The sequence below is a fragment of the Pleurodeles waltl genome, chromosome 8, assembly GCF_031143425.1.
Source record: "Pleurodeles waltl isolate 20211129_DDA chromosome 8, aPleWal1.hap1.20221129, whole genome shotgun sequence".
NCBI classification, from domain to species: Eukaryota; Metazoa; Chordata; class Amphibia; order Caudata; family Salamandridae; genus Pleurodeles; species Pleurodeles waltl.
In genome coordinates, this window is record NC_090447.1 from 63,109,753 (window position 1) to 63,253,931 (window position 144,179).

The 144,179-nt window shown below is 45.2% G+C and overlaps 1 protein-coding gene across 1 annotated transcript; it reads left to right on the top strand.

The window, feature by feature from the left end:
- The first annotated feature begins 45,382 nt into the window (after nt 1–45,382).
- Nucleotides 45,383–119,095, top strand: LOC138249450 (olfactory receptor 51A4-like). Its single transcript, XM_069203409.1, has 5 exons — nt 45,383–45,527; nt 64,946–65,299; nt 116,543–116,605; nt 117,746–117,749; nt 118,150–119,095. Exons 1-5 carry the CDS (start codon nt 45,383–45,385, stop codon nt 119,093–119,095), a joined length of 1,512 nt encoding a protein of 503 aa, XP_069059510.1.
- Nucleotides 119,096–144,179: the final 25,084 nt, after the last annotated feature.

Here is a 144,179-nt window from a genome sequence, read left to right on the forward strand (position 1 = left end):
TTGGCAGCCATTTTGAGACTCTGCTTCAGCCGCGCTCTCCCCTACAACACCAGGGACCACCATCTCCCGAGGGCTGGAATAAAATAATAAAGGGGGTGAGTCTTAGAAACCCAGCCCCGGGGGTCATCACCTCTGTGGAGCTACATTAAGTGTTGGAGGGGGGGCCGCGTACCCACTCATGGAGCCAAAGATGGCCCTGGAGACTGCTAGCCCCTAGGGCCAGCTCCTTCTACATCCTGGGTGCCCACCCTCAGGAGGATGCTGTTTGCTTTTGCTTGGTGGGGGTTCACAGGCTTTGCAATAAACTCACAGAGTACTGACATTTGGAGTGCGGGCATTATTTCTTTGTTTGTGATGGCAGCACAGAGTTTTTTAAATGAATATATATATAATCATCCTTTATTTCAATTTATTTGAATCATAAAAAAGTACAGTAACAAAATGAAATAAAACCATCATAAAATAAAAATGTGATAACATACATACTCCTCAATTTGTCTTTAGACAGATAAAATATTCCTTAGCACTTAATGGCATTATCAAAAGGTGCCATGTTAATATTAATGCCCTCACCAAAGCCATAGAATTAAAACCTGCACATCAAAATATATATAATGCAATAAAAACATAAGATAAAACACATGTACTCCAAAATTCATTTTGGACCATTCATTTTAGGGTATTTCCGTGGTACTTAATATCTTTGTCCTAAAGTGCCATAAACCTGTTAAAAACTTTGCTAAAGCACACGCAACAGGGCCATATCCCATATATATATATATATATATATTATATAAATGACCTATAAATGACCTACTAGTGGATGCTAGAAGGTAGTTATAGGTAGAACCTAGTTCCCATAGGAAAAGCAGTTTTTGTGTGAACCAATAACTTTGGCGCCATTTGAGTAATCTTAACAAATTTTTCAAAACTACTTTGCCACTCAGTTCAGCTGTTGTTTTAAAGTGGGCACAAAAACAGATGAAAAGATTGGTTTGCCAGGCAGGAAGCAGCATTTTTAGCTGTTTCCTGTGTGTAGGAGAAAGGTCGGCTCCCGCTGGAGTGGTGAACTAGCAGGACCCGTAGGGTCCACCTGTGCTTCCTAGGAGACTCAGAGATCATTCTTCTTACTTTTAACCACTACCAACATGGAAAGTGACCTAAAAGCCCACCCATTTTGACCTACACATGTAAGTTAGTGGTATGCAACTTTTTCCTGTCTTTTTCAAGGATGATGAACAGCTTACTAGAAAGCCCCAGACGATTTTGGAGCTGTATTCTTCATGTAGAGGAATATGACCACATCTACACCAAACAAAGAAGCATTTACTGCATATAATTACGAGAAAGTACCCTTTTTTGGCAGAGATTCGACTCTTTGTAGTCTTGTTGTCTTCTCTACACAAGCATTCCTGATATTACATATTTCTGTATGAAGATGCTTGAGGAACAATCACATTGCAAAAAGTACAGACACACATGGTCACTGGACACATTACCTTGTGGTCCTTTACACATCTGTAGTGTGGAATATGCACTATACATTTGCCAACAAGGTACCACTTACTAATTAGGCATTAGAATCTGATTCAGTTGGGTAGAAATTTTGTGCAAAACGGTGGTCTATTCTTCGACAAATAAGGGGCTCAGAATTAAACCTTAATCCTCCCTACCGTGCCAAGGTGGGATTGGCACCAGGGCCTGGCTGCAGACAAGACCCTGTGCCCAACCTCTATTGCGCATGGCCAAAGACTATTTGTGACATGGGGATTGGATGCCTGCAGGAGGTTGCGGTCAACCTCTGGCTGCGCTCGGCCGAAGGTCATGCATGACACAAGGATTGGATTCCTATGGTGGGTTGCCCACAGTCCAGACCCTACAGCAAACCACCTTTGGCCATGCGCGGTACGGGGCTAGATGCATCTGGCCAAGCCCTGCAGCCAGCCCTCTACTCCGTTTAAAAAAACATAGCTATTCACTGAAAAAACACAAAGATTACAGGGACATTTTAGTTAGGAATTAGCAATTAAAGACCCTTAAAAATTCACTACAGAAAAAAAGGTTAGAGGGACATTAGTTAGGTTTTGAATTTACACGCACAAAACCATAGAAATTCAGCTGCTATAGTTATTTCTAGTAACTATAACTCATGCCCTTAGTTAATGATAACTCACACCAGGAAGGCTCCATTGTGAGCTTGTCATGGCTCACCAGTGTCCTTACCAACAGCCTTAGCTTTATTTCCCCTGGCTGTCCTCCTGTTACCTGTTGAGATTATTGTTTTGGCTGCTTGTAGGTAACTGCCTTGTATAGTTTTAACCAGTCTGTCCTTCAAAGTAAAAGTAATATTACCTACGGTCCAACCTGTGTTATCCTTTAAGTAGATTGTGTAGTGGCCCGATGCTGCAGTCTCTCCATCATGGAAAAATAAGGCATTAGTAGTGTGAGTGAGTCCTGACATTAAAATCTGTCAAGCAGAAATGTTTGAAATAGAAGTATACATTTTTTGTTATTGACAGTACATCTTTCAATCTTAAAAATGGCATGGTTTGTTAAGCCCTGGGTCTCCCCCGCTGCCCCCAAATAAAATAAAATGTGCAGGTATCTAAGGAGCACCCCATATTGCCCTGCAAGGGCTATTTATAATGTGTTTTCTTCCTGGGTGGTGTTCCTTCAAGGGTCAGGGGCACCACCAAGCATTTTCTTTCAGTGTTGTAGGAGGCTGCAAGGAGTATAGTAGCTCCAAGCAACATAAAAAAACAGTAAGTCTCCTGGGTCATTAAATTCATAACCTGAAAAGAGCATACCATATTTCTTTAAAACACCCTTAGCTGGAGCTCTTCAGCTGGAGTGCAAACCCTGATTGTGATTGTTATTATGATGGCATTTTGTGGGCTTAAAAGTGTTAAAAGAAAGACTCAGAGACATGTTAGTTTTATTAAGAAAAATATGCCTCTTGATTATTCCTATAGCATTTTTCATCCAATAAAATGCAAAAAAAACTACTTTAAATAAAGGACTCACATATTTTTTTATTATACATTAAAAACATTTTTATATGAAACATTGTAATTAAACAATACATTGTGTGGATTACCGAGATATACAGAAAGAATTGTGATTCTTGGAGAAAGATGATAGATCTGCTTTGTATTTATCGATATGCTCACCTCTTGAGAAAGCCAATAGATGCAATGTTTTGTATTTTGGTATGGTGAATTTGTGACAGTAAGTCTGCCTGATTGTGGCCAGGCCTGAGAGATCAACCACATGCTGTGCATGCCTGAAGGTTGTGAGTGACATGGGGTTAGCAGCTTGCAAGGGGTTGGCCATATGGGCCTGGAATGAGGCCAGGAACCTGGGTCAACCCAACACCATACATGCCTTAAGGTTGTGCATGGCATGAGGTTACTTGTCTGAAAGGAGTTGGGTACAGGACCTAGCCATTGCCCATGACACCCACACAACGTACAGTCAAAGACCATGCACCGCATGCTTCCACAGGAAGCTGGATGCAGGTCCTCCAGCCCTGGAGACAATTTCACTATGCACATGCCTGAAGGTGTGGGGTTGGCTGCCAGCAGGTAGGTGGAAGCAGGGCCTGTCAACTAGCCAGGACCTCCAGCTAACCTCACCCAGCGCAAAGCCAAAGGAGGTGGATGGCATGGGAGTTGGCTTTCTGTATGGTAATTAAATTCACTGATATATATAGGTTTACGTGACATAGTTTGGTACAAATTTCAGTTACAGTGTGATGTTTCAAACTCAACCATGCACAGAAATTCACCAGTCATAGTTACTTCTAGTAACTATAGCTCATTCCCTAATGTAACTATAACTTGTGCCCTCGCCACAGGGCCTGGGGCAGGGTATCCCTACCATGCCTTTTATATTTTTGGTCAAAATTAAACTCAGCACTGTGAACTAAGTCCCTGAGCCCTATAATAGCTGCCTGCAACATTTTTCCTCCTGCTACAAGCAGCCATTCAGAGTGCTCGTCTGGCTCCCTGTGGCAAGAAAAGGACTAAGGGCTTAAAGGTCCTTGGGCCAATCAGAATGTTCTATTTTGATTAAAGTGGGTTTGAGGGACTATTGGTAGAGTCCCTCAAACCCAACCAGCCAGATGCACAAATATGGTTGTACCTTAATATTTCAAAAACTACTCAAGGAATTTACATCAAATCACAGATAATATGCTTTCTGAACCAAGATCTAGCTTCCTTCCAAATTTGGTGTAATTCCGATCCATTCCATTTGGTGCTCCATCATGTGGGAGCTGTCAAAATGCTCCCACTTACTGGAAGTGGAGTTTTCATCTGTTTCCCTGCCAGCAAACATACCTGCAGGAAAAGAGATGGAAGTATTACTCCTGCACGCAGAGACCTGCATTTCCATCAGCTCCCTATGTGTGGGTGCAATGCTGGTTGCCGCAGGAGGCGGGGAGCTGGCTGGTACAGTGGGGGCATTGAGGCTCCGCCCGTGGACCCAGAAGAGGTAAAAAAGCAACTAGAGGGCACACAACAAAGGGTGAAGAAGCAAGGGAAAAATGGTGAGAACGAGGGAGAAGAAAGGAGAGGGCACAAAGAATACGGGAAACAAAGCAGGGAAAAAACAGTAACAACAAGGACAAAAATAGGTGAAACGACAAGGAAAATGCGTTGAGAATGAGGGAAAATCGAGGAGGGGGCACATGAAATACAAGGGAAAAGCGAGGAGAAAGCACTTAAAACTAGGGGAAAGCCAGGAGAGGGCACACAAAATACAGGGGAAAAGGCGCAGAGAAAGCAGTGAAACATGAGAAAAGTGAGAAAAAGCAAGGTGAAATCAGTGAGAACAAGGGGAAAGCAAGGAGAGGACACACAAAATACACAGGAAAAAGCAAGGAACAAGCAGTGACAAGAAGGGAAAGAAAGGAGAGAACACTCAAAAAATGGGTAAAAAAACAAGGAAAAAGCAGTGAAAACAAGGAAAAAGCAAGTAGCGGGCACACAAAATATGGGTGAAAAAGCAATGTGAAAGCAGTGGAAATGAGTGAAAAGAAATGAGACGACACACAACAAAACGGCAAAAAGGCAAGGCTAAATTAAAGGGAATCAGGGAAAAGCAAGGCGAGGGCACACAAAATACAGGAAGAAGCAAGGTAAACGCAGTGAAAACGAGGGAAAGAAAGAAGAGGGCACTTAAAAAGGAGGTAAAAAGACAAGGAAAATGCAGTGACAATGAAGGGAAAAACAAGGAAAGGGCACACAAAATATAGGGGAAAAGGCAAGAGGAAAGCAGTGAAAAGCAGGAAAAGCAAGGAAAAAGCACACAAAAATCAGGTGAAAATGCAAGGAGAAAGCAGTGACAATGAGGGAAAGCAAGGAATGAGCACTACAAAACAAGTAGAAAAACAAAGAAAAGCAGGGAAAATGAGGGAAGAGCAAATAGCGTTCAGAGAAAAAATGGCTGAAAAAGCAAGGTGAAAGCTGTGCAAATGAGGTAAAAATAAGGAAAAACCACACAAAAATGGGTGATAAAGCAAGGTGAAAACAGTAAAAACAAGGGAAAAGAAAGAAGAGGGCACACAACTAAATGGGGAAAAAAACAATGTTAACGCAGTGAGAATGAGGAAAAGCAAGGAGAAATCACTCAGCAAAGGGGGAAATAGCAAGGAGAAATTAGAGAGAAGCAGGGAAAAGTGATAAGAGGACACACAAAATATGGGGAAAAGCAAGGAAAAAACAGTGACATAAAGGGAAAAGCAAGGAGAGGACATGCAAAATATGAGGGAAAGCAGTGAGAATACAGAAATGCGGGAAATGCAAGGAGAGGGCACAAAAAAACAGGTGGAAAAATAAGATAAAAGCAGTGAGATGAGGGAAAAGCAGAGAAAGGGCACACAAAATATGAGGGAAAAGCAAAGCAAAAGCAGTGAAAACATGTGAAAAGCAAGGAGACGGAACACACAATATGGGGAAAAAGCAAGGAGAAAGCAGAGAAATGTAGGAAAAGAAAGGACAGGACACAAGGAATAGGTGAAAAAGCAAGGTGAAAGCATTAAGAACGAGGGGCTTAGTAGCAACATTAAAATACAAACATAAAAATATTACTACCAAAAATGAATAAGAAAATACACTAAACTAACCTTTAAATTTAAAACAAAAATGCAACCAAAACAATTGGATCTAATTCACTCCCACTACAATCATCATCCAATACATACAAAATTTGTTGCACATAGAACATCTCACCACAGATAAATGTACATACTGAAAATTCCATAATACAGATACAATGTGAACGCCATACTAGTGGAGGCGGTACTAAGACTGTAGAGTGTTTGGGGATAAAATATACCCCTCGTCATGACCTGCAAGGTCAGTTGAGAACTTTGTCAGTATCTACTCATAGTGGTATACAGGAGGAGGTGCAAAGTGCGTGTGCCAAGGGGCAAAAGGACTTCTGTGGGTATATATAGAAAGTAAGGCCCATATTTATACCTTTTGATGCAAAACTGCGCAAACGCAGTTTTGATTCAACAAGTATAGCACCGGCTTGTGTCATTCCAGAGCGCCAGCCAGGCACCAAATTTATGGAATGCCGCAAGCCGACGCAAAGGGTGGGCTAGCGTAAAATAAATTACATTTGCTGGGTGGGGGTGGCAGTAGTGGAGAAAGGGGTTTTGCACCCAAAAAGTACTTTAGGCTGGTTAGAGGCAAAAAATGCCTCTAACCAGCCTACCGCCATTTTCTGATGCAAAAAAAATCCATACCACATCACTCATGTTTCAGAAAAGACAGGAGTCATGCCGACCACCCCAATGGTCAGCACTAGTGACCAGTGTCCCATGGGCATGGCATTTTGCACCCTGTGCCATGTAGGGGGCCCCAATTTGGCCCCCGATGGCATTTAAATAAAATAAAAAAAGAATACTTATCTATACTTACCCTACTTACCTGGGGTGGGGTCCTCCATCCTCTGGTGTCCCTCAGGTGTGGGTGTTCCTGGGGCTTGAAGAGGGCACCTGTGGACCCATTCCATGGTGTTCAACCATGGAAATGGATCCACAGGTCCCCTAACACCTGGTCTGACCCAGGCGTTAAAAAATGGTGCAAAGCAAGATTTGCACCATTATTTAGCCCCTCCTCCCACCTGTGCATCATTGTAGCACGGGGATAAATTTGGGGCTATGGGGTTAGCACCATTTCCTAGATGGGAACGCCTACCTTGCATCTCACTGACGCAAGGTAGGTTCACGCATCTTAAATATTGTGCAAACTCCAATATTTTGACATTAGATGGGGTCTATCTGCAAAATATAAATGTGGAGTTAGTTTTGCGCCAAATTTGCGTAAAACAAAGACACAAATTTGGAGCGAAGGGAGTATAACTATGCCCCTAAGTCACCACAAAGGGCGGCTAGGTCCATTATGATTTTATCGAAGCATTTGATCTGATGCACCAGCTTTGATGTAAAAGTTTAGCAGTCGCACAAGCATGCAATTCAGTAGTATGTGCTTGCAGCAATCCGAGCCCCCTGTCACATTGTCCCAGTTGCCTACAAACTGGAATTATCCATTCTTTCCTCTGTCACTTATAACCCGTGCAAAAGAAGAAAAAGTGTGTAAGGGATTCAAGAGCTTTGAGGCAAACTGGGCATGCTAAGCTTTGATCAGTAGCGTCCTTTCATTTTTTTGGTGAAACTTTGGCTAAAGGGGCTGTTATATAGTCAAGCAAATCCTCAAACCCTCTACAGATTTTAATGTCCATAAAATCTGATGTTATAGAACCTAAACTAGGTCTTCTGACTTCCAAAGCCCCAGTATGCTCCCAATAGGCTTCCTTCAGTTGTGCTCTGGTTAAGGTAACTGATTGAAGCTCTTTGCCCCAATGCTTATCAAGACACAAAGTTGTAAGAGAGGCCTTTATGCTCGTTACTCACTTGGTTTTCCTATCCTTGTCCAAATCTACAATTTCCCTGAAAGCACATAAGTAATTTTCCAGGGCTGGGGTTTTCCTCACTGTCCACCCATACAAAATGGGATGTAACATGATCATATTCATGATTGGATCCACGCTCATGTCCCACATTAAAGACAGAAAAGGGGTACTCTGGGGTAGCTTCACTAGGGATCTTAACAATTTATTTTCAGCAGTTGCCAATGGTGTGATCCCAGCTAGGGGTGGGCGATGAATTCCGCCCTGCTGGCGGAGTTCGCTGAGTTTTGCCAATTCCCAAAAAATCTGTGGAGTGTCGTGGAGCTGAGTTTTTCCTCTTGCTCTCACTCACCAGCTGTAGGTTGGCAAGTGTGAGTGAGAAAAAACAAATAATATACCACCTACTGGTGAGATTTCTCAAAATGGAGCGGTCACAGCAGGTCACTACCATGTGAGTTGTTAAACGTGCTGCTTGCGTTGAGGAATCTACAATTCGAGTAGAATATCTACTCAAGAGGCAAAAAGAAACATTCCCCTCTTGCTCTGCGCATTGTGCCACTTGTGCTGATTTCACAGCACAGGACAAACTCTAGGCATTAAAAATCAGCATGAGCAGCATGATTTACCGCACTCCGCCACTCGTGGAACTCCACAAAGCGCAGCAGAGTTTTTTCTGCTCGTCTCAGAGTTCCTCGTAGCAGATCTCTGTGAACTTCACCTAGGCCTAATCCCAACATGACCCCCACTGCTCAGCTCCATATAAAACGCTTGCTACTGCCTTTATCTGATACATATTAAGGGCCAAGATATCTGTCTTGTGTATGAGGAGTTAAACAGGTTGGACACACCAAATGCATGTTGAGTCTGGTTTGGGCCACTCTTTCTCAATTGGGGAGTCCAGGACATGTTAGAGGTCAATCTAATGCCCAAATAATCAAATTTATCCAACCTCTCCAGACAGTGACCATTGATTTTAATAGATCATTTGTATTTTTTGGGTGGGTTAATACACATGAGCTTCATTTTCTCCAGGTTTATTTCCAGATCCCGCTCCAAACAAAAAGCAGCGAAGTTATCCATCAGGGTCTGAAGATGAAACTTAGGCCCTCATTACAACTCTGGCAGTCGGTGATAAAGCGGTGGTAATACTGCCAACAGGCCGGCGGTAAAAGAAAAGGAACTATGACCACAGCTGAAACCGCTCAGACTGACAGCCACTTTAACACACCGACCGCCATTGCGTTTTCAACAAGCACCGTTTACCTTTTCCTGCATTATGGACATCAATGCTGGCAAAGACGACCACGGTGAGCACTGCTGCCTAGCACACAAGGGAGGGGGGAGGAAAAAGAGAGTGACACATACACGCAACACGCAACACACCCACCCCCCAACACCATACACACAATCAGATGCAGTAACATTACATTTACTTCCTGTACACCTCAGGAATAATGCAAGGACAAAAACATTTGAAGAAAGTGAGTGAAATACGACAAATTAACATGAATAAGTGCATCAAAATACAAACGTATATACATATTTACAAATGGAGGGACACTGCCCAGTCCTCAATGCCCGTGGAACACAGGGCCACATCACAGAGGTCAAAGCCCCACCTCACTCCTGCAACAACAAGAAGAGAACACTGCAGTGGCACCAGGTTGAAAATACACAGGCACTTTAGGGGGACGGGGAATGGGGGGCTCCTCAGCCAGAAGATGGTACAACGCCACTGGTCCTGGAAGGGACTGCATGCCCTGTGCAATGTCCTGGGGAGTGCAAGGCCACAGTCTCTCAAGTGGGTGGTTTGCCCACTGCTTAGTTCTGGGAAGCGCAAGACCACAGTCTCTGAAGTGGGTGGTTTGCCCACTGCTTGGTCCTGGGGAGTGCAAGGCCACAGTCTCTCTAGTAGGTGGTTTGCCCACTGCTTGGTCCTGGGAGTGCAAGGCCACAGTCTCCCAAGTGGGTGGTTTGCCCACTGCTTGGTCCTGGGGAGTGCAAGGCCACAGTCTCTCAACTGGGTGGTTTGCCCACTGCTTGGTCCTGGGGAGTGCAAGGCTACAGTCTCTCTAGTTGGTGGTTTGCCCACTGCTTGGTCCTGGGGAGTGCAAGGCCACAGTCTCTCAAGTGGGCGGTTGAGGAGTGCAAGGCCACAGTCTCTCTAGTGGGTGGCTTCTTCCACTGTTTCTGGAGGGGGCATTGTGCCCAGTGTGCTTCATTCTGGGAAGGATGGGGTGAGTGGATGGCTTCTTCCACTAGTTCTGGAGGGGGCATTGTGCCCTGTGATGCAGATCTTGGGGAGTGCAAGGTCACAGTCTCTCATCTGGGTGTCACACCTCCAGGATTTGCATGGTCCAGGATGCACTACAGCCGTGGAGGCAGGACTACACACTGCCCACCTGGGCTGGCGAATGCTCAGTGGTGGGGCTGGTGTCGGGGCTGGCAGTGGTGGGGTGAGGCTCCAGCCCTTCTCCTGCAGCCTCTGGTGGCTGCCCACTGTGGCTGCTGCTGCTGGCAGTGGTGCTGGTGGCAGTGCTGGCAGTGGTGGGGGTAGGCTCCAGCACTTCCCCAGCAGCCTCGGACAGCTTCCACTAGGGGCTGCTGCTGCTGGTAGTGGTGCTGGTGGCGGTGCTGGTGGCAGTGCTGGTGGTGGTGCTGGCAGTGGTGGGGGGAGGCTCCACCCCTTCTCCTGCAGCCTCAGACAACTGCCCACTGGGGTTGCTACTGCTGGCAGTGGTGCTGGTGACAGTGTTGGTAGTGGTGCTGGCAGTGGTGGGGGGAGGCTCCAGCCCTTCCCCTGCAGCCTCAGATGGCTGAACCACCATAGTTGGTGGTGGGGGCTCCGAATGAGTCCCAGCACCAGGCCTGCTGTCCTTCCTGCCTGCAGGTGTAGGCCCCTTGTCCTTTCCTTTCGCAGCTGGTGGTGCCTCCTTGCCCTTCCCTTTTGCAGCTGGTGGTGCCTCCTTGCCCTTCTCTTTTGCAGCTAGTGGTGCCTCCTTGCCCTTCCCTTTCACAGCTGGTAGTGCCTCCTTGCCCTTCCCTTTGGCAGCTGGTGGTGCCTCATTGCCCTTTCTTGATGCATTTGGTGCTGGCACACGTTCAGTGCTGCTGGTTGGTTCCCAGGATCCTCTCCCACCTGCAGTAGCTGTTGACACCATGGCCATGGAATGGGTGGCTGAGGTGCTCGCCTGGGTTCTGACCACCCTGTCCTGACGTGATGGACAGGGGGGAGGGGTAGGGAAGAGGTCAACGGTGGAGAGGAAAAGATTCTTAGGGACATTGGGGTGGGAAGAGGGAGAAGGTTTGGGAATGGGGAAGAGGGAGTGCTTGTAGGAGGTGTCTGTCTGCTGTTTTTGGGTGCAGGTGCATTGGCTGGATGCTGTTGTGAGGTGGATGGCTGTTGGTTGTCTGAGTCCTTGCGTTTGTGTACTTTTGGAGGAGGGGGCACAGACACAGTGAGAGAGGACACAGGGGACGTGTGCATGGAGGTAGGGGTGGTAACTGCCAGTGAAGGATATGTAGTGATAGGCGTGCTGGTGATGGTGGTAGTGGATGAGGATGTAGTGCATGCAGGTGTGAGAGGAGATGCTACTGGAGGGGAGGTAGACGAGGAGGAGGAGGGGGACACAGTGGAGGCAGTGGATGTTGGTATGTCTGCATCTGGATGGTGTTTGTGTGAGTCCCCGTGGGATGATGTGTGGTGCTTGTGTTTGCCTGAACCACTCCTGTGTGTTGTCCTGTGTGCATGCTGGTCTGCCTGAGCGCTAAGGATAGGTTGGGGTGGAGGGGAATGGGATTGGGTAGAGGAAGTTGGAGGGGGGAGGGTGGAAACAGGGACAACGGCAGCCATCAGAGAGGAAGCCAGAGCCAGTATTGATCTCTGTTGGACTGCCATGCCAGAGTGAATGCCCTCCAGGAATGCATTTGTTTGTTGCAAATGAGCTGTCAGCCCCTGGATGGCATTCACAATGGTTGACAGCCCAACAGAGATGGATTCCAGGAGGTCAATAGCCTCCTCACTAAGGGCAGCAGGGCTAACTGGGTCAGGGCCTGAGGTGCCTGGGGCGAAGGAGATGCCCACCCGCCTGGGTGAGCAGGCACAGGAAACACGCTGAGGGGCTGCTGAGAGGGCGGTGCGGTATGGGGGTGGCAGCTGTATCTGTAGTTGAGGTGGGCACAGAGGTGTTCGCCACTACCAGAGAGCTTCCATCCGAGGAGGTATCGCTGTCTGAACTGTCCACTCCTGTCTCTGCCGTGGTGCTCCCCTAACCGTCTGTCCCACTGGTGCCCTCATCGTCAGTAGATTCAGCCTCCTGGGCCATGTGGGATGCATCTCCCTCTGTCGCTGGTGCCTCAGCTCCTCCACCAGTTGATATTAATGCACAGAATGACAGGGTGACCAAACAAAGAGGGGGGGGAGAGACAAAGGATACACTTGGTCAATGGCTGCTCCAACACCACTGTTGGTGTCCACGACACACACACACACACACACACACACACACACACACACACACAGGGAACAGCCCTACACATTAGGCAATGCACTACCAGTCACACTGCTAGTCACCAGGCCATGGACAGCAATACCTAATGGCAATAACAGCATACCTGAGACCCACAGACCCCTGCCCAAAAGGGGATGCCTACTAGCTTGGTTGGAGGTGGTTCACATCATTCCCTGCCCAACATGGGACCTACCCTGCAATGTCCAGCCTGGCCTAGGGGCACACAAAGGCCCACATCCCCCACCCGGAAACCACTCCCCCACGCGCAAGTAGTATATTGGGAAACTGTACTCACCCCCTTGTGGCTACCGTGACGCCCTCAAGTGCCCATCCAGCTCCGGATAGGCCACCGCCAGTATGTGGGCCATCAGGGGGGGTCAGAGTTCGACAGGCACCCCTTCCTTGTTGGGAGGCCATCCCCAGCTGGACCTCCACTGTCTTCCTTGCCCAGCATCTCAGGTCCTCCCACTGTTTGCGACAGTGGGTGCTCCGCCTGCCATAGACCACTAGGGTCCGCACATCCTTAGCATGCCATATACCCTTTTTCTGATGGGCGCTGACCTGCAGAAGTACACACATAGCAAAAGGTATCAGTCAGACCGTCCGGCCTGTTACACTCATGTCCTACCATAGACCTCCCATGTTCTTACGCACAGACATTACCCACCATACATGCAGCATGCTGCCCATGGCCCTTCCACCAACCCCCCTACACGAGGACCTCACACACAGCACTCCATGCATTCATGCCCCATGCATTGTTGTCACAGTGTACTCACCTGTTGGTCTGGAGGCCCATACAGCATTCGGTACTAGGGTAGGACTCCATCCACCAGTCTCTTCAACTCTGCAGCGGTGAAGGGAGGGGCCCTTGCCCCAGTGACATGAGCCATGGTCGGTTCCAGACACAGGTCACAGCAATACTTGCAGTGTAGGTCCTCTCCTGTTGAAGGTCCGGTAGCAGGTGGGTGAACAGATAGAAAATGGCGATCACGTCTGCAGCAGTGCGTACCGTCACCGCTGGCGTACATCATCATTGGCCACTGTAACCCAAACTGCCCAATGGGATCCAATGAGGATTTGCGCTGCAGTTTCCGACCGCCTCCCGCAACGGCGCACAACATCAGCGGAATTACCTCATTTCCACATGTCCCTCCATACAGGACAGGTGGATACCATTTCAGGGGGGCGGCGGTCCATGGCACCTAACTGCGTCACAGTACACATATATACCATTTGGGCCTATACAACAATATTGTGTTACCGTCACAACATGCAATACAGTGTAGTGTTTGGAAATATGGAATACTGACCAGCTACTCACTGTTTGCCCCCTAGTTTGCAACTGCTGCGGAAGAATAGGAGATGGAGACATCCCCCGTGTACAGGCCCCTGGTGGACTTGGTAACAATGGAGGACAGGCACATTATCCTCACCTATAGACTGGACAGGACCACAATCACAGAGCTGTGTACCCAATTGGAACCTGGCCTGATATCTGCTATCCGTCAGCCCACCGGGATCCCCCATCTTGTGCAAGTCGTATCTGTGCTCCATTTCCTGGCAAGTGGCTCCTTCCAAGTGACAGTGGGCTTGGTAGCTGGAATGTCTCAGCCAATGTTCTCAATAGTGCTGACCAGAGTATTGTCTGCCCTGATTAAACACATGCGTAGCTACATTGTTTTCCCACAGGTCGAGAATTTGGCCAAAGTGAAAGCTGGTTTCTATGCTATGGGACATATCCCCAACATTATTTTGGCGATTGATGGTACACATATTGGATTTGTCCCCCCCCGGAAAAATGAACAGGTGTTCTGAAATCGAAAGAGCTTTCACTCCATGAATGTGCAGATAGTGTGCCTGGTGGACCAGTACATCTCCCATGTCAATGCAAAGTATCATGTGTGATGGCTCAGCTCCAGAGGCAATGGGTGTGGCTAATAGGTGAGCTCTGGTTCCCACCCAGGGGTTGTTGGTGTATGGGTATGGTGTGGGCCCTAAGGGTTAGTGTGTGTCTAACAGCTGTCTCTCGATATCTGTAGGTGACCCCGGTTACCCCAACCTTTCATGGCTACTGACCCCTGTGAGGAATCCCAATACAAGGGCAGAGGAGCGTTACAATGAGGCACATGGGCAAACACGAAGAATAATAGCAAGGACATTCGACATCCTGAAGGCCAGGGTTTGTTGGCTCCATCTAACAGGTGGATCCCTGTACTACTCACCCAAGAAGATGTGCCACCTCATCATGGCATGCTGTATGTTGCACAACCTTGCCTTACGTCACCAGGTGCCTTTTCTGCAGGAGTATGAGGCTGGAGATGGGCATGTGGCAGCACTGGACCCTGTGGACAGTGAAGATGAGGAGGCAGAGGATGAGGATGAGGACAACAGAAGTGCTATTATAATGCAGTACTTACAATGACACACAGGTAAGACACTGTAATTACACTTCACATTGACAGTTTTGTATTTGACATTGTCACTGGCAGGCTGATTTTCCAACTTCTATGGCCACTTACTGTACCCTTTGGCATCTCTATTTTCAGATAGTTGTGTCCCATTATCGCTCCTGGTGTGTTGACTGCAGCAAACTACAGGTCTTTCCTATGTATACAATACTGCACAGTTATATTGCAGTGTTTAAAGCTTATTAAACGAATACATGGTTAAATGATTTGACAGACTCCATACTTGTATTTATTCAAATGGTGTTTATTTAAGTGCTAATTATTACAGGGGGATGTGCAATGGGCTGGGGTGATGATGGAGGAAAGTCCAGTATAGAGTCTAGTCCACCTGTATCACAGGTGCATTGTCCAAGGGGGAATAGGAAGGGGAGCAATGGCAGTTCAAGGTGGACAGGGTGACAGAGTGGGACACAAGGGTGACATGCAGGAGAGTCTTATTTCCTGGGGGGGGTCCTGGCAATGTTCTCTGGCTTCCTGAATCGCAGGGACCATGTGCAGGGTGGTTCTCCTTCTGCAGGGGGTGACATGCTAGTGGACTGTTGTTCCAGTGGCGGGGCCTCCTGTCCAATAGCGGCAGCGGAGGTGGAAAGCTGTTCATCGGTTTGGCTAGTGTCAGTTGCCTGGTGGTGTGCCACTGCCTCATGGTGTTGGCCATGTCAGCCAGCACCCCTATAATGGTGACCAGGGTGGTGTTAATGTTCTTCAAGTCCTCCCTGATCCCCAAGTACTGTCCCTCCTGAAGCGACTGGGTCTCCTGCAACTTGTCCAGTATCTGGCCCATCATCTCCTGGGAATGGTGGTATGCTCCCAGGATGTTGGTGAGTGCCTCATGGAGAGTCGGTTCCCTGGGCCTGTCCTCCCCCTGTCGCACAGCAGTCCTCCCAGCTTCCCTGTTGTCCTGTGCCTCTGTCCCCTGAACGGTGTGCCCACTGCCACTGACCCCAGGACCCTGATCGTCCTGTGTTTGTGGGGTGGCCTGGGGTCCCTGTAGTGGTGGACACACTGCTGATTGAGGTGTCCTAGGAACAGACGTATGGGCCCGCTGGGTGGGTACTGTGGTGATGTTTCCTGAGGGGGGGAGGCTCTGTGGTGGTATGGGACTGTGCCTGGGTTACCGACTGTCCGGAGATCCCTGATGGGCCAAGTTGGTGAACCAGATCCAGGCATCCAGAGATGCTGTCATCACTGTGGGCCTCTTCTGGGGGGGACTGGATGTTGCTGGCACGTCCTCTCCGGTGCCATTGGGTGGGGGATCTGTGGGGATATAAATGCAGTGTTATTGTTTCTGTGGGTGTCATCTTGTGCATGGGTGTGTTGCCCTGTATGATTGTTATTGCCCTGGCATCTTTGCTTTGTGTTAGTAGTGATTTTGTGGGCTTGGTGATTCTCTCTAATGTGCATGCTTTAGTGATGGGTGTCCATGCAGGTCTGTGAGGGGTGTCCGTGCATTCGTGTTGCATGCAGGGCTTGGTATTGGGATGAGGGGGCTGTGATTGTTGGGTGTGTGTGAGGTGGTGGAGTGATGGGAGTAAGGGTAAGGGTGGGGGTTTGTGATGGCATGCAGGTAGGAGGTGTAATAGTAATAGGGATTTGACTTACCAGAGTCCAGTCCTCCTCCTACTCCTGCCAGGCCCTCAGGATGCATGATTGCCAAGACTTGCTCTTTCCATGTTGTTAGTTGTGGGATAGGAGGTCCACCACCAGTCCTCTGTACAGCTATTTGGTGTCGTGCTGCTGTGGAACTCACCTTCCCCCGTAGGTAGTTCTATCTCTTCCTGATGTCATCCTTTGTTCTGGGGTGATGTCCCATGGCATTGACCCTGTCCACGACTTTCCGTCATAGCTCCATCCTCCTAGCAATGAGCGTCTGCTGCACCTGTGATCCAAATAGCTGTGGCTTTACCTGGATGATTTCCTCCACCATGACCCTTAGCTCCTTGTCAGAGAACCTGGGGTGTCTTTGTGGTGCCATGGGTGTAGTGTGAGTGGTATGTGTCAGGGTGTGTGGGGTGATGTGTTGGGGTGTGCTGTGAGGTGCGTGGGTGGTGTATAGGTGATGGTGTTATGTGGCTCAGATTCAGTGGGTGCTCCTGGCTTGTCTCTCTCTCACTTGCCAAAATGTTTGGGTCGTAAAGGGTTGTGGGTAATGTGGGTGTGTGTTTTATAGTGTTATGGATGTGGTGTGTGTATGAGTGTCAGGTGTGTGTTGTTTGAATTGTCCTATTTGGTGGTGTTTTGTATGTGTGTGTGTTTCTTGAGCGCGTGGGTCTGTACCACCAATGGTTTACCTCGGTTGAATGACAGCTGTGGTGATTCCTATGTCATGATGTTGTGGGTGTATTTCTGTTGGTGTAACGTTATGGGTTTTGCTACCGCCAGTTTATCCCTGACCTTTGGTCTGGCGTACTTGTGAGGGTGTCTATATAATGGTGGATTTCTCAGTGTGGGTCTGCAATACCCATAATGGCATACCGCCGCGGTCACGGTATGTTGGCGGCCATAAACATGGCAGTCGGCAGCATTAACCGCCGGAGTTGTAATGAGGGCCACTGTCCTCTGGTAAATGTGAATTGTTTCATCACACCTGGACAACAGTGAACAGCTATTATCCACAATAGCATTCAACCTGTGGGTAGGCACCTGCTGTTTGTTTGGGTGGTGGTCATATTTTGGCTACATACCACATTTAGGGCCAGATGTAGGTAGGTTAAAAATTGCGAATGGGAAATAGTGACTCAATGCGAATCGCTATTTCCGACTCGCAAAATCAAATTCATTAAATAATTGTGATACCTATTTGCGAGTCACATAGGTGTCGCACCGCAATTTGCGACCTTCGCTTTAAGATGGGTGTCGCAAATTGCGACTGACTCGCAAATTGCCTGCAGGTGCTGCACAACAGTTTGAAAAACCACTTCCTGGCTCTTGGTGATGACATCAGAACCAGAAGTCATCAAATACACCTGGGAGGAGGGAGGACCACACCCTTTCCAAACTGCTGTGCCACACCCAGGAGAGAGGAGCTGCTGCTACAATGGAGGAGACAGGCAGTGCTGGCAGGAGAAGGAAGGTGAAATTCTCAGATAAAGAGCTGGAGGTGCTGACAGAAGAATGCTGCCTGCGCCATGACCAACTATTTGGGAAGGCAGCCATGAGTATCCCAGACACTCAAAAGAAAATGATATGGCAGCAGATCCAGGAAAGGATAAATGCCATAGGGGTGAGCCACCGCACCCTTGAGGAAATCAGGAAACGGTGGTATGACCTGCGCTCTAGGACAAAGGAAAGGGTTGCAGAGCGGCTGATAGAGATGAGGGGCACCGGAGGAGGCCCACCCACCGTCCCAACCACACAGCCATGGAAACAATGGTCGAGCAGACCCTGGAACCAGAGGCCGTCATTGGAATGGGAAAAGTGGACAGTTCAGCGCCAGGGACATCCAAAAGTGAGTACCATGAGATATGCTTTGACACCCACAAATGCAGTATACACACTCTACCAGTACACAGCAGCAGGCACCACCAGACTAGCTCCATTCCAGTCTAGCAACCTCTAGAATAGTGCATTATGGGAAATGTAGTACAGTAGTCAGAATATAGGCAAACATTTATTATGAAGCAAAAAACAGATGTGAGAGACAGACAGTGTATCCCCTATGCCCCACAGGTCTCCCACAAGACACCCCCAGCAGCGACACCAGGCAGGAAGGAGAGCATGGGCCAGAGACACTGCAGGAGGCTGCTGCTGAAATTGCTGGGCCCAGAAGGACACCACCAGGGCCCATTGAGTAACATGCACAGGAAATGGGGGCAGCTGACAACCCCAGGGCCCAGCCCCACAGTGAGTCAATCAGAGCCAGCAGCAGGACGAGTGCGCAGACGCCAGCGCAGAGTTCTGGCGGTGTCCCAGGAGGAGGTAGGGGAAGCAGGCTTTGCAGGATTGGAGGCATCCCTCATCCATGGTCAGCGCCTGCAAAATAGACAATTAAGGACAATATCAAGAACCCTCAACAGGATGCAGAGCAGCATGACCAATGGGCTGGCTAATGTGAACAGTCAGTTCTCAAGGATGAATGATCATTTGGGGGATCTCACACAGGCCATCGGCCAACTGGTGACTGAACTAGTGGCAGCCCGACAATATGCGAGGCGCAGGGAGCGCCACACAGTGGCACGATTTGACCGCATGGCTGCATCCATTGGGCGTCTTCCAACCAAGTGGCCTCTCTAGACGGACAGTAAGCCTACAAATGGAACTTGGGCGCTTTGCTGGCGATGTGGCACGTGGACTTGGCCGCATCAGCCACGCTGTGGACCTGATGGAAAGTAGGCAGGCTGCAAGGGGCACAGGGGAGACCCCTCAGGACAGTGAGGAGGGCTCTACAATCAGTAGGGTGTCTGCCAGTGAGTCCCGTGTGCTACGGAGTGGTAGTGCACGGCAGGGGTCTGGGGACCCACCAGGGATGAGCCATGCTGGCCACTCAAGGAGGAGGGTCAGAGCCACCTAAGACCGCCATTTTTTGTGAGCGGTCTAGTTGCTCAGCTCTTTGAGCCGGCTGGGTCTCCCCGCACGGCTGTATTTAATGACGGACGGGCGCTGGCCGCGCATCAATACTTAACTGCGTGTAGGCAATTTTAAAAAATTTGACTATTCAATGTTTTAATGTTTTCATGACAATTGCTTCTTGCTGCCTGTGTTAGCGTGTTCAATTTTTTGTTTTTTTCTGTGCTGGGATTAATAATTTTTCTTTGGAGCGCCTCAGCCCTTGTTCAGTGGCTACCGGCTGCTCCGCTTCCCCCCTCTTCCGGGCTGGGACACCTAAGACCGCCATTTTTTGTGAGCGGTCTAGTTGCTCAGTTCTTTGAGCCAGCTGGGTTTCGCCGCACGGCTGTATTTAATGACGGACGGGCGTCGGCCACGCATCAATACTTAACTGCGTGTAGGCAATTTTTTAAATTTGACTATTTAATGTTTTAATGTTTTTATGACAATTGCTTCTTGCTGCCTGTGTTAGCGTGTCCAATCTTTAGTTTTTTTTCTGTGCTGGGATTAATAATTTTTCTTTGGAGCGCCGGAGCCCGTGTTCAGAGGCTACCGGCTGCTCCGCTTCCCCCCTCTTCTAGGCTGGGACACTTAAGACCGCCATTTTTTGTGAGCGGTCTAGCTGCTCAGTTCTTTGAGCCGGCTGGGTCTCCCCGCATGGCTGTATTTAATGACGGACGGGCGCCGTCTGCGCCGCTGGCGCATCGAAGGCACGCCAATGGCAAGCCTGTCTGTGCCTGTCTGTGCCCGTCTGCACCCTGAAGTGCCCAGAGGTGCTGCCCTTCCCACTTCCAACAGGTTAGTCTACACTACAGCTACAGGCGCTCATAACTACTGAGCCATGTCCTTCCTCTTATAGTAATGCGGGCCCCTCGCTCCCCTCCCATGCTCAAACTGCTCATGCACTGCCCTGCAATCTACACTCCCTGATGCCCCCTTTTTTCATTCTGGCAAAATACTGCTGCTTAACTGCCGCTCCATACCAGCTCACTCTCTACACATCTATACTCTTTTAGAAGAACTCCTGCCCGATGCACTGTTTCTTACGGAAACTTGGTTGGGCGATGATTCCACAGTGGATATCCGTAACTCTTTGCCTTCTACATATTCTATGCTACATTTGGACAGACCTGTTATTAGAGGTGGGGGCATAGCCATTATTCATAAAACCACCATTAAGTGTGCCATTTCACCTTCTGATATGCCTGACTGTGAGAGCTTGCTGTTCTCACTATATCTGTCCTCTACCTCTACTTTTTCTAGAATTTTGCTCTATCGGCCTCTGGGATCTGTTACTTGCTTTTTGGATGCTCTTCCTGAGGTTGCAGCCAGCCATATTTGTAAATTCTCCAATTTAACTATCTTGGGAGATTTTAATATCCACCTTGATAAAGTAGATTGTCCTTCGACTAAACTATTATTAACCTCTCTTTCTGCACTTGAATTAACCCAACACGTAACTGGCCCCACGCACCTTAAAGGCCATACTTTGGACCTTATTTTTAGTAATGTTGCTGACCTCATTGCTGCACCCCCTTTGCCGCTAGTATGGACTGATCACTCCCTTCTATCTTTTACTTTCACTTAAGATGTTGTCCAGGATTTGCATCCTAGTCCCTTAACGTCTGGACGTATTTGGTCAAAATTGGTACCGGATGAGTGGCGTAATGCCCTCCAGGCCCTCCTTATGACCAACAATCCTCTCGCTCCAGAATCCGCAGACTCATTTGACAAATGGGTTTCATCTTTCCTAGATGCTATTCTGCCTGTCAAACTTAGAGCAAATAAATCTTCTCATAAACCTAAACCTTGGTTTTCCCCTTCCCTTCTTGAACTGAGGAAGAATTGCAAAAAGTTAGAAAGGTTATGGCGAAAAAATTACAGTCTCTCTGCTAGAGGTATCTACAGACAATCTATCAGATTATACCACCATAATATTAAAATCGCCCAGTCCATTTATTATGGTGCTAAAATAGAGAACTCCTCTTGTCCTCAGAAAGTAATTTTTCAAATTTTTAAAGAACTCACCACACCTCCCACGCCTGCCTCTACGATAGAGGCTTCTACCAATCACAGTAACCTACTGGCACTACATTTTCAGGATAAAGTCACCAGCATATCTTCTGGGTTCCCCTTTTCTTCTCAGGTGTCCCCAGACGGTCAGGTCCTGGATCCCCTCTCTGAAGGGATCTCACTAACCACTTTTACTCCTCTTACTGATGCGATAACTGCCAACTTCCTGTCTAAAATTAAATCTGGCTCTCCCTTGGACCCTGCCCCTCCATCTGTTCTCCTACAGGTATTGGATATTATTGTCCCTCCGCTTACCAAAATTTTGAATCATTCTCTATCCTCTGGTTCCCTCCCATAGTCTTTTAAACACGCTGTTATTAAGCCTCTTTTAAAAAAGTCTAAACTAAATCCTTCTTTATTAGAAAACTACAGACCCATTGCCCTCCTTCCCATTGCAGTTAAGATCCTGGAGAAGCATGTTAATTCTCAACTAAACTGCTATCTCGAGAGCCATGAGTTCTTACATCCCACCCAAATGGGCTTTAGAGCTCAACATAGCACCGAGTCGCCCTTCTCACAGTAACTGAGTCGGCTCGTCAGCTTTTGGATCAAAGGACTCATGTGGCTATTATTTTACTCGACTTGAGCACAGCCTTTGATACGGTGGCTCACAATCTTCTCTGCTGTAGACTCTCAGAAATAGGGATAAGAGGCTCTGCCCTGTCCTGGCTTTCCTCTTTTCTTAAAGGTAGATCCTTTCAAGTTCTGGACCGTACCTTTTTCTCTAAAATCCTCCCACTGACTTGTGGAGTTCCCCAGGGCTCTTCTCTGAGTCCAACTCTTTTTAATGTCTATTTATCCCCGTTGGCCAAAGTGATTGCTCCCCATAACCTCTCTTTGGTTACTTATGCTGACGACACTCAATTAGTGGTGTCCCTCTCCAGCCTTGGAGACTCATCTGCTGCTAATCTCTCTTGTTGCATGAAGGCCATTGGTGACTGGATGATTAAATCCAATCTTAAATTCAATGATGCGAAGTCGGAAGTCATGGTCTTAGGCAATGGCCCCCCTGCTCCTCCCCTTCCCTCATTCTCAGAAACATTTAACAATCTTCCCCCTCCTAAAGCACATGTAAAAAGTCTTGGCTTTTGGCTGGATCCTCGACTTACTATGGATTTTCAAGCTAACAAAGTCTCCTCCACTTGTTTTGGTTTCCTAAGAGCTCTCAGGAAGATCCTTAATCTTCTACCTTTTATGGCCAGAAGAATTCTTATTCAAACCTTAATTCTCTCCCGGCTTGACTACGGGAACTCTCTGTTTCTTAGCTCCCCGCTTTATGTGATAAAGAAGCTGCAGAGAGTGCAAAATGCAGCAGCCAGGCTTCTCATTCAGCTACCGAAATATTCCTCTGCGAAGCCGGCTATTTCGACTCTTCATTGGCTCCCTATTAAGGAGTGGATCCACTTCAAAGCACTCTGTATTGTTCATAGGGCCCAACATGGTAGGGGTCCGATCTTTTTCAGAAAACTGTTTTTTTTCTATACTCCATCTAGAAGTTTGAGATCATCTTCTCTCCAGAATGTTCATATCTCCTGGGCCTAGAGAACCTGGGGAAGTAATTCCTTCTCCAGCAAGGCTGCCCGCCTCTGGAATGTTCTCCCCTCTGAGCTCCGCCATGAACCTTCAGAGCGACTTTTCAGGAAAAAACTAAAAACCATTCTTTTCTGCAACAAATTTACTCCTTTCCTTCCCTCATGTAGTTATGTTGTTGTTAGTGCTGGGATGCCCTTGGGTAACTATGCGCTCTATAAATCTATAAAACTAAACTAAAACTAAACCATACAGCACGGTTCACGAGGCACATGAAGTATAATGTGTCTTCATCACATTTGGAAAATAACAGACTGTGACAGACAACACTTTTCTTTCCCCATATAGTTTAGAAATAAAAACTTTTTGTTTGTTTCACTACACAACTGGGCTATGCGTGTCTGACATTAGTGAGTGTGGTGATGGTTGCCACGTACTTGCCAAAGTATTGGGTTGCAATGTGGTTCCGTCTCTGTCTGCCTTGATTTGCAATGCTTCTATCCCCAGGCTGTCGGTGTGGTAGCTCTTGCTCCTCATCCTCCGAATCTGTGTCTTCAGGGGTGAGATGTAGCCCACGTCTGGTGGCAATGTTGTGTAGGATTACACAGGCGGCAACAATCTTGAATGCTGTTTCTGGGGCATACTGGAGTGCACCTCCACTTTTGTGGAGGCACCTGAATCTTGCCTTTAACATGCCAAATGTCCTCTCAATGACAGTTCTGGTCCGCCGATGGGCACTGTTATAACGCCTCTCATTCTCATTGCCAGGATTTAGGTACGGGGTGAGTATCCATGGTCTTAGAGCATATGCACTGTCACCTGTTTGACAAAAATAAGCAATGTTAGCAGGGCATGAATGGTTTCCACAGTGACCTGTATGTAAGGCTTCAGGGTGTAGTCAGCAATATCTAATAGATATCCGTCTCCAAACTCCCCATGTTCTAGGCATTGGTGTATCCCACTGTGCCTGAATATGTATGAGTCATGTGTACTCCCTGGAAATTTAGCTACAATGTCAGTAATGAAATTATGGGCGTCACATACCACCTGGATGTTTAGTGAGTGGGTACATTTCCTATTGCGGAACACATATTCCAGATTTGCAGGAGGGCAGATTTGTATATGTGTCCCGTCCACACACCCTATTACATGGGGGAAGTTGGCAATTCTGTAGAAGTCCAACTTGGTGCTGTTAATTTCTGCCTCATTTCTGGGTAGGTATATATATCTGGACATGTGTGTGAGTATGGCATCTAGGAATGATCTGAAGAATCGTGAGAGTGAACTCTGGGATACCCCACCTGCAACAGCAGTCACCCCCTGATAGCTACCCGAGGCCAAGAGGTGCAGTTAGCTTAGCACTTGCACATGTGTAGGGATGGCACTGCTGCGCATTGTCTGTCGTTCAAGCTGCGGATTAAGTAGTTAAATTAATTCTAAAATTGCCGCACTGCTCAGTCTATATTTCTTCCTCAGTTTGTTGGAATAGTGTCTGCCTGGTTCGGTATATCCTCTCCTGTCTCTGCCTCCTCCTCCTCTGCTGGGCGGCGTGGACTCTCCTCCTCCATGCTATCACATACAGTTCAGCCATTTTGAGTAACCCAGATGCCTTCTGGGTCTCCTTTTATACTTTGGTTCTGGTCACCACCTGCTCTGAATCAGTGGTAATTTGGATGTGCAAAATGTTTTTTTGCGACTAGTCGCAATTTGCGACTGGCTTTTGCATATGGTTGGCGACTCGCAAATTGCGACTTCCTATTTGCGGGTCGCAAAATAAGGTCGCAAATTTTGCGAGTCGGTAATGTCTCGCATTGCTATTTGCACTTCAGAAATTGGATTTTTGCATCCCATTTCAGATTTTGCGAGGTCGCAAATAGCGATTCGGGTCATTTGCAACTCGCAAATGTTTGCTACATCTGGCCGTTATTTCTTGAAGTGAGTTCCATAGCTATGCATCATTTTACATAACTGATTACATGGCTTTGCGTTCCCTTCTCTCTTTGCTTCACTGTGTAGGCTTGAAGATCTTTGCAGGAAGAACTTCAGATCTGCCTACCCAATGCAGATCAAATGCTTGGACATATGCAGTAAATCACAGGGTTCTACTATTTGTGTGTTTTCCAGTCTTGTGCATTTCTAACACAAAGTCCCTTCCCTGTGTATATCACAATACAACTATTTTTATTTGGCTCTAAGTGTATGGGATGATTGGGTTTGTGTGTTAGGCAAGACCATGGGTTTGTCACTTCAGCCAGAGATGCCACCAAATGTAAATAGGCACACCTGCTACTTCTAGCTTCGCTTTTTGTCTATTTGTTCCATTTGATTGTGACTATCATTGTTGAAATAATTTTCTAACAGGTTTTTAACAATGTAATAAAGGATTTTCCTAACTTACTGCAGTGACTCTTTCATTTACTTCATTCACCCCTTCTCACAAGAGCACACTGCAAGTTTCACAACTTATTTATTTGGACTTTTTAATTGACATGCCAGTGCTGGGGTTCTTATCTGCACTAAAAACTTAACTAAAAACTGTATAGGATAAGTAAATGTGGAAATGTAGATGAAAATACCTATAGATTGGCAGATGCAGCATTCCGATACATTTACTATTGTATTTTATCAACACTGTGCAAAAAACAAAGAAGTATTGTTAAGTTCAAGACTTCAGCCTGTTCAGGGCACCCTTAGATTTTGATGATGTAATGGGATTACAAACTATGTACATATTAATACTTTCTTCTAAATTTGTAAATGTGATAGAGTTTTCCAACCAGGGCACCTAAACCTAATACTACCCAGTAATAAATGTCTTTAAGTGTTGGAACCATAACATGTCCACATATTGGGGGTCATTCTGACCCCGGCAGGTGGCGGTCGCCGCCCGCCTGGCGGGAACCGCCATTTGGCCGCTCCGTGGTCAAAAGACCTCTGCAGCCATTCCAACCTTCCCGCTGGGCCGGCGGGCGCTAACATTGTTAGCGCCCGCCGGCCTAGCGGGAAGGGGGCCTGCAACACTGATGCCGGCTCCGAATGGAGCCGGCGGTGTTGCAGGTGTGCGACGGGTGCAGTTGCACTCGTCGCGCTTTTCACTGTCTGCTAGGCAGACAGTGAAAAGCAGGCTGGGGCCCTGTTAGGGGGCCCCTAGACACCCGTTACCGCCAGCCTCTTCCTGGCGGTGTAAACCGCCAGAAACAGGCTGGCGGTAAGGGGGTTGGAATCCCCATGGCGGTGCTGCTTGAAGCGCCACCAAGGCGGATTCGCCCAGCCGGGGGAAATCCGGCGGGAAACCGCTGGACCCGGTTTTCTGACCGTGGCTTTACCGCCGCGGTCAGAATGCGCAGGGAAGCACCGCCAGCCTGTTGGCGGTGCTTCCGTCATTCGCGGTCCTGGCAGTCTTTGACCGCCAGGGTCGGAATGACCCCCATTGTGTCGAACCTTTGCAGAAAAGTTCAGCACTATATAAGCACAAAAAATGTCATTTGTAATCTTTAAAAAACACAACAACTCTAAACTTTAGTTTACTTCTTACTGTTTGGATGTGTTACACAAATCAATCTGAAGGCACATTAAGGTGGCAAATGTAGGACGAACAATTTGGAGGTGGATGGCTACAGAGAACTCAAACTGAGTGCATTGTGAATAAATTCCATCAACATATGGGGCCTGATTTATATCTCGGTGGATGGAATACTCCGCCACAAACGTGACAGATATCCCGTCTGCCATATTGCAGTCCCTATATGATATCTGTCAAGTGTGTGATGGAGTGTTCCCCTCCACCAAGATCTAAATCAGGCCCTCAGTCTGGATGAAATGAGTTCTGGTGGCACCCATTTATGTAGAGCATCTTTGCACAGGTAAGTCAGCTCACTGTAGACCTGTGGGATGAAACAGTTGGCGGCTGCTGGAAAGCCTGGCTCATGTCAGGAAGAGCAGAGGTGGCTTTGCACCTATTGTTTCATTCCAACTTTAAAAAAAGCTGTTCTTCTACTGTCCAACTGTGCTACTTGCAGCTCTATAACAAAATTGTCCCGCAAAACGTGCAGTTTTATTTATGGGAAAATATCTATCTGAAGGGATTTCTTGTGCCAGTTGATTTCTCTGTTTTTTTATTTTTAAATATGTTTTTATTTTATGAATAAAACAACTCACAACTGTACCAACACGCAATCATAACATTACAAACTCAGAGGGAGTTAACCACAGTTTCATTATAGTAATATTCAGGACATACATCTTTAAACGCGTCAACAATACACTTGCAAGTATGTTCATCAACTCGAATGTGTCTTGTGGCATCATGTAGAATCCAATGTCAATGAAAATCCAGCCTCCCTCCCTGACCACCACCCCCCAGTGCATAATACTTTAGCCAGCTGCCCCACACCTGGTAGAAATTATCCTTTTGTAGGTGACTTTCTATTAAACCATGCACATGTCCATCCCTTGCCTCCATTGTGGTATGGATAGGGACTCCTGTGCCCCCTTAGCGTGGCCACATCCCTCATGGCCATTACCAGACCCAGGTCATTGAATATGAGCATGGCCCTTTGGGCATCAACATCACTGGGGATACCCTAGGGAACATATCGCAGATCAGGTGGGATGGTGACTTTAAGGATAGAACTGAGTTCCTGCATTAACATGGCCTAATAATTTTGAATAAGTGGACAACTCCACAATGTGTGCATGAAGGTCCCACTGTCGCCATTGTATCACACACACATTGTTTGGGGAAGCCACCCGTGCCATAACAAACAGCCTTTGCGGGTTGTAATAGGCCACATGCAAGATCTTGAACTGTACCAGCCTCAGTATGTCATGCCCAGGACTCCTCTGGTGAATGGAAGAGAGGGATTTCCCCTAATAAAGGACCTTGACCTTTGCTGGGAATAGGAGCATGTACTGCAACTGCAGCGCTCACAGCTTGATTCTAACCAAGTCAAAGGTGCAGCTTTGCTTCTGGACCTTGCACATGTAGTCTGGGAATATAAGGGTTTTTGAATTTTCATGTCAGACCTCCCTTCGCAGTCACACCTCCTGTAGGATCATGTCACAGTCTTGGAAATTAAATTTTTTTTGAAAGATGGGCCTCGGAGCGGCCCCACCAATGGTGGTCTTCCACTGAATGCTCTGTGTGCTCATTCTATGGTGAAGCGGGATGAGAACTTGTCTGGTGGAGGGTCGCCTTCAGCTAGTCACCCAGGATGGCCCCCATGTCTGTGCCCTCAATCCCCTATAGGAATAACACAAGGTCAGAGATCCTGGACTCTATCACCGTCACCCTTTCTGCCACATTTTATGAGTCCTGCTGTAGAAGTGACACCTCCAAGTGCACCTCTCTAAACCTCCTCTCCAGGGCCTCCCGAAAAGTCTGGATAACCAAAAAGCAAGGTTACGTTATCTGGCGTAGTCTGCATCTCTGTGTCAGTCTCAGATGTCTCGGCCTTAGGGTAGCGGCCCATTTTACTCTTTTGGGGTGGCTTAGGATCCTTTGTCCTGGGCCATCTCTCAGTGTGGGCCTTCCATGCAAAGAAGACAAGAGTGTACTAGGCTCAGTTCCAGTGGGAAAAGCAAGGGGCAGAAGTTACAGCAATCACTGTCCTCAAGGTTCCCTGGCAATGCGTAACTCTTCCACCACAGGTCCGCTAATTGTTCTTCCCCAGTGACATAGCACCACTACCTCGGTGATCCCAAGCCACCCTCAGCTTGGGCAGGCAGCACTGATGGGCCACCCACCGCCAGAGTGAGCAGCACCTCCTGTGTTGGTGTCCTCTCCTCATTAATGACAGTACCGCAGGACCTCGGTCTTACAGCTTGCCTCCATGAATTTGGTGGTGTTGTTGCTCACACATCTAATCTTCTGCCCTCGATAACCAGTGGTCTGTCACTCCAGGGCTGCTCTCCCCATTTATTGACAAGGTCCCTAGGAAGTCATGGTCAGCCTGTCCACACAAGCTGCAGCAATTTATCTGTTTCCCGGGAGACGTTGTGCCGCTTCAACAAAGGAGGGTGGAGACCGGGAATCTGAGCCACCTGGCTCGTGCAGAAGACACTCTCTGATCACCAGCCCCCTGCCTCTGTTTATCTTTTAGCCTGAGAAGGTTTCCACACCTTGTGGCCGCCATCTTCTTGAGGACCGCAGACTCCAAAGCAGGGTAGTGAGCCACCTCACAGCACCGGATCATGTGGGAGGGCCTGATTGGCCGCCACTGATGCTGTCTTGATACAGCCTTGTTATTTCCTTAGGTAGGAGCCGGGTCACCACTTGCCAGGTTACGCTTCTTTCCCTGATCGCAGGCCTTCAGGAGGGAAGCCATGCTCTGACTGGCACTACCCCACAGCAGGGCTTGATGCCACTGGGCCAGCAGTCATGTTGCTTCGTTTAGACGGTGGGAGGAAAGAGGGGAGTCAGACTGCCCAGGCCCCCCACACCAGCCCCCTGCCACCAGCCAATCTCAGCCGGGACTCTAGGTCGGGAGGAGCTCAGCTCTGCACAGCTGCCATCTTGGAAGTGGCCGAGACCATCTCAGAGGGAGGGCCACCACATACCTCTTAGTCCACCAGGGAGCCTGCTTCCCCTATCCTACTGGTGCCCAGACATGCCCAACTATGTCATCCTAAAGTGGTTGCCTCAATGATGCCTGAGATGGCAGGATTATGACAGTATTTCGATCAGGCCTTCTGAGCCCTCTGGAGTTACTGCTACCCGGCCATCTTACTGGCCATACCCCCAGTTACTTTCACTGTTGATCTCTTTGACAAATTATTATTTGCATTTTAAGCAGCCAACTCTTTGGAAGTTTGTGGCAAAATTTGATACAATCTGGGGCACATTGGGCCTTGCCAGCAACTGCTCCATCATTCCATCATCAGCTTGACAATTTGGTAGTTACAAAGCCTCCACAGTTCAAGTGTGCATTTTCAAACCACAGGTTCATATTTAGCCTTTTTTCTTAAATAGGGCTGCTTTTTTACTACAGGGCACCCAGGTGGAATGGCACTGCTGGTATCAAAAATGAATGCAAAAACAGCATCCCTCTTAGAGTTCGGAAGATAAAGCTTATACTCTTACTATCAAAATCCAGGTAGAAGAGTTCTGTTTTACACCTCAATGTCCTTTGAAGCTCATCGCCATTGTTGTGATGCAGATTGGCATGTAAAAATATGGAAACAATTCTGTACATTACAAGAGGATTTATTGTGAGTTCAAAGGATATATAAATGATGTCGCCAGGAGCAGATGTAGTTAAGTTAGATGCTCAACCCTGGTCTCTGTGGCTCAACTGCCCTCTAAGGAACCCTCATAAGCATGACATTGTGGGATAACCTGACAAGCAGGACAACACACAGTGTCCAGTCAGTCTGAATTAAAATTTATGGGCTGTGGCTAGCTGGTTGTAATGCTGCTACATCTTAAGGGGCAGATTTACTAAGACATGCAGTGTCCTTGCATGACACAACTCATCCCAAGGCAAGGCAAGCCCTTAACTGATGTTGGAAAATGGGTTATTGGTAAGGACAGGTAAGTACCTACACTTAGCAATAGGCCACTAACCTCCACTTAGGTCCAGATAGGTCTCAATAAATTAAACCCAGCTCAACCCTTGGTAGCTTGGCAACGAGCGACAAGGCTTAACTTAGGAGACATATGTGTAAAGCATTTAAAAATCATAAAACCGTGAATAAGTAAAACATAAAACACAATAAAAATCCGACACCAATTCATAACAACAGATTATATTTTTATCTTTCAAATGACACCAAAACGATTAAAATTGGATAAGAGGAAATGGAGATATTAATTTTTTAAGAATTAATGCTTCTTAGCGCTTAAAAACAAATAGGCCAATCTGGTCATCTGGTCGCATCTCGACCAGGGCAAAGTCAAAGTTTGAGGCTGACCACGATGGAGCCCTGTTCGGCTACAGCTCGCGGGAGGCCTTGGTCAAAAGTTTACCTTTAGGCTTAGTCGTTTTCTTGAAGATATTCTTCAGTGGTACCACGTCGCCATTTTAATCTGACCTCCTGGAACTCTTCCTCGGATACGCGTCGCGGTAGCCCTCAGTGGAGATTTTTACCTTCAGACTTAGGGCCAGATGTAGGTTAGTTTGGGATTGTGACTCTCAGATTGCGAGTCGAAGCGACTCGCAATCCCATATGCAGAATGGTGTCCCTGACACCATCTGCGAATCCCAAGGGGGTCGCAAAAACCCACCTCATTAATATTAATGAGGTGGGTCGCAATTTGTAACCCCCTTGCGATTCCCTGAACTCACAGGGATGGTGGTCTGCTGGAGACAGGCCTTAAAGGAAAACGAGTTGCAATACCCTCGAGAAAATGAAACCATTTGGTTTCATTTTTTCAGAGTAGGCAGTGGTCCATTGGAAAAAATATTTTTGGGGACATTCACAAAGGGGAAGGGGTGCCCATGAGTTAGCACCCACTTCACATGGGTGCTAGCTGCGAATTGCTTTGCGACCGCGTTCACGGTCACAAAGCAATTCTGCATCGCGGTGCGAATAGCAAATAGGAAGGGGAACACCCCTTCCTAGTTGCGAGTCGCATTCCCATTTTGCAAGTCGGTACCAACTTGCAAAATGGGAATGTGCATCACGATGCCTGTTTTGCATGACGCAAACTGCGAATTTCGCAGTTTGCACCATGCAAAACGGTTCCTACATTTGGTCCTTAGATCTTTTTTTTAGATGAAAATCCTTCAGCCGGGGCAAACCTCAATCTTGATCCGACGTCCCTGGAGCCCTCTTCGTATACACTGCCTGGGAGGTCCTGGTCAAGTTCCTACATTCGGACATAGTCACTTTTTTGGAGATTTTCTTCACCGGGACGAACCTGCAAGTCAGGTCGTGTTAGTCGCTTTATGGAGCTTTTTTTCCAAAAGTTCTCCAAGCTTCTGGATCTTCTTCCAGATGTTCCTTTGAGGTTCTTTTGAGGTCCATAGCTCACCCCAAGGTTTCAGAAGCTCTGAGATGTTCCTTGAGGGTGTGGACTACAACTCCCAGAATGCACCTGACACAAACTCCTTTTTGGCCACTGGACAGTGGTCAGCTGGTCAGTTTCTTCATGAGTTGGTTCAAGGGACTCTGGTTAACAATTTTTTTCACCTGTAGCAAACAGGGAGTCCCTCCTTGAACCAGTTGAAGCCAGGCAAAATCCTTCTTGTGGTGGAGCCGAAATGTGCAGCTGGTGCAGTCCCCCAGAGTGCAGTGTCCAGGTGCAGGTCAGGGGTCAAGCAGAGCTTGTTGGAATCTGGTAGGGATCTGAGGCGTGGTTGCAGGTCTGCCAGTTTTATCCTTGCTCCTGGGTGAAAAACAAGGGGGTCCTGGTTCTCCAGTCAGGTGCAGGGTTCTTCCCCCTGTGATGACCACTTCCTGGGAGGTGTGACAAAAATCTGTCCCAGGAAGCAACATTCCTCAAAAATCCATCATGGCTGAAAGTGATTTTTGGAGGTTACATCTGGCTTATCCCACCCACTGGTGTGGCTAAAAATCTTAAACACACCCTTCTCCTGCCCTCTCCTAATCTAATCAGGGGGGCACCTAATTGTCTGGATTTGCAGGATGTGAGGGAGGTGATAGGTTGCTCCAAATATCCTTCCCTGCCTACGAAGACCAGTTTGTCAGCCCTCCCTCCTTTCTGCCTCTCCATCTGTTGAGGGAAGAGCTCCTCCCCCAGGCACATCTCTTTGTGTTGAGCCTGGCCACTTCACACCTCATCAAGGCAGCCTGGTCAGGCTGCCAGAGGCTGGCCAATCAGAGCAAAGCAGCAAAAACACTGCAGGGCTGAAGTTGGCAACTTTTCAGGTAAAGTTTAAAACTCTTTACCCAAACAGGTTATATTAAATCCAATAACTGGAAGTTTTGGGATTTATTATAACAATTAATTTGATACTAAACGTAAGGTATCTTTTACTTAAGGGGACGTTTAAAATTAAAATAAAGTCTCCCCATTTTAGCCAATGGAGGCCATTCACTACAATGAGGGAAAAACGATTTTGGCTGTTTTAACTCACCAGGGCTTATAAAACTATTTTAAAAGGTCCCTGCTTATAGTTACATGGCACCTAGCCCTAGGGGCACATAGGGCACACCTCAGGGGTGACTTGTATGTAAAAATAAGATAGTTTAAGACTTTGAAACTACCTTTAATTCCAAAGTCGAATTTGCATGTAACTTTAATTTAAAAGTAGCCAGCAAGGCAAGCCTACCTATAAATAACACAGGGCACCTCAGCAGTGCACCTATGGGTCACCACCTATGCTTAGGTTCCTAAACCTACGTGCCCTACCATATACTAGGGACTTATAGGTAGGTTGACTTAGCTAATTATAACTAGCCTAATTTGCATACTCATTTTATACTGAGCACAGGCCCTGGGACAGGTTAGCAGTACCCAGGGCACCATCAAAGTCAGGAAAACACCAGCAAAAAGTGAAAAATTGGGGCAAAATGTCAGGGGGCCTCTGCAATCAGCTATGTTTTCCCACAACTGATATTTACTAAGCCAAGCAAAGCCAATTTGCATGGCTTTGCATGGTTTACTAAATGCAAAATAACATAATGCAGTGGATAGGACTGTCTTGTGTTAATTTTGTTGGGTAGGCATCCCATCGGTGGAGCATGGATGCCTCATGCATCCACCCATGTATTTTGATGCACACCCAGATTTACAAAGACTTATAGACTATGTAGGCGTAAGTTGGCTGCTGAATGGTGCGCCTACCTGACAGAGGCGTAACAAGGAGATTGTTTTTATTTCTCCTTTTTAACTCCTTTTTCTACATGAGCCTGTAAAGAAGGTGTCCTTTCCTGCACAAAACAATTCTGTAGTAATGCAGACACCCTTACACTATGGCGCAAGGTGCCTGTGTTGGCGCTAGACAGCACATAGTAAGCCAGTGCCAAGATAGAGCAGAAATGCTCCATATCTTTGTAAATATGGAGCATTTCTGCCCTCCTCCTTTAACTCAACACAGAGCAGCAAGTTACCTTGCCTTGTTTTGTGAAAGATTAGTAAATCTGCTCCTAAATTCCCAATGCAATGGTAGGCTTGTAACCTCAGTAAATATTGGAGGCAGTCTGCTTGCATCAAAGCTACTCCTCCCTCCAAGGGAGGCAAACAAAAGAGTTCAGTCACACAGTGCATTGGCCGGAAGTAGAAACACTGTTCTGATAAAAGGTGGCTCTTTTTCTTAATCTTTAAAGGTGATGAAGAGTTAGAGGCAGGTCTCTTCCTCTCTGTATCCCTTTATCCATATGTACCAATTTTCTCAATGAGCCAAAATCAGATCAAGCACTGGCTAAGGCACTTCTCTGGAGTCCAGCCCTGCTCATTCTAGGCTGTAACTTGACTTGCTCATGTTGAACATGTGGGGTTCTTCCATCAGAAGCTGCCACATTTTACACAGATGAGGGAATTGACCACAGGGGACTAGGCTGAGATGGGGATGCTCATCCGATTCGGGTAAACAGGGACAGCACGATTCCAACGAAAGAACTAGAATGGTGTAAATAAACTTTTCTCCAGTACATAGACATACATTAAAAATACTAGCTGGATATTTCAAGTGTTGTCTGTGTGTTCAATTTCGTTTGCAATACTGCTCCGTAACTAGTGCAAACTTATATTGCTTAATTTAGTTACTAAAATTACTCAAATATGCGTTTTTGTCTTTCTTACAATATTTATCAAACATGGATAAACAGTTTAAAGCGAGTGACTTGACTGTTTAGGAGTTTTTTCACAGTCTGTTTCGTCCATTTTTGCACAGGTGTTGGTTGCTTGCCCTCATTCACAAAGAATGTGGATGAAAAGTCAGAAAACTGGTCTCCAATATTTGTATATTCCTTACTTTGTATAGATACTGGCAAAGAATAGTGGCCAAACAAAAGAACAAATGTAACAGCTGTACATTTCTTCGAGTGCTTCATAAATAGCGGTTGGATACCTCAGGGAGCTGGTTCTGTGCCAGTGAAAATAGCGTTTGCACTCCACTAAAGCAGATTTAGGCTTACATCCTCCCATGCTTGAGAAACTGAGGGCCAGATTTACTAAAAAGTGACCGGCATGGTGCTGTGCCAAAATTTGCAGTGCTGCGCCACTTTAGAAACGAAGGGATGTGCTGTATTCACTAAAATATGGTGTACCCCGGTGTTTCCCTCTGCGCGGGTGCTAAATTTAGCTGACAGCGCCAACGCAGACACCCTTGCACCATAGTGAGTTGAGGGGATTGATTGTTTATGCGCAGGAAGGTGTGCCTTCCTGGACATAAACAATCTCCAATGGCGATTTGGCACTTCTATGTGTGCTGTAGCAAATCGTCATTTTTGAATTAGTGTTTATGTGTAGGAAGGGACACCTTCCTGCACATAAACATTCATTCATGGCCTTTTGCTCTTTCTATGCATGCTGCAGAATGCAGCACACATGCAAAAAGCAAAAACAAAGAGCAATAAAAGTATTCCTCCTCATTGTGCCATGCTAACGCCACACCTAGGGTGTCGTTAGTTTTTGGCACTGCCACAGATTTGAGGCTTCTTGTAAATCTGGGGCAGCTTTCAAAGCAATGGGTGTTGCGGTGGAACCCCCACAGCAACACCCATCGCATGTCCCTCTGAGGCAGAAAACTACATCGGAGGGGCCAATAAATGTGGCACACTGCACAGCGCCACCGGAGCATCACAAAAGGTGACGCTACCGTGGCGCTCGGGCCTTGCAAATCTGGCCCTAAGTGCCATATTTATCAAGGTTTTGCTTTGCCCTTCTGCCATGCAAGGGCAGCACAAAACTTAAATGAGATTTATCAAGGCACGCAAGACCACCGTGCATGGCCCTCAGTGTCTTGGTAAATCTAGAGTAACAAGGCAGTGCAAAGTGCTGCCTTGCATTACTCTGCCGCAGGAAGGCTTGCCATGTGTGTAGTGTAGGTTGCCCCATGCATCATCCATGGATTCTGACACATTCCCAAATTTGCCAACATTTTTAGACCTGGGAATGTGTCAGAATTGTGCGCCTCCCAGTGGGCACAAAGAAGAGAAATATCTTTATTTCTCCTAATTGGTTCCTCTTCCTAAATTTGCTGCCTTCTGCAGCACACTTAAAAAGAGGAAAATGCTGCTGAAGATTGTTTTTGTGCAGGTAGGTGCCCCTTCCTGAACAAAAACAATCCTAACTATAATGTAGGGTGCTTGCAGTGGCTCTAGGCAGCAGTGTGTGCACCAGCATAGGCAGAGAGCAGGAATGCATTGTAAAATGAAAAATACAATGCATTCCTGCTCTCTCCCTTTCACACAGAGCATCAAGGTGGCTTGCTGCATTGCTTTGTGTGAAATATTGATAAATATTGGCCTTAACTTAATGTCGTAAGTTTGATAATAGCAACTTCTCTTATTTACAGACCTTAGAAGTAGGTCCAAGCTTGCACATCCAAACATTTTTGCTTCCACATTGTATAGGATTTATTTTCTTCACATTCCCATTTTGGGAAGTGTTGGGCCTGGCCCTCTCTGCAGGGTCACCCCACATTTGTCCATTTCTTTGCAGAGCACATTTTGTTGGCTTTTAGGACTATGTGCACTTTACTCCTGCTAATCAATGGTAAAATGATTGAGCTCTCTCTTGAAAGCATGCAACATACAACTGATTGATGCATCATGTACATGGTATTGCATGTACCCAGGGTATGTAATGTAAGTGCTACTGGTGAGCCTCAGCACTCATTGTTTGAACTGCTAAAGTAGCCTTGTAAAACATGTCTCAGGCCTGCCTCTGCAGACTTATTGCAGTTTTAGACTGCCTTTTCAACCTGGCAACCCTAGTCTAAACCTTTCTTTGTACTACTTATATGTCACCTCTAAGGTCGGCCCTAGACACTCTAACAGGGTGCATGGTATGTGAAAGACATATACATTTACGTTGTATACGTCCTGAGAATAAAAATCTTCTAAAGTATTTTTTCAGTGTTGAAAGGCTTTCTCTCCCATAGACTAACACTGAGTTACCTTATTACATCAAATAAGTGATAACTTCAGTATGGGGCCAGACAGAGAAATGCTGTTCCCACTCAAATGAATTGTAATTTAAAATCCTCTTTAGTGGTAAAGTTGGATTTTAATTAACAGTTCTAAAAGTGCCACTTTTTGGAACTTGACATTTTTCTGACGTAACCAAATGTGCTTTTCTGGCAGTGTCCAGGGTCACATAACTAAGAACGGATTTCCGGTTGTGGGTTGTATATTCTTTACAGAAGTGGGGGAAAAGGAGGCCTAGTCCTGAGGGGAGTGGGTCTTCATTACAGGATGGCTGGGAAGAATCTGTACCGAGCCCTGATTATGGTTGTCTGACAGAATATTGGATTAAAAAATATTACATGGACAGAAAATCATGTCAAAAAAATTGAGGACCAAAATATTGAGAAGGTAAGTGAAAATAGGTAAGTAATGATTTAAAGTTCTTATCTCCATATCTACATACCCTTAAGATATATATCACCAAGGTACATGTTAGACCTGACAGCCTTAGGGTGGTCCCCCCCCAACTTTTTGCCTAACTCCTCCCCTTGTCTTACCTATTTTTGCTGGTATTAGCACTCTATGCTCTTTAGCAATGCTAACCAGTGCTAAAGTCCTTGTGCTTTCTCCCCTAAACATAGTAATATTAGTTTGCCCCTGCTAGCACGCCTTTTCCTTAGTAAGTAAGCTTACAAGGGGGCGCATATAGGTCGATGAATCTTTTGGATCACATAGGGTATCCTAGTTAAATGGTAACCAGTGGAACATCAAAGACACTATAACCAAACATGTAATATCATAAAGCCTAGACTAATAAGAAAATACCATCACACTCAAAAGGTTATTTTGTTTTATTCCCTATTAGTTATAATTCTAATCAAAAACCTTTATTTCGAGAATCCATGGTTAATTAAACTTTATTAGCATCATGAGCATGAATTCATCAAGATTTTATTAATAAGCAAAACAACATTATCCTAAGGCAGCAAAATTCTTAATCATTGAATAATTCAGCAATGCAGGTCAGTCAGTCTTAGTCACCATTAAGTCGCCCTTATCAGCCTACCCATCTCAAATTAGCATCAGCATGTGGGTCTTCATGCAAAAAACAATTTAGTCAAAAATCACTAATTTGGGAAAAATCTAACTAAGAGAGAAAAACATTCTAAGCAGCGCAGTTGGTACCTAGAAGAAAAGTACACTTTAGCCAGACAACATTTTATAGCTACCTATCCAAGATAGCTCAGCAACGAGTCAGTCTTCATCTCCTGGTCATCAGTCATCAGCAAGGCTCGGACCCACAGGGAGCAAGCCCAAAATTCAGCACTTCAGACAGCGTCTCCTAACGTCATCAACTTTTGCCTCTCCACTCTGATTTCCCTTCTCTTGTCATGATTTTTTATTCAGGACTCTCAGTCCGTCCCACAAATTGCTAATTGGTCAACCTTATCAGGGGTTATGGCTCTAACCTATAGTTTTTGTTTACCACTTATTTGTGTCGGTTCAAGCATCAAGTGCCATTAATATGATTGGTCCCACCGTCGATGAGAACATCATCCGGCTCTACAGGTAACAAAATTGCTGCCCACAGTCTCTTAGTCAGTGGTTCCATTGTTCAAGTCCTGGGAAAGTACATTTAGCCTACTCTACACATAATTGTATCAACTTGTTCTGATCATCTCCTGTCCATTGGTACATTGCAGAAAATTCTAGCAGAGCTCATTTGAACTCTGTACAGTTCAAGGTCCTTTTCTCCAGTTCCAGTCCTCGGCAGCTCATCGCATCTCCACGTTTTAGCAAGCAAGGCCCAGCGCTGACCAGGCCTCTAGTTCGGCTAAGTTAAGAATACGAAGGACCATAAAACATAGGTTATATAATCAGTTATGACATATTAATACATAATTCTTATAATTTGACATTATTTTAATACTGTTAACATACATGGTGGCCACTCCCCGTGGGTACATTTTACTCATTACACGTTATTTTCAATTATTAGTTTCAATTGTCATTATTTCTCATTAGTATGTGTATGCGAATCATTAGAATATTCTCATATTAGCATATCTGCTCCAACACCTCCAAATGGCGTATTTAATGTACTTATAAATCTCTAGTAAAGTAGCACTACATGTACCCAGGGCCTGTAACATAAATGCTACTAGTGGGTCTGTAGCACTGATTGTGCCACCCATTTAAGTAGCCCACTAACCGTGGCACAGTCCTGCTATTGGTTTTACACTGCAATGTCGACCTGGCAAAATAACCCTTTTGCCAGACCCAAACCTTCCCTTTTTATACACATAGGTCACCCCTAAGGTTAGCCCTGGACAACCCAGAGGGAAGGGTGCAATGTACTTAAAAGGCAGAACAAGTACTTTTAAGTTTTACATATCCTGGTAGTGAAAAGCTCCCAAAGTCATTTTTCACTACTGAAAAGCCTATCTCTCCCATAGGATAATATTGGGATTACCTTATTACATTTTATAAGTGCAATTACGAATTGGGAAGAGATAACCCCTTCAAATCTGGTATCTCTGGAACCACAATTTCAAATACAGAATTATGCTGATGCCAGAATTTAAATCGCATTTCTGAAAATGCCACTTTTAGAAAGTTAGAATCTTCTTGCTTTGCTCATTTGATGCCTGCAGCCTGTCTCTGGTCACATCTCTGGGGTAGTTGGCAGTTGGGCTTTCTGTATTCCTCTTAGGCAATCACATACAATTGGAGCTTAGGTGTGAATTAGTAGTCCATCCTGGGTGGGATGGATGGGAGAAGCTGGACCCAGCCTCAGTTACACCCGAACAGACTGGGTCCTGTCCCCACACAAAGAGCTGCATATCCTCCTGCAGAGTCTGGAGCCGGGGAAGAAAGGGAGAACTTCAAAGGCAAGTCTATGAAGTCTCCCCCACTCGGAGTCACCACTGGGTATAATAACTGGCCCTCAGTGTAGGAAAGTACCCTCTTTCTTGGCATGGTTACCCCCATTTTCTGCCTGATGTCAGTGTTCTTGAATGTGTTCACTGGGATTCTGCTAATCAGGACCCCAGTGATTATGCTCTTTCTCCTCTACATTTGGTTGTTACTTACTGTTAACACAGTATTTCACCCACAATTGGCATACTGGTGTCCCTTTATAAGTCCCTAGTATATGGTACCTAGGTACCCAGGGCATTGGGGTTCCAGGGGATCCCTATGAGCTGCAGCATATATTTTGCCACCCATAGGGAACCCATGCAAAGGCTTCTGCAGGACTGCCATTGCAGCCTGCTTGAAAAGGTGCAAGCACCCTTTCACTGCCACTTACACTGCACCAGGTCACGTATAAGTCACCCCTATAGCAAGCCCTCTAGCCCTGAGAGCAGGATGCAGAGTGCCTGTGTGTGAGGACACCCTTGCACTACCAGAGGTGCCCCCACAACCTCCAGGACCATTTCCCCAGACTTTGTGAGTGTGGGACGCCATCTTACATGTGTACTGGACGTAGGTCTCCTATGTTCAGCTACATAATGGTAACTCTGAACATAGGCATGTTTGCTATCAAACATGTTGGAATCATACCCAAAGGCTTTTGCAAGCATTGGTTGTATGATTCCATCCACTCTGGCTCACTCCTTAGAGTACCCCCAGTATTGCCATTTCAGCCTTCTGAGGGTTTCCAGGCAGCCCAAGCTGCTGCCACCTCCCAGACTGGTTTCTGTCCTCCTGTTGCTTGAGAAGCTCAAGTCCAGGAAGGCAGAACAAAGGATTTCCTTTGGGAGAGGGATGTTACGCCTTCTCCCTTAGGAAATGGATGTTACAGGCTTGGGAGGGACAGCCTCCCCAAGCCACTGGCAATGCTTTGAAGGGCCCATTTGGTGCCCTCCTTGCATAACCCAGTCTACACCGGTTCAGGGACCTTTGTCAGTGAAACTGGACAAAGGAAAGGGGAATGACCACTCCCCTGTCCATAACCACCCCAGGGGTGCTGCTCAGAGCTCCTCCAGAGGGTCCCTGGGTTTTGCCATATTGGATTACAAGTTGTCAGGGAACTCCGGGAGCATCTGAGTGGCCAGTGCCAGCAGGTGACATCAGAGCACTCCCCTAAAAGGTGCTTACCTGGTTAGGTGACCAATCCCCTTTCAGGGCTATTTAGGGTCTCTCCTTTGGGTGATTCTTCAGATTCGGATTGGAAGACTCCAGCATGAATCCTCTGCACTCTCCACTTTGACTACTCACTGAAGAAACTGCATTTGGACCTTCCATGAACTCTACAAGCTGCAACAAAGAAGCAAGATGCCTTCTGCAACACTGTATCTTCAGCTCCTGCCAGCAATTGCAACTGTTTCCCAGCCATGCATCCTCTGAAGACAGCCCGTCTTCAGCCTGCACCAGGAGAGCAAAGGAATAATCCCTGGGGTGAAGGAGTCACTCCCCTGCTTCAGCAAGCACCAATTGCAATTACGACTGGCTGTGTGGATCCCCTCTCTTGCTGAGCTGCATGGATTCTGCATCACAAGTGGTAGACAGAAGTGGTCCTGACGTCCTCACGTCCAACTGTCCAACTTTGGTGGAGGTAAGAGCCTGCCTCCCCAAGCAAGACAGTACCCCCTTGCACCACGTGTTTTACAGCTGCCAAGCCTTGTTGACATCCTTCCTCCGAATCCTTTGTGCATCTTGTAGCGCCGGCCCCCAGGACTCCATTCTGTGACACACAGCTTCCTGACTGGTTCTCCTGCGACATGGGAGCCTTTGTCGTAGTGCTGCATGGGCCTCTTCTGCAACTTTTTTGTCCCCATTCTGTGGGATCCCTGTGTACACTGCCTGGTCTTCTGTGGGCTCTCTGAGCTGCTGAGAGTCTCCTCTGACTCCTCCTCTTGGGTAGTGTCCACCTGGTCCTTCCTGGTCCCCGGAAGTGCACATTTTCCACTAACCGCAAGCTTTGCATGTACCAAGGCTTGTTGGTGGACTCCAGTGAAGCAAGCCAGACTTCAATCCTCCATCCGGTGTGGGACATCACTCGCATCCTCCAGGAACCCGACTCCATCTTCTGGGGTGCAGTACTGACTGTTCTTCTTCACCTGTGGTTCTCCTTTTGCACCTTCATCCAGGTTAGCAGGGGCTTCTGTTCTTCCTGAACTCTTCTGTTCTTCTTGGACTTGATCCCCTTCCTCCACAGGTCATCTGGACTAGGAATCCACTGTTGGTGTCTTGCAGTCTCTACTGGTTCTTGCATAACTCTTCTCGTTTCTGTGTGTGTCCTGGGAAAGTTACTGTGATTTACTCCTGCTTTCCTGGTCACTGGGGTGAGTTCTAGTACTTACCTTTGGGGTTTTCTTTTACTCCCAGCTCCCCTCTACACACTACATTTGCCTAGGTGGGAGACCGACTTTCGCATTCCACTTTCTTAGTATATGGTTTGTGCTCCTCTTAGGCCCATTTCTAACTATTGTGATTTTCACTTATTGCACTGTTTTCTAACTGTTTTTACACCTGTTTCTGCATACTAGTGTATACAATTTGTGAATTACTTACCTCCTAAGGGAGTATAGCCCCCTTTGGTATTTTTGGTATTTGTGTCACCAAAATAAAGTACCTTTATTTTTGTAACACTGAGTGTTTTCTTTCATGTGTGTGAGCACTCGGTGACAACAGTGGTATTGCATGAACTTTGCATGTCTCCTAGATAAGCCATGACTGCTCATCCACAGCTACCCCTAGAGAGCCTGGCTTCTAGACGTTGACTACACAGCACTAATAAGGGATAACTGGACCTGGTATAAGGTGTAAGTACCATAGGTACTCATCACACACCACGCCAGCCTCCTACACTCAGACACCACAACTTAAGTACACTTTTGGACCTATGGATACTCTGCCAGGAAGAAGGACTGCTGTGCTGCTGAAGGACTGCCTCTCTGCTGGACTGAACTCTCCTGGACTCCTGCTTTGCTGTGTTCAGCTGCTGCTTCTGCTGCCCTCTTGGCTGAGTAAGAAGGACTGTACCGGCTTCTCTCTTGAACTCAGAACCCAGAGTGACTCCAAGTGGCCTCCTGATCTGAAGCCTCACAAACGCCGACTTCCAACCACCCAACTCCAGCACATGGATTCTGCCATCTGTGAGTCTACCCTGCCATGTGGGCCAACGCCAGTCATGGTCCCTTGAAACTGTGCCTTAGGTGCATTAGCTTCTGTGGACTCTTCAGAACCAATACATCTTCTGCTGCACAGCGTAATCACCATAAATGTGTGAATTGGTCCCATCGCAAAGACTCCCATCGCTGCCGAATTCCTGCATCTTGTGACTGATGCATTGCCTTCGGAACCGGAGATGCAGAATGCTTTTCCCGATGCAAGCTCCTAACATCTCGTGTTGACAGGAGCCTCACTGATGAATCCAAAACTCTGCATCACAGTATCATTGCTCATCGGAATCAACGCATCGTCCCGTCTGAGGCTGCTTCCTCGACTCTCGCATTGCAAGTACCATTGACAGGATTCTTGACATTGATGCAACAAGACCTTGCCTTCCACATCTAGAGACTGATGCATTGACTGAGCTGTGCAACACATCTTCGACGTGGCCCCCCACAATGCTTCGCAACCTAGGATTTAAGTTAGTTTGGTTCAGTGGGCCTAACTGAGTCCCTGTATCTGGCACACACTCCATCATGGTCAGCCTGAACATTTGGCATTGAACCTGTCTGGTACGACCAGATATCCACAGTCTGTACTTTACACTTCTCAGTGCTATTTTACTGTGAAATTTTAAAATACAATATCTCCAGTTCTACTGATTGGATTTTTGTCGTTTTGGACTTGCTTTATATATTAAATTTAGCTCTATTGTCTTAACTTGGTGTGTAATCTTCTTGTGTGGTGTTTTCACTGTTTTACTATTTTTAGTGTTGCACAAATACTTTATACATTCCCTCTAAGTTAAGTCTGACTGCTCTGTGCCAAGCTACCAGAGGGTGAGCACAGATTAATTTAGGGTTTGCTAATGCCTTACCCTGCCTACGAGTGTGGTTACTACTTGACGAGGGGTCATAACCCCAGTCAACCAAAAACCCAATTTCTAACAATGGTGATCAGCAGTGAGGATATGACTAGTGTTTCTGCAGTACCATACAGTTATTTGGTCTACATTACTATTCTATACCTTAGAACAATTTGAATTTTGAATTCTCCCTGATTGTCATGGTTGATTTTTATTTTTCAAAATCATGTCTCTGTCTGCTGGATTTACAACTTTATATGCAAAAATTAAATTTTAGCTGGTGAACATGGAGGTCTACATTGTGGCCCAGCTCAAGCATTTCTGCAAGGAGTTTTGTCTGCCTACCAAGAGCACCCCGAGGAAGGTGGAATTGCAAAAGATGCTGAGGATCTGGGCAGAGTCCACTCTCCAAGGGGTGAAACCATAGAAGAGGATGATGAAATGGAGGGGTCTGAGGAGGACCTTTCTGAGGAGACACCTGCAGTGGAAGGCTATGATTTGACCCCTGAATTGGAGCTTCCTGTTAGTGCAGGGAACAGTGTGTCTTCCCACGGCCTCTCTACAGAGGAACTGGCAGAGAGGAGGTAGGAAAGAGAACTGAAACTGCAGATGCCTAAATAGAAAATGGAGGTTGACAAGAAGTAAAGTGCCTTTGAGGAAAGGAAACTCTTACTGGCTCATGAACTGAGGGGCATATTTACAAGAAGTGATGCATCGCTGCATTGTAGCAGTGATGCATTAAAATAACTTGCACACCAGTAAGACATTTCCTTATGCCATGGATGTGTTGTATTTATAACAAGGTGCACCATGGCATAAGGCCCACAGCTGCGTAAAAGAAAGTAGCACATTTGTGTGCACCATGTCATAAGGAAATCTGGTGCTTCTGCTGCACAAAACACACTTGTGTCACTTTTGAGTGCATAATGCGTCAGAATTCCTTCAGAAAGTGACACATTGCAAAAAACTGTTTTTTCACATTCACAGAAAGGGAAAATGGAGCAGGCGGCACCAGCCAGGTCAACAACCTCAGCACCAGCCATGATGTCCAACCAGAGTCCCAGGGTAAGAGGAAGATGAATTTCAGTGTGGAGGAGAATCAAATAATAGTAACAGAGGTGACAAAGCATGAACATCAACTCTTTGCCAGCTCAAATTTGCCATTTTGGAAGAAAGAGGCCATATGGAATCCATAGTGGATAAAATCAACAGTGTAGGGCAAGTCAAGCAGACTGTGACTGATTGTAAGAAGTGCTGGCACGATTGCAAAGTTGCAAGTGCACGAATAAGGAGAAACTTGGCAGCAACTTAAAGTCATGGTCACTGGAGGAGGCACACCAGAGGTCCAGGAGGAGATGACACCCTTGGAAGAGAAGGTGTTATCAGTCCTCCCAGACGAGTTGGTGGCAGGAGTGGAAGGGCATCACAGTGCAGCCTATGAGGACCAAGAAGACTCACAGGGTAAGTGGCAACAAGGGACAAGGGCACAAAATATGTCAGGTCATGCAACGCAGCATTCTACCTCTTGGCACTTTACTGTGCTGAGTAGGAAAGGGATGGAAAAGGCTGAATCACCAGTCACACAGCATAGAAATGTAGCTTAAGAAAAACACACACAAGTTGCACTGCCCAGTCCAGATCTGTCAGGTTTGTTCAGTCCATGTGTGATAGCATGCGCCAGTCCTGCTTCACCCTTGGGCCTTTGCAATTTTAGTACAATCTATAACATCAGTGTCCAGGACTACAAGCCCCACAATACCATGCTAAAGATCTTTACTGGAACATTATAACATGGCATGACACAGGAAACCGTAACACTCTGACTTGGATAATGCATGCCCTCTTGCACTATGAGGCTAGTGGGTTTCTTGTTGGGGCATGCAGCCACATCTTACACACACACACACACACACAGTCATTGCACACTGTTTACATTTACACTTCCTTTGGATTGTGGTAGGATGTCTGACAATCAGTATACTTGGGCAGCACACATACTCATAACATGTCCATACTGTGCCACGTTGCTAGTTTGGTTTGGTGTGAGTCTTCCAAAAGCACATTGTATGGCACAATTTGTTGACATGCACACATATTGTGCTACACATTATGTTGTCCTCTAATGTTTGTAACACCTAGCTACATATCTTTGTAATAGGGCAAAAACTATTAGATGAGATGTGAGTGTCTTGATGTTTACAGTGACTGTGAAATGAGATTGCGTACACAAAGGCACAAAGGTAGTGTTCATTCATTTATTTCCATTTTTTAACACTCTTTGAAAACATTAAGGGGGTCATTCGGACCTCAGCGGTAAAAGGCCCTTACCGCCGGTCAGAAGTCCGCCATTCTACCGCCGCGGCCGCGATAGACCGCCACGGTCATTCTGACCACCAACTGTGAAACCGCCAAAAATCCGACATCCAAGGAAGGCCGCCACATCAGCGGGCCGCGGAAAACTGGAGATGACCAAACCTCCACCGTCACGCCAACACAAACACGCCCATGCCATTCTGACCCACGAATCCACGCGGCGGTCTTTCAACCGCGGTATTCCATTGGCGGTACACACCGCCGCGGTCAAAATACACACACAGCTCCAAAACACTGCCACATTGGACATTTTGAAATACGCACACCTGAGACACATACAAACAACGCTCCCACACATCCAATCAACTATAAAACACACACCCACATCACCCACAAACCCCCACTAGTTGGAAATCGGAGCGAAGGCGAGAGCGAGAGAGATAGAGATAGCGAGCACAGCATTAGAAAACCCCAACACACACAGGAACACAACTTCATCACCCACACCACATCTACGCACACATCACCACATATCACCACGCACATCACCACAAACACCACCCCACACCTCATCCACACCACCCCATGGCACCCCAAAGACACCCAAGGTTTTCGGACCAAGAACTCCGGGTCATGGTGGAGGAAATCATGAGGGTTGAGCCCCAGCTCTTCGGCACACAGGTGCAGCACACCACCATAGCAAGGAAGGCTGAGCTATGGCAAAGGATCGTAGACAGGGTCAACGCTGTGGGACAGCATCCCAGAAATCGGGAAGATATCAGAAAGCGATGGAACGACCTACGGGGGAAGGTGCGCTCGATGATCTCCAGGCACAACATCGCTGTGCAGAAGACTGGCGGCGGACCCCCACCCACCCCACCCCAATTCACAGCATGGGAGCAAGAGGTGGTAAACATCCTGCATCCTGATGGCCTCGCTGGAGTACACGGAGGAATGGACTCTGGTAAGTCGAATCTCAACTACTTCACCCCCCCAACCACCATCATGCCACCCCCCCCACCCCCAATATCACCCCCAGCACATAACCTCCCTGCCAATGTCTCACCAGCACAACCCACCCTAAACAACACCAACCCCTGAATGCCAACACAAACCATAGACAGCCACCACCAAAGCATGACCATTGCACATACCCATACACCCCCCCCCAAACCCTCACAACACCTCCCACAAGGGAATGCCAGCACTGGGGGACAAGGGCACCCAAAATGCACGCCATGGCACACACAGAAACAATAACCATACTCCTTCACCCCTGCAGGGCCCGAACGCCAACACACCGCCACGGAGGGTCCAGAGATGTCCATCCCACCCCCAGAACAGGCCCCCAGCGAGGACAGCAGCTCTGTCGACCTAGAACCTGACGACCAGCCCGGACCATCGGGGACCTCTGGACAGTCGGTTCCCCACACACAGACACAGGCCACAGCAGACCCAAACCCCTCTGGGAACACCAGCACAGCTCCCACCCAGCGGGCCCATGCCTCTGTCCCGCGGACGCGTCAATCAGCGGTGTGTCCGCCACTACAGGGCACCCAGGCTGACCCAACACCCCAACAACAACAGGGACCTGGGGGCAGTGGTAGTGGGCACACCGTCCAGGGTACAGAGGCCCGGGGAAACAGGGCAACTGGGAGGGCTGCTGTGCGACAGGGGGGGAGGACAGGCCCAGGGAACCGACTCTCCAAGAGGCCCTCACCACCATCATGGGAGCATACCATCACTCCCAGGAGACGATGGCGACGGTACTGGCCAGGTTCACCGAGATCCAGGCACAGCAGGAGGAACGGTACATGGGGTTCAGCAATGAACTCTGGGACATCGCTACCGCAATGGGGACCATAGTCCAGGCCCTCAACCGGATAGAAACCACATTGCGGGACCATGTGGCACCGCAAAGGGCCCCTGTCACTAGCCAGGAACAGCCTACCACCTCCGCCGGCGCTAGTGGTCAGGAGGCCCCCACAGAACGACGGGCCACCAGAACCCCACCTCCTGCTGAAGAACAACCACCCCGCAAGAGGAACCTGAGATCTCAAAGGAAGACAGAGTAGGATGCCAAGACCCCCGCCAGTCTAATATCCCCCGGATGTCATTCCACTGTCCCACAGTGTCACCCTGTCCAACCTTGAACTGCCCCTGCTCCATCCTTCCACAGCCATATGAACAATGCACCTGTGCGACCGAGAACTGGACTCTGCCATGGACATAACTCACCCTTCACCGTTTTAATATCATGTACCAAAATATAGCACTAAAAATAAATCACTCATTGCACATAAATCATTCTGGAGTCAGCCTGTATTATTTACAAATGTATAACACATTACTTATCAATAATGTTCTGTTATTTATGTGTGGACAACATACCGATGTCAATAAGCATTAGTCCATGGGCTAACCAAGCAGAAGTCACGCAGTGGGTCATACAGCACTGAAAAGGGAAAGGAAAAGTAAACTTCAGTTTAAAAGAACTAGGGGGAAATACACAAAGTAAAGATGCAGGGGGCATTCAGTAAATGGTAAATGGCGTGGGTGATTCCTACCTGTGTGCTACTGAAAATACTGTTCATGTATAGTGGCTCGGTCAAGTCGGTATCGTAGTATGATGTGGCGTTCTTCCATTGTCGACAGGTCCACCAGCGGGCGGTACACGCGAGGATTCATCCTTCTCCTCGCAAGTCTCAGCGGACGGTGCCTAGGAAGGACAACATGGAGCACAGAGTCAAGCAAGTCACAGGTACGTTCACCACTGCATGCATAGCACACGATTATCTATGTATTGAAAGGCATGTATGTGTGGCAATGCAAGGCCTAGGCCTGTGTGACGCAGTACAAATAATGCCATGTGGGCCCTTGAAATGGCGGCTGCCTGACCTGTGAAGTGGGACAATGGGATGTGAGGTCAATGCGCTGGCATGGCACACCGTGGCGGTAGGCGGTCGAAGACCGCTATACGAAGCCGCATTGGCTAACATTGAAGCCTATGGGTTTCAGGAGCCAATAATGAGGTGCGCCGGCGGTCGTGGTACGCACCGCCGCGGTACGCACCGCCGCGGGCGTGACCGCCATTTTCTATCTGCTTAATCACTCGAGACCTGATCTTCCGCAGGAGAGGACCTATACTGCAAGTGCTGCTGTGACCTCGGTCTGGAAGTGACAATGGCTGCTGCGACTGGGGAAAGGTCCCCCGCCTTCAGTTCCGAAGAGTTGGAGAAGCTCGTGGACGGGGTCCTCCCCCACTATGCGTTACTCTACGGTCCTCCAGACCAACAGGTAAGTACACTGGGTGCACATTGAATGGGCTATGCCTGTGTGGAGTGGGGTGGATGCTAAGTTGGTGGGGTGGGGGGCGAATGAGGAGTGCAACGCACGACAGATGAGAGCATGTGCCATATGGCAAGGTTGGGGAGGGGGGGCCAATCGCATCTAACATGCAGGAATATGAGGATTTCTCCTTCCCACCCTGTACATGTCAAATAGGTCAGTGCACATCAGAAAGTGGACATATGGCGTGCCATCGCCAAGGAAGTCCGGGCCCTGGGGTTCCACGTCAGACGGGGCACCCACTGCCGCAAGAGGTGGGAGGACATCCGCCGCGGGACCAGGAAGACCGCCGAGTCACTGCTGGGGATGGCCTCCCAACCTAGGAGGGGTGCCAGTCGTACCCTGACCCCCCTGATGTCCCGGATCCTGGCGGTGGCCTACCCTGATTTGGATGGGCGCTTGAGGACATCACAGCAGACACAAGGGAGTGAGTATCAGCACATTCTGCTATCTCTCTGCGCAGTGGAGGCGTCTGGGTGGGGGAGGAGGGTTGGGGGTGACATTAGGCCAGGGCGCTTTCTGTTGGGTAGTCCGCTCCTTTAGGCATGGCCCTGTGCTCCCGGACCCCACCTCTCTACGGTGACAAGTACAGCTATCGATGGTCCAGCATCACACATGTGCGCCTTTGGCGTCTGTAGACCTGTAGTCCTAGTCCGAAGTACTGAGTAGTGTACCCCGAATGCGCGTCTTAGTGCATGAGGCTCCTGTGTCTGTCCTCTCCGCCAACGGTGTTGACATTGCATGCACTCAACCTGGTCTTCGTTTTTCTCCCCCCACCCTTCTTCGTCTTCTTGTGCATCTGTGCATTAGCATCATCAGGCGGAGGAGAATTGGCATCGAAGCACGAGGGAGCTGCAAGTCACAAGGCCCCGGTGGGACCAGGAACAGACACCGAGGGCACCAGTGATCCGGAGGGCGAGGGGAGCACCACAACGGGGACCGGTGGTGACACCAGCGACAGCGACACGTCCTCGGATGTGAGCTCCCGAGCGGTGGCGGCAACATCCGGGCCCCCCGCCTCTCCAGGTACAGCCGCCACCCAGCGCACCAGCCCCGCCCTCCCAGCAGCCCCTCAGCCTACGCTCCGTGCCCGCTCGCCCAGGAAGGCGGGCGTCTCCTTCGCCCCAGGCACCTCAGCCCCTGCCCCTGTTACCCCTGCTGCCCTCAGTGAGGAGGTCATTGATCTCCTCAGGACACTCATTGTTGGGCAGACTACCCTTTTGAATGCCATCCAGGGGGTAGAAAGGGAGATGCATCTGAGCAATGCCTACCTGGAGGGCATTCATTCGGGTCAGGCTGCCCATCAACGATCGTTCAATGCTCTGGCCTCAGCACTGACGGCAGCCATTGTCCCTGTTTCCAGCCTCCCTCTTCTGACTGCCTCCAGCCTGTCTCTGTCTCCTGTTCCTCAGCCTATCCCATCCACACCATCAGACCAGCCTGCACACACCTCAACACCCAAGGGAAGCTCATCCAGACACAGGCACCACAGAAGCCACAAGCATTCACGCAAGCAACACCCAGATGCAGACATTCCAACAGTCACTACCACCTCTGTGTCCCCCACCTCCTTATCTCCCTCCTCCCTCCCTGTCACGTCTACACTCACACCTGCATGCACACCACCATCAGCCAGTGCTTCCATCACCAGCACACCCTCCAGTCCAGTCCGCACACGTGCAGTCACCACCCCCACTACCATTTACACGTCCCCTGTGTCCTCTCCCACTGTGTCTGTCACCCCCTCTTCCAAGACACACAAACGCAGGCAGCCACCCACCCAACAGCCATCCACCTCACGACAGCCTCCAGCACATGCACCTGCACCCAAAGACAGCACACCTGACTCTCCTACAACCACATCCTCTTCCTCCACTTCCATCTCCACTTCTCCTACCTTTTACCTTGGTCCTAAGAAAGTTTTCCTTGCTTATCTTGACCTCTTTCCCTCCACTGACCCACCCCCTCCATCTGCAAAGAGTCCCAAGAACACCTCAGCCACCACCAGCCCAGCTTCGAGTGTCACTGTGGTGCATGGGTTCTGGAGCCCACCCTTTGCCAGCAGTGACACCTCAATCAGCAGCAAGGGGACAGCCAGCCCCCCACCAGGCAAGAAGACCAGGAAGGTAAAGGGCCGCCGTGAGAGGACTGACACGGCTGCCCCCAACGAGCCAAGTTCTCCCACATCACCAGCCACAACAGCTAGGGGAGGCAAGGGCCCGAGAGCCCCATCTAAGGAGCGAAAGGGCAGCAGGGTGGAAAAGTCAGCCAGCAGGAGCGCGGAGCAGGAGGGGCCAACAAGCCCCATCCCGGGTGTTAGGAAGGACACCAAAGGGCCCAGGACTCCGTCACCGAAGGGTCCAGCAACAGCACGGTCGGAGGGCGAGTGAGCAGGGAGTCCAGGCCAGGTCTGGCTCCCTTGACCTACTGGACGAGCACCGCTGAAGAGGGCCCCGCCATGCAGAAGAGCACCGCTGAAGAGGGCCCCGCCGTGCAGAAGAGCACCGCTGAACAGGGCCCTGCCGTGCAGAAGAGCACCGCTGAACAGGGCCCCGCCATCTCAAGCACCGCTCCGCTGGGCCCTTCCTGTCAAGCACCGCTCCGCTGGGCCCTTCCTGTCAAGCACCGCTCCGCTGGGCCCCGCCATCTCAAGCACCGCTCCGCTGGGCCCGCCATCTCAAGCACCGCTCCGCTGGGCCCTTCATCTCAAGCACCGCTCCGCTGGGCACCGCCGTCTCAAGCACTGCTCCGCTGGGCCCCTTCATCTCAAGCACCGCTCCGCTGGGCCCTTCCTGTCAAGCACCGCTCCGCTGGGCCCCGCCATCTCAAGCACCGCTCCGCTGGGCCCTTCATCTCAAGCACCGCTCCGCTGGGCCCTTCATATCAAGCACCGCTCCGCTGGGCACCGCCGTCTCAAGCACCGCTCCGCTGGGCCCCTTCATCTCAAGCACCGCTCCGCTGGGCCCTTCCTGTCAAGCACCGCTCCGCTGGGCCCCGCCATCTCAAGCACCGCTCCGCTGGGCCCCGCCATCTCATGCACCGCTCCGCTGGGCCCTTCATCTCAAGCACCGCTCCGCTGGGCCCTTCCTGTCAAGCACCGCTCCGCTGGGCCCTTCCTGTCAAGCACTGCTCCGCTGGGCCCCGCCATCTCAAGCACCGCTCCGCTGGGCCATTCATCTCAAGCACCGCTCCGCTGGGCCCTTCATCTCAAGCACCGCTCCGCTGGGCCCCGCCGTCTCAAGCACCGCTCCGCTGGGCCCCTCCATCTCAAGCACCGCTCCGCTGGGCCCTTCATCTCAAGCACCGCTCCGCTGGGCCCTTCCTGTCAAGCACCGCTCCGCTGGGCCCTTCCTGTCAAGCACCGCTCCGCTGGGCCCCGCCATCTCAAGCACCGCTCCGCTGGGCCCTTCCTGTCAAGCACTGCTCTGCTGGGCCCTTCATCTCAAGCACCGCTCCGCTGGGCCCCGCCGTCTCAAGCACCGCTCCGCTGGGCCCTTCCTGTCAAGCACCGCTCCGCTGGGCCCCGCCATCTCAAGCACCGCTCCGCTGGGCCCTTCATCTCAAGCACCGCTCCGCTGGGCCCTTCATCTCAAGCACCGCTCCGCTGGGCCCCGCTGTCTCAAGCACCGCTCCGCTGGGCCCTTCCTGTCATGCACTGTTAACGGTTCACTGTGCCCACCATGCCTCCTCCTTGACCAGTGGAGACTGTAATCCACCTGATGGACTGTGGCTTTGCACTTCCCAGGATGGAACAGTGGGCAAGCCACCCACTGTAGAGACTTGAGAGACTGTGGCTTTGCACTCCCCAGGATGGCCGAGTGGGCATCCCACCCACTGTAGAGACTTGAGATACTGTGGCTTAGCACTCCCCAGGATGGCCGAGTGGGCATCCCACCCACTGTAGAGACTTGAGAGACTGTGGCTTTGCACTCCCTAGGATGGCCGAGTGGGCATGGTGGCCCCTTCGTGGATCTGGCGTCGTGGAATCATGTGGCTGTGGTGCCCCCCCCTTCCCTTCCCCCTGAGGTGCCTGTAGTTTTTTCATCAGATGCCCCTGCAGTGTTCTCTCCAAAGGACTCAGGTCTCCTGTGTGGGCTTTGCCCTTGTGTTGCTACACTTTGGCCCACGGACACTTTGAATCTCGTTAGTTGTGCAGGACTTATTGCCTCGGTATTTCGTATGCACTGGATATTGATTTTGGATATTTGAGTTGTTATTGCTATTTGACCGTGACTTATCAGTGGTTTTTATTTCCCATAAATTTCGAGTCACTATTTAATTATGTCCTTGTTTTCTTTACGGGGGTTTGGGTGGTTTCACTGTGACTTGTTGCTCTGCTTTGGTGTGTACATGGTTTGGGGGGGTGGGTGTATCGCGTATGTGTGTGCACATGACCTTTCGTCCTCCCCCCTCCCCTGTGTCGTAGGTGCAGTACTCACCGTTGTCGTCTGCGCCGGCGTTCGTACTCGTGGTAGATGAGCAGGTAGACGAGAGCAGGTAGGATGTTTAATTCGGGTTCCATGCTGTCCTCCTTCCTCGTGGAGTGCGTAGAGGTGCGCGTTTTCCCGTTCGTAGTCTGTTTCCGCCGTGTTTTTATCGGCGGTGCTCCCGCCCCGGAAAAGGTGGCGGATTGGCCAGTCATGATAGTGTGGGCGGAACATTGTCTGCCGCCTGGCTGTTGGCGGTGACCGCCGCGCTGCTTGTCGGTCCCGCCGTGGCGGTCGGAGTGTTAAGTTGGCGGGCTGTGTTGGCGGTTCCCGCCAGGGTCAGAATTCCATTTTTTGGACCGCCGGCCTGTTGGCGGGTTGGCCGCCGCTTTATCACCGACCGCCAGGGTTAGAATCACCCCCTAAATACCGTAGTGTCTAACAAAATACGCCATTCATCTGTGAAAAAGTTCTGCACAATGTTATTTCCTAATCAGGTACCAGCAATTGTGTGTATACTTTAGCCTTGATACTTATGCTCATCCTCATTTTCATCTGTGCCTTTATGGTCCTCATGGCCCTCATTCCTTGGGACATTGGTCCACGCACATAGGTTTTGCAATATGCAGCATACAAGGATAATTTTACATACCATGGAGGGAAAGTATATGACTCTCCCCCGGACATGTGGAGGCAGTGAAAGTGACACTTCAGTACTTACAAAGTCCGCTCCACTATACCCCTGGTCCTGTCAAGTACGTAGTTTAAGTCCAGCTCAGCCTCCATCTAGGGATGTGCAAATGGGGTCATGATGCATACCTGCAGACCATATCCTTGGTCAGCTGAAAAAACTGGAAATGAAAAATCAGTCAATGATCATGATGATTGAGGAACCCAAATTCAAGTATGTCTGTTATGTGTATTGTATGACTCATACACATTTCTACCAGTATGGGACCTGCACTAAAATTGAACGACACACATGCCCTTTCTTTTTTAGTATGATAGACACTGATTACACATACCAATATACTGGCCTGTGTGATATATTCACTAATTGGAAGACTCTTTCTTGCCAATAGCATGAATGTGGTGATTGTTTCTTGTTAGAAATGTGGTCTCTAGTTGGCAGAGGTATACACCCTGGTTCATGTCGGGACCACAATCCTAGTTAGTGTAAGCCACAACACAATCCAAATTATCCTGTGCCCACAACCCGGTAGCTTGGCACTAAGCAGTCAGGCTTAACTTAGAAGGCTATGTATAAAGTATCTGTGCAATATCTCATGCAATAACCCCGTGAAAATACCACAAAAATAGACCACATAGATTTAGAAAAATAGAGAATATGTATCCGAATAAAATAAGATTGGAACAATGAAATACAATGTACACAAGCAAAGTTATGAAAACACAATAGCCCCAACTGGAACTATCACAGCGTAGTTGACTGAGTCATTTCCAATAGTCCAATGCCACAGGCGCTTGTCATGGAGTCGCACGGAAGCCCAGGTATAGTACCTTTGAAAACAAAGAAACAAAGATGTTGTGCGGAGTTGTGAAGGTGAGGTGTTGCTGGGGCTGGTGTGACATCAGTCCCTTATGGTGTCTGGGGAGATGAGGTGACAGTTCTGTAGTTCAAGGCAGGTGAAGTGAGGCATCGGTTCCGTTTGGTTGCAGGGGGAGCAGGTGTGGCATTGGTGGTGAGGCGTCTGTTCCATGTGACCCTGTGGGGTTGATGGATCCAGTTGGCCAAGACGTGATGTGTCACCCTCACAGTGTTGCGATAACACTGAAGGGCATCAGCGGTGTCGTGGCAACGTCGGACTTGCGTTGCAGCCCGTGGTCCTTGCATGCAGCAAGGTCCACATGGATGGAGCAGGCTGCGGCATCTGTGTTAGCATCACTGAAGTCATTACTGGCATTGCTGAAGTCAGAGAGCTAGCTAAAAGCTTGCAGATGAAGTCTTTGCTGGCCCTAAAACTTCAGAAAAGGAGGCAAGCTCGATCCAAGCCCTTGGAGAGCACTTCTGGGGGAAGGCAGAGTCCTTCCAGCACAGTCAGAGGCCAGAGGGCAGCAGGGCAGCAGTTCTTTTCAGCAAAGTAGTCCAGGTGAGTCCTTTGGGCAGCCAGGCAGTCCCTCTGACAGAGTTCAGGTGTAGATCCAGAAGTGTCTGATTTAGTGGGGTCAGAGACCCAGATTATATACACAAAAAAGCCTTTGAAGTGGGGGAAACTTCAGAGTGGTTTTAAAGTGCACAAGTTCCCCTTTCAGCCACGTCCTGTCTGCCAGGATCCATGTGGGAGGGTTATCAGTCCTTTGTGTGAGGGCAGGGAACTGGCCTTTGAAATGTAAGAGAGAACCCCTCCAGCCTTCCTTCCCATGGAGACCCATTCAGTATGCAGATGAATGCAGATCTGGCTGAGTGTCCTGTGTTTATGGGTGTCTGGGTGGAATGCACAAGGGGAGCTGTCAACCAGCACAGACCAGGCATGGACTGGAGATAGGCAGTAAGGCACAGGTGCCACAGGTGGCAGTAAGTACAGAGCAATGCCCACTTTCTATAAGTGGCATTTCTAAAATAGTAATATTAAATCCAACTTCACCAATAAGTAGGATTTTCAATTATCATTCTGGCCATACTAAACATGACAGGGCTACTCATTCCAGATCAGAATCTACTACTTAAAAGTATATGAGGGCAGTTCTAATGCTAAGGAGCAGGCGTTACAGTAGGGGAAAACAAATTTGTGAGTTTTTCACTACCAGGGCATGTAAAACTCACTACCATGCCATGTAAAACACACAAGTACACGTCCTTCCTTTTACTTACATAGCATCCTGCCCTATGGATTACCTACGGCCTACCTTAGGGGTGACTTATAAAAGGGGAGTTTAAAGCTTGGCAAGTAGTTTTAAATGCCAAGTAAAAGTGGCCGTGAAACTTCAAAACTGGTCTTGCAATGGCAGGCTGGAGACATGGTTAAGGGGATACTTATGTGGGTGGCACAATCAGTGCTGCAGGACCACTAATAGCATTGAATTTACAGGCCCTGGGCACATGTAGTGCACTTTACTAGGGACTTACAAGTAAATTAAATATACCCTTTGGGTACGAACAAATGTTACAGTGTTTTAGGGAGAGAACACATGCACTTTAGCACTAGTTAGCAGTGGTAAGGTGTCCAGAGTCCTAAAGCCAGCCATTGAGGAGACACTTCTTTCACACTTCTCTATTGGATTAGATTGGAGCTACTCTTGGCCTTTCCGGCCTACTACACATCTTAACTTAAAAACTTAAAATAGTTACCCAGTGCAGATGATGTTGTCCCATTCATTCACACAGATTTGGATGTGACAGTTGTAGTTAATGTTGTTCAGTATTTACTGCCATGGATGTATTAGCGAGTGCATGTCAATTGGGGACATCAGTGTCTATACATGGCAGTGCATTGTGCCTGCTATGTTGACAGGACACAAGGGCACAGAAATATAGGAATCTTGCACTGTACAGTATTGCACTAAAAAGGGGCATTGTAGGACAAATTTTAGGCCCTACCACACAGTCCTGGGTTTTCAATCTACACCGACGCAAAATAAGCTGTGTAGCACCAAGAGAGGCACAAATGCAACATAGTGAATGTGTGGCTGCATTTCCAGTGGGATGTATTTTGTACATGAGGGGCTTCCTTCCTGCACAGCATGTACCCTTGTAGGCCACAGAATGGACCACACATAGGTGGTGTTAGAAATGGGGTCTCTATTTGGCAGAAGTATACACCCTTGTCCAAATAGGGATCACAATTCTAGTCAGGGTAAGACACACACAATCCAAATTATCTGGTGCCCACCGTCTAGTAGCTTTGCACTGAACATGCAAGCTTAACTTAGAAGGCAATTTGTTAAGTATTTGTGCAATAACTCATGCAATAACACAGTAAGAACACCACAAAAAGACGCCACACAGGTTTAGCAAAATATAGGATACTTATCTGATTAAATTAAGGTTAAAACGATCAAGATTTGATAATCGCAAATTGAAATATCACTTATGTAATGATAAAAAGAGTCTTTAGTCCTTAATAGCAACAATTGTCTCTTTCAAGCACAAAGTACCTGGTTTGCCTCAAAATTACACGCACGAGGACCGCAGAAGAGGAGATGTGTGGAAAAAGGTAGGTGTGCGTCGGTTTTCCAGGCGCACACAGAAGATGTGTTGATTCTTTTCCACGCGGCAAGGGCTTTGTGTTGATTTTTGGCACGGAGGCTTCAATCCTCCTTGTGCTGCTGGGTCTTTTGATGGCCAGGTATGATGCGTGGAAATCCTGGGCGTGTGTGGTGAAGTCCAGTTGTTGCGTCGATCAGGTGGTGATGCAGTGGAATTTCCGTCGCACGGCTGGTGCTGTGTCGATTCCTCTCGCAGGAAGCCGTCTGTGTTGTTCTGGCTCAGCGATGCATCGATCTGGTGGGCTGTGCGTTGAAGTCCCGGTCGCAATATTGGTGCTGCGTCCATCTCCACTCGGGGAGCCAGGCTGCGTCGTTCCTGGTCAGCAATGCTGTGATTTTCTCACTGCTGGACAGACTGTTCATCAATTCGGGCAGGTTGTGCATCAATTTTGGCCACACAAGGAGTTTTTTTGCAAAGATGAAGTCTTTTTGGCCCTGAGACTTAAGGAAACAGGAGACAAGCTTAATCCAAGCCCTTGGAGAGCACTTCTCAGCAGAGCTAGAGGCCAGCAAGGCAGCAGGACAACAGCAAGGCAGCAGCCCTTTACATCAAAGCAGTCCAGGTACTTTGGGCAGCCAGGTAGCTTCTCTTGGCAGGTTGCAAATTCTGGTGCAGAGTTTCTTTCCCAAGAAGTGTCTAGTTTGGTAGGGTCAGGGACCCAGTTTATATATCCAAAAATGCCTTTGAAGTGGGGGAGACTTCAAAGAGTGGTTTTGAAGTGCACAAGGTCCCCTTTCAGTACAACCCTGTCTGCCAGGGACCCAGTAGGGGTTTTGGCAGTCATTTGTGTGAGTGCAGACCACTGTCCTTTGAAATGTAACCATTCTAGCCCAGGAAGACCCATTCAGTATGCAGATGTGTGCAGATGTGACTGAGCACCCTGTGTTTGTGGATCTCTGGGTGATATGCACAAGGGAGCTGTCAACCAGCCCAGGCATGGATTGGAGACAGGCTTTAATGCACAGAAGGATTTAAGTGCAGAGAAATGATCACTTTCTAAAAGTAGCATTTCTAAAATAGTAATGTAACATCCAACCTCACCAGTCAGCAGGTTTTGTATTACCATTCTGGTCATACTAAATATGACCTGTTTACCCCTTTCTAATCACAATCTACCACTCAAACAGTATATGAGGGTAGCCCTAGTGTTAGCCTATGAAAAGAGCAGGCCTCACAGCAGTGGAAAACGAATTTAGGAGTTTTCCACTACCAGGACATATAAAACACACAGTCCTGCCTTTTACCCACACAGCACCCTGCCCTCTGGGTTACCTAGGGCCTACCTTAGGGGTGACTTATATGTAGAAAAAGGGAAGTTTAAGGCTTGACAAGTACTTCTAAATGCCAAGTTGAAATGCCAGTGAAACTGCACACGCAGGCCTTGCAATGGCAGGCCTGAGACATGGTTCAGGGGCTACGTATGTGGGTGGCACAATCAGCGCTACAGACCCACAAGTAGCATTTACAGCCCTTGGGCACATGCAGTGCGCTTTACTAGGGACTTACAAGTAAATTGAATATGCCAATTGGGTACAAGCCAATGTCACCATGTTTTAAGGGAGAGAACATATGCACTTTAGCACTGGTTAGCAGTGGTAAAGTTCGGAGAGTCCTAAAACCAGCAAAAACAGTATCAAAAAGTGGAGGGAGGTGACCAAAAAGTTGGGGGTGACCAGCCTAAGGCTCTCAGGTCTAACAGGTGGCAAGAGTGTTTAGGATCACTGAGGTAAAATGTCAATGGTACACATGACCTGGGGAGGGCAATTGGTATGAGACATTTCACAGTTTAGCTGGTGTTGCATACATGACATGCCTCATGACCATAGGAGTTATATGTGGACCCACAGACAACGAACATGGAAACCCTTCCTTGCACACAGTTGCAGCACATCATTTTTGAAAGCATTGCATTGTATTGCAATCTTCCCACCATTGAAAGGCACACACAGTGGCTGAGGGGGTTTTAACATGTGTGACTTGCAGGGTTGCATTGTACATGCACCATGGTCTATGTTTCAAGTATGAGGCACACCCCACACAGAGATGAATAAACTATCATACATTATTTGCCTTTGTCATGTACGTCAGATGTACTTACCAACCAGTAAGCCATTCCCATATCTCCCATCAGGGACGCACTAGATGATGAAGTGCCTGAAGAAGTAGGCATCACGAGCACTCCCAGGGTACTTTGCTAGCATGTTGATTATCATCCCCAGATGATCCTCTATTCTATGTAGATTGAATAGGTGTGCTTCCTATTGCACTAAAGGTAGAATGTAGCAGAAGAAGGAACCCGTTGCACATGGGTACAATCTTTTTCATGCAAGAAATGAGAGAAGCCAGCAATGACATAGAAGCCTTGCTCGTTGTCCAGTTGTTTCTTCTGGGTCTTGGCGTCTTGGCGTACATGAGGTACTGGGGTGTCAAGGTGATGATGGCATCCAGGATCGAGGGTAGGAATGCAGAAAAGGATGGTTCTGATATTCCTGCCACTCTGGCTGTGGTGGTCTGGAATGACCCAGATGCCAGCATGTGGAGGACTGCCAACAGCTTGGCCTGCATAGGGATGTTGGTGCACCTCTGTGATGTTGTCTGCAGCCTTGCTGCAATCAGGTTCAGGAGCTGGATGATTGGCTCCCTCCTGAGCTTATAGTAGGTGATGATGTCCTCCTCCCTGAGGCTTATGATGGTAGTCTCCTAGTAGTGTACATGCTCTTTTCTTCTGCACTGCCTTCATGGTGGAGGTGGTGGTGGCCTTCTTGCTGCTCTGATGCTGCAGTAGAGGCTGCTCTATGGCATAGATGAGCTTGCCAAAGAGCTTTGGGTATGTTCTGTTTATATCCCAGTGCCAATGCGTCATTTCTCATGTTTGAGTTGCTGATGCACAGAAATGTTGACACATTTTCGGTTATGCATGCCGGTTGCCTACGATGTGTCACTTTCTCATAAACTCATACATGTCAATGCATCAGTTCTGCATTGTGGTTTTTGGAGGAACGGCTACCTTGCATATGTTTAATGTGTTGTGACACAGCCGGTTCAGGAGCAGGAAAAATCTGATGCAGGCCAGCAGAAAGTGACGCATTGGGCCTAATGCATCACTTTGTAAACATGTAACATGGAATGTGCCTACGATGCATCATAAAAAATTACACAGCAGTGGCACAAGCTCCTTGTACATATGATTCTGAGTCTGAAAGAGCTGGACATTGAAGCTAGGCAGGCATATTTCGGCAGTGATGGTGGCAGCATACCAAAAAGGTTTGATGGAGACAAAAGAGTTTGCAAACCTAAGGATCTGGTGCCCAGTCATGTGGTGGGAGATGACAAAGACAAAAGGTTTTCTGCCTACAAGGTAGCCCTGGGAATCCACAAGGTCCCAGAGGAGCACTGGGGGAGGCTTGTCTGTGGAAACACATGCCTACTGTGGGGTGAGGTACACTTCTATCACTAGAGGTTTGGGACCAAACCAAGTACATTCTCATAAAACCCATGTTACTTGCAAAAATTGTGCTGCCCCTGAAAAGTATTGCCAAAGGTTCAGGGGCAGCCAGGAGCTTGCCAACCAATCCTGGGTAGATTGTGTGGCTTTTGGAGCCTGGACCAATGGCCCAAACAGCTGCCAAGAACGACAGGCAAGGGACACTGGAAACCAGCCCCTGAAGTTCTCACAGTAAAGGTTGATGGGACCCCTGAGGAGGAGGACCCCAAACCAATCGGGGAGGACATAGCTGCCCTGGGTGACCTGCCTGAGTTTTCTGACTAGAAAGTTGAGGATGGGCCCTCCAGGGAAGAATTCTGTAAGTCACAGAAAGAGTGTCCAACTCTAGAGTGCTTGAGGTGGGAAGCTGCATCCAAGGCAGAAGGTGATGCCTCTGGTGATCACCTAATAAATAAATAAATTAAGTAATTTATAAAGTGCATGGTTACTCCAATGGAGTGTCCCAGCACTAAAAGTGGAGACAGCAGCCCCCCACCCTAGGCCAAGGATTAGCAGTTATGACTGCCTAACAAAACATGTCTTAAGTTTCATATGGAAAGCTGTTCAGAACTTTCCAGTCCTAGATCAGAGGGCAGGGAGTTCCAGAGTTTAGAGACACTGAAGCTAAAAGAGCTTCCCCCAGGCACACTCTTGAGGTTCTTGGAATAACTACTATTAAGAGAATGGCCTCATATATAATGAGCCTTAGGCTCCTTATTATGGGGCAGTCTATGTACTGGTGGTCCCACAGAGGTACTGGACTATCCTGCTGGGTATGGCTCATGATATTCCCCTGGCAGGACATTTAGTGAAAGACAAGATCTTTGCCAGGCTTGCCGCCCACTTTTATTGGTCCTGGATGAAGAACATCTCAAATGCATTTTGTGGGTCCTGTCCCACATACCAGGCCACTGGGAAGTCAGGAGAAAAGCATAAAGCTCCCCTTGCCACATTATCCATCATTGGCATTCCCTCTGAAAGGGCCTACTAGGCATCAACATCATTGGACCCCAAGATAGCCTTAGGAAAATCAGTTTGTCCTGGTCTTGGTGGATCATACCGCCAGCTAACCAGAAGCCACCCCTCTGTAGTCAGTGTCTACACCCATGGTGGCTAGATCTCTGATGGGGATTTTTACCCATGTGAGATTCCCCGAGAAGACAGTGTCTGACACCGGCACTGTCAGGAATCCCCCAGGTGTCTCCTGTGCTATCTGTCAGCATCCCCAGGGATTAGGGTTAAATCATATCTCTGTTCTTTGTTAAACCTTAATGTTTCTAAGTAAACATAATGTGCTGTGTTACACAATTTGTTTCATCAATGCCTGTTTTACCAATGCTTGTTTGCTAATGTGAGCAGGTGTAGACATGTGCTTCTAATTGGGTGTGGTGACACATCCTCATGTGGAAACTCAACTGCTTTCCTGATTGGCTATAAATAGCAGAGTGAAGCATGCCTCCCTGCTTGGCTTTGTTGTGCTTCCTGATCTCAGCATCTGATTTGGCAGTCCAGCCCATGTTGTCATCCTCATATTCAGGACTTTGAGGCAATTATTTTCTTCGTTCCTGTACCAGCTGACACCAGGCATTACTCCAGCACTCCGTAAAGGACTGCAGCTAAGTGACTAGTATTCTCAAAGGAGTTTGTTCTTCGAGCGCCGTGCTTTCCTAGAACAGCTGGTGTATTTCAGACCTCGTTTTTTGGGAGAGTGCTTATCTTGAAGAAACAATTGCATTTCTGAACATTCTACATTATTATTGTAGTTACTTGCCTAAATGTTCTTCAGGAAATCTGCTTGAGCTCGGGTACTACAAAAAGTGACAGTGCTATTTTAAAAGAGCATTTACATGACTTTTCTTTCTCTAATAGCATAACTCTTAGATTTAAATTGTGTCATTCATGCCTGTGTTTCAATTTTGAGGAATTTGCTTTTTAAGGGTTTTTTTACACACACAGTGAAACCAAACCAAACTGTGGCACCCTAACTGTTTAAACCCAAAGTGGACATTTTTATTTCTTTGATTGTTTTTGTTCCTTTTAGTTTAACCCTATGCATGCAGGAAAGTAATGTGTGATATAATTAATACCCTTGTTTGTCTTTCTTGTGCATCATAAGTGCAACCACAGTTCTAATTATAGTGTGCAACAGTGAATCTCTGTGAAGCCAGCCCTAGTGTTGCAGTACTTATTGTTATGGTACTCAGTTTGGGTTTTTGGTAATGCATTGTTAGTAACTGTGCCAACAGTTATTATTATCCAAGAAAAGTGTAGGAGCATCCCGGTGTTCTTCTACCGCTCCTGTACCCATATCAAGAAAGAGAGATTCAGTTTCGAGGAAGTTGAGTGCACTATCACTCTGTCATCAACGACCTGCCCCCCCAAAGATATAGGGTGCCTGGCTGGACTAGCAAGACGTGACAGTGTTTTGTCTCTTTCTCTTCCTTACCCCCTTTCCTTTTGGGACACCTGTCGGGGTTTCTGTGTCCACCAGGAAGTGCTGAGAGGTGTTCCAGCAGGTCGGGGCATACCATCACCCCTGCAGACATCCTGCTTTTCAGGTGAGTGTCTGGTCTCGACATAAAGCCAATCCACAACATGCAGGGCTGCCTGGGAGAGGGATTCCTCAATGGGTACTTTCAAAGGTTTAGCACAGGCCTTACCAGCTGATCAGGATGCTCCATCCTTATAAGACTTAACTAGGGCCCTAGCAGGATTACAGAAGAAAGTTATTTCCCTAAAGCAAGAGAACCTGGAGTTGTACACTGAACTACAGCGGTATAAACCACAAGACACCCCCTGGGGAGGAGTCAAACTAAAACAAAAATCTCCAGTACTACAGGCCCCTCAGTTTGACCCATCTAATCATGTTCCTAGACCCAACAACTTCCACCACACAACCCATGCAGTTAATGGTCATAACACCAACCCCTGTGCCCTTAGCTCATCCAGAAAGGTTTTTTGGAGCTAGTGCCAAGTTCAACATTTTTCTCAACCAATGCCAGCTACAGTTTTTGTGTTGGGCAGCTACATTCCCCAACAATGCTGCAAAGGTAGCTTTTTATTATCTCTTATTTGGGAGCAAATGCAGCTAATTGGTCTATTCCGCTGGTGAAGTGCAATGACCATATACTCTATGATTTCAACCGGTTCAAGGAAGTCTTGCGCAAACTGTTTGCCAAACATCTCTTCGTGCAAGCCAGTGACAATCAGTTGCTGAATTTGCGCCAGGGAAACAAGGATCTACTGTTCCCTATCACCTTTTTCAATCAGTTGGTGGCAGAGACTGAGTGGCCCGAGGAGAAGAGGACCTCCCTCTTCTATCGTGGCCTTCGGGACGATCTCAAGGATGTTCTAGCCCAAATTGTGGAACCTCTTACGGAGTGTTCCAAATTCATTGACCTGGTGGTACGATTGGGTCACCGCTTGAGTGAACGTAAGGGAGAAAAATTCCAGGGTGACATACGCTTAGTAGTGGTATGCACAGACAATATTTTGATCTATTCGTCTTCTACTGAGGAACATATAGGGCATGTAAGTGCGGTTTCAGAATGGCTTTGTGAGCATAATCTCTTCGCCAAGCTGGAAAAAAAAATTTTCACAGTACAACTCTAGAATTCCTGGCATATGTGATCACTCCCGATGGAATTTCCATAGATAGGTCCAAGATACAGGCCATCCTGGATTGGGTAGCCCAAGATCCATCAAGGAAGTGCAACAGTTTTTGGGCTTTGCAAATTTTTATCGGAGATTTATACCCCACTTTTCTACTGTGGTATCTCCCATAACTCGTCTCCTATGAAAGGGGGTTAAGTTCCTCTGGGATGCAGAAGCTGAGAAAGCCTTCCTAAATCTTAAAAACACATTCACTGAAGCACCCATTCTCCATTATCCCGATCCGGCTCAGTCACTTTTTGTGGAAGCAGAGATGCTTCCCAAATGGCAGTGGGTGGTGTCTTGTGCCAACGAGACCCTGAGTCTGGGCAGTTCCATCCAGTAGCTTACTTCTCAAAGAAATTGCTACCCGCAGAGCAAAATTACACAGTGACGGAGTGGGAATTTCTGGCCATCAAGCTTGCCTTCCAGGAATGGCATCACCACCTACTAGGAGATAGACACACCGTAACTATTTAAAGAGATCACCATAATTTACAGTTTTTTCAAGCGACCAAGGACCTGACACCTCGTCAATTACGCTGGCTTCTATTCTTTAATGAGTTTGACTTCGTAATCACCTATAGGCCCTATACTACACAACAAAAATCAGACACGCTGTCTAGGATGGGTTTCTCCTCTGATGTTGCTCTAGAACAGGTCAGAAGCATTATACCCCCACAAGAAATCATGGCTGTGTGCACTTCCCAAGAGTTCCTTGAGAAAATACGGGTAGCCCAACACAAGGTTCCCTGTTCAACTGATGTGTATGAAAAAGAGGGTTTACTATACCATGCGGATCAGTTGTACGTCCCTACCAAAGAATTACGGGATACAGTGTTACACTGGCGACATGATTCTGTCCTTGCAGGTCACCCGGGTGAGAAAAAGATGTTAGATCTCTGTCAAAGATGGTTTTGGTGGCCCACACTTGTGCAGGATGTCAGAAGCTATGTCCAGACTTGTTTCACCTGTGTTCGGGCTAAAACCCCACATACTCCAGCCAGAGGATTGTTACTTTCCATGCCAATTCTGGAGGCCCCATGGCATACCATAAGTATGGATTTTATTTCTGATCTCCCAACTTCCAATGGACACACTGTCATATGGGTGGTTGTAGATTACCTAACTAAAATGGCTCATTTTGTTCCATTAAAATGCCTCTCTACGGCTTCCAAGCTCTCTGGTTTGTTTGTCCAACACTTTGTACGGCTTCATGGGTTGGCCACCACAATTGTTTCCGATCGTAGCCCCCAATTTATTTTGCGGTTTTGGTGTAGCTTCTGTTCCTCTGTAGGTATGGACGTCCGCTTGCCCTCTGCATATCATCCACAAATGGATGGGCAGATGGAACATGCCAACCAATCGCCAGAGCAACTCCTGAGATGTTACATTGACATATGGTCTACTGAGTGGGATAAGGCTGTAACTCTTGTTGAATTTGTATATAACAACAGTGTACACATGGCTACAGGAGTGTCCCCATTTTACTGTTTGTTTGGATCCTCACACAGGAATGCTACCTATAACTGGGTCCCAAACATCCACAAGAGTCCCATCAGTACAGAAACACCATAAAGAGTTATAGGAGATTCAAAAACAAGCACAACACAATTTAAAACTCTACCAAGCTCAAGTAAAAAAACAAACAGACAAAAGAAGGAGACCTGCTCCCTCTTATCAGATAAGAGATCAGGTGTGGCTCTCATCAAAAAATCTCCATCTTGCAGGATCCAGAAAATTAAACCCCCAATTTCTAGGCCCCTTTCCTATTGCCAAAATCATCAATCCTGTGGTAGTAGAACTGACATTGCCAGATGATTTCAAGGTACACCCCATGTTTCATGTGTCGTTACTCCATCCCTATTCCCCTGATACCCGCGATGCCCCACAACCTCCCCTGGTAAAAGTACACGGGCAATGGGAATTTGAAGTGGCCAAAATTCTTGACTCCAGGTGCGTCCATGGTGTTTTACACTATTTATTGGCTTGGAAAGGCTATGGGCCTGAGGACAATTCCTGGGAACCCGCGTCCACAGTTCATGTTCCACGTCTTACTAAAAAGTCCATCTCCTGCACCCTTCCAAGCCCCATCCTTTGAGGGGGTCCTTGGGGGGTAGGACTGTCAGAAATCCGCAAGGTGCCTCCTGCGTTATCTGTCAGCATCCCCAGTGATTAGGGTTAAATCATATCTCTGTTCTTGGTTAAACCTCCATGTTTCTAAGTAAACATAATGTGCTGTGTCACACAATTGGTTTTATCAATGCTTGTTTTACCAATGCTTGTTTGCTAATGTGAGCAGGTGTAGACATGTGCTTCTAATTGGGTGTGGTGTAGACGTGCTTCTAATTGGGTGTGGTGACTCATCCCCATGTGGAAACTCAACTGCTTTCCTGATTGGCTATTAATAGCAGAGTGAAGCATGCCTCCCTGATTGACTTAGTTTTGCTTCCTGATCTCAGCATCTGATTTGGCAGTCCAGCCCCTGCTGTCACCCTCGTATTCAGGACTTTTGAGGCAATTCTTTCCTTTGTTCCTGTTCCAGCTGACACTAGGCATTCCTCCAGCACTCTAGAAAGGACTGCAGCTTAGTGACTAGTATTCTCCAAGGAGGTTGTTCTTCGAGCGCCGTGCTTTCCTAGAACAGCTGGTGTATTTCAGACCTTGTATTTTGGCAGAGTGCTTATCTTGAAGAGACAAATGCAGTTCTGAACATTCTACACTATTATTGTAGTTACTTGCCTAAATGTGCTTCAGGGAAATCTGCTTGAGCTCAAGTACTACAAAAAGTGACAGTGCAATTTTAAAAGAGCATTTACATGACTTTTCTTTCTCTAATAGCATAACTCTTGGATTTAAATTGTGTCATTCATGCTTGTGTTTCAGGTTTGAGGAATTTGCTTTTAAAGGGTTTTTCACACACACAGTGAAACCAAACCAAACTGTGCCACCCTAACTGTTTAAACCCAGAGTGGACATTTGTATTTCTTGGATTGTTTTTGTTCCTTTTAGGTTAACCCTATGCATGCAGGAAATGTATATGTGATATAATTAATGCCCTTGTTTATCTTTCTTGTGCATGATAAGTGCAACCACAGTTCTAATTATACTGTGCAACATTGAATCTCTGTGAAGCCAGCCCTAGTGTCGCAGTACTTATTGTTATGGTACTCAGTTTGGGTTTTTGGTAATGCAGTGTTAGTAATTGTGCCAACAGTTATTATTATCCAAGAAAAGTGTTGGAGCATCCTGGTGTTCTTCTACCACTCCCGTGCCCATATCAAGAAAGAGGGATTCCGTTTTGAGGAAGTTGAGTGCACTAACTCTACTATCACTCTGTCAACAACGACCTGCCCCCCCGAAGATACAGGGTGCCTGGCTGGATCGGCAAGACGTAGCAGTGTTTCATCTCTTTCTCTTCCACTCCCTCTTTCCTTTTGGGACACCTGCCGGGGTTTCTGTGTCCACCAGGAAGTGCCGAGAGGTGTTCCAGGAGATCGGGGGCATACCATCGCCCCTGCAGACATCCTGCCTTTCAGGTGAGTGGTCCGTCTCAACAGGCACTAACTTCATGTCTGTGTACATGAAGTCCATGTAGGATAAGTGTGGGTAACTTACATGTTCACCACAACCTATCACCCCCAAACCAATGGTCTTGTGGAGAGATTCAACAAGACCTTGAAAGGGCATGATAATGGGTCTGCCTGAGCCCATGACCCATAATTGGAGCTTCCTCCTTCCATTACTTCTATTTGCCTACAGGGAGGTGCCACAGAAAGGAGTCGGATTTGGCTTTGTCCTATTCCTGAATGACCACCCAAATAGGAGACCTCTGAGTCTTGTCAGGAAGGAGCGGGAGTTAGCTCTCAGGAACCTCCCCTCCCAGATGTGGTCAGCTGCATGCTGGGCCTCTGCAACCAGATGCACCAATTCTGGGAACAGACAAAAAGCAACCTTGAGGCCTGTCAAGGCTGGGATGTCAGTCTGGCCAGAAAGTATGGCTCATGGAACCTGAGGGGCCCAAAGCTCTCCAGGTTCACTGGATGGGCCCATACAAGGTGGAAGAGCAGAAGGTGGAGTCCATCTACTTGTGAGATCTTCAGACCCCTAGAAACCTCCTAAGGGTGTTCCACGTGAATCACTTCAAGCCTCACTTCAAGACGTCCAAAGTGAGGATGCTCCTGGTGACAGATGAGGGTGTGGAAGAGGAGCGTGAGCCCCTCCCAGACCTTCTATCTGCCAAAGAACATCATGGGTCAGTGAAAGGTTAACCTCTCTCCTACCCTGACCCCAGAGCAGCAGAGCAACTGTTACCATTTATTGAGACAATTTGCCTCTCTTTTCTCTATCACCCCAGACTCACACACCTGTGTGATTGAGCCTTCTGAGGGACTCAATTTTATCACCAGGACTGATACACATCCCTTCCCCTGAGCAGATGAGCTCATCAACATGGCTGGGTTCTGCTAGATTCTACAGTACTTCATGGTACTGGCAGATCGCTCAGACAGAGGGGACAAAAAAAGATCAACATTCTCAACCCCAAAGGGCCATTTCAAATCTTGGGTGATGCCCTTTGGCTTGATGAATGTTCCTGCCACCTTTTAGAGGTTGGTTAACAGGGTTGGTCCTTGCTGGAAAGGAGGCATTTGGTGGTGCCTACCTTGATGACATTGCAGTCCACAGTTCCAGCCGGGAGGAACACCTGCACCACCTTCGGAAGGTGCTTCAGGATCTGCAATTGGCAGACCCGAATATCAAGGCCAGTGGGTGCCAGATAGGGCAGGGTTCTATAGTTTATCTGGGTCATCTGGTAGGTGGGAGCAAGGTACAGCCCCTCCAGGCCTGGATTGAGAGTATCATGGCTTGGCAACCACCTAAAAGTCAGATGTAGGTGAGTGCATTCCTTGGCCTCAGAGGATACTACAGTGGGTTTATTAAGGGATATGGAGCCATTGTTGCCTCTTTAATAAAGCTGACTTCAAAGAGGCACCCTTATTGGTGATTGACAAAGGCTTTCTAAAAAGCCTTTGGTACCCTCAAAGAGGCCTATGTAAAACACCTGTATTCAAGGCTCCTGGCTAGCCCGAAAAATTCATAGTGCAGACAGAGGATTCAGAGCATGGCATATAGGTGGTCTTAGCACAGTTTGATGAGGAGGGCCTAGAGAAACTGGTAGCCTTCATTAGCTGGAGGTTACTTCCACAGGAACAGAGGTGAAGTGCCATTGAGAGAGAAGTTGTTGCTGTGATTTGGGCACTGAAGAAAATAAGACCAGACCTGTTCAGAACTCGCTACCTGGTTCAGACAGACCACAGGCCCCTCAGATGGCTCATGCAGATCAAAGGTGAAAATCCCAGATGGTCCATCTCTCTACATGGAATGAATGTTACAGTGGTGCACCATCTGGGTTCAGACTACTCCAATGGTCATGGTCTTTCCAGATTCTTCTGCCTTAGTGAACAGAACTCCCAGTGGTTTCAATAGCTCTCCCCACTTTCATCTGGGAGGGCATGTGTTAGACCAGATAGTCTTAGGGTGGTCTTCAACCCAATTATTTTGCCTGCCTCGTCCACTTTTCTGACCTCATGTTTGCTGGTATTATAACTCTGTTCACTTTACCACTGCTATGCAGTAGCAAAGTGTTTGTGCTCTCTCATGATAATAATGGTTCATCCCCAATTGGCATATTTAATTATATATAAGTCCCTAGGAAAGTGGTACCATACACACCCACAGCCTCTAAACTAAATGCTACTATTGTGTCTAGGGGGCCTTCAGCACTGATTGTGCTACTCACTTAAGTTGCCCTCGAATAATGGCTCAGGTATAGCTCAGGCATACCATTATAGAGCCTGTGTGTGAAGTTGTACACTGTCATGTTGACCTGGCAAAATAATCCTTTTGCCATGCACATACCTTTCCTATTTATACATGAAAGTGACTTCTAAGTTCACATGTGTGGGGTAGTTGGCAGTTGGGCTTTGTGTATTCCTCCTAGACAGCCACACATAATGGGAGCTTAGGTGTGAATTGATGGGCATCCTCCCATGTTGGGCAGGACAGGAGGAAGGAGATGGACCCAGCCTCACTTGAACCTGAATAGTCTGTGCCCTCTTCCCACAAAGAGGGCTGCATACCCTTCTGTAGGGAGTCTGGAGCCAGAGCAGGAAGGGAGGACTTCTGCACACTTCAAAGGCAAGTCTTTAAAGTCCCCCCCACTTCAAAAGCACCACTTGGCATAAGTACTGGACCTCAGACGCCACCACTTCAGTACAGGCTGGAACTGTGGATACTCAGCCAGGAAGAAGGACTGTGGTGCTGCTGCTGAAGGACTGCCACTCTGCAGGAATGTAGCCTGCCAGCCTACTGATTTGCTGTGCTCATCTTCCCCCCACTGCCCTCTTGCCTGGGTGGGAAGGATTGGACCTGCATCTCTCTTGAACCCAGAACCCAAAGTGATTTTTAAGGGCGAGTCAGCTGCCCTCCTGCTCTGAAGTCTTAGGGTCATAACAGCCTTCCAACCACCCTGTTCATACACCTGGACTCTGCCATCTGTGAGTCTACCCTGCTAAAGAGTGCCACCCTAGTCCTGGACTGTTGGAAGTGGGCCTAAGGTGCATTACCTTCAATGAATTCTTTGGAACCGAAACATCTTCTGGTGTGCAGTGTAATCCTGAGTAGTACCAACGCATCAACGCCACTTCATGGATTGGACCCTTTGCAATGACTTGCATAACTTCTGCATTCCCGCATCCTGATGGCTGATGTATTGTCTTCAGAACCACCACTGTGCAATGCTTGCTCCATGCATCGCCCATTGACTGCACCCTCAGCGATGATGGCAAAACTCTGCATTGCAACACCAGAATTGAATCAGAATTCCTCATCGTAATTGATGCATCGTCCTGGCTGTGCTTAGCATCCTCGACACTGGCCTTCACATTGCAAGTCCTGTTGACAAGATTTTCAGCATAAATGCAACAGGACCCCGCCTTGCAGCCTCTCTGCCTCCTGGAACTGATGCATTGTCTCTGATGCACAGCGCAACTTTTACGTTGATTCCTGCAATGCTCAGGAACCTAGTATTTAAGGTACTTTGGTTCAGCACGCCTAACTGGGTCAGCCAGAACTTTTAACTGTGCCACGGTCGAGTGTGACCCCATACCTACAATTTGCGCTTTACGCTCCTTAGTGAGATTTGTATTTAAAACTTTGAAATTAAATATCTCCAGTCTACTTTTTGAATTTGTGTCATTTTGGTCTTGTTTTATTAACTGAACTAAGCTATAATTTTCCAACTTGCTAACTTGGTGTGGAATCTTTTTGCGTGATGTTTTCACTGTTTTCTGTTTGAAGTGCTCTACAAATTCTTTACACATTGCCTCTAAGTTAAGCCTAACTGCTCTGTGCCAACATACCAGTGGGTGTGCATAGGTTAATTCAAGGTTTGCTTGTGTTTCACCCTGACTAGAATTGTGGTTACTACTTGACCAGGGCTCATTCCTCAGTCAACCAGAAACTCAATTTCTAACAGTACTTATATTTGTACTTAAGTATAGTAAAACTTTGCTTACTCATAGAAACTTACCTTCATAATATTTTTGTCCTCAATATTCTTGACACAATATTTTGTTCAAAACTCCTGATTACACTTCAAAGGGCCATATCTTCAGCACACACAAAGGGGCCTGATACTAGGCCCCTTTGTCACCCTACATAGTCGGGAGCCAGGACCAGAAGAAGGGGAGGAACTGACAAGATCCAGTTTTGGTAGTAAGCCAGGCAATTCCCCACACAAAGTCTGGTATCAGGTATAACAGTGGACCCTTCAGAACCTCTCATCAGAACAATCCTGAACCTGTAGAAGATTCAAAAGAAGGACTGCCCTGCTGGCTGAAGAAGGTCAAGAGGTGTTCCCTTAGGTCCTGGTCCCTTGGCTAGTATCAGGGTGTACCTATCCTGAGCTCAAAGTGATAATACAGAAGTTTGGGGTTCCTCGCACTCACAAAGTGACCTCTTTGAGGCGAGAGTGGACTATGCAATGACTTTCAGCATTATTCTTCAGTGGGACCTGCAAAGCTCCAACAACACCTACTGTTCGCACTGGGAGCGACAGCGTGCATTGACCAACAACACTGAGCTCCATTTGCAACTGATTTTGATGCTACAGCAGCGACCATCTGTGATGCCTTACCTGCTTCTCGGGTAGAAAATGACCTCCTTAAGGCCTCGGCCAATGTGAATGGCAACTCCTCGTGTGCACCTGAGATGGTAACTACCCATCAAGACTAACCTGGCCCCCTGTATTAAACTTGCACTCCATTGCTGTTGACCTAAACTTGTTTCTCCACCCCGGTCTAATGCAACCAGATAACTGGGAGTGGCCCTTTGTGATTTTTTACACTGTTTTCACCTGAAAATGTAAAACATATCATACCTCAGGATCTAGTCATTGGATTAATGTGGTTGTGCTGCCATTCTATTTATTGAATTTTACTCTATTTTTCTAAATTGGAGTGGATTTTTTCTTGGGTTGTGTTGTCACTTTATTATTTAATTAAACTTTGTTAAACCTCATATATTCAAGTGTAGGCACGACACACTCAAGGCCCTATGACCAATGCCCTCCAGTGTAGTGTGGAGGATCAAGGCCATTCATATGAGGATAGGGCCGACTACATCTCCTAGTCCCATTGAGTTTTGAAGTGCAATGAGTGTTTCCTCCTGTTAACCATATATAGTTCCACCAAAAGTTGGATAGAGCCATAGTATATTTAGGTATTCCAACTCAGATTGGACGAAATTATTCTTTTTCAATCCAAGAGTTTTACTGTTTTCCTTTTTATCGCTTTACTGTGTACAATAAGTATAGCCAGGGATAGCCAACAAGTGTTTCGCCCTATCAAGGCTGTCCATCTAGGGCTTTTTCAAGACTGTGCTCTAAATTCGTATGAGCAATAGTTCTCTGTGGTCCTTGAAGGAAATGGGAAACTTCCTGTATGTTTACCCGACAGAGAATTCTCTTGATCTCAGTCTCTGCGGTCCGTGTAGCTTCTTTGTTAAGCCTGATTGCTTTTGTTCCATTGCAGCAAAGGGTACGCACAGGTTTGTTTAATGACTTTATGGTACACTCCAACAAGAATTGAGTTTATTGTTTTAGACTGGCTTCCACCCCTCTCGACTAATAACTGAATTTCTTACAAAAAGGCATTTACTCCTGCTTTGGACAGCATTACTTTTTGTTTGTGTATGTCTTTGGTGCTAAGCTAACTGAACATGATAATGCACCAAAAGATGTGCGTTTGTGGGTGGTCAATTACTTTTTTCAGAATTAATGTTGGATCAGGCCCCCCTTTGCAGGGTCAGCCTTAGATTTCTGCCTTCTATTGCTGATCCTATTGTTTTTGACATTAAGACTGTGTGCACTTTTTATCAGCTATCCAAAGGTAATGTGCTTGTCCTCTTTTCCTAAAACATGGTACAGTTGGTACATACCTGATTGGTACATTTCATATATATGGATGTCCCAGGTATATGGTGCTACTTATACATCAAATGCTACTCATGAGCTGCAGCACTCATTGTGCCACCTACTAAAGTAGAAGCCTATACAGCAGATTTAACCTGCATTTGGACCTGGCAAAGCCTTCCATTTAAATACTTATAAATCATCCATAAGGTTGGCCCCAAAGGCTTATAGGGCAGGGTGTATTTTATTTAAAAAGTAGGGCATGTGCACATACGTTTTTCATTAGGGAGTGGTGAAAAACGTCTAAATTTGTTTTTCAGTGTTGTAAGGCTACCTCTCCCATAGACAAGTACTCGGTTGCTGTATTACACCTAATAAAGTGCTAACTCCAGATTGGGAGCAGAAGAGAAAAATAGTTGTTCGCTCAAATGCATTGTAACTTAAAATCTTTTTTAATGGGACAGTCAGATTTTAAGTTACAATTCAGAAAATTCCACTTTTAGAAAGTAAGCAAGTCAACAGTGCCTTTCTGCCAGTAGACAGGATCACATGACTGGGGCTGTCTCTCCTGTAGTGGGTTTTTGTTTCCTTCCATAAATAGGGTCAAAGAGGGCTTAGGTTTGGACAGGAGTTGTCCCGAGCCCTGATTACCTTTTAAAGTGCCTTACTTGCAGCACACACAAAGGAACCTGACACTAGGCCCCCCCCTTGCTTTTGTCACACTGGAGATTTGGGAGCCAAACCGGGAAAAGACAGGGGAGCTTCTAAGAACTAGTTTGGAAGTGGCCAAGGGTTGCCCCTCACACAAAGGGTGGCACTGAAGATAAAAGGTGGCACTCTAAGACCTAACATCAGAACAATCCTAGAGATGTGGAAGATTCAAAAGAAGGACTGACCTGCTGCCAGAAAGGCTGCCTTGCTGCTTGTGGGGCCACCTTGCTGTCTGAGAAGGAAGATCAGACCTGCTTACCGGGTTCCCAGGCTACCCAGAGTGACTCCAAGTGTTAGTTGGCTGACTCCTTGTAAGAGCTACAGGGACACAACAAGCTTGCAGACGCCTCTGTCCAACTGCCCAGGTGACCAGCACCAATTAGACCTGCATGGACCTTTATGGACCTGCCTCAGCCCTGGTGCTGGCCTTTGCTGGAGTGAGTCCTTACCACAAAGAGGTGCCCTGCAGGTCTCGGACCCTTGACTGGCATCAGAAAGTACTCTGCCCTGCCTTAAAACAGGTTCCATCAGATCTGGCACAAAGTGAAGTGAAGCCCCACAAAACTGTGCAGCTCTGAACCAAATGCTTCACCAGATGTGGCACCAATCGACGTGAAACCCCACAAACACCTGCTTGATCCAGAGTTGTGCAGTGTGAACTCTGCAAAGCCTCACCGCACAGCTGAAAGCTGCACCAGAAACAAAAATCTCCCACCCATAAACGCCCACAATTCCGCTCCTAACCTCCATATTGGAAATGATATAATTTACACAAACTGGCTGGAAGGTGCTTCCATAAGTAAGTAAACTTTTTTAACAGGAAATTCAAGAATTCCATGACCTGTGAATCAAGACTCGAGTTTGGGGATGGAAATTGTTTTCGCACACCTAAATTCTACTTAACTGCAAAAAATACTTGATCAGTGCAGTTGGTTATTCGTTTTTCAAACAAAATATGTTTGCTGCATTGGAATACATTTTATTTGCTTCATGCCTTGTATGGCAAGCAGAGACTGTTGCAAAAAGAAATGCTGTGCTGGCTTTTTGCCCCTGCACAGAGCTTGATGTACTCTGGACCCCGCACTTAGCTCCAGAGGGGGCTTCTTCCCTTTACTGCGCACCCTGTGATGCTGTTTCATACTATGAATTATGAGAACCTCCTCTCTTGTGAGAATATAGTTCCACGTGCGTCATTACCCTCAAAGCATCTGCATATTTTACCCAGTGCTATTTCAGAGTCGAATGTCAAATAGGTCAAAAAAAACTGAAAAGGAAAGTTAAAGATTATGTGAAATTTACTTGGAATTTGAATCCACATTTTCCCCAAAGGAATAATTGCGCAGCACAATGCTCGGTCAGCCTCACGCCAGGTGATGTCCACAAACAAGCTGTATTTCAGCAATGAACATAAACCTGCAGCCCCCAAGAGGCCCCAGGCCCCCGGGGCGGCACAGGCCTGGTGAAGTATAAACCCTCCCACGGCTGCTTGCAGGTCCACTGACGGCTTAAGGGGTTCGATGCTCACTCGCTTCCTTCAGTCAAGATCTCTCACATGTTTGCTGATGGCTCGCTTCGGTAAGTTACTGCCCCGAACTGATTAAGCCTGGCTCGTCGCCATTAGGCTATTGTCAGAGTGGTGTGGTTTACTTCCTGAGCTGTGCCTTAGTTTTAATGAACGAAATGTATATCTCAATGAGCGTGGAACGTGTGTGAGTAGGTGTAAGTAGGTGTGCATAAATACAACCCATAGGAATGTGTATGTACAACACAGACACACACACACACACATACACACACATATATATATATATGTATATATATTTACATATACACACACACACACACACATATATAACACACACATATATTATATATATATATATATATATATATATATATATATATATATATATATATATATATATATATATATATATATATATATATATTAAATGTTTTCCTACCTTAAACGAGAGTGCATCCTACGAGGGCATCCTACATGGAATTATGTCCTAATTTCCTGTTCTATACATACGTGTTCATCATTGTAGCATAAAGTTGAAATGAGGCACAAGAGGAAAAATATGGGCAGAATCACAAGGTTACGTAATAATGGAATGAAATCTCATATCCACAGATTCTTGCAGGTTATACCAGACTGTGGTTTACACTGACAGTGGAATTATGAGGATCCACATCGCCAGCGCTTTCCATATAACTGCAAAAAAGCTACATAAACCACCCCCATCAGCATAATTTTCAGATTTAATCAGAGAAGTGGGATGAAACTTTGTCAAGCAGCCCTGCAGATAGGGTGATCTACAACACATACTTATTTCTTAAAGTTAGCTGTCTTGCTTTCAACTGCAGACTGTTGTGCAGTCAGGTGAGAGTTTTACCCACGTGCAATAGCACTTGCACATTAAATGGAGACGTATTGAGGATTATTGGGGTGAAATGATGATGGGATGATGGGCTGCATTCTCTTAAGTGTCCACAGGTGGCAGTGTTGTACAGGTCTTGCTGCCAACTAATGTTTCCATCGAAGTGTCCTGGTAGGTGCTTGAAAAGGGCACCTTTTGAATTTCCGAGCGTCCAATCCTTTGCCACATCTTTTAAGGTCTCATGTCTTGAAACGTAAAGAGTCTCCTAATGAGACACTTACATATGTATTTAATGTACAGTAGTGTTCTTGATCCACTGTCTCGTGTAGGAAAAAAATACTTCCTGTAGCAGACGTTTAGTAAACAGAAACATTGATCTGAAGGCTGCAGTTTCACAGCCGACTTGGAATAAAAGCACAGTTAATAAGAAGAAGTGAACATGCACAGCATGTTTCCCTTGAATGACTACTCTGGGAGGGTGGAAAGTGTGTATTACAGAAACAGATGCAAACCTACTCCTTTCCAGGATAGGAGTAAGTATATATCAGGGTGGCAACTGGAAGTGGAAAAAACAAGCCCGTGCTGTGCAGGGAGAAGCGATGTCTGCGCGAGGGAAGACGTGTTTCCCATGTAGGTAAAATAAAAAAAAAGGAAATTTCAATTGCACTTTGGAGCACGCGAGCCTGGCAGGAAAATATGTTCCATGGCGGACTCCTGTTCCAGCTGCAGACTTCCAGGACCTTCTGGAAGTCTCCGAGAAGATTAATAATAGCACAATTTAATCTAAACATAGAAGCAACCCTACAAAGTAAATACCTTTTTCCATTCCCTTATTTCATCAAGAGAAGAGCTGTTTTACTTGGAATGGTAACAAGACATAACTATTGCCAATACTGAAAAGCACTACACACAGCTGCTAACTCTCCCCGGTTCATGCTGCGTGACGTGCTACGCCAGTCACAGATCTTTCTTTGAATTCTGGGACTCACAATGGAACACAGATGACTACAAGTCCCAGAATTCAAAGAAAAAACAGAGCACGTTTGGACCTGGGAAGCTTTACAGGGCTGAATACATGGCCCCATCAAAAGAGAAGTGGTGTCCAAGCATCAGCAGGTCGTTTAACACAGCTCGTGTTGTTTTCTGCAATCAAGAACAACTTCGATTCAGTGCTTGTCTGTGATTCCTCCTTCATTGTCTCATTCTTGTGGTCAATTTCAAATAAAGGTCAAGTTGGCAGCCCAGCATATTACCACATTCTCATCATGAGAAACAATTGAATGAGGTCAGTGGACCCCAGAAGCATTTAGGGGCACATTTATACTCTATTTGCACCAAATTTGCATCATTTCTTTTATGCAAATTTGGCACAAAACGAACTCCATATTTATATTTTGATGCTAGACTTGTGCAAGCTTGTTTGCACTATTATTTAACACCTGGTTCGGACCAGGCATTAGGGGACCTGTGGACCCATTTCCATGGTTGAACACCATGGAATGGGTCCACAGGTGCCCTCCCCAAGCCCCAGGAACACCCACTCCCACACCAGAGGGACACCAAAGGATGGGGGACCCCATCCCTGGTAAGTAGGTTAAGTATAGGTGAGTTTATTTAAAGTGGCATTTTTTTTTACCTTTAACAAGGCTAATGTAATTTTTTGGTGCAAAACCCCCTTCTCCCATACAGCCACCCCCACCCAGCTAAGGTTTTTTTTTTTACGCTCGCCCACGCTTTGTGCCAGATTGCGCCATTCCATAAATTTGGTGCCCGGCTGGCATCCTGGAATGGCGCAAGCCGGCATTATACTTTTTGACGCAAAACTGCGCAAAAGCAGTTTTGCGTCAAAAAGTCTAAATATGGGCCTTATTGTTTTAATTCTCAAAGCTATTTGCACACGGAAGTTTATCAGGGCAGGGACTTTTTAGGGATTTGGGGGCCCTGGGCCAAATGTATTTTGGGGGCCACTGTTCAGAACAGCTTTTAATTTATGATCCAGTTTCATCTCTTTCATGTCCTCTTTAGCCAGATCCAAATTCTAAATGTATTCACATCTGATAATCAGGAACCGTGACAGTGTTTTCAATAGTGTAGCGTAGCAGCACCTCACTAATATTACTGCAAATAAGCCCAGTGCCACCCTCTCATTTCTCATATGTGAGGTCCTATTTTGATCTAAAAGAAACTCTTTTCATGGGTTGTGCAAGAAACATAAACTCAGCATTTCTCTATACATTGTCTGTAATAGACTCCCACACATCAACCACATTAAAAATAAATTAAAGGAAAACTGTGTTTAAAACAATCTGTTTAATAATTATTAAAGGTCACCAGGGCAAGACTCTGCAGAAAAGAGCTGGCTCTATCATGGGGGCCCGTGAAAGACTGGGGCCCTGGGCCAGTGCCCATTTTGCTGAAGCCTTAAAGCATTTCTGCATCAGGGCTAATTTACAAAGTCATTTATGACATTGAAAGTTGGACTCCTCTATGTTATGGACTCTTAAATTCTGTAGGGTAGTCACTAACATTTTGCTTCTGGGTTTCCATCATAAAAGTGACGCAAACTGACGGAAAATGTTTATTTGGGATTTGCTCTGCAGAACTAATCTTACTGGAGATAAAAAAAAGTAGCCCTAAAGGAAAGCAAAGTAATGCCAGCGCTGTTTTGTGTTGCTTTGTGTCAAGGGGGCATACCATGGGTGGTACTTGGACGTTCCCATGCAACCACCTACGGTTTGCGATGCAAAGCACTATCACAAAAAAGTCTTCTGACTTTACGTGTTTGCTGCACTGTACAGCACACACTCACAGTGGGAATCGTTTTAAAGTTAGTCCAGGCATGGTAAACCCGAACTAGACATTACAGAGACTCATTTCACTATGGTGCAAAGGAATGTATATGGCACTAGGCAGTATGGCTGTGTGCCAGCACTAGTGAACAGGGCAGGAGTGCCCGTTCACAGTAGATATGGCACAGTCTTGCTCTCTCCCTGTCACACGACACAGCATCTTAAGCTGCTGCTCTTCATTGTCTTTGTAAATCTGCCTTGAATTGACCTTGAAATGTCCAACTCCCTATTAGAGGACAAAGAGGGCACAGTCCATTATGTTTGCACTAATTGTATATGAAAATTCCATCAAAATTCCTATTTGTTCCTGTTTTAGATGGTTCAGGGCCAATTCAAAAAGGCATTTAAATGTTTGCGGAGCAGTTCATCAGAAGTATTACTTTAGAGACTCATAAATGCTTTTGTGAACCGATATCCACTTCTGCAGGTAGGTATTGATGACTTCATACTTGTACATTGATGTACTTAATGCTGAAAATGATCAGAGATTTAACTCCTATTTTCATGGTGAGAGGCGCCAGGGAACACCCTTCAAATAATTGGGGGTGTGGAGGAAGGGGTTTCATCCCTGAGAAATAAATGGTATTAAAAAAAGTGCAACTCATGAGACTCTTTTCTTCACACCCACCCTTGCACACTGTATGCTGTGAGTCCAGGAAGGCTTGCATGAACGTGAACAGGAATTCACATAATCTTTCCATCAGGCTCCTGGAACTCGAAAACATTTCCGATTCTCAGAAATTAAAAATCGCCAAGAGCAGAATATCGAATTAATTTAAAATCTGGGAAAGTCATATGTCTCTTCATATACAACTTATGCTACTAAGGTACAGTCTCAGTCCTGTTGGCTTCGTGAATCCTGTTCGAACACTATAAGGTTGCACCAGGGGCTTGAACAGCAAAAGACAACAAGATGTCTCAGAATTTAAACGCTCTCCGCTGATCTCTGCTGTGTCTGTTTCAGTCTTGGAAAGGCCGCACTCAACGCTTCTGTCACTAAACTATCCACGTGTAGCTATCTTAACAAATGTAAGCGTTTAACGCGATTGGACGTGCCAAACACACTTTAAAATCTGCTCTTTGCAAATAATACACAGCATTTCCAAAATCCAGCTAAACAGGAGAATAAAGGCAGCATCGCGATGTTGTTCACCTCGGTAGCGGGGGCTGGGGCGGGGAGTCTGTGCATTTCTTTTTCTCTTCTTGAGAGCATGCTTAAAGTCTTAAAAAGCATACACGGGCAGCACACAACAGAGCTCGGAGACGCAGGGCAGGTACTTGTCTCTTGGTGCCTTGACGCGTCCCGGTATCTCCATGTGACCTCCGTGTCCCGCATTTTAACTTGTAGTTGGATATATAGCTGGTGTTTTTGATGCTTCGCCCCCACACTGCGAGCTCCTTCAAGGGGCCGTGCTCATGATATGGGTAAAGAAATCCACTCTGAGGGGAGAATTACCTCATCACACCTGAGGGCTTTAGGCTTTGCATATTATGCTTAATCAGCAGAATTGCTGAAAGTGTTTTCTCTTTTGCTGTTTTATTTCCAAATCACCACCACAACAAAGGGCAACGCCACAAACATGCACTTACAACCGTGTTACACAGTGCCACCACCTCAAATCTATGGGGCATGTTTATGAACCCCTTTTTGTGATGCAACGGTGGTGCAAACCTTGAACACATATCTATGAGCCAAACTAAGCCACTTTGGGTGGTTTTAAATGTCCTCATGGATATGGAATAAGGCAAAGAAGCGCAAATCGCTATGTTGCCTCACTCTGTGCAAGGGAGGCATTCCACGGGTGTTCCCACACATCACCCAAGGATTTTGACTAGCCCCAGATTTACAAGAGCTTGTAAACCTGGAAATGCTGAAGCACCTTACACCTCCCTAGGGGAGGTGCAACAAGGAAAAATATCTTAATGAATCCTTATTTCTTCCTCGATCTTTGTGCATTCTGCAGCACACATAGAAAGAGGAAAACGCTTCCCAGGATTGTTTTTGTGCAAGAAGGTGCCATTTCCTTTGACACTGGCCAGCACAGCAAGGTGACTTGCTGTGCTGCCCTGCTTCAAAAGTCCGTAAATCTGGGCCTATATTCATAGTATGAGAGTAAAATGGTTTTTCCACGCACTATCTTACTTACCCCTTAGAACATGAAATAGCTCACAAATATTTCATGATTCGGCCACAGCGAAGTGCTGTCTAAAGAGTATACATTTAATTCTGAAATTCTACAAGATACTGCAGGAACTGTAGGTATAATAGTGTTAGAGAGGTAATTACAGCTCACTCTTTCCTGAGCTCATGCACTAACTTAGAGAAATTGTAAATGAAATACATGCTTTTTAGAGAGCGCAACACATAAAAACAGGCACCGAGCTTCATTAATTTTACAGCCACTTCCTGCCCCTTCAGCTCACCCTTGCAGCTTTCTGGTTTCTCCCTTTGTGAAGCTTTTCTGTATTTCTCCTCCTGCGTCTTTCCCATTAGTATCTGTTGGTCACAGTAAATGCCTGATGCAGACACCCCCACCGGAAGCCATCAGCTCAAATTAAGCTCCAGTTCCTGCTAAGCTCCATTAAATTAAGGATGTGGTAATAAGAGATTGATCTGGTTCTTTCTCAGGGGTCACATTTGGAGTAGTCGCATATAAAATTGCTTTCTCATGATTGTGCAAAATTTAATTATAATTATGTGAAACTCCACCTAATTATGTAAAATACAAATCCATCATTTTGCATTACATTTAAAACAAAATGCATTCTTGTGTCAAATTTGGAGAACCCTGCCCATAGACTACTTTGCTGTCACTTTGCAGGGTTAGCACTGCAACCGCCACAATATTCGCTACCCTAATGCTCCAATTCTCTGGTAACAGCTCCTTGGTATGAAACTCAGTGAAAGCGCTATAAAGGACTGGGACTGCAGCCACCTTCAAATCTAGAGGGACAGAAGGAAATCCTCATGAAAGGCAGAAGGGAAAGGGGATGTTTAATTCTGGGTTAAAATCATAGAGTTTTACAACTATTGCTTAGTTAGGAAGCACCAACACACATCCCAAACATCTCTTGTTCATCTACTCTCTCCACAGTCATGGCTCCAGTGGAAAACACTGAGTGAAACAATTCACAAACTGTACTAAAGTCTGCTTCTGACCGATTTGCCACATATCTTTATCTCCCTACAAGTATTTCAACTTATTGTACATTCCTAATAGCAGCCAAACTCTCTTCCTGCTTTTGTAGAACTTGGGTAATGAAGATCATTAGTAAGTTATGAGGTAACTACTTAGTTAAACTACTACAAACACATTTGTATATCTGGTGATTTTCTTCTAGTAAAAAACTATTATAAGAGATTGAAGGAAGACGTGCAAAGTTAATGATCATTACATTGAGTTTGTTGTATCAGGCTTAAAAAAGTGTTCAACACTTCACATATCCTGGCTGTGTCTTATTGGTGGTGGAGGCATCTATGTTGTTATAAAAGTTACAAAGATTAATAATTTTGCAAATTGCAACCTTGATTTATCTCTAACACCGAAGAGAATCAACTCAGATGAACAACAGGAAATTGTTTCCTGAAGTTATCTGGACAACAGAGGTTCCACTTTTATAAAAACATCTGTAGGTCATGCACAATGTTTCAAATTCTTTTTGAATATCAATCAAAAGAGTTTAGAGCCCGTGATACAGACATGTGACAGTTTGGGGCATATTTACAAGCCCCTTGCACCACCGGTGAGTCACTTTTTTGACACTTCGGTGGTGCATAGTGCAGACCCATACCTAAGAGGCCACACAAAGCCATTTTGCATGCCTTTTCATGGCCTCGTAGATATGATGTAAGACAATGCAGCACAAGTTGGTGTGTTGCCTCACATTGTGACAGGGGGATCTTGCATGGTAATTGCAGCGAGATTCCTATGTAACATTCATGGGTTTTGACACATTCCCAGATTTGCAAGGATCTGTACACCTGGGAATTTATGAAAATCTTACACCTACCCAGACATGCACAATGAGGAGAAATATCTTACCTTTGTCTCGTTTTTCTTTTTTTTTTGCATGCTGCATTCTGCAGCACACATAGAAGGAGGAAAACACCTCACAGGATAGTTTTGGTGCAGGAAGGTGCCCCTTCCTGCACAAACACAATCCTGCATGGTGTGGGTGAGCCTTGGTTGTCAAGATTCATGAAATGGCACAAAATTATACAGAAACAAAAAATGCATTTCTTTGGAATGCAGATTTAACTATAACTACCCAGTGGTTACTGCCACATATACATAGATGTATGTATCTATCCAAGTGGCAGTAACCACTGGGAAGAACAAAGTCTAAGGTGATGTTTTAGCTCTGTCTTGAAATAACACTAGAACATACATTTAAAAACAGAAAAAATACATCACAGTTGACATCTCAGATGATTTCATTGACAACATCACTCATGGCATTATCATTGAAGAATTATAACAAAGTGAACTTTGATATCAGATGCTTTCCAAAAACAAATATGTGGAGGCAGTGGCATTTATTGTGACAAAAACAATTATGCACTAACTGAAGTGTATAGAAAAAGGAAAGTAATATGCTTTTTGTTTAAAAAAGGCAGATTATCAGGATTTAGACTCAAAGCAGTCTGTTACTTTGATGAAAGATGTCAAATTGCCATAGATAGCAAAATTACTGGATTATGGAATGCATGAAGAAATCCTCAGGCTTAGAATAGGTCTTTACCTTATTACTCCAAGCCAATAGCTGCTGCTAAATTACATTTCATTAGGTGACTTAGCTGGTGTCCTTTGGGGACAAATGTGCAAGTGCTCATAATTTATTAGATTGAATCATGTTGTTAGGGGTTAAGTTATGAAGAGTAGATGCCAATTGGAGATAGATTTGAGGCCATCTTTGAGGAAGTTGAGATCATTGTGCAAAGAGATCTTGAAATGGATTAGGATATTGTCTGCATATTGATGTAGCTTGATGTAAGAACTTTCTAATGGTAGGCTTAAAGGATTGTCATAAAGGTTGAAAGAGAATAGATGAGAGAAATTAACCTTGGGGGATGCTGCATGTCATCTTTTCCATTCTGGAGCCTACTTTGATGTAGGTTTGAGCGATCCTTGAGAAAAGATCGAAAAGATTTCAACCAGTTTAGAATGTTGCTTCCTGTTATGTCACTTCCTGTTTGTAGCAGCAGGTTAATATCTCATCCCTGAGAATGGAGGTGTCTGCCCCACACACAGAGGTCTCCTCCCCAGTATGGAGGACTCTAGCACTCAGGTCTTATGTTAGAAGGACTTGTTCTACAATGGTGACAACATTGAAAGGGTAAAACATGTATACACTTTGGAATGATTTCACATATCTCAAAATTTTTAAACGTGATAGAATGAGCGTGAAAGTGAAGCATAAGTGTATTAATATATTGAGCACAGCATGTTTGATTTTGGCATTATGCTTGTGTTACAGTTTTGTGCTACAGGGTGGTGTATGTGGGTGATAAAATAGTAGCCATTCACCATTGACAGAAGTCTGCCAAGACACAATAATGAGACGAGCAAATGAGCAGATTGTGGGGCTGTAGATCAGGGGTGATGTCTACACGTCAGAACTGTCAGGTAGCAGTGTTATGCAACACACAAGAGGCTACTACTATCTTGCACACAATTTAAGTACAGGAGTGCTCTCTTTGTATAATTAAGACATATGAATCACAGTTTAATGATGCTGAAAGTGTGTTAAATGATAACTCATCTATGTATGTCTGCTACTCTTCCTCTGTTGATGGTGTGTCATTAGGTGTAAGGAGGTGTGGGGATCATCTGCAAAAAAAAACGTGATATTTGTTAAGATGTGTTCTATTCTAGATATATTATATCATCTATATGTGCATGTAGACACTGTTAGGATAATGTGTTTCTATTGGGTTGGAGTGACAAATGAATGAGTATGTTTGAGATGCCATCCCCAAATGCACATACAGCCACAGTGTGAGATGTTATAACTTATCTGTGAGCCACATGTCATTGAAATCTCGTGCAAACAACCAACAAGCAAAAGGTGTCTGGTGGGAAATATAACTGTTGTGTGCCTCCAGAAAAGGCAATGTACACATCCGTGAAGCAACCAGTAGAATTGTAGACATGTTACACGTTGGTGGTGTGCCAGTAGCATCTGTTGAGGAAAAGGGGTTCACTTTAGTGAGGTGGTGGAATTGTCATGTGGGTGAAATAAGCAGCACTTAGGTGCACAAAGGCATAGAACTTCCTTGCCACACTTTACCTTTCCACACACAGGATGCAATAAACTGGTTCACCCTGATGGTGATGAATCACAGTACATGGTTTAAGCATCGATTGTCTTGTCTGTCAAATGCCTACATTATCTGCCTTGACCTTCTGGAAAAGATTAGTGGCCTGGAAATGGAATACAGACACTAATTTGACATCGGCAAGTATACAGACTGGAGAGGGCTGTAGGTCAATCAAACTCCTCCTCCAAATTGACAACCATGTCAAAGAACATTTCAGGAGAGAAGTTGCATCTGGCATTGACTGCTTCCCTGAACATCCCAAAGATGCTGATTTTGCCTGTGAATGTTCTTTCTCCTCCTCAAACAGGTGTTTCTCAAAAAGAAGGAAAATGCTACAAAGATATTCTCTGACGTGAACAAATTCAAATGTTGTGGTTAGGGACTTGGGCCCATATTTATACTCTGTTTGTGCAAGATTTGCGTCATTTCTTTTGACGCAAATCTGGCGCAAACCTAACTCCATATTTATACTTTGGTGCTAGAGCCATCTACCATCAAATTTATTGAGTTAGAGTCATTTTGTTACTGTGGAAACCTACCTTGCGTCAATGAGATGCAAGGTAGGCGTTCCCGAGCAAAAGATGACTCAAAGGCATTTACGCCTTATTTATACTCCCATGCAAAAATGATGCACAGGAGGAGGAGGGCCTTAAAAAATGGCTCTAAGCCTGTTTAGAGTCATTTTTTAATGCGTGGGTCAGGGCAGGTGTTAGAGGACCTGTGCGCTCATTTCCATGGTCTCTGACAATGGAAGCAGTCCACTGGTGCCCTTCCCTGCACTCAAGCACACCCCCTGCCACCCTTGCCCACCCCTGGAGGACACCAATGGATGGGGGGACCCAGGCACGGTAAGTACAGGTAAGTAGATGTAAGTATTTTTTTTTTTTTTTGTGGCACGGGGGCCTAACTTGGGCCCCCATACCTGCCACTGTGCCCAATGGCCATGCCCAGGGGACAGAAGTCCCCTGGGCATGGCCATTGGTCAGGGGGCATGACTCCTGTCTTTGCTAAGACAGGAGTCATTCCATGGGTGTGGTGCGTCAAAAAATTACGCTAGTCAGGTTAACGTCAATATTTTTTACTTTACCTGACTTGCAGCATTCTTTTATGCACAACGCCCAGTCTTCCCTACGCCTCTGCTGCCCGGTTAGCATCAATTATTTTGACGCTAACCAGGCTGCAGCGCCAGCTACCGTCAATTATCAAATATGACGCCCGGCTGGTGCGTTGGAATGGCGGTAGCAGGCATGAAACTTTTTGAAGCAAACCTGCGCTAGCGCAGGTTTGCGTCAAAAAGTATAAATATGGGCCTTCATTTCTTATGTGGTCAGACTGCGTGTGGCTGCTTGTGATTGGCTAGTGCTGTCATGAGTTTCACCAGTAGATGGTTGGAGGAGTCCTGACTGATCACTCCCTTTCCACTTCTTTTAGCACATGTGTTCAATGCGTAGTGTGTTTTAAAGAAATATAGCTGAAAATTTTTTACATTAACATATATATATTTTTTTTAATGGTTACTTGTTAAATAAATGAGTTTCCAATTATTTTCCTTTTTTTCCCTAGTGTTATTTGTGTCATCCACAGATTTCTATAAGAGTGTGTTGCAGTATGAGTGAATGGCTATGTGAGGCGCCTGACCCATTTAAAATCTTGGCTGGAGTACATTGGAGCTTTTTATTTCACGATTAGAGCTGTAGTAAAAGTAGAAGTGTATTTTGTGAATATAATTTTGTTTTACTCTTTTCCAGGTGGGTTTATCTACTTCCCTATCTCTCCCCAAACTTCCTGTCAAATGTCCGTTAACCCCCCCCATTGTGTAGTAAACATTCCTTGTCCCTCCCACATTTATTACAAAAATGTATACCTGTGTGTACCAAGACTTTTGCATGAATGACAGGGATCTCCATAGAGAAAACACAGGTAGGGAAAGGGAGATCACTCGCCGGAGGTCTTTGAATTGCATTTGAAGACCGTGAAGTAGTACTACTGGAACACTACTATGCCTACTCCAAAATGCAGGTTTATATCATCAAAGAAAATGTTTAATCCATCACTCAGAGGAGGAAAATGTTCTACCATAGTCCATACAAGACCAGTAACTATCATCTACTGCAGACCATACAAATCACATGGCTGCCTTCCGTAGACATCCATTCCATTTAATTGGGATAAATCGAAAGTATTGAGCATGTTGCTCCATGGGTTGGTGAATAGCCACTAAAGTGAAGAATTTGGGGATCCACACGGCTAGAGTCATGGGAGAGATGGTAAAGAAAAAGGTTAGGGTGATCCTAGAACATTTTTAAGTGCACATTGAGAGGGTGCAGAGACTTCCCCAATCAATAGTAGGAAGGATATAATTATTTCAAATTATCACAGTCCCAGAGCTCATGTGTATGTTTGTAAATGTTCTTATACCCTTACCACGAGACTAGTTTGGGGTGGAAAGAGCCCCTCATAAAGTGATCAGTAATAACTCAGCTGTTAGCAAAAAGAGGATTAGCAGCATTAAATATGTATCTTTATTATCTCATTGCTCAGGCGAATCATGCCAAATACTGGTTCATGAATCAGCTACATTAGGGCAAATGAAAAAACACTAGCGAGGCCATAATCGTGACGTGGTTATTGTGATAGCGACCACAGAGTGGGCGTGGTAGGGAATGTGGGGTATATAAGCATAGAAGGTACTATTTTTCCCTTTTATCTATTGAGTGTAACTCTCTGCTCTCTCCATTTCTCAATAGTGAAAGGATGCCTGCATTGATGAAGGTCAGCAAAAACGGCGCTAGCTCAGGGACAAAGGAAGGAATGCACAGTGTTCTTTTAAATGAATCACATCCTGCCATTTCCCTGTCACACAGTGCAGCACACAGTGTACATATCACACCTGTGCCAGAGGTGGTGCTACTAGCCTACACGTCAGACTTACTTGGAGTGATGTGCAAGGCTGTATCCATGGTTACGCTACTGGCCAAGAGATAAGTGGTGATGCATTGAATGAGCCCTAAGGCTTCTCCGGAAAAGGCATATTTGAAAAACATGGTGTATTATAACCTAGTGATGAATGAATATTGTGAGATGGTGCATCCAATGGTGCAACCGAGAGACAGTTGGGAACCATATAGTCATTACATAGGATTGAGAGAGGCAGTCTCTATTAATTGGAATGAGTAGACCTGATGCTACAAGGCAGAGATGGTGTCTTGGCAGTTATAGATGACATTGGATAAGAGGTGCCAGGAACGATTTCAGAGATCCACTTACCATAATGTAGGTGAAGATATTCTTCTGCCGAGGAAATAGGTTTATGCAAAAGGAACAAAAGGTGATGTAATGTGAGCTGGATGTTGATGTATATTAAAAACTTTAAATAAACGTTTAAAAAATATATTGGGCCATATTTATACTTTTTGACGCAAAACTGCGCTAACGCAGTTTTGCGTCAAAAAAATTAGCGCCGGCTAACGCCATTCTGAAGCGCCATGCGGGCGCCTTATTTATTCAATGACGTTAGCCGGCGTTAGCCGGCGGCGCTGCCTGGTGTGCGTGAAAAAAAATGACGTACACCAGGCAGCGCCGGCGTAGGGGAATATGGAGCTTGGGCGCTAAAAAATGGGGCAAGTCAGGGTGAGGCGAATTTTTTGCCTCAACCCGATTTGCGCCATTTTATTCGACTCCCAAACCCCATTGAAATGACTCCTGTCTTAGCAAAGACAGGAGTCATGCCCCCTTGCCCAATGGCCATGCCCAGGGGACTTCTGTCCCCTGGGCATGGTCATTGGGCATAGTGGCATGTAGGGGGGCACACATCAGGCCCCCCTATGCCACAACAAAAAAAAAAATATTACTTACCTGAACTTACCTTATGTTCCCTGGGATGGGTCCCTCCATCCTTAGGCGTCCTCCTGGGGTGGGCAAGGGTGACAGGGGTTGTCCCTGGGGGCATGGGAGGGCACCTCTGGGCTCCTTCCGAGCCCACAGGTCCCTTAACGCCTGCCCTGACCAGGCGCTAAAAAACGACGCAAAAGCGACTGGACGTCATTTTTTTTGACCCGCCCACTCCCGGGCGTGAGTTTTGCCCGGGAGTGTAAATAAGGCGCACATGCCTCGGAGTCAATTTTTTAGATGGGAACTCCTACCTTGCATATCATTAACGCAAAGTAGGTGTCCACGCTAAAAAATGACGCAAACTCCATGGACTTTGGCGCTAGACGCGTCTAACGCCAAAGTATAAATATGGAGTTAGTTTTGCGTCGGAATTGCCTAAAAAAAAACAACGCAATTCTGGCACAAACAGAGTATAAATATGGCCCATTATATTTAAGCAGTTGGCAATATAAAAAATCCAGTGATCACACGAGGATGAGTTTTGGGAAAGAGAAATCTCTTGTCAAACTATGGATTACTTGAATTTCTTTATGTTGATTATTTGTACAGTGGTCTTTCCCCATCATGACCACTTTAGATAGTTGCACCTGATGGGAAAAAAATAAAAGATTGTGAATGAATCTGAGACCTGATTCACAAAGAGTTGTGTGCACTTAACTTATAAGTGCAATGATTGATAGGGAAACTCCCTGATTTAGTGAATCAACGTCAGCTTACATTGCCTTGTGCATACAGACAGTCTGCTACTATGGTGGGCCACAGTGCTTAATTTATTCAAGTGGGTTTTCTTGTGTAGGTCCTCTACTTCCAGCGTGATGTGTAGAAAGATTTTAGTGCATGCATTACAATTTCTTATTGTGGTTGAATTACCTGGCACCAGGTTTATGTGACATTGCAATACAGCAAAACATTGCAGTAATATACTTTGGAGTTACTGGTGTCCTGCACTGTATAAGGACCAAGTGAATATGGGAAAATGGTGTCCTGCACTACTTAAGGGTCAAAAGAAAATGTAAAACTCTGAGAGGCCAGTTGCTTAAGTGTTTTTTTAATTGTTTCTTAAGGAATATAGACAAAATCCTGAATGTCAGGCCTGACATTCATTATCAGGGTCGTAGAGCCCTTTGAGGAAGGATGGCTTCCCTTTGGTAATGCTTTCTCATTTCTCCTAGGTATCAGGAGTGAAGCTTTGGCTGGAGGATTACCACACCTTCTTGAGACCTCCGGAAAAGCATATAGTAGGTATTAGTGGAAAAGTACACAACCAAAATATAGCTTATTTGGTTATGCTGGTCTTCAGTGGGCTTGTATTTGAGTCTTATCTCTAATTGATCTGAGCCACTTTCCTGTCGCAGAGGAATATGAATGCGGGGCAGAATCCTATTCTAGCGGCTTAGGGGGTGATAGAAAAATAAAATACATTATTTCACTATGCAACCTTTCTTACTTCTTAGGCTCACTGTGGGTTAGGTGCAGATACCTCATTTAGAGCCTCATTTATTAGACGCCTGGACTGCTGGTGAGCCACTATATTTGACACACCGGTGGTGCAGGCTGCAAGGCCACATCTATAAGGCAACCCAAAGCCACTTTGCATGGCTTTACATGACCTTGTAAGTATGGCCCCCTTTCAACCATTGCATTATTATGCGTGAAAAGAGCATTTCATGGGTGCTACTGTGTGTGCACACTACACCCATGTAATTTGACACATTACAGATTTACAAGGTTTCATAAACTTAGGAATGCGTCAATTTCCTACTTCGCCCCAGGGCTGGAGAAAGGGTGATGTAACTGGGAAAAATAACATTACTTCTCCCCATTTTGTCCCCCTTTGCAGCACACATAGAAAGAGGAATATTTCTCTTGTGATTCTTTTTGTGTAGGAAGATATCCCTTCCTGCACAAAAACAATCATTACAGCAACACAGGCACCCTGTGACTGCTTTGGTGCATGGCAGCAATTTGTGCGCCAGTGCAGGGGACAAGTACAGGAACTCACTGTATCTTGTAGCAAAGAGGCTTGCAGTGCTACCCTGAACAAAATCTTTGTAAATGAGGCCATTAGTTTCCAGTGAGGTTAATCTGTTGTTGTGAGAGGGGAAAATATAAAATTCCAAAATAATACCTACAGGATGTTTGCCCTTTCTTTGGTTTCACTAGGTTTCCCTTCTGTCTCTGATATTTAAATATCAAATCAAATATGTTCAACAATTGTGCTAAAATACCACATTGCTTCATGTGTTCTTATCAATAAACATTCTTGGTAAACCCAAATCCGCCCCTCAGCTCAAAATTGTCCCTTCCATCCCCTTTGGTTCTCCCCACTACCTTGTATCTTTTCTGGTGATTGGGTTGATTTTGGGGTTAATGTTAGAGTGAGTGGGGATTGCTCATGGGTCAATGCCAGAGGGACACCCACCTGGTGAGCCACAACAGCTCCACGGACTCTGGTTGGTTTAGTACTTGGAGTTGCAGGCCCACCAGCCTTCCTTCCTGACCTGGTGAAGAATGTCTGGTTCTGTCAGCTGAGAAACTCCTCTCACTCCCTGGAGTCCTTCGCTCTTCTCTGGTCCCTGTTTGGTTCCTGCATCCTCTCGGGCAGGTTCTTCCCATCTGCTTCATTGTCTGTCCGATCATGGGTCCCTTTACTGATGTTCCACAGTCATCATGCCTTCTCCTCCTTCGTCATTGGTTGTGAATTGAGGCGCTGATTTTTAAAACAGTGCATGCGCATCACGGCAGAACTTCCTATTTCCTGGGTGTGCAACGTTTCCAGTCCTCCCTCCTTCTCTATAGGTCGGTCTAATATAAGTCTTTCTTCTTTCTCTTCTTTTCCAGGTTTAAGGAAGCTGATGTTGGAGAGACACAGGCCTGATTTATACTTTTTTAGCGCTGCATTTGCAACATTTTGTGACGCAAAAGTGGTGCAAACTTACAAAATATAATTGAATTTTGTACGCTTGCGTCGCTTTTGCATCAAAAAATGACACAAATGCGGTGCTAAAAATGTATAATTCAGGCCCATGGTGTGCCCAGTGGATCATTCACAGGTAAATTTGTCTCACAACGCTTTTTATCAACATTACAAGTGGTATGATAGTCAATATAGCAACTCCCCCAAAACAAAAAGTAGTCAGTAGTTGCTGCCTATCAAGCGATATGGGGCCACACGTACAAAAATCAATTTTTTTTAAATGCGTCAGAGACGGAGTCACAAAATAGGAAATGCTAAATATGATTTACATACCTTATGTAATTTGCAATTCTTAAGCAGTCATTATTTTTAAACACCTAATTGGAAATTGTGAATCGAGTGCCCTTTGAGGAAGAGGAAAGTGTTGAAGGGAGTGAGATCCAGTGGAAGCCCTAATAAGATGAGTCCCTGAGCGAGGTGTGAGGTAATGGCTGTGCACCAATTGGGTCAATGCCCATGTGCAGGAGTGATCCAGCGATGCCCCCCCAATATGCCAGGAAATGGCAGCCATGACCTGAATAGTGTAGTGAGAGCCACGTGGGAAGTGCCAGTCCCAAACCACCTCATTGCACTGACTTTGTAAGACAGAGGGAGCCACCATTGAACTTATTGTTGCCAGAGTGGGGAGACCTGTGTCTGCCTTAATGGGCGACCCCATTTTGTCAGGATGGGCCACTGTAGTGAGAGCGAATGCACTAGAAAAGTCTGCGCCTGGACTGGGAAGTACCGTGGCAACCTCATATGCCAGAAGGGGCTGTCAGTATCCACATTGTCAGAAGTTTGAGATGTTACTGTGACAGAAGATTGCAGCTGTGATGGGTGTGTCAAGCCCGAACCCCAAGACCTGCACCTGACTGATACCCCCCACCCAAGAACCGTGAAGTATGACACCAGAGATCTTGCACCCTCACTGAGCTCCATTCGGGAGCAGGAGGATTGAATCTCCTCCAGTCCCTCAGTGAGGGTAAGAGAGACTTACCTCATCTTTACAGAGTGGGAGCAGCTTCGATCCCTGGGATAAGTTTGCAGTGCTGCTCAGGGGAGAGAGCCTGCGCCTGTCAGGTGCTGCCATGTGTACTGCGAGTAACCTGCTTTCACCAAGCAGAATCAAGACTTGTGAGTGCCCTTAAAGTGGACACTCACTCCACCATTAAATGCTTCCATTATACCAGAGTGGGTAAGATTAGAACAGGGCCTGTCGGCCCCCGGGGACACACTGCTGAAGGAGAAACAGCACCATAGACACTTTTGAATAATTACTAAAGAGTGAATGAGGAAATCTTGAGCATGGCCCATCAGTGAGCATTCTCTGGATGTGGCCACCAGTAAAAGGGTAATAACCCTGATCATGTTATAAGGAAGAGGGTGGGACAGGGATTTGCCTGACAACTATTAGAGTCCTGACTTCAAAAGGATGGTGTTGTTTCTCATTTCTTTGAATGTGTAGATTTAGAAATAAAATACTTCCTTTTCTTATAAAAGTAAGTATTTGACAGGACATTGATTTATTGTTAGTATGGTGTGTACTTTAAATTATAAGTCCTATTCACTCACCTATAGCTACACTAACCTCTGTGGGGGAGCCTTTGACTGATCATCAATAGGTACCACTGAGAGTCAAGTGCAGAAAGGGTGCTTGACCCAGTTGCTTAGGATCCATAGTAGGTCAAGCCCTGGGTCATCAGAAGTAAAGGGCCTCAACCTCCACTGTAGGGCCCAGGGGTTCTGACACACTGTCACCTGAAAGTAACAAAATTGTTTTAGAATTCATGAAAGTGTTGCATTGCAGTGCCGACCGCAGCCCTGCCTACCATCTCCTACTGATTGTACCTTGGACAACCAGAAAGAACTGCTCCCACCTCACTACGAAGGCAAAGAAAGTAGTTGCAGCATTGGCAGGCCTCCACATTCCCTGAACTTACATATCTCTCAGTGCCAGGTCAACTAGTGCTGTTTCCACTGCCAATGCTCCCCTCCATGGGGGAAGGTTCATGTAAGAGACACGTGTCATGTCTCCATCCTCCTTGCTTCTCTCCTTCTGAGAGTTCCTCAGAGAGGATCTCTGGGAAGGTAATATTTTACCTGTTCTAAGATGGTCGCCACCTTACAGAAGGAAGTCTTTCAACTATCAAACTGCTAGTCCTGATGTAATTTCCTGTTTTTTGCCTATAAAAGGGGAAATATTTTCTACTCATTGATTTAAAATGCTTTGAGTACTTTTTCATTGTGCTTCATTATTCCTGGCCATTTCTGGGGTTTCCCCTGGGTTTATGTCAGTCTTGTTCCCTGTTCCATCATCCTCCTTTCGTGAGGTGCCAGTTTAACTTCTCTGCTCAGTTGAGCAACTCCTGACTGTGACTTCGGATTTCTGAGGTTCTCTCTTCCTTCATCTTCTGGCTGCCTCTCCAATCCTCAAGCTAAGTCACCAATGACCTGCCCTGCAGCCTCGTCCATCACCAGTATTTTGCATTTGGACTTTTTTCCTCCCTGGGGAACCTTCCGGAAGGAATCAACTGCTAGGCACTACCTACTATCAGTGGCAGTATGGCTAATAGAAGTTGTTACTCTTACCTTAGTGAGACTAAGTCCCAGATTTAAAAATATTTTGCATCAGGGTTGCATCCCTTTTTGATACATACCTAAAGCAAAATCCTTTTTGGTATTTATAAAGCCACACACATATCAATCTCTGTGGCTTTGTAACTCAGTGAAGCACAATTGATGCCTTGCATTACATTGTGTCAAGTAGGCTTCCTTAGGTGGTGCTTGGGAGTTCATGTGTATACACCCATGGATTTGGATGCAAACCCATATTTACCAGGAGATGTAGACATGGGTTTGCACCAAAATGGTATGACAGCTTGAAGCTGGTTTAACACAGAGAAATATCTTTATTTTGCCTCATTATTTCCTCGTCGCATGTGTGTAGCACATATGTACAGAGGATAAAACCTCAGAGGATAGTTTTTATGCAGGAAGTTACCACTTCCTTTACAGAATGTGCCATGGCCATAATGTAGTCACCCTTACACTATGGCCCCAGGGTGCCTGCATTGGCACTAGGCAGACCTGCCAGGACTGGGAGAAAGCAGAATTGCACTTTATTTAAAACTACGACCCATTCTTGGTCTCTGGGTTACATAATGCAAGTATGTGAATACCTAAAAAGCGGGCCTAGAAGCATACTGATTGACTCTCCCAGGCTTCAGCCTCGTGATAGTTTGTGACACCAAATACCCTGTCCAAGAGCAGTAGAATTGGACTAATCCAGGCCTTAACTCGAATCTTCAGCAGCAGATATAGGAATTACAACAACTGCTCGATGTGAACCAGGCACTAAGTCAAGCCCTCACTTCAAGAGCATCAGATGTTCCAATGATTCCTCTTGCAACTCCCCACTTCTGTGGGGATCCGAACAAATTAAGAGAATGTTTACTTTGCCTTCTGTCCAGCACAATTTTTTCGAGAACAAGATCAGGGTGGATACCTAATCAGTCCCCTCGAGCTTGTTAAAGAAATACAACTTTCCTAAGACTGATATTTGACAACCACCAGGGTATCACACATTATAAAGGCCAAATTCTGGACCTTGTCCTAGGACTCGCTAACTCTGTAGACTGGATGGACACCCTACCTCAGCTCTGGCCAGACCCCTATCTCGTCAAATGTATTTCTAAGATAAAGCCCCACAGCATTTGTGATCAAGCAAATCCTATGGTACTTCAATTTAGGCATCAGTGGAGTATATTCTCTATCCATAAGCTTGCCAATTGATTCACTGAAGCTGATAGTCCTCAGAATCTTGACCTGTCAAACAATATTTACAGCAGTTACACTCAATGAGTCGAGGCTGCACTCATGTGGCTCTATCTTTAAAATAAGCCAAGCCAAAAGTGTCAGGATGTCTGCCCCCTGGTACACGACTGCACTATCTGATGGTAAAAGAGGATGCAGGTAATTGGAAAGGGTGTGGCACACTCACTAGTCTTCTAAATCAAGAATTTAATTAAAACAGTCATTGTACAATTATAAAATAATTTGCCTCTGCTAAAGCCGAATTGTATTGACTACAGATATCGCCTGCAGAGAATGTTTCTAATTCAATCTTCTACATTTTGAGGTTATGTGCCTCCCCTAACTGCATGGCTTCTACTGTTATGCACTTTCAAGAACTTAAAGAACAGCACTCTCACTATTTTGAAGAAAAAATAAGCTCCATTTGAAAATCATTAGGACCCCCAAGAACTCAGTCAGAGCCTTATCTGGAATACTGGCATAAAACAGTGGATTCACTTCCTGTCATTATAAATTGCAAGTTGTGTGAGTCTTACTCAGTAGTTGCCTTGGCAGAATCAGAACCAGTTCCTTGGCTCGGCCAGTCTTACTTCTGCCTAGGAGACAGCACCAAAAGAGCACTATTGTCAGTTTTCGATGACCTGAAAATGTCGACAGGTAAGGTAGATCCAGTTGCCTTAGTTCTTCAGGATGTGCCTGCTGCTTTCCATACTGTGGCCAGTTCTATTATTATATCCCGACTGACAGAGACCAGAATTGGACAGACAGCTTAATAATGGTGCAAATACTATCTTGAAGATGGACACCAAACAGTGTACCTCTCTCCATTTGGGCTGACCTACAGAACTTTAGTCAAAGGTGTTTCACAGGGGTCTGTTGTAAGCCCCACACTGTTCAATATTAACATCCGTCCATTCGCTACTCTGGTCAGGTCTTTTGGTGTTGCCTGTATGAATTGTGCCAATGTGTCTTGGACTGGATGAGGTCAGCCTCGCTTGAGTGTAACCATCATTGCAAGACCTCTTTATATTCATACAACAGTATACAAAAAGGTGTTTGAATTAATCTCAGACACTTTTAATTACTCTGGCAGCATCCCAGTCCATCATTATTTTGCACACCATGTCACCTCGGTTTTGAATCAGTCTTATGCAAATCAGCCTTGACCGTGCTCCACCAGAACAACCATGACCGAACTGCCATGCCAGGTCCTCCCTGAACAGGAACACTAGCAACCTAGGAGCAGTTTTACCATAGGGAGAGCTCATTTGCCGGATATAGCTTTAATATAATCACACTGTGCACAGGACCCAACTCTGGGCATATCTGTCTCACTTAGGGTGACACACTAAAGTATACAAAAGATAATGGATGGAATACTTTAATTAATTTCAGCCTCTCATAATTGTTCAGGGCCACATCCCAGTCCATTTTTATTTTGCACACCAGCCCACAACAGTCTCGATCCACAATTATGCAAATCAGTTTTGATCCTGCTCCTAAGGGAACAGTTCAGCTCGAACTGCCAAGCTAGGCTGTCCCTGAACCAGAACACAAGCAACCTTAGATTGGTTTCACACTAGTTAGAGATCGTCCTCAACGTATGGCTTGGTTCCAGTGACAGTGTGCATGGCATACCCATCCAACTTAGGGTGACACACAAAAGGTTTCTTCCACTCCACCCCTGCTCTGCATGCTGGGTAGTGATGCTGGCACCAATCCTTACTTGTTTCAACTGATGCAACTCCCTGCACTTAGGCTGCACCACAGGGCGCAGTGAATAAATGTCAATGTATCCAAAATATGACTGCCAAAGTAGCTCTTGGCTTGCTCAGATATATCTCATCTTCCTTTACCTTACATACCTTACACTGGCTCTTTGTTGATAAGAGGATTGCCATTAAATCTCTCTGCATTAGCCATAGTGCCATACACAACTCTGGACTACTATCTCTGAGGAAAAAATCAACTTATGTTCTCTGAGCTGGTCTCTTTGTTCACAGGATTCCTTGCTTCTTTCAGTTCCTAAATTTGGGTCAGGCAGTAGGGATTTTTCAGTGGCAGCCACTAACTTATGGAATACTTTATCGGTCACACTGTGGAAAATACCACTGCATCAACATTTCATAAGGGCTTAGAAAACCTGTATATATAACCTCTTATTGTACCTATTGTTCATAGTAGGACCATAGCAAAGGGTTTAGCTATGGCCCTTGCATTATATTTGGGCATAGAGCTTAGGGATTGGTTATTTATTTTGTCTGCTTGTTTCTTTGTTGATTTAAGGACCGCATACTTGTTTTGAGTTCTTGTTCCGAATGGCTTGGTCCTGGGTAGTATGACCTCCTGTCTTAATACCAGCACACATTTTACGTATTTGCGAGGATATAAACTTTTAGCACAACATAACCTAACACCAGGAAATTGTCCATTTTAATCTCATTGCATCACCCAATACTACCATTATATCAGGAGTTTCAATTGCATAATACACAAGAACCCTTAGATGAACTGGGAAAATCAAACAATTTCCTTGTCTTCCTAATTACACCATGAGCACTTAGGTCCACATTTACAAGGAGCTTGTGCTGCATCACTTCTTTTGGCGCAGTGGCAGCACCTTCTTTGCTCCATATTTACAAAGTGAAGCATTTGCTGAAATGTGCCACTTCCCTCTCCTGTGCATAATTTTTTACCTGCACTACAACCGGCTTTGTCAGGTTAAGTTAATCATATGCAAGGTAGGTGTTCCTTCTTAAAATCCCACCCAGAACAGATGCATTCATATTTGCAAGTTTTTAGGAAACTAACAGATCATTGGGTAATGTTCAAAATGCATCAAAGTTCCTATGCCTACTTAACCCAGGTGTAAAAATGATGCATTGGCTTTCCTATAGTGATCTGACGAGCTGACGTCACTTTACACCCTGGAAAGTGTCTGCATTTGACTTCCCCTCTACTAGTACTGCTTCCCCACATGTGCCACTCATGGTGTAGGACCCCTTGACCAAGCTGGGACCATGACACCTATGATACAGTCTATGTGACGTTGTGTATTGTTTTCAAGGAACAGGACAGGATTGTCACTCATCCATAGAGGAAGGGGTCTCCAAGTCCAGGTCTGCATACTCCAAAGGGGCAAGAGGTAAGTACACACATGAGGTATGTAATACATTTATTTCCACTTCACATCCCAACATATACTTGTATTCACTGACATTGCATTGTCACTCACTATGTCACACATACTCAGGTCTCTACATACATGTGTACACTATGCCCACTGTAATATGACACATAGACACAGTGCATGCATTCCCTCCTACACCCAGGACTAATGTAAGAGTGTTGCTGGTGATATTCCACCATTTCACACACTTTTACATTGGTCCTAAAGGATTAAGCTACTTGTGTCATTTAAAACTGAAGCAGCACCTCTAAATTTTGACGAATCAATGAAGTTGCGTCAGTTCTGATGCCAGCTTCAGCGATGTGCCTCTTTTTGGGTGGAATTGTTATGTCAAAGTTCCTACAGATGCGTCAGAATTTCTGATGCACCTTTGCCCTTACACCATGGTGCTCCATATTGTAAGTATGGCACATCCATGGCGTCATAATGGATTTCTCCACATTGCAACTGTTTTTGATGCATAACTGTCAACACGTAGTGATGTGTAATTTCTTGTAAATATTGCCCTTCCTGTTCTGAGGGCTATTTGACTCCAAAGGAGTTTTAATATGACAACTATTCTAATTCTAGAATGATACATTCATGGATCCTTACCCAATTTTACCACTATTCAGATCACTTTTATGAACCTAAACACCTATGTTTGCCTCCAGAGAGTATGATTGTGCCAATTGAGCCTGGACCAACCAATCAATCTGAAATAATGTATTTCCTCTATGAGTTTGAAAAGGAAGTTCTCAGGCAATAAGTAGAAGACAGTCTGTGCAATGTCCTCATAACACAATTTTCTTCTTCTGCTGGTGATGCAATGTTCTCTGTATCTAAGAAATCTAATGAGTTGAGGCCTTGCTAGAGATATAGAACTAAATCCCAATCAAAAATTGATACCCCTTCACTCTGAAAAAGAACATTTTAAGAGAATGTGAGAGATCACTGTGGTTGTAAGAATTTTGGGTTATTGGCTGAAGGGGTGGATGCCTCTCTAAGACAACAACCATATTATTTGTCAGTGTAAACCACAAAAAAGTCACTAAATCCAAACAGTAGAATGTGAGCTATGAAGTTTTTCGTGAAAAATATTGCCAAAAGGAAGAAAGCACCAACCACAGGTAACTGGTCGAGCAAGGATGGGTCATAGTCACAAGTAAAGGCTGAACCTAATGGAGCATAGGTCAGCTACAAGTACCAGGTTTGTCTCAGTCTAAAATATACCTTCTGACTTAGAACAAGATTCCTTCAGAAGGTAAAATCTTCAGAGGGGCAAGGCAGTAGGCTGTGTCTGAAAGAAGATTTAGTCATCGGGGTCCTTTGGACAAAAGATATTTCTACCTTTGGACTTAGATGAGTTTTTGAAGGTTAGATTCCTTCAGCTGGATGAGGCTGCAGGCTGTAGCCAAAGAGGGCACCAAGAGGTGAGATACCTTTGTAGAAAGTTCACTTGAAAGGGATTTGCTGCTGTAGATAGTAGCAAGAGCTGCAGGTGAGTCAATCCCAATGGTGATGCACCTTTGTCAGATTGACGTGCAGACAGATGCCGGGCTCTTGTTGATTTTCAGAGCAGAATTTCTTGAAAAAGTTTCTAAGTCCCCACTTTTTGGGTGAGACATTACAAGTACCACCAATACCACTTCCAAGGGTCAGGACCTGTGAGGCATCAGTGGGGGGATTAGAACTCGCTTTAGAAGAGGAGGCGAGAAGAAGGGTTAAAGACTTCAGAAAGCTTGTTGTATCCCTGTGGCTCACACTGGAGGCTAGCCAACTGTCCATTGGAACTATTGTATCCCTGTGGCTCACAATATAGGCTAGCAACTAGCATTTGAAGGGAGTCATACTAGTGGTCCTAGGTTCAAGGGATTAGGTCCAGTCTTCCATTCACAGGCACAAGGGCTGTCCTTCCAGAAGCAGAAGAGCAAGGCAGTCCTTCTTGCATCAGGGCAGTCCTTCTTCTGAGTTTTCCAAACGTCCAGAAGTGATCTCATTTAGGGGTGTGAGTGTCCCACCTTTTATCCCCAGGGCCAGCTTTTGTGTGGGGAAATTCCCTGATCTACCTCAAAAACAGGTTCTGGTCAGTTCTTCCCCTTAACAGGCTCCAGACTGTCTTGGGTGACAATAGCAAGGGCAGGCCTGGTGTCAGGTTCCTTTGTGTGTGCAGGAGGCATAGTCCTTTGAAGTTTAAGTTGGGCTGGGTACAGCTCCACACCAATCATTCAGACAGGATGGCCCACCCTACACACACCTAAGCTACCTTTGTCTCACTGTCTGGCAGCAATGCCCAACCCACAACAGCAGAGTTGTGTGACTATGTTTACCAGCAGAAAGGCACTTGGGCACAAAAATGCAGACTTTCTAAAAATTGCATTTTTGTAATTGTAACTTAAAATCTGACTTTATCATTTAAAAAGATTTTAAATAACAATTAAAAAGAGACCTAGAAGTGTTTCTCTGTCTGCTCCCAGTCTAAACTTAGCACTTATTGAATATAATAAGGCAGTCCAGTGTTATTCTAAGGAAGATATGTCTTACAACAGTGAAAAATACCTTTATCTTCTCTGCAAGAACATGTAACACTAAAACCCACATGTCCTACTATTGAAAAACCATGCACCCTGCCCTAGGAGCTTTTAGGGATTATCTTAGGGGTGATTTATAAGTATTAAAAAGGAAGTGTAGGCCTGGCAAAAGGTTCATTTTGCCAGGTTGAAATGGCAGATTACAACTGCACAACAGGTTGCAGTGGCATGCCTACAACATATTTAAAGTGCTAATTTAATGGGTGGCACAATGTGTGCCTCAGGTCCATTAATAGCACTTAATTTACAGGCCATGACTTCATGTTGTAGATGTTGTAGGCACAGATTTACAAAAGTTACATACAATGCAGCACAGCACCCAAAACTGCTGAACTGTGTTGCGTGATGAGGAGAGAGCAGGAGAGTACCATAGATATGGCACATTCCTTCCCTCTCCGTAGTGCCAGAGCAGAATTTTGCTGCTGAGCACCACACACACACCTTTGAACACCTTTTGTACTGGAAGTGTGCCCTTCCAGTGCAAAATACTGTGGGGCATATTTATGAGGTGGTTTGCATCACATTTGCAGAAAACAATGTGGTACATGTGCAAGGTAAACCCCAAATGCGATTTATGAAGTTATGCAAGGCCACTTTGCCTAGCCCATAAATCTGGAGTAAAGCAATGCAGCACAAATCACTGTGTTGTCTTACTCTGCCCTGGGAAGGTGTTCCATGAGTGTTCCCAGGCAACTCCCATGGATTTTGATGCATTCCCACTTTTACCACAACTGGTGAACCTGGGAATGCGCCAAAATTCTTCACCTTCCTAGGAGAGGCGTAACAAGGAGAACGTTTCCAGCAAATATGATAAACAAGTGCCTATCCACCCACCTCAATGACAACCACCTCCTTGATACTACTCAATTCAGATTCAGCCCCAACCACAGTACAGAGACCACCCACATCACCTCCACATACGACATCAAGATGATCATGGACAGAGATGACACCATGGCCCTTATCCTACTGGACCTTTCCACAGCCTTCAACACTATCTCTAAACCCATCCTTATCCAAACTGCAGAAAGCTGGTATCCAGGGACCCTCACTTTGCTGGATTTGCTCCTTCCTAACAGGCTGAACCCTGACAGTTAACTTGGCCCCTTCACTTCAGACGCAACTAACCTCATCTGCTGAGTTACACAGATATCCTCATTCAGCTGTGTTCAACATCTATACAACTCCACTCACCAGTATCATCCATGCCCAGAATTCAACATCATATACTATGCAGACAACATCCTGCTCATACTCCAAGAAGAAATCTTATGAAAAAACAGCTTGCTCTGGTGGCCTTTTGAACCCAGATCCACACCCCTCCTCGGAATCCATGTAAAAACCTTGGAATACTAATTGACAACCAACTCACCATGACTGGCTAAATCAATGCAGTCTCTGTCTCCTGCTTCCACACACTAAATATGGTCAAGTAAATATTCAAAAGTCTCCCCACCAACACTCACAGACCTATCATCCAAGTCCTTCTCACCAGCAAGCTGGTCTAGAGCAATGCAGTCTATATTGGAATCAAAGTTCAAATGACCAGGAGACCCCAGACAATACAAAACTCAGCAGCGAGGCTCAACCTCTCACCCCACACTCATAACACCTTGTACCTCAAAGAGTTCCACAGGCACTCCCTAATCAATAAACAAGCCGTCTTCAATCTCTTCACATAGAAAGCCTTATGCAACTTTGGCCCTCATATACCTGAAGAACTTCCACAAACAAACCAGACATATCCTCTCAGACAGAGTTCTACTTTCACACCAAGAATACACAGAACACATCCGGTAGTTGTGTCTTCTCTTACCTTTCTCCTAAAGACTGAAATGACCTGGCCATCCTCAGTACAGGCCTCCTTCTCAGTTCTTACATATCAGAAGAAAATCTGAAGACCTGGCTCCTCACTAGCCCTAACACTGGCTCCTGCCCAAATAGCTTCTGCTTCTGCAACAGAATATACTGCTGGTTAAATTGTGTGCTATACAAATATACATAACATAACATACCATAACATAGCAATAAATTAATGATCGTCATTTGTACAGTGTAACATCAGGTTTTGGAGAGGCATCCCAGCGGTAATCAGCAAATGACTATGGCTTAATCCAACATCTACCTGAAGAGAACGTTTTTTAATATTTTTCTGAAAAGGTCTTCAGAGTTTTTTTTCTCTGTTCAAACGGGAGGTCATTCCACTTTTTAAAGTGCAGTGCTTTGGTGGGTACATACTGTATGAACCTACTACTGAGATATACAGACCCTTTTTATTTATTGCTCCAAAAGTAATCAGTAAGGCTAGAAATCGATTCTTTGATTACTTGCAGCCAGTGAATTTGCTTCAGGTAGGGGGAGACACTTAAGAACCAGCCACGCAGCGGCACTTTGCACTATCTGTAATTTATTGATCAGACCCGTTTGGACCCCTATATATGGTGGATTGGCATAATTTATTCTAGAGTTCACACACAATTTATTTTCCGTGTCTGTACTGGCAGGTATTTTTTAAGGATTTCAACAAGGTGAACCAAGAGGCTGTGATAGCCTGGACTTTAGGTTTGAAGGACAACTTCTGATCAAATTGTATCCCCATGGTTTTCATCACTGTGGATGGAGCTGGAGGTTCTCCTAGATCTTCAGGCCACCAGCTCTGCAGGTCCAATGGAGAGAATTTGCAGAAAAATAGTAACTCTAAAGTTAAGCTTTACACAGCTCCTCTGGATCCATCTAGCCACTGTAGACAGACAACCTTGGACCCTCTCTATTAATGAAATTTGAACCTGGTGGAAGAAGAGCAGTACTTGAGAATCATCATCATATGACATAATGCTGAAACCCCAAGGTTCCACCACCTTATAGGTGGGCCTGAGGTCTGATCCATAAGAGACACTGTGGCTCAGCTCCTGAAATGCTGGAGGAGTAAGGTGTGGTGCATAGCCTACTCATCATCAGACAAGAAAGATTTTAACCATTGCCTGGCCAGGCCACTCACTCCAGCCTCCTCCAAGTGCTCCAGCAAAATAGGGTGGGACACAGTCTCAAATTTTGCAGATAGACTTAACTGGATTACCACAGATTTTTCCCCTGGTCTAAGTTATTTTATAAAATCAGAGGCCTCTACTAAGATAAACTTGTTATGGAACATTGGGTAGAACATAACATAACATATGACATGACATATGATATGATATGGCATAGTCTAAAGAGTTTTGTGGGCAGAAAAAGCAGTTACAGTCACTTTGTATATTTGTATATTTTACATGGTTGACATTGTGCAGGTTAGAAAGTCCATGTTGCACAGATGACACCTTGAATATTGAGACAAACACTCTCTTCACATCTTCCTTCAGGTTGATATGAAATTTGAAAAATTATATTTTCTGTCTTTATTTTAAGGTTTCTTCTCTGATACACAATATTGTTCTTATTCTAGACTATAGAAAGTATCACTGCAGAACAAATTGCATCAACAGCATTGAATATTAAATGAGTAGATATAAAAAGGGTGAAATGTTTGCTTAGTGCCAAAAAGCAGGGTGTATTACATTTTAATGTGTGCCTTAGACCATCCACAAAATAACAGCTTGAGGCCGGATCTATGTACAACTGGTCACAAAATACTGGTTGCAATTTACAACCAGTAACTTTGCAACCAGTGTGGTAATTTGTGAACCAACCTATGTACTAATAGGTCAGTTTGCAAATTACTGATTCACAGTGGGTCACAATTTGATGTACCTCATAAATAATAATGAGGTAGGTTGCAAATTGTGACACAGCAGAAATTGCAGCAATCATAGGGATGGGGGCCTGCTGAGGTCAGCAGACCACCATTTCTGTGATCACTTTTTAATAAATAAAGCATTTATTTTTCTTTAAATGTAACCAGGTTGTCTTTAAAGAAATCACAATGCCTTTAATCTAAAAAATGAAAAGTGTAATTTATTTTTTAAGAGTAGGCATGGATCCATTGGACCACTGGACCACTGGTTACTCTTAAATGTTTAAAAAAAAATATTCTCAAAGGGCAAGGGGTCTTTTGGGGTCCCCTTTCCATTTGCAAATGACTTACCTTCTCCTTTCAGAAGGTGGTAAAAGATTACCATTTTGTGCCTGGAATTTGGTTGCAAAGCATTAATAAATATCATTTAAATTCATTATTTGGAAGGGATGCCCTAAACACTCCTTCCAAATACTGATTCAGTATTTGGTCACCAACCAAATAGCGATAATATAATGTGTTACCAAATCACTATCTTGGTTTGATACATCAGAAAAGGTATTTTGATAGAATTCAGGTGTTTGGCCCTAGAACACTCCAGGAGGGTTGAGACTGCTTTGTGTGAGGGCAGGCACAGCCCTACTCAGGTGTAAATGTCAGCTCCTTCCACCACTCTAGCCCAGGAAGACACATAGGGATATGCAGGGTATACCTCAACTCCCTTTGTGTGACTGTCTTGAGTGAACTCACAAACAGCCCAGCTGTCATGCTGACCCAGACGTCTATTCCAGCAGACAGGCAGAGGCACAAAACGGTTAAGCAAGAAAAGGCCCAAAAATGTATTTTTAAAGTGTGAGTTCAGAGTGCACAAACACCATATCTCTATCTGCTCCCAATTGGAAATTAGACTTAAAAGATATTTCAAGGCAATTCTCATGTTACCCTTTGGGAGAGATTGGCCTTGAAATAGTAAAAATGGAATTTAGCAGTACTTCTCAGGCAGGACATGTAAAACACGCTAGTACGTGTCCTACCTTTAAAATACACTGCACCCTGCCCATGGAGCTGCCTTGGGCCTACCTTAGGGGTGACATACATGTAGTAAAAGGGAAGGTTTGGGCCTGGCAAGTGGGTGCACTTTCCAGGTCGAACTGACATTTAAAACTGCACACACAGACACTGCACTGGAGGGTCTGAGACAAGTTTATAGGGTTACGCATGTGGGTGGCACAATTAGTGTTGCAGGCCCAGTAGTATTTGATTTACAGGCCATAGGCACACAGAGTGCACTTTACTAGGGACTTGCTAGTAAATCACTCATAGATGAACCTATCACCAATTCAATTTAGACAGAGCGTACTTGCACTTTAGCACTGGTCAGCAGTGGTAAAGTGCCCAGAGTCCTAAAACCAGAAAAAACGAAACTCATGCACAGGATCAAAAATAGGATGTCAGAAGCCAAAACGACTGGAGAAACCACCCCAAGAGTTGACAGGTCTAACACCTTGCCTTTGATGTGCTTGAAAGAAAAGCCACCAATTTATGAATCAAAATGGTGAGTTATAAATTTCCTTAATTCAGTTTGAATGGGTAGATATCAACTAGCATACAGAGCGTGAAATGATCGCAACTATGCAATGAATTTAGGTCTGCCAGAGATTTTGTTGTTTTGTAAAGGGAGTCTATGAGCCAAACTAGGGGCCCAGTGATAACCAATATATGGTTCTGGAAGTGCCTGTGTTCAGGGCTGGCTTTAGTGCTGGTGGTGTCCAGTGCAACACTATTTTTGGTACCACCTAATAATCTCCTTTTTCATGGATTCCTTCACTACCACCCTCCAAGAGTGCCCCGAATCTATCCATAGCCCATCTCTTACATGCATTTCATTAGTTTTGTATTGCTATTTATACCAGTCGAGGGCGTCAGAGCACTTCATATACAGAGACAATGAATCATACATGCGTAAATAATTTTTAGGAAATGTTACATATCACATTGAATTTGCAAGGTCAAGGTGTAGGACTCACATGTCATCTATACTAGAAGCCAATATATTTTAAGAGGGCTTCGTCTGGAAAAGCACAACCTCTGGATTTGAAATGTGACAGAGTAGAATGTATTTGTACCCAATGAACCTTTTTAGCAACATTAGGATAATAAAAGATTGCGGGAAAAACACAAAGTTCAAATCTATACCTTGCAGTTTGCATGCAGCTCTTTGATGACAGTTCATAGGTCAATATGCTATGTTGTGAAACTAACTTATGAACTGCAAGTAACAGAAGTATTTATGTGACTAAAAAGGTAAACCCTTGAGCTATCTACATAAAATGCAGTTCTGTGATCTGCATGGTACACGTTCTTTTCAGCAGGCACATTAACCCTCTGTGCTACTTTATGTTGAGTCAAAAATGCCACTAGACAAAACTCTGATCTCTCTGCAGCAGGAACATTAATCTCCACAATTGTCTTGACATTTCTATTGTTGCCTAAAACTGCTGCACACATAAGGAACTCTGCAGTTGGTGCTTTTAACCCTTATATTATTTCCAAACACAGCATCCCCTGAGATTAATACCAGGTGTGGCTGTACCGGTCGCTCCCCCTAAAGAGGGGCCTGGATATGTGTGCTGATTACAAGAATGAAGTACCCTTTCCCAATGATTGCCACACAACAGTGACTGACAGTTTTAATTGAATTTCCTGAGAATATTGTAGAACCTATTGCTAACAAAGTCTATGACATAGTTGGCCATTCACGATTTCCTGAAGGAGACTCAGACCTTTTTGGGCGTACTTGATGACACAGATGAAAAGCTATGTTTTGTCTTGTGTATGACACCAAAAGAGAAAGGGGCATATTTTTCTAGGGTTTTGCGTCACCATTGCACCACACAAGGGGGAGCAGGGTGAAGCAAACTCCTATCATGAGATTCACCAAGCCAAGCATGGCCACCTTTCATGGCCGTGTGTGGAATGATAAATCTCGAGTAATGTAAGGCAGCACAATTCATTGCCTTGCAGTACTCTCCCCCAGGGAGACATTCCATGGATGAAGCATGAGTGTTCCCATGCATCCACACACGGGTTTCGAAGCATTCCCAGATTTACCGAAACTGGTAGACCTGAGAATGCATTAGAATGTTACGTCTTCCCAGGGGAGGGGTAACGGGAAGAAATACCTTCATTTCTCCTCAATTTTTCCTCTTTCTGCATGTGCTGCATCCTGCAGCACATGCAGAAAGTGGAAAAAGCCTTAGAGGAATGTTTTTGTGCTGGAAGGTGTCCCTTTATGCACAAGAACAATCCTCTCTGTAACAAAGGCACCCTTGCACCATGGTACAAGGGTGCCTGCATTGGCATTAGACATCAGTTTGTGCACCAGGGCCGGCAGAGAAAAGGAAATCGCCATATCTTGAAAGATATGGTGCATTCCTACCCTCCCTATTTGACACAGGAGTGGCCACATATTATCGGATGATGCGCCTAAAAAAGGAGTCTTTGGAACTTGGCTTTGACAGTGATAATGACAGGATTGGTGCACAACATCTAGCTGGTCATTACTCCCTGCCTCTGTTTGAATCCTTTGTTCTTTTGAGCAGCTCCTACAATGTTACTGTGCAGCTGGTACAGCCAGGTGTTCATTCTTAACACCCCACCAGTCACACAGTGCCTGCTTCTGCTTGTGAGAGTAGTCCTTAATAAAGTGCACTTGAACTTGGTGGAGATGAGAATCCATGGAAGAGGATGCAGACTTGACCAAGCAAATGACTGCATTAGCCACAATACCTCAACATGTACTCACCTCTCCTGTTGGCTCTTCTTATGCTGATCTCTCACTTGAGTATGAGTGTGAAGCTGATGTTACTCCTGTTTAGTTTGGGGCTTAAATATGCTGAGGTGTGACCTTATTACAGGCCTTTTAGGGTCAGTGTTTTGGTGTGTGCAATCATATGCTATACTGTGGTATTTCATGACATGTCCTTGTTAGTTCTGGATGGACTTTGTGGGGGAACACTGTCTCTGCATGATAAGCAGGCATGAGTCTCAGGCTTGGGTGAATCCACATGCGAGTTTTGATCCTGGTATGCATTTTTGATTTGGTATCAGCAAACACAACAATCATGTACACATAGAGACCTGCAGTAGCTGTACTGTAAAATGTTGTAACCCAAATCGGACTCCGCTGTTTGATGGGTTCATTTTAATTCCACTGTTTACAAAATGGAGCAGGCGTACCACCTTCCAGAAAGTTATGTGAATTCCAGATGCTTGTCTCTGATCTACCATTTTGGGAGTTAATGAACTCAAAGATTACAGAAGGCAGGGGACATTGGTGTCTCTGAAGCGCAAAGGTTTTCTCTGAGTATGTCCGGCTTTTGATCACACAGAGGAACTATATTCAAGAGCTAGGTAATTGGTAGGTGTGGTGGCTGTCTCCTGCACTGTGTGTAAATGTTTTGGTTATTTTTGGAAGAGTTCTTCCCAAGTCCACCATCCTTCTTGCAATCACCTGTGGAACAAAGACTATTTTTGACTTGGCTGAAACAAAAACTAATGGTGGAGCTCTAGAAATATTTTGCCACTGGAATCTTGGAATCAACAAAGGATGTCTTGAAGGATGTTGGAAATTGGGTTATTGGTAAGGGCAGGTAAGCATCTACACTTAGCAATAGGCCACTAACATCCTCTTAGGTCCAGTTAAGTCTCAATAAATTACCCCTGGTAGCTTGGCAGCGAGCGACAAGGCTTAACTTAGGCGACAAAGCGTAAAGCATTCAAATATCACAAAACAGTAATTAAATAAAACACAGGAAATAGTTTAAAATTCCAAAATGTATAAAAATAAGAAATATTTTTAGCTTTAAAATGACACCAAAACAAATAAAATCAGATAAAGTAAACCGGAGATATAAATTTTTAAAGAATTAATGCTTTTTAGCGCTCAGAAACGAATAGTGCCAATCTGGTCATCTGGTCTCACCTCGACCAGGGCAAAGTAAAAATTTAAGGCCGACTGCGATGGAGCCCTGCTTGGCTACAGCCCGGGGGAGGCCTCGGTCAAAAGTTTACCTTAGGACTTAGGGCCACATGTACGTATGTTTATGAATTGTGATTCCCTAATTGCGATTCATGCGAATCGCAATTAGGGAATAGCAATTCCAAATGTAAGAAACTCCACTGAATTTCTTTTACGATTCCTAGTGGGTCGCAAATAGACCTGCCTCATTAATATTAATGAGGTAGGTCGCGATTTGCGACCTAATGGGATCGCATAAATCACAGGGATGGTGGCCTGCTGGTTTCAGCGGACCACCATGTCTGTGACTGCTTTTAAAGAAAGCAATCTTTTTTTTAAACACAGCCCGTTTTCCTTGAAGAAAAACGGGCTGCGTTTAAAACGAAAAAAATGAAACGTTTCAATTTCATTTTTTAAGAGAAGGCAGTGGTCCGTGTTACCACTGCCTGCTCTTAAAAAACATTTTTGCATGCATTCACAAAGGAGAAGGGGTCCTTTAGGGACCCCTTGCCCTTTGCGAATGGGTTAGCACCAATTTGAAATTGGTGTTAACTGCGATTGTTTTATGACTGCATTCCTGGTTACAAAGCAATCATACATACCATTTAGATTCGGTATTAGGAAGGGACTCCCTGGACACGCGCCCTTCCTAATTCAGAATCGCAAAACCCAAATTGTGATTCGGTAACAAATTACTAAATCTCAGTTTGGTCTTTGTACATCCCAAAAAACATTCTGCGAATTGGCTCGTTTGTGACTAGAAAAATGCTTTGTACATGTGGACCTTAGTCATTTTTCTGGAGATTTTCTTCAGCGGGACCAAGTTGCCAGTCCAATCCCACCTCCTGGAACTCTTCCTCGGATACGCGTCGCAGGAGCCCTCGGTGGAGATTTTTACCTTCGGACTTAGTTGCTTTTTCGAGGTGAAAATCCTTCGACCGGGGCAAACCTGAATCTTGATCCGACGTCCCTGGAGCCCTCTTTGGATAGACTGCATGGGAGGTCCCGGTCAACTTCCTACGTTTGGACTTAGTCACTTTTTCAGAGATTTTCTTAATCGAGACAAACCTGCAAGTCAGGCCAGGTCGCAGTTGAGGCAAGCCGGCTGGAGTTGCCGTGGAGGGTCGGTCCCTTTATAGAGCTTTTTTGCAAAAGTTCCCCAAACTTCTGGATCTTCTTTCAGATGTTCCTTTAAGGTTGTTTTGATGTCCGCAGCTCACCCCAAGGTTCCAGAAGCTCTGAGATGCTTCTTGAGGGTGCGGACCACACTCCCAGAATGCACCTGGCGCAAACTCGAATTTGGCCACTGGACAGTAGGCAGCTGGTCAGTTTCTTCAGGAGTTGGTGCAGGGGACTCTGGTTAGCAAGTTTTCACCTGTAGCAAACAGGGAGTCCCTCCTTGAACCAGTTAAAGCCAGGTAAAGTCCTTCTTGTGGTGAAGCCCAAGTGTGCAGCTGGTGCAGTCCTTCAGAGTGCAGTGTCCAGGTGCAGGTCAGGGGTCCAGCAGGTCAGTCCTTCTTCTCCTGTAGTTCTTCCTGGTAGGGATCTGAGGTATGGATGCAGGTCTGCCAGTTTTATCCTTGCTCCTGGGTGAAAAACAGGGGGGTCCTGGTTTTCCAATCAGGTGCAGGGTCCTTCCCCCTGTGATGACCACTTACTGGGAAGTATGGCAAAAATCAATCCCAGCGAGCAACATTCCTCAAAAATCCATCATGGCTGAAAAAGATTTTTGGAGGTTACATCTGGCTGAGCCCACCCACTGGTGTGGCTAGAAAACCTAAACACACCCCTCTCCTAATATAATCAAGGGGGCACCTAATTGTCTTGCTTCACAGGATGTGAGGGAGGTGCTGGGTTGCTCCAAATGTCCTTCCATGCCTTTGAAGACCAGTTTGGGGGCCCTCCCCCTTCCTACTTCTCCATCTGCTGAGGAAAAATCTCTTCCCCCATGCACATCCATCTCGTTGTGTTGAACCTGGCCACTTCACACCTCATCAAAGCAGCCTGTGTCAGGCTGCCAAAGGCTGGCCAATCAGAGCAAAGCAGCAAAACACTGCAGGGCTGAAGTTGGCAACTTTTCAGGTAAAGTTTAAAACTCTTTACCTGTAGAAGCTATGTTAAATCCAACAATTGTAAGTTGTGGAATTTATGATAACAATTAATTTGATACCAAACCTAATGTGTCTGACACTTAAGGGGACTTTACAAATTAAAATGAAGTCTTCTCATTCTAGCCTATAGAGGCCATTCACTACAATGAGGGAAAACGAATTTGGCTGTTTTACCTCACCAGGGCCTATACAACTATTTGTATAAGGTCCCTGCTTATAGTTACATGGCACCCATCCCTAGGGACACATAGGGCACACCTTAGGGGTGACTCATATGTAAATATAAGGTAGTTTAATACTTTGGAAGTATTTTTAATTCCAAAGTCGAATTTGCATGTAACTTTAATTTAAAAGCAGCCAGTAAGGCAGGCCTGCCTTTAAAATGACACTGGGCACCTCAGCAGTGCACCTATGGGGGCACTACCTATGCTGGGGTCCCTATACCTACATGCCCTACCATATACTAGGGACTTATGAGTAGGTTAATATTGCCAATTATAATTAGCCTAATTTACATATCCACTTTGCACAGAGCACTGGCCCTGGGACTTGTAAGTAGTACCCAGGGCACAGCCAAGAGTCAGTAACCACCAGTATCTGTCCAAAAAGTTTGGGGGTGACTAGGGCCAAAAGTAGGGCTTTCCTACAAAGGACAGCAGAAAGCGTGTCTGGAGCTTCACTTAGTGTTCCAGGATTTCTCATGATTGGGTGTACAGCAGCCACGAGGGTGTAGAAGGAAGTCTGAGAGAGGGGCACTGATGGAGTCCCTGCAAAGTGTTTGCTCAGAGAAATATGAGGTGTGATCAGTGCTTTTTTGGCTGGTCAAATTACAAAAGGTCCCAGGGTAGCAGTGGTAAACACCAATAACTCCATTTTATTTGGCCTAGTATCCTCTGTATAATCAAATGACCAGAACTGTCAAGTTCTTGTTCCAAATGTTTTCCACATTGCTTATGTTGATGTATTTTCTCATTTGGTGCACCCTTTACTTAATTCAGTTTTATATGAACGGTTGACTTGTTTACTTGTGAATTACTTTGTGAGTATTTGTATCTTCAGGGGCACATCAGGAAATGCCCTTTGATCATTATTTACATTCTACCATGTGTGCAGTCTGCATGTGAGACTACAACTCCGATCCTAGGTCAGAGTGGTCATGCTGATATTATTAAAAATATCACTTAGACTTCCATTTATGTGTTATATAACTTACATTTTTAAATCACACTTTCTGATGATCTTCTTGGGTCTAAAGTGCAAGATCAGCACAACTTAGATATCTGCAAGATGAGTTAAATGAGGTAGAGCAAGGGTTACACTGATTTGTGTCATCCAGGAGAGACAATTTCCTGCACAGACACAGGGGTAGAGTTCCACAGATGTGCTGAGGCAAAACTGAAAGTTCTGTCTCCAGATCAAACTCTATGGGTCTGAGAAATGTGAAAGAGAGCCCACCTAGGCGATCAAAGAAAGAGTCCAAGTTTGTAGCAAGTTGATTTCTCAGTAAATAAATACCTTCCTAATGAAATACCATGGCTGGAAAATTGAGTACAGAAATGTTGTGAAGTTAAGTACATACAAGTAAGTCTGATTTTACTAAACTATGCAATATACTTAAGCGTATGGGCTTTCAGACAACTCTGTTCATCTACTGGCCTGTCGTGTCATTCACATTTTGTACCTGCCCACTACAGCATATAACATGCAGCAGTATGTCAACCTACTTAAGCCACTAGTTAACTTCATTTTGAGTGACTGCATTTTGCTCTTTCACAAGGAGTTCACATGTATACAATATAGTTCTCTTAAGTGCCAGTGTTTTTGTTGTCTGTCTTTACTTATCATTACTTTTGTGTTGCTTTTGTGTTGAGAGCCTGATGTGATAGCAGGAAACTTCTCACGAAAACACAGGCCACATTTAATTTTTATCAGAACTCATCTCCTGCCAATGCTGTTGTAAGTTTCGTTTGGACTGTCTTGCTTTTCTGTCTGCTGCTGTTTTACAGCATATCAGACTGTGGGGGTTATTCCAACTTTGGAGGAAGTGGTAATCCGTCCCAAAAGTGACGGTAAAGTGACGGATATACCACCAGCCGTATTACGAGTCCATTATATCCTATGGAACTCGTAATACGGCTGGTGGTAAATCCGTCACATTTGGGACGGATTACCACCTCCTCCAAAGTTGGAATAACCCCCTGTGTCTATTTTAAACTGTTCTCCATTAAGTTAAACTCTTTTACTTTCTCCTTCTTTCTATTTCTTCATTCCTTCTTTATCTGTTCTTCTTCCTTTTTCCTTCCTTCTGTTTTTCTTTTCCCTTATTTCTTTCTCCTTCTCTCTTTCTTTTTTGTTATTTTCTATTTTCTGTGCCCTTATTTATCTCCCTTCTTTTCTTCCTTTGTCTTCTTTATTGCTTCTTCATTTTTCATTCTTTCATTCCCTCCTTCTTTCTTTTACTTCTTTCCTTATTAATCTTTTCTTCTTATTTTTCATTTGTTCATTTGTTTCCTTTTTGCTCTCTTTTTCTTTCTCTCCTTCTTTTTCCTCCTTTATTTCTCATTCGCTTTTTCCTTTCAATTCTGTTCTTATGTTTCCTTCTTTCTTTCTTTCTCTGTCCTTCCAACTTTTCCCTTCTTTCCTTCTTCATTCCTGCCTTTTCTCTTTCCCTTTTCCTTCTTTTCCTTGTCCTTCTTTCTTTCCTTGTCTTTCGTCACCTCTTTTTTTTTCTTTCCTTATTTATCCTCCTTTTTTCCTGTCTTTCTTTTTCCTTTTTCTTTTTCTTTCTCTTTCCTTTTTTCCTTCCATTTCCTTCATTCCTTCCTTTTTTCCTTTCCTTTCTTATCCTTTCTCTCTTTCTTTCTTTCTTCCATATGATGATTGACTTTTTTAGTTCTGTGCCAGCCAAGAACTTTTGATTTTATTAAAAGTATGTGTATACCATAGTTATTTATAATGGTTTTCAGCCAAGGTTTAGCCATTAGTCTGTGACTGATGCCAGTCACATTTATTTCCACCCACTCTAGTATGCATTAAGGGGCAATGTATCAACCCACTTTCCTATGAGTTACAGCATGCTACTTTTTCACAAGCAACTCATCCACATACCAAGTATTTCCCTTTAGTTACAGGTAGTACTATGGCAATGTGTGTTTTTTTTAGACCGATAAAACCTTTTTTGCCTCTCGTAAATCTTTTTTTTTTTTTAGATTGGTAAGGGCACAGCATATTCCTAAAAAATAAAGTTTTGCAAACACCATCTCAAAATAAAACAAGAATTGCCAGATGGCAGGTAGCCAATGCCACACATGCTTGTTATTCATCCTATTTCCACATCCACATACCTCAGAAAAAAATATATAATTATATGTGTATATATTTATATTTAAAATGTGGAATTATATATATAAATTATTCTTAACAATATATATTTACCCTGAGACATTTTAGATGCCAATATTAAAGTCACAATATTTTATGGTGGTGATATGTTTTACTTATTCTGGCACTATACTGCATTGCCCCTAACTGCACATTCACCATAGACTCACCTCACTGACAACACAACATATTTTATAAATGTACCTATAACTTAATTGTATTTCTATTACAGCATTATGGAGTCTCTCAACAGCAGCATCTTCTATCATTCAACATTCGTCTTATCTGGCCTAGAGGAAAATGATCCCACTGCCATATGCATTTCCATTTTCATCTGTTCCCTATATAGTGTAATGACACTTGGAAATATTTCTATTCTCTACATCATCAAAACAGAGCAAAGCCTCCATGCCCCCATGTACTACTTCCTTTCTGTCTTGGCGGTCACTGATCTGGCCTTGTCCATGACCACCCTGCCGACTATATTTAGTATCTTCCTCCTCAGAGCCAGAGAGATTCATATTGACGCCTGCCTGTGCCAGGTCTACTTTCTGAACGTGTTTACAATTGTGGAATCAGGGGTACTCTTGGCAATGTCTGCAGACCGCTTCATTGCAATCTGGAATCCTTTGAGATACACCTCCATCCTGTCAAAATCAATGGCTTTAAGAATAGGACTATTCATAGCTCTCAGGGCCATAGTGCTAATATTACCAGAGCCACTTCTTGACAAGCGGCTACCATTCTGCCGCAACAATGTTCTCACTCACCCTTGGTGTCTACATCAAGATATCATCAAGCTTGCATGTGCGGATGTCAAAGTACACAGCTATTATGGATTATTTGTTGTTTCCCTCATGATATCGGATGCCATCATGGTTGTGCTATCGTATATGATTATTCTTAGGGTAGTGCTACAGATTGCATCACAAAGTGAACGCAGCAGGACCCTGAACACCTGTATGTCCCACATTGTGTCCGTCTTCCTATTCTACATGCCGAGAATCTTCCTGTCTGTGCTTCACAGGTTTTCTAATGTGGTCCCCCCTCTTATGTATAAGGTCTTGGCTTTCATCTTCTACCTTCTGCCTCCGTTGATGAACCCCATTATCTACTGCATTAAAAACAAGCAGATCCACACCAAGTATGTACAATATTTCAGTAAAATGAAGGTTTAGTAAATGGTTTTGTTCAAACTTCCTGGAATGTTCTCTGGATAGACACATACTGTGTTAGTCAAGTTTCCCTCCATGGAGCTGGTTTCAAGCCACAACGACTGAGGTATTTTATCCAGATGGCCTCTTACATTTCACATGGCACCATACAATTCGGAAGTGTACCACTGTGAAAATTACAATGCTAACATACGAATGTCAAGTTTGGTTTCCTATTATCAATACATTTATTGATTCTATGAAGGGGCCTTTCTTGTGCTGACTTCTTGGTGTGAAACAGGGAACCTCATGAGAAGTCATCAGTCTGAAACTAAACCTGCTATTGTTTTTGGAAAGGGCATATAAGGTAACTTCTGCTCAGTATTACACAACACCCATATGTGGTCTATGAAAGAACACATTTATTTCAAAGAAGGCCTCTATCCTGAAAATATCATTTTTGCCATATTTAGTTATGTATACTTAAAGCTGATAAACATTTTCTGAATGTGTTCATTATCTGCATTTTATTTAAATGAATTCTAATTAGACCATTAGAACATTTCTATAAAAGCTGGTTTATTGTTACAATGAATCGCACCAGAATTTTTGTAGTATGATTTATAATAAGGATTATTCATATAAAAATCATTGACCATTTGTCAGACTCTATTGGTTGTAAAAAAAAATAAAAAGGCACGCATTGAGCCTTGAACTACTTACTAAAGACTTACCTTCAATGTTATAGAAATGTCTTAAACTACTGAAGAAAAGCGTGTTGTCACTGTTGTGGTAATGTGTTTAACAGTTGGTTCATAAAACGTTTTTTGCAAGGATTTGAATGGTCCAAATTGAAAGCACTAGGAAGGGTGGGAAATTGATTTACAACAAGGTGAATAAGGTAATGTCATGCAATTTTGATGATCTTTGGTTAGCAATCTGCTCCTAACTCTACCCAAGTCTCTTAGAAGAAAGTCATAAATGTATCCATCCTAACGAGTGGGACGAGGCAGAAGGAATCTGAGTAATAGGTTTGTCAGTGAGTAATCAAGGTATAATATCCTCCTCCATTTTCTCAACCCTGTTCTTATTAAAAGAGTACGTAGCGAAGTAAACTTATGTGCTGATGAATAATGAATGCCGGAATATTTAAGGGTAGTGCACACAGAAAACACGAAGAAGACCTTATTAATCCATGTCGAACAAACAGAAGCTAGCAAACATTAACCAAATTTGCCCTTACCTTAAAAATTGCTCCCATCCATTAAAGGGAGATAGAGTTGCAAGAAAGAGACAAAGTTACAGTGACACAAATAAACTACAATGAAGTCCCCATTGCTTCTGTCCAAAAAATAGCCAGTCAGTGGAATGGACCATATTTCCAATGGGCAAGGAGGGCTAGAAAGTTCATAAGCCATGGAGATGATGGATCTCAAACTATGACTAGTAGACTTAGAATGTCCAAATTTTACAAAAGTTAACATTTTGTTGCATAAAGAAGTGAGATCTAAGTAATGCATAGCCATTTGCACATCTAAACAATGAAGGAAAAACTCCTTGGGGGTAGAAGGCTTTGGGGAACAAGTAGTAACACAACATCCTGAGAGCAATGAAAAATGGAATTCATTTTTGCAATCAAACCAAGGCCCTGTCAAAGAGTAAGATTATATGGGAAGATTATGCGATAAGGAGTCACCGAAATCAGACAGCCTAGTTCTTCCAGCCTTCAAGTGATGGCTAAAGAAATGGCACCTTGAAGGACAGAAACTTGAGGGACCAAGTTTCCAAAGTTTCAACTAGAGGAATCTGTAAAATCTTTAAAACCAATGGAAGATCCCCCATGGGAACAAAGAACCTCGGCTTTGTTGTTGTGCAAGAGCATCTCTTCAAGAAAGAGGAAGCTAATAAATCAAGCATCTCAGCATCATCCCAAGGATTTCCAAAGGCACAAAGGGGTGCCCATTATACCAGGAGAGTAGAGTGGGAGAAAACCAAGTGAAACTAAACAGTAAAGGAATGCTAACTAGATAAAGAGGACTAGTGGTGACAAGGGACTTAAGGAAACATCATTCTTTGCCTCTCACCAGTTGCATTAGGAGCAGGATCCAACTCATTTACTTCCATAAGGGGATTACTTAGATGAGTTCTGACTCATCCCTCATGATACTTCCCAAGACCCAGGGAATGATGAGGAAAGTAGGAAAAGTAACAAAGAAGACCTGAAGACCCCTGCTCCTGAATACTAATGAAGAAAGTAGTGAGCAAAATCTCACCCCTCAAAGGTAAAATAATCTAGATATGAAGTCCCAAAGATATTGCATACGATTAGGAAGGTGTCTTGGGAAAGGAAAAAGTCCTGCAAAAAGAAGTAGACTCAAATCAGATAGTCAACTGTGCATTGACATAATCCTTAGTTTCAGTATTTTCTGTCCTGACAATCACTGCATGGTTGGGAATGTAAAAAGCCTGGAAGGTCAGATAGGGAGTGGATATGTCTAAAGGGTCAGATGGACAGTTGATATTTCTTTCAACTTCAAAGAGTAGTGCAGATCTGCTTGTTCCCAACGACCTCAGATGGAGAATTTCCCCAGAGTTCCCAGAGTTGCTTCCTAACCAATACTGGAAGAATAGATGTTGGCCAGCAAGGGAGTAAGAGGATTCAGTAGTATGGCTCTGGAGTAGGATGAATGAACACCAAAGCACTTCCCTGTGGATTAAAGGATAGTTTGGAATGGAAGTGTTGGTGAAGAGGGAAACAAGGATTCAGTGTTGAATAATATGGCACAATAACAACCATAGTGGAAGGCAGACTCAAGTGGTTTCTGAAATTGTTGTAGCCTGAAAAGAAATATGAGCATCAGATGCTTGAACAAGAGACTTTGAGAAAGAAGTACATAGATAAGAGGAAATGCACAGCATCTCCACCTGTAGTTGTAACCAAAGGTTTACAGCTCAATTGTCCTCCTGCGTGAGTGAAATCATATGAGTCTGCAATCTGAAGGCACAAACCTCTGGCAGTAAGCCAGTGCTTCAATCCTTTCTGAGGACGGCACCAATGGCCAGGGAGAAAGATGGGACATCTTAACCTAACTCAAGTAAATATAACTTTTGAAGCTGAAATGAAGAGTGATGCCATCAATGATGTACTTTCTGATTGTGTAATCAATGATGTAATAGAACATGTCATGAGTGATGCAATATGTAAGGTCACAAGCAGTGCATGGCGAGGACACAGGTTATAGTTACTTTAAAGGTTGGAAAACATATCTGAAATCTCATTGTGAATTTATCAGAAGAGTTAAAATGTGGTCTAGGGGACAACAACCAATACATCTACTCTCTCACAATCTATTTTTTTCACACTCAAGCTTATTTCCTTTACAGCAGGCATGTATATATTATATGTTGTCAAAAGTGTGAACATGTGTGTGTGTGTGATGGTGTGAGTGTGTGTGAGGGCATTATGTGCAAGTGATTTCAAAAGTGTGTTTGAGGGTGTTGTAGTTGTGTACATGTGAGAAAGATAGTGTGCAGATGCACAGTCAAAAGTATACGAACTAATGGTAGAACATATTTTTAATTTCCTACAAGCAAGTATGAATAGCTCTGAATTGATCAACTTCCACAGATATAAGTGTGGAAATGAACAATTATTGGCAAAAACCATTAGGTTTGACAGTGGTTGTAATGTTTTTGGACTTTGTCAGTGCTAATTTTATTCCAGAATTGCCTTTTGTATGAAGACATGCAATGAAAGTGTGGCCTGGCAGCAGTGCTAGGGTACTTGCCAGACACTCTCCTAAGTAAAACACACATTTTTTAAAAGTCAAAATGCATTTTTATTTCCTGCATTATCCACGTCCTTTGGAGTTTACTAAAATTATATGTATTATATGCCTACTTAAAGAGGCTTTCAGCCAACTTTTGTCATTTATTGGCCTGTTTTGACATTCACATTTTGCTCTAACCCACTACAGCATAGAGCATGGAGCAATGAGTCAGCCTACTTCAGCTACTAGTTAACTTCACTTTGAGTGACTGTGTTTTGTTCTTTTTACAATGAGTTCATCAGCACACAATGTAGTTCCCATCAGTGGCAGTGTATTAATTGTTACTTTATAATTAGTTTAGTGTTGCCTTTGTGTTTAGAACCTGAGGGGAAAGCAGGACCTTTCTACCACATGTGAGCACAGGCCACAATCCATGCTTTATCAGTTCCTATGTAACGGATTGCAACCATTTGAAAGTGTTCTGTATTAGGTAACCATTTGAAAGTTTTCTGTATTAGGCATGCATTTTACTATGCATGCAGTAGACAAACTGAATGTTTCAGTATTGTACATGTGAATTCATAAGCTGACAATTCTTTAGAACATATTTATTTTAGACACTATTTTACCAATTGGATTGTTAATAAACTTTGTCCAGTAAGAAAATATTTTCTTGTGTTTATTTTACAGCACTTGTAACACAGTTTTTGTTTTCTTTTTTCTCTTTTTCTTTCTTTCTTTCTTTCTTTCTTTCTTTCTTTCTTTCTTTCTTTCTTTCTTTCTTTCTTTCTTTCTTTCTTTTTCTCTTTCTTTCTTTCTTTCTTTTGTTCTTTCTTTCTTTCTTTCTTTCTCTCTTTCTTTCTTTCTTTCTTCTGTCTTTTATTTCTTCCTCCTTCCTTTCTTTTTCTTTACTTCTACCTTTCTTTGTTTCTTTCTTTCCTTTCTTTTTCTTTCTCTCTCACCTTCATTCTTAACTTCTTTTCTTTCTTTCCTTCTTTCTTTACATTTTTCGCTCATCTATCTTCCCATCTTTCACTGTTTGATCTTTCTTCCTTGTTTCCATCTGTAGTGAATCCTAGTTTGTTTTAATGGGATAGTAGGAGTTAGCTTAGCCTATGGCTTGTAGACTCGTGCCCCCGTCACCTAGTGACTTTTAACCTACTTAGCTTGCTCTGGCTTAGCCCATTTAATTATTTATTTCTTCTAAGATGGCTGCCTTGTTTATAATTAGGCCACTTGTTATGAGTTACATTATCAGTGTCACAGTGCCAAGGCGTCAAGATCAAGCACCAAAGACAAACAAACAGTAGGTGTTCACACTTAGGGATTTTCCCTCTCTATACTTTCGAGGGATTGTTGATATTAATTGCCGTCCCAAGCATGCCTGTTATCTATTGTTTAGGAATACACTTACGTCAGGGGACCTTGTAGATCTGTATAAATGCATCACACTTTAGACAGATAATCAGAAGGATTCCGACCAGAGGGCATCGCCACCATCGCTGATACCGATGCTGCAGTCGTCTTGATGCTGACCCAGTCTTCGTGTCCCTGCGGAGTCTGAGATAGAGACCTCATTCCAAGGTAACGAGGGTTGGGGGCTCCTCTCATGGACACGGCTTTGGCAGATTAGGTTTAGCAAACCCAGCTCTCCTTTAGGTAGGAGGTTAGGCCTATTCACATTAGGGTAATAGGGCATATTCCATGTTATATATCTCTTTCATGTATTGCAAAATGGTGGGGGTCTTCATAACAATGACTCTCTTGTTCACAATACTGTTACTTGCTATATTCATTATCCTAGTCATTGCAGTCCATGCAACTTATCGCAAATTGCAGTTATGTTAAAAAAAAAGCTATTATAACTTTACTGCATCTGTGTCATTGCCTGTGTTTGTATGAGACATAATATATCTGTGAGAAAAGGGTAATTTCCGTTTAACCACGACAATCCCTCAGATATCTTATTTTTTAGTCCATGCATAAACGGCTGCCATAAATCACCTTTTACTATTGTGTTTCTGGTGAGGTGCTGCTAGTGAGCCGGTAAGGTTGGGATGACAGTTGCGACTTGTTGTAGGAAAGATGCAGTCGCCTACAAACAAAAGTACTGCCATCCTTAAACCAGCAGTCTTGCTCAGAGCAAGAGTCCAAACTACGACATGGCGCCACCAACGATGGTGTTTATGCATTAATTTACGGATACCCTGACTATCACTGTCTCACAGACAAACAGGTACCCTAAGTACCATTATACGGAGACGTCCGTGGTCTTTGGGAGAATCCTCCTCAGCTGAACAGGTAACACCTAATTAAGTTGCAGGTTGTTCGACCTCGAACTCATAAAAAGGAAAATACTTCCCCTATCTGGTGCTCCGTTTCTCTAAACAACTATGGCTAATACCATAGACATTCCTGCAAATGCTAGACATGCACTAACACAACATTTATTAGCGCATGGCCTTACAGACGAGGGCGGGATGTTACTCTGATAATAGAAGCAACTAAAGCATACCAAACAGAAACGTTTTACTGTTGGGTCACCTTTCCTGAGGTTGACCAAAGAACGCACACATTTCACACATATGAAGTTGCGAACGTACCTGTATGGTACGAAGCATACCAGTATCATGAAATATTGCTCACATATCAAGAGCATCAGAACTGGTTTGAAGGCGCCCTACCACATGTACTACGAAGAGTGAGGTTATGTCCCTTAAGTAATGAGGGACCTACCTGGCCTATGTTCGCCACATATACACCTCACCCGGGCATACAGAATATGCAGATAGCAGATTTACGAGTTTTACATAATGAATTAGTGGCATTATATAGACGATTGGTTCAGTTCGTAATGCGAACATTGAACACAACACCAACTCATCCAGCACCGCCAGTGGCTGGTGGTTGTCAATTGGCTACTGGGATTAATCCACAAACTGTGCATACTATTATGGGTAAAGTGCCCACGGAACGGGAAAAAATACTGTTCTGGATAGCCCAGAAAACTAATCTGCTGGAAGCTGTGTTTCCCCATACGGGACCACAGGAAAAACATAGATTGCTCACTATGTGCTTGCCATTTGGGATGGTTCCCTCGGTGGATGACTGTGCCACATGGGGTACAGTCTTCGCTGCCATATATACTACCACTCATGGTACCCCGACACTTGCCAATTTACCGGAGGTGTTAAAACAAATACAAAATGAACACGGGGCTGCACCAGCCCTGGATTTGGGGATGAAGTTAATGCGTAACTTTGACGCCGTGTCCTCAATCATACTGAGTAATATTAAAGGGGAATCTGTAGCACTGGCAATTCGCAAGAGTCTCCGGGAAACTCCAAACCAGGAACAGGAGAGACAGCTACCGAAAATAATTTCCGATACCTATTCTAGTATAGGACGGGATAGTTTGGGAGCCAAGCCCAAAAAATTGGAGTTACAAAGTAACGTCATAAGGAGGATACGAAGCAGGCACAAGAGGGCTCTAAGAAGCGCTGGGACAAACAAAAAGATTTCAAAGAAAAAAGAAATAAGAGAGCTGATTCTCCACCCCCGGAGTACTCCGAAAGGAGGTATAATCTCAGAAATAGGGAGAACATTAGAACTCCAGACAGATATAATGATTTACGTCCCTCTCGTTCCTTTCAGGACGCACCAGATAGATGTAGCGAGAGAGGGGGCCGTCAAGATCGACGTCCGGAATACGTGAAAGAAAAGAAAGACTCACCACAGTCTACCGTTAAAAAAGAAGAAAAGACTCCTCAGCAAAAGCCACAGTTTAAAAAGAAGAAGGTGGCAGCACTGACAGTTAAAAATGCCAGTAGTATTAAGAACACTGTTGAGGAACAAGAGGTGGGCAGTGACTCTGTTGGACAGCGCGGCAGAGGTCACGATATGTCGCCGGAGTCTGAAAGATCATCTGGATGCGACAGCAACTAGCGATTACATCGCGGTTGAAACAGCAGATGGCCGCGTTCTTCCTCCCGATAGGGTTTATGATTTAACAATTCAGATAGAGGGAGACGTGAACCGCACTATTAGTGTGATATTTTGGGATGAACTTACTAGTGATATCCTATTGGCCGAGAGAGACTGGCCACCTGAACACGTCCGCAAGCTCCTGCATGGGGAAGATGTCATTTTGTCTTCTTTCTCCGATCTTGTTCCGAAAGCAGCAAAAGAAGCCTATGCTGCTGAATGGCCTTTAGCGCAGGCACCTGCACTATACCGCAATCATGTCGGTTGGGATAAGGAGTCTCCTTGTCATATTATTCCCGTTAGGTCTACACCCCAACCGCAGCCACAATACCCTGTTAAACATGAAGCGAAAGCTCAGATGAAGGAGATACTATCACAACTTGAGTACCAGGGAGTAATTGAGCCCTGTACGTCTGCAATGAATAATCCATTATTCCCCGTTGCAAAGCCAGATCATTCATATAGAAAAGTAGTTGATTATAGACACTTAAATAGTCATACACGCACGTATGCTATACAAAATTCACACAGCACTGCGCTGATAAACAATATAGTGTGTAAAAAATATAAAACTACATTAAATATATCTAATGGTTTTTTTTGCCAGAATTTAGCACATGAAAGTCGGGACCTAAGTGCATTTTCATTTGGCTCCCAGAAACGCTTTTGTCGTTTACCTCAAGGCTATAAAAATAGCCCAGGCCTGTTTTCAGCCCGTGTAACATCAATTTTGCACGAGATTGATTCCGATGCATTGTCCTATGTGGATGATATCTATCTCACTGACGACGCCCTTGACATTCATCTTGCGAGGGTCGATCGGATCATTTTGGGATTTTCAGACCTCGGTTATAATTTCAATTTTAAGAAAAGCAAGATAGCCTTTCTTAGTGTGTTGTTCCTGGGATATGAGCTATCAAACGAAGGGAAGAGCCTGGCCCCGCACTTTCTAGAAAAGTGTGCTCAACTACAGCCTCCAAACACACTTAAGAAATTACAGTCATTACTGGGTTTCTTCAATTTTGGCAGAACATACATTCCAGATTATTCAGAACGCATCAAGCCACTTTATGATTTAATTCAGCCCAATTTTTCTAGCAGACGATGGACGATTGAACACACACACATCCTTAGGGACATGCAACGGGACATGCTAGAAGCTAAACACTTACACACACGTGACAATAAAGCGAATTTGGTCATCAGAATAATTGCTGGTTCCTTTGGATTTACTTATGTCACCTTTAATGAGGATGACACAGTGCCGATAGCATATAAATCACATTTATATTCAAATGCTGAACAACGTTTTGCACCTACAGAAAAGATTCTGACCGCAGTTCAGATGGCCGTCATAAAAGAGAGGCCACTTGCCCAGGGGAAACGCATTATTGTTGTCTCCCCGGTGCCGGCCTTAGAGGCTGTCACTAAAGCGAGCGTTCCGAACGCTAAGGCTTTACATCCACGCTGGATTCAGTGGGCAACGTCTCTGACCGCCACTGATGTCGATTATATATTCAATCCAAGACTTCAAACACAAGAATTTCTCCAGTATGAACAAGAGTACCCCGCTCCTCTAAATATTTTACCACTAGACAGTTATAATGCTATCATCTATACTGACGGATCAGCACAACCGGCTGTAGGTACTAAACATCAATACTCGGCAGCTTGCGCAGCCATGTGCGGAGTGATGGAAGATGGAGTTTTCTACCCTCACAATACCTACACGCAGACTTTAGGGGACTGCACAGCCCAGTTGGCTTAAAGCTCTTATTCTAGCGCTCGAACATACTGAGACAGGAAGCCAGACTTTGATAGTCTGTGATTCATATTACTGCGTCCAGTCATACAATGAATATCTCAATCATTGGAGACTGAACGGGTTTAGAGATTCAAAGGGGAACACCATTAAACACAAAACATTGTGGGGGAGGGTGGCTGATCTTAAGGATAAGCTGCAGTGTGTCAATGTGGTTCATACATTAGGACACCAACGTGTAGGGGTACATGTTGCTGGTAATACATTGGCTGATGAAGCGGCCAAGGCATCAATAGCTACGGCTTCTGTGGCTGCAGTGACTCGTTCTCGGACGAGGTTGGATTATGAAATACTGATTGCCGTTAAAGCTTCGGCTGCAGGTAAGACCCTTCCGAAAGGATACCCTACAAACTATACTTACCATATCAGTGCACAAAATGTTGCTTATACAACAATTCCTGGTGTTAGAGATCGAGTGATCCCCAATGAAGACCAGAGATTAGAGCTGATTACAGCCGCACATGAGGGTGTCGCTTCTGCACATGCTGGTATACAGGCCACAATAACAATTCTAGAGCAACAATACTGGTGGCCTGGTCTATGCAGACGAAGTAAGCAGTATGTCCTTTGCTGTGACATTTGCCAGCAGATTAAGGGCTCTAATATCAAACGCACTCCTCAGACATCCCTCTTAGTGTCAGACAAGCCACTTCAGTGTGTGTACCTAGACCATTGTGGTCCCTTACAGCCTGATGGTGCATACAAATACATTTTAGTGGCTGTGGATTCCTGTTCTAGATTCCTGTGGGTATGCCACAGCGGTCGGCTGACGCCCGGACTGTTATAAAAGATTTGCTGATCTTTATCGGTACATATGCGGTTGCAGCATTCCATTCGGACCAGTGCCATGCATTTGCCTCTAAAGCATTCAGGGACACCATGGGGACGATGGGTGTTGAACTCCATTACTCCTCACCATACCATCCCGAGGGAAATTCGGTCGTAGAGAGGCGGAATCGTGATCTAAAGCAGACCTTAACAGCTCGAGTATTAGGTTCAGGCCGTAGTTGGTTACACCACATATATGGGGTCCAGAGAGCACTGAATAATCTGCCAAGACGGTCCTTGGGGGGATGCTCTCCATATGAGGTTCTCTTTGGGATACCTATGTATGTCCCAGATCTTGATGCCCCTGGTATGGTGGCAGCAGAAACACCATTTGACATAAAAGAACGTCTCACTGTTTTACAGGAGCTTCAACAATTTCGTGATGATAAATCATCTGCAAGTGCTGCCACCTTAGGAATAAGGGAATTGGCGAAAACTTTGACTGGCTGGATTCCTAACGTTGGGGATCTAGTTTGTGAGAAGATCGCTGTGAAAAAGGAGCTCGGTCCATCTTACTGAGCACCTGTACCAGTCTTGGGAATAAAAGGCACCAGGACTGTCATCTTACCACCTCTGTCTGGTTCTAAATCGAACAGATTCATCTCCATTGATGACATCAAATTACACCATGTGGCCGATCCTTCACAGTAGAACAGGAGGTCCCTTGGGTGGTTCCCAATCCCCTCTCACTACCCAACAGGACATCCATCTAAAGAGTAGGATGAACCTCACTACTAATGATTATGCAACTATGTCAACTGTTGTTCCAGACACTTCCTCGACCATGGGAGGGCAGAAAATGAATTTTTGTTGGTTCCAGTCACGACTTCAGTGACCACCCTGCTTCAAGATTTGGCTGTCTTTTACACAAACACTTCCACGACTAATGACGTTGTCTATCAAGAACCTCCACGAGCGGTGGGTCAGAATACAGCGGCTCCTGTGTTTGCAGAGACTTCCTCTGGCTATTTCATTGACATTGATGATTTTTCTTCGGATTCATCCTCTACAGTGATTGACAATATTTCAAAGAGTAGTAAACTGTATCAATGGCTTAAAAAGACCCATTTGATCTACCCATGGAACTATCTGTGGTTCTGTTTGACATTTATTGCATTATTTTTTTGGATTGGTTTTGTGACTGTTTTCCTTTTGCTCATAAATGGTCACCATTTTCCTGATCGCTCCTCAGTGGAGCCTGTTGATGAAATTTTGCCACCACATCATTCTTCACATAAGGTCCGAAGAGATTTGTCCACTATAAATATTACGGCAATACCCATTACTGATGGGATTGTGTGGGACAAAGTTCCATTCGATATATACGGGCATACAGAGATTATTCAAATACCGTACGTGTTCAAAATTTCAATGTCTGATGTTATTACACCTAATGTTGTCTCTGATGATTGGGATGTCCAAACAGTTGATTCCATGCTAACTGAAATGAAGGACTATTCCGCTTTTGAAAGTGATGATGTATATGATTATACAATGAATTATGGGGAAATGTTCTGCTACAACAATTGGGGACATCACTACCTACACCGTGCCACTAGATATAGGCCTCTCTTGAACTACACACAGTGGGAACACTGTTCGACACCACAGGTGGGGAGTCCAAAGTATTATAGCGATAAATTTACATACTTTTCTGGGCATGATACAAAAAAAGCAGAGTTGTATTATTTTAAAATACCTCTGGCACAAATTAGGAACATTTTGCTAACAGATACAAAACTGATTTATTGAGATCCTTTTGTTTCCCGGCTCTCGATTGAGGGTTATGAATATTGGAAGAGCACTATTGACTTGAAAAGTGTATGGGGAACACAAGATTGGCAGATACAGGGTAGGGAAGCTTTGTTTCAAGCATGCCTAATTCCTGTGCAAATGATTTTCTTAAATGACACTATTGAGCAGACATCCTGTCTGGGGTTAGCAAAAATTAAATATCTGAACACGCACAGTATCCCTACTCCGGAAAAATGTAAGGATTGGCAACACTTTCTTAATGTTACAGAGGACAGACTAGATGCAATGGTTAAGGCTGGTACCTACAATTCACTTTCCAGTCCCGGCGGGTGGTTGGTATGGCCCACCGACACTAATGAGTGTCAAAGATGTTTCTTGAACTCTTCAGGGTTTTTTTCAATTAACAGGCCTGACCCTCGCTTTATATCAGGTCAACATACAGGTATAGTTACAACATACAGGGGGTCATTCTGACCCTGGCGGTCAGCACCACCAACAGGCTGGCGGTGCTTCATAGCCCATTCTGACCACGGCAGTAAAGCCGCGGTCAGAAAACCGGGGCTGGCGGTTTCCCGCCGTTTTTGCCCCGGCTGGGCGAATCCGCCATGGCAGCGCTGCAAGCAGCGCTGCCATGGGGATTCTGACCCCCTTACCGCCAGCCTGTTTCTGGCGGTTGTCACCGCCAGGAAGAGGCTGGTGGTAACGGGTGTCTTGGGGCCCCCGAACAGGGCCCCGGCCGGCTTTTCACTGTCTGCCTAGCAGACAGTGAAAAGTGCGACGGGTGCAACTGCACCCGTCGCACGGCCGCAACACCGCCGGCTCCATTCGGAGCCGGCTTCTGTGTTGCAGGCCTCCTTCCCGCTGGTTAACATGGTTAGCGCCCTCCGGCCCAGCGGGAAGGTTGGAATGCCGGCAGCGGTCTTTTGGGTCTGGTTTCGTGTCCATCTTCCAGACTGTCTTCGGAGTCATCCCGTCAGCCATCCATTCGCTCTTTTCGAGTGTGTTGGGTGGCTTTCCAATTATTTTGGCTTTAATTGGCAGACTACTACTGCTATTTCTTCTGATTCGCAGTGGTTGTTTCTTTCCAGCTACACAGAGCAATGGAGCCGCACCCACCAACTCCACTGTGCCGTGAGTGCATGGTTCGGATCTTCGGTGCACCTTTGCTGGTGGAACTGGAGCTTGACTGGTCATTGTCATTTCGGCCACTTCTCTGGTGTGTACAACCAGTCCTCCGCTGCATATGGTGTCTCTTTGAACATCTGCCTATGGTCTGTCTTGCTGTTGCACCGACATCTCCTGTGGACCACGAACTGCTGATGTCCCCGATGAGGGTTCATACACGGTCATGCCCCTTGAGACTGAGGTTGCTCCGCGAGGCCACCTATGAGCCTTCCGTTGTGAGATCTACCATGGATGAGGACACTGCAATGAGTAACAATACTCCAGGAAATACAGCTCACTTCTGCTCTGTGGATCCGTTTGTCCGCCGAGCACTAGACTTAACTTCGGACGATGTTGACTCATTTTTTAGATCCTTGACTGGTGACTTCGATGACATTCTTCAAGATCATGCGTATAACACATAATTTGTTGAATTGACTTGCCATTTCCCAATTCCAAATTATGCAATTTAATTGATATTTGCTGTTGCACGCTGTACTTGTCATAGTTGACATTAACATCTCTGTATGTATTTTTAAGGAGATTGTTTTAACATATTTTTAACACATGCAAATGCTTTTTTGGCTTATTTTAGCATTTAGCTTTTAGTACAGGAGCGATTTTTTAGCATTTGGGTTCCTGTACCTTCATCATACCTGTTACAGCAATGGGGAGGGTGTAGTGAATCCTAGTTCGTTTTAATGGGATAGAAGGAGTTAGCTTAGCCTCTGGCTTGTAGACTCGTGCCCCGTCACCTAGTGACTTTCAACCTACTTAGCTTGCTCTGTCTTAGCCCATTTAATTATTTATTTCTTCTAAGATGGCTGCCTTGTTTATAGTTAGGCCACTTGTTATGAGTTACATTATCAGTGTCACCGCGCCAAGGCGTCAAGATCAAGCACCAAAGACAAACAAACAGTAGGTGTTCACACTTAGGGATTTTCCCTCTCTATACTTTCGAGGGATTGTTGATATTAATTGCTGTCCCAAGCATGCCTGTTATCTATTGTTTAGGAATACACTTACGTCAGGGGACCTTGTAGATCTGTATAAATACATCACACTTTAGACAGATAATCAGAGGGATTCCGACCAGAGGGCATCGCCACCATCGCTGATACCGATGCTGCAGTCGTCTTGACGCTGACCCAGTCTTCGTGTTCAAAGGTAACGAGGGTTGGGGGCTCCTCTCATGGACACGGCTTTGGCAGATTAGGTTTAGCAAACCCAGCTCTCCTTTAGGTAGGAGGTTAGGCCTATTCACATTAGGGTAATAGGGCATATTCCATCTTATATATCTCTTTCATGTATTGCAAAATGGTGGGGGTCTTCATAACAATGACTCTCTTCTTCACAATACTGTTACTTGCTATATTCATTATCCTAATCATTGTAGTCCATGCAACCTATCGCAAATTGTAGTTATGTTAAATAAAAAGCTATTATAACTTTACTGCATCTGTGTCATTGCCTGTGTTTGTATGAGACATAATATATCTGTGAGAAAAGGGTAATTTCCGTTTAACCACGACAATCCCTGAGATATCTTATTTTTGAGTCCATGCATAAACGGCTGCCATAAATCACCTTTTACTATTGTGTTTCTGGTGAGGTGCTGCTAGTGAGCCGGTAAGGTTGGGATGACAGTTGCGACTTGTTGTAGGAAAGACGCAGTCGCCTACAAACAAAAGTACTGCCATCCTTAAACCAGCAGTCTTGCTCAGAGCAAGAGTCCAAACTATGACACATCTTCCATTTCAGTTTTTTCTGCTATCTTGTCTTCTTTCCTTTTGTACTTTCTTTTTCTTTCTTTCCATCTTTCTTATTTGTTCTTTTCTTCCCTTTTTCTTTCTTTTTCTTTTTCCCTTCTTTCTTTCCATTTACTTGTAGAGGTTTTAAGCCACAGTTCACCTAGTTGTCCATGGTTATGTAATTCCCATTTTTCTCCAACCTACTCAAGCATGCATTAAGGGGCAATGCATCAGCCCTCTTCAGTTATTGGCTGACTTCACTCTGAGTTACAGAGTTACATATTGATCTTTTGTAAACAGGGTTTTGGGTAATTTGAGTGAAAGGAATGTCCTGTCTGACTCTCAGGCAGGTTTCATAGCTAATGTAAGTACTATTGACCGGGTCTTTCATTTTATGTGCATCTATTGGCAGGAGGTGATACACAACAATGGTTAACTTTTTGTTGCCTTAGTTGATTTACAATCCGCATTTGACCTGGTTCTTGGAGCGATGATGTGGAGGGTGCTGAAAGAAATGGGCATTCCTGAACCCCTTTTGAGCATCTTAATAAAGCTCCATGATAAATACTGCCCATGTCAGGTGGGGGGAGCAGGTGTAGCTAACTGAACCCATTCTGGGGTGCCGCAGGGTTAGACAAAGTTGTGTCCTTGGCCCCAACTTTTTATCTTGCATATCAATGGAGTAATTGAATTTGTAAATGGAGATTGGTGTGATGTGTCTAAATTAGGTGAAAGGAGGGTGCCTGCTCTACTCTTTGCAGATGACACCTTGCTGAATTCCAATTCACCTCAGGATTACGGCAGCTATTAAATCCCTTTAATGCTTTCTGCGAGAAGCTGGTACTGGTACTTAATGTCTCTGAGTATAAAATGTATGTTCTTCTCTAAGCAGAAAGTGGTCCACTGCAAAAGACTTATGGTTGTGGGTCTGAAACTCTGTAGAATTGGTGCCAGAAATTGACTACTTAGGTATAAGACTTTTATCCAACCTGTGCTGGTTACCTCAATTAGAAAAGGCACATATATCCTTAATCCATCAGACTGCGTCCATAACCAAGATCCATAGGAAGACAACATCAAGAACGGTGGCCCCATCTCTTGTGATCTACAACATCGTGGCTATGTGGTCAGTCCTGAATATGGCCTGAGCTGTGGGGTCATACAAATTCTCCTTGCCTAAATACAGCAATGCATAGGTTTTTAAGAACCATATTAAACTTACCTGTGAGCATGCCATTGCTTCCCATTTATTTAGACCTGGCCCAAAAATAGATTTCCCAAAACATTAACTGCAGACTTCTTACGTATTGGCATTTATTGTGGTCTACTCCAGTTTTGGAATCATACAGAGTGGGCCTGAGCACCCTTAGGGCACCACAGTGTGCTGAAAAAATCCCTTTGGTACAAGCAGTACAGGACCTGCTCCAGAATTTGGGCTTAGAGCTCTGTTGGACTTCCCCGGAGAAACTGTGCTTGACTCTCACAGCTACAATTAAAGACATCTACTGGGAGGTCATCTCACTAGAGAATCTGAAGAGGTGCGGGGAACTCTATCATTAGCTTTCATTGATATCAAATCATGTGAGTGATAGGAGCAAACTATCGATAAAATAGTCCCCCCATTAGCACGAAAGCTGTATTTGCAATTTAGAAGGCACATTGAGGCGTTTAGAATATTGAGACCGGACTCTAGTAGAGTAGTGATTTTTGGGGTAGCAACATATCTTACGGATCTTTGTATAAACCATGCTAAGAGTTTACTAGTAAGAGGTTGAACTATAATTGTATTAGTGTGCATGTGAATTGTAAGATTTGTTGATAGAAATGTTTGAAGGGGCGATGACGGTGGAGGCTATTTGTGTGCTGCTATAATGCACTGCTCACTTTAATCTAGATTATTCTCCAATCACTGTAGTGGAAGAGCCCTGCCCCAATGTCGATTTAGTATTATACTCTGCGAAAAGTAGTTTGTATGCCATTTCTTGGATGCTTTTATTACACAAATATATTTTATTGGATACAGGTTTTATAACTTGTGATTTGTTTAATAAGTACATTGAAAAGTTCTTCCTGATTTTTTACATTGTATTTTTAACTTTATATTAATTGTAGTTTTATGCAGTGTATCTTTTGTGATCTGACTGATCAAAATAAGGGGTTTTGATGATGATGATGATGATATTGCTCTTGATAATGAGCATGCCCACTGTTCCCTTCCATACCAAGGAATACCATGATAATGTTTGCTTTCGCCTTTGGTTAGTGCTGTTTTATTTTAGATTGACAAACATCCTGCAGCTTCCTGAACAATAAAGTTTAGTAAGAACTATAGTAAAACAAAACAAGAGTTGTCAAAAGGCTGAAGGACAACACCAGACCTATTGGCTGTGCCAATACTTGTTTAATGTGAAAGCACAAATTCTTCAGGTTGCTTCTGTGCTGATTAGGGCTACATTTTGTGTAGATGTGCACATTGTGCAAGAGCACAATTCTGCCTTCCTTTAATGCAAGCCAAAGGCTGAAGTGGAATGACCAGGTGCCATATGCAGAAATTTGGCTGTCTAGCAAAGTAGCCAGCTAAGTGGTTATAGTGAGGTGATGTGGTACAGAACTTATAAATGAGGCTTAGACTCTATGTTTGAAAATGCCACTTTTAGAAAGTGGGCATATTGTTTAATCATCTCTGTCTGACTGCTGAAAACGCATCTGGGTAAGACTGACAGTTGAGCTGTTTGTGAATTCGCTCTAGACAGTCAAACAAAGGAGCTGGCTTGTGTCCTGCATATCCTGATAGGTCTTCCTGGGCTAGAGTGGAGGGAGGAGCTGAAACTTGCACCTTACTAGGGCTGTGCCTGTCCTTACACAAAGCAGTCTCCAACCCCTTGGAGTGTGTCTGGGGCCAGGACAGAGGCAGGGCCTTGTGCACTACAAAGAATTTCCTTTGAAGTTTGCCTGCTTCAAAGGCAGAAATGAGTATAAATACTGGACTGGTGACGCCACAACTTCAGAACACTTCTGAACTGAGGGCATTCTGTCTGGCAGTAGAGCTGGATTCTTGAAGAGGACCTGCCACTCTGCCTGTTGCTTTGCTGTGCTGGCCTGATGCCGCTATGTCTGTCCTGGGAGTGAAAGGACTGGACTTTGCTTTTTACATCCTGCTTTCCAAGGTTCTCCAAGGACTTGAACTGAACTTGCCTCCTGTTAGAAGTCTCAGAAACATCAAAGAATGCTAGCACCTGGGCTTTCTTGCTGAGAGCCCTGACTTGCCAAGTGGTGCCAAATCCAATTCTTGGGCCCTGGAAGTGAGTTCTGATGAAAAACAAGAAAAACCAGGCACATCAACACCGGACAAATCCAGAACCGGTGCTGCTGCCCGACTTCGCACATCTGCTGCACCAAAGCTGTGGTCGCCGGTGGTGTAATGACTGTGACTGACCCCGCAGGCCCGATGCTGCTGCAGCACCTCTGAATTCCTGTGACATCATCAGTTCCTAGTGCTGTGTCACTGATGTCTGTGACAGCCGTCTCCACCACTGTGCCTGTGGCTCCCTGGTGGGACTGCGACCCGAGAGGTCACCCCATCAGGTCTTGACCTGTCAGATTCATCAACCCTGCCAGATCACAAGGAACAGACCCCTCAACACCGACGTCTTATCACCTCCCCTGCACCCATAAAGAATCGATGCTTCACCTCCCCTGCCTCGCAGTAAGGAACTGATGCCTCACCTACCCGGTAGCAGTAAGGAACCAATGCCGCAGTGGCTCCAGCGACACCTCACCTCTCTGACGCTGTGCAACGTCTTTGTGTCATTGTTTTGAAGGGTGCTGTACCTGGGCATCCATGCGATTCCTTGACCAGCACCACAGTCCCTCACGAGTGGCTTCAGACAATAGGGAGTGACTCCTTCAATGACTTTGTGATAGCCACAGTTGGAGATATTGTGTTTCAATGCACTTTATTAGGATTTAAACATTCATATCCTCAGTTTTTGTCATTTTTGTCTTGTTAACTCAGATAAATATTGCCCATTTTTCAGAACTAATGCGGACTACTTTTTGGGTGTTTTCACTGTGTTATTGTGGGCGTGTGTGTATGTAAATACTTACCAAATTGCCTCTGAGATAAGCCTGTCTTCTTGTGTCAAGCTACCAAGGGGGTGAACAGGGGTTGTCTAAGGTGTGTGACTCCTTTAACCTGACCAGAGTGAAGGTCCCTACTTGGACAGGGTGCAAACTGCCTGCCAACTAGAGACCCCATTTCTATCATCGTTGTTTCCATTATAGGAGTTTTCTTTATATCAGTGTTGGTATTAAGGTTATCTTTGTTTTGCTTTCTTCAAAATGACAGTCTTCCAAATTTCCCCATCCTTTCCCCACGAAAGGTTTACCTTACTCAGTGTTATGCTTGGTTTTAGTTAGAACGTAACACTAACTTTATTACACCAAACACAGGCTAATTTTCAGCCAGTGGCTTAATAGGATTTTACAAAGCATGTTGTCCTGACTTGCATGTGCTCTGTACACAATTGTGGTCTTGTGTCGCAATCTTGCTTTGATTATGCCCTTATGCACATACAGCTGTTAGTGCAACTCCATCCATGACCTGCACATATCCTATGTACACACAGCTCTGCCACCTGACCCGCAAATGTGCAGTCTATGCACATATAGCTGTGTCAATGTACCTCAATCCTGACTATCTCATTGCCTGTGAACTCACAGTTCTGCCTTACACCTCAACCTGACACACACACACATAAGGATTTCCAAACACATAATTTTGCTAGTGATTTTCAGTATGGACAAGCAGTTCCTATGTACACAACTCGTTCTTCCCTTTATGTCAGTCATGATTTGAGCATGCTCTACCATATGCACATTTCCATAGGATTGCTGATACCCCTCAACCTTTAACTGCAGATTCCGTACATAGAAATGATTAGAGGTTCAGCTAAATATTGACCTATTTATACCATGTGTATATTTACCGCCATCAGTCAGTATTTGCAATGCAAGATAGATGAAACCCACATCAGATTTTACATCTGCATTGCAAAGTGGCCAACAAAACAAATAGCAGCTAGTCTTGAAAGAATAAATCATAGAGAAGACTAATACCTCTAATGCACAAACAGTGCCCCAAATTAGATTGAGCAGGTGGAGAAGTGTGGAACAGGGCTCAATTCCCAACTTGGCGGGTCTTGGTCTCAATTCCATTGGACCAGATAATTCTTGCCTCAGGTGCCTAATCTAATTAATGGGTCCCGCTCTGTAATTCTGGGCAATAGCTTGCTTGATCTCCACAACAGCCCTCACAGCACTTGGATACCTGGCTTCACCCTGGGGCTGCCAGGAGTGGGTGCCTCACAGAGAAAAGCCAGGAGGGGTTCCACAGTGGTATGTGTACAGCGCCTTCAGATCCTAATGGGTGAGTAGTGCGCTATACAAGTGCGAAGTTTTATTATGAGTCTGGTGTTCCAAGGACTGGCAGACTCACAGTGATGGTTGGACAGACGCATCCCAGGCAGTCTGACCTCCACATTATGACTCTGGCATTCGGACCACCAGGGGACCGCCGTCACTGCTGGAAACAAGGTTCCCAACAGGCTGACGGCAGTCGTAGTTGAGGTCAGCCACAACGGCGCTGAACTCAGTGCCGCTGTGCTGATCACAACCGTACTTACTGCCAGCCTTTCCATGACATGTATGCCACGATGAAAAGGTTTGTGGTAAGCCAGTGCTGCCCCCCGCAGACAGTGCACATTCTGCAGGGTCACACCAAATTTGTTTGGCCTTTCTGCTGATCCCTTTTTTTCCTGGCTATGGAATTCTATGCACTTTACCCTTGATAACCAGTGAAAAAGCCCTTGTGCTCTTCTTTCAACATTGTAAAACTGATATACTCATGAAAGGCACATTTAACCACACCTAGAGGTCCCTTGTAAATATAGCACCCAAGTGTTTCCAAGGCTTTTAATTTAAGTGTCACCCATGATCTGCAGCACACATTGTGTCACCAATTGCAGTGACAGGGCAAATGTGTAGCACAGTGGTGCAGGTTTAAACTGCAAATTCAACCTGTCAAAATAATATTTTTTGAAAAGCCTACAGTCCTCCTTTAAATTATTTATGTCACCCTAAGTAATCTTTATTTCCTATTAAGGCACTGTGCATAATGTTAAAAGTAGGACATGTAAAGTTAAAAGTTAAAGATATATTTATTGTGACTAGCACCTCAAAAATCCTTTCACTGTGGCAGCGTTAGCTGTTAAATGGAAAAGCATCAGAATACTTCATTAAGTTGGATTATTGGTATTTTCATCTAAGTAACAGCTAGAAAAATATTTCAAGGACTCTTTTGTATAGATAAACAAAATAGAAATGTAATAGTGTTGGAAAATGCCCCTTTCTGAAGGGTCACTCCAAACTTTTTGCCTTTCTTCTCCTTTTTTTCTGACCTCATGTTTGTTGGCTTTAGGACTCTGGACACTTTACCACTGCTAACCAGTGCTGAGGTGCATATGTTCTCTCCCTAAAAACAAGGTAACATTGGGTCATACCCAAGTGGCATATTTAATTTGCTTGTAAGTCCTTAGTAAAGTGCACTACATGTGCCCAGTGTAGGAAAGTATCCTCTTTCTTGGCATGGTTACGCCCATTTTTCTTCCTGATGTCAGTGTGCTTGACTGTGTCTACTGGAATCGTGCTAATCAGGACCCCAGTAGTTATGCTCTCTCCATTCAAAATGGTTGTTGGAAACTGCTAACACAGTATTCCATCCACAATTGACATACTGGTGCCCCCTTATAAGTCCCTAGTGTATGGTACCTAGGTAGCCAGGGCATTGGTGCTCCAGGGGATCCCTATTGGCTGCAGCATATATCTTGCCACCCACAGGGAGCCTATGCAAAGGCTTCTGTAGGACTGCTATTGCAGCCTGCGTGAAAGGGTGCAAACACCCTTTCACTGCCATTTACACTGCACTAGATAACTTATAAGTCACCCCTACAGCAGGCCCTCCAGCCCTGAGGGCAGAGTGCAAAGTACCTGTGAGTGAGGGCACCCCTGCATTAGCAGAGGTGCCCCCATGGCCTCCAGAGCCATTTTCCTGGACCTTGTGAGTGTGGGGACACCATTTTACGCTTGTACTGGACAAAGGTCACTACCGATGTCCAGCTACATAATGGTAACAATGAATATAGGCATGTTTGGTATCAAACATGTAGGAATCATACCCCCATGTTTTTGCAAGCATTGGTTGTATGATCCCATGCACTCTGGGGGTTCCTTAGAGGACCCCCAGTACCACCATTACAGTCTTCTGAGGTTTTCCAGGCAGCCCAAGCTGCTGCCACCTCACAGACAGGTTTCTGCCTTCCTGTTGCTTGAAAATCTCAAGGCCAGGATGGCAGAACAAAGGATTTCCTTTGGGAGAGGGATGTTACACCCTCTCCATTTGGAAATAGGTGTTACAGGCTTGGGAGGTGTACCCTCCCCAAACCACTGGAAATGCTTCAAATGGCACATTTGGTGCCCTCCCTGCATAATGTAGTCTACGCCAGTTCAGGGACCCCCCCAGTCACTGCTCTGGCATTAAACTGAACAAAGGAAAGGGGAGTAACCACTCCCCTGTCCATCACCACCCCAGGGGTGGTGCTCAGAGCTCCTCCAGAAGGTCCCTGGGTTTTCCCATCTTGGATTCAAGATGGGAACTCTGGGAGCATCTGAGTGGCCAGTGCCAACACCTGACGTCAGATCCCTCCCCTTATAGATGCTTACCTGGTTAGGTGACCAATCCCCTTTTCAGGGCTATTTAGGGTCTCTCCTTTAGATGGTGCCTTAGATTCAGATTGTAAGACTCCAGCAGGAATCCTCTGCATCCTCCACTTTGACTTCTCACTGAAGAAACTGCATCTGGACCCTCCAGGAACTCTACAGACTTCAATAAAGAAGCACAACACCTTCTGCAACATTGTATCTTCAGTTCCTGCCAGCAAATGCAACTGTTTCCCAGTCATGCATCCTCTGAGGACAGCCTGCACCAGAAGAGCGAAGGAATTTCCATTGGGGTGAAGTAGTCTCTCCCCTGCTTCAGCAGGCACTGACTGCAAAAACACCCAGCTGCGTGGATCCCCTCTCCTGCTGAGCTGTGTGGATTCTGCATCCCTGGTGGTGGACTGAAGTGGTCCAGATGGTCCTCACGTCCAACTGTCCAACTTTGGTGGAGGTAAGAGCTTGCCTCTCCACGCATGATAGTACCCCTGTGCACCACATGTTTTGCAGCTGCCAAGGCTTGTTGGCATCCTTCCTCCAAGTCCTTCATGCATCTTGTAGCTCCAGCCCCTAGCACTCTATCCTATGATGCACACCTTCCGGAGTGGTTCTCCAGTGGCGTGTGAGTCTTTATTGTCATGCTGCATGGGCCTCCATTTGCACCTCCTGTGTCCCCTTGTTAAGAGAGTCCTGTGCACGCTGCTTGGTCTTCTGTGGGGTCACCGAGTTGCTGAGAGCCCCCTTCAACTACCCCTATTGGGTAGAGTCCACCTGGTCCTTCCTGGTCCCGGGCATCGCCATTCTCCGCTAACCGCAAGCTTTGCATGTGCCAAAGCTTGTTGGCAGCCTCCATCGATGCAAACCAGAGTGCAATCCTCCATCCTGCATGGGACATCACTTGCACCAACCAGGAACCCAACTCCATCTTCTTGGGTTCGTATTCACCGGTGGTTCTTCTTTTGCACCTTCATCCGGGTTAGCAGGGGCTCCTGTTCTCCCTGGACTCTTCTGTGCTTCTTTGACTTTGTCACCTTCTTCCACAGGTCCTCTGGTTCAGGAATCCAGTGTTGGTGTCTTGCAGTCTCTTCTGGTTCTTGCATAATCCTTTTTGTTTCTGTGTGTGTTCTGGGAAAGTTACTGTGTTTTACTCCTACTTTCCTGAGCACTGGGGTGGATTCTAGTACTTACCTTTGGGGTTTGCAGTACTCCCAGCTCCCCTCTACACACTACCCTTGCCTAGGTGGTAAACTGACTATTGCATTCCACTTTCTTTGTATATGGTTTGTGATCCCCCTGGCTCATTTCTAACTATTGTGATTTTCACTAAGTGTACTGTTTTCTAACTATTTTATGCCTATTTCTCCATACTAGTGTATATCATTTGTATATTACTTACCTCCTAAGGGAGTATAGTATCTATGGTATTTTTGGTATTTGCATCACCAAAATAAAGTACCTTTATTTTTGTAACACTGAGTGTTTTCTTTCATGTGTGTAAGTACTGTGTGACTACAGTGGTATTGCATGAGCTTTGCATGCCTCCTAGATAAGCCTTGGCTGCTCCTCCAAAGCTACCTCTAGGGAGCCTGGCTTCTAGACACTGCCTACATTTCACTAATAAGGGATAACTGGACCTGGTATGGGATGTAAGTACCATAGGTACTCACTACAAACTAGGTCAACCTTCTACACCCAGGGTCTGTCAATTAAATGCTACTTGTGGGCCTGCAGCACTGATAAGTAGCCCCTTAACCATTTCTCAGGCCTGCCATTGCAAGGCCTGTGTGTGAAGTTTTACTGCCACTTCGACTTGGCATTTAAATCAACTTGCCAAGCTTTAACCTCCCCTTTTTCCACCTTGAAGTCACCCCTAAGGTAGGCATTAGAGAACCCATAGGGCAGGGTGCTAAGTAAGTAAAAGGCAGGAAATATACTTATGTGTTTTATGTGTCCTGGCTGTGAAAAACTCACAAATGAATTTCCTACTACTGTGAGGCCTTCTCCTCTCATAGACCAGCATCAGAACTGCCTTATACTTTTAAGTGATGGATGTGGAAGGAGTAGTCCTGTCCTGTTTAGTATGGCCAGAATGGTAATAGGAAATCCTGCTTCTTTGTGAAATTGGATTTAATATTACTATTTTAGAAATGCCACTTTTAGAAAGTGGGCATCTCTCTGTACTTACTGCCATCTGTGCCTTACAGCCCGTCCCCAATCCACGTCTGGTCTGTGCTGGTTGACAGCTTCCCTTGTGCCTTCCA

Excerpts from the sequence above, each read along its gene's own strand:
- LOC138249450 (XM_069203409.1), top strand. The coding sequence starts at position 45,383 with ATGGTCACTGGAGGAGGCACACCAGAGGTCCAGGAGGAGATGACACCC. Across the intron at positions 45,528-64,945 it reads GGACCAAGAAGACTCACAGG|CAAATGCAGCTAATTGGTCT; the intron begins GTAAGTGGCAAC and ends CTTATTTGGGAG. Across the intron at positions 65,300-116,542 it reads GGGTCACCGCTTGAGTGAAC|CATATCAGACTGTGGGGGTT; the intron begins GTAAGGGAGAAA and ends GCTGTTTTACAG.